This window comes from Anabrus simplex, chromosome 6 (assembly GCF_040414725.1).
Source record: "Anabrus simplex isolate iqAnaSimp1 chromosome 6, ASM4041472v1, whole genome shotgun sequence".
Classification (NCBI taxonomy): Eukaryota; Metazoa; Arthropoda; class Insecta; order Orthoptera; family Tettigoniidae; genus Anabrus; species Anabrus simplex.
Genome location: NC_090270.1, coordinates 305,498,084 through 305,642,262, shown reverse-complemented (window position 1 = coordinate 305,642,262; position 144,179 = coordinate 305,498,084). Strand labels below are relative to the sequence as shown.

Below are 144,179 nucleotides of genomic sequence, written 5' to 3'. Positions count from 1 at the left end.
GCGTGTTCTTATTGACGTAGAATTTGAAATACATGTTGGTACATTTGACGGCGAGTCCTGCCGTCGCTGCCGATATCCAGTCGAGGTCGCCCGGACCCCACAAGTACCTTCAGATATACCTCTCCCGCTACTATGAGAGGGGTAGTCGTGGTGATGGACGCCGCAGATTGGAAGAGTATATATCCAGTCCCCAGATGAGTTGGCGGAAGTAGCGCCGCACCTCAGCCTTTGCCGGGAGATGAACTCCGGCGCCCCGTGCACAAGGATTCTTCACGGGATTGGAGTGGGCCCGTACCCCACTTCAGTGCTCGTACGGCGGCGAACGGCTGCGGGGGCACTGAAACAGTAAGATCTCGGCGGCAGAAAAGTGTTGTTGGTGACTTGAGATTTAGAGGGTACGATCTTTATTGGTGATGCTGAGGGGCGGGCGGCGTGGAAGGCTTTTTATGCCAATGGTGTGGATATGCAGGAGACGGGGGCTTGGTAATGGCCACTCAGGAATGGACAGCAGGAAAACAAGAGGGAAGATCGAACATGCAGTTTATATATATATAGCAAAGTCACCTCCGTACAGGCCGTGAAGGTAAGTGGAACGTAAATGTTTCCACCATTGTTAACCTCGGCACGTGATGGGGTAGAGTGGTTAGCATTACGCCGGCCGCCTTTGTCCCCAGGAATTATCCTGGTACTCATTTTTGGTCTAGGCTGAGTGAACCTCAGGGCCATATGCACCTCCGGAAGTGGGAATCTCGTTTCTTAAATTTTAGACTTCCTGACGGGGATTCGAACCCACGTCCTTCCGGGTGAACCGAGCACGCCTTTACCGCCTCGGACAGGCAGCCCCTTATATATGTATAACTAAGTAAAATAATTTGGGGCAGAAGGCCTCCCCAAAAAATATACCCCTCAAACTGATGCTAAACGTTGATGGCTAAGTTAACAATGACATTACACAGGTTTCACCTAAGATAGATGAACCCTAAAGATCCTCTCCGTGGCTGGATTGCTCACTAATAATGTAACAGGAGTCAGAAAATCCAATATGATGCACGGCCCATGAAATCTGGGGGCAAGCTTGCCCGCGGGAATAAAGTTACTTACCATAACTTGATCTCCTACTTTTTGATTGGTGGGCCTCCGTCCATGATCATATCTTTCCCTAACCTTTTCATGAGAAACTATAAGATTGGCCTTAGCCTTCTTCCGTAGATCTCTAATATTATAGAGATCTATTGTCTCTGGTAGAATGTCATTAAGTGACCAAAGGTTAGAGAGCGGTGTGTTAGGCACAAATTTAAACATCAGGGAAGCTGGAGTGAACTTATGAGACTCGTGAACTGCCGAATTCGAAGCAAAGGCAAACCATTTCAGGGACGTATCCCACTAGGAATGATCTTCATGATAAAATGCGATAAGCGCCGATCTCAGATAACGATTGACCCGCTCAGCCAGAGATATTTGAGGATGATACGCCGATGAAGTTACGTGCGATATAGACAGGTCAAAACAAAATTTACGGAAGAGACTGGATGTAAATGCCTTAGCATTATCAGAAACTAAATATTGACACGGAACAAAGCAAGCAAATATGGTATTTAAACAAGAAATGGTGGACTGAGCGGTAGCCAGCTTAGTCGGAAATAACCAGGAAAACCTAGTGAAACCATCTACACACACTAGGATGAATTTGTTGGCGTTCCCCTTTGATTGGGGAACGGTCCGACGTAGTCGATATAGAGGCGTTCCGTGGGGCGCGACGCTTGATGAGAAGCTAGGGGCTTTACGTCGCTCCGACACAGATAGGTCTTATGGCGACGATGGGATAGGAAAGGCCTAGGAGTTAGAAGGAAGCGGCCGTGGCCTTAATTAAGGTACAGCCCCAGCATTTGCCTGGTGTGAAAATGGGAAACCACGGAAAACCATCTTCAGGGCTGCCGATAGTGGGATTCGAACCTACTATCTCTCGGATGCAAGCTCACAGCCGCGCGCCTCAACGCGCACGGCCAGCTCGCCCGGTGTTGATGAGAAGATAAGAGACCTAGCTTAGTGGGCAAGGTGGGCTTACTAAGCCAACAAGATTTCCAAGCTTTTACCAATTCTCGAATTTCACCGTCCATACCTTTCCAGATAAACATCTCTCGGATCTTTTCTCGAGCTTTGAAGATGCGTAAATGCCCCCCTAGTGGGGTCTCATGGTAGTACTTGAAGATCATAGGTACAAGAACAGCTGGAACCACAACTTTCATCTTTTGGTCATGCCTCGACGGGCAACATAAAACCCCATTCCTCAACACATAAGGGACCACATGTTCCCCAGAAGAAAGGGTTTCCATAATAGGGGCCAGCACAGGATCTTCACGTTGATATTTTTCAATATCTCTAAACAACATGGGGGCATCAGTTAGAATGGCATTTATACCCGAAGGTATGGGCGCGGGAAGAGAAGAACTATCTTCCTGTTCCGAGGTCTCCACATCATTAGCAAACATGTGGCGTAGACCATCCGCCACAACATTTTCAGATCCTCTTATATGCCTTACATCAAATTGGAAGGCCAAAATCCTGATGGCCCAACGGCCTATACGACCAGTGCGACGCGGCCTAGCTAAGACCCAACTTAAGGCTTGGTTATCTGTTTCTAGGTCGAACTTGACATGTTCCAGATAGAGTCGGAACTTCTCTAGTGCAAATAAGACTACCAAACCCTCAAGTTCATAGATGGAATACTTGGCTTATTGAACCGATAGTGTCCTGGATGCATAGGCGATGGGTCGATTTCCGAGTTAAGTTTCTTGAAGAAGCACAGCAGCCACCGCCGACGACGAGGCGTCGGTTCAAACCATGAATTTCTTCGAGCAATCGGGCATAGCAAGGACAGGGGCGTTGCAAAGAGCTAATTTCAGGTCTTCAAAAGCGGCTTGATGAGACGGCCCTCCACTCAAATTTGACGCCTTTCCTACGTAGTAAGTTCAAGGGCGCCACTCTGTGAGCGAAGTTAGGAATAAATTTTCTGAATAAATTCACCATGCCGATGAACCTGGCAATACCTTTGATGTCCTTGGGAGTTTTGAAATCACGGATGGCCAGTGTTCTAGAATGATCAATGGATACACCATCGGGCGACACAATATGGCCTAGGAATGACATGGAAGGCTTAGCGAAAGCTGCCTTAGATAACTTCACAGTTAACCCTGCCTTACGAAGGCGATTAAGAACCTCTTTTAGATGATCAAGGTGTTCTTCAAAGATCTCAGAAAATACGACGACAAGATAATGGTACAAGTATTCGAATTTGATGTCGGAGAAGACCCTATCTAGCAGTCTCGTTAGCACAGCTGCCCCCGTGGGGAGCCCAAAAGGCACGCGCTTGTACTCATACAAGTTCCAGGCTGTGGCAAAAGCTGTTAGATGTTTTGATTCTTTTGCTAGAGGGATCTGATTGTACGCCTGATTAAGGTCTAAGATGGTGAAGAACTTAGCTTTCCGAAACCATGAAAAACAAGAGTGAACGTCGGGAAGGGGCGCAGATTGCAACACCACCTTCCGATTTTATGCTCTATAGTCAATAACAGGCCTGAAGCCACCTTGAGGTCTCGGTACCAGAAAAATAGGCGAGGAATACGCCCACTTAGAAGGTCGTATAATACTATCCTTTAACATTTGATCGATGATCTCCTCGAGGGCCTTCATTTTGGGAGGAGACAACTTATAAGGTGGAAACCTAACTGGGATCGAATCGGTAACCTCGATCATACATTCAATAAGGTCAGTGACAGTATCGGAAAACACATCCGGAAATGACTGACACAACTTACGAATACTATCAGCCTGCTCCTCAGGTAGATGTCTAACAACATCTCATCCTGGGTAGGCGAAACAGATGAACATGATGCAGAATTACACTTAAGCAAGGGAATTTTACAATATTTGGCACTAGACCAGTAGAAGTCATGAAATCCGCTCCCAATATTACCGGGCAAGACAAGTTCTTAGCCACAAACAATTTAACTTTCCAGGTGAATTTAGAAATACGAATTTTGGCAAATAAGAAACCTAAAATTTCTAATGGAGATGAATTAGTCCAAACGCATTGAACTGAAGTCGAACAATAATCAGAAAGTTTACAGACAGACTTTAATTTTGAGTACCATTCAGACGAAATAATAGAACAAACACTCCCTGAGTTTAATAGAGCGGTAACGGGCTCACTATTCAATTCCACTTTCAGAAAAGGAGAAGTGCGGGGGTCTCCGCCGCAATCCTATGGCATTCCTTAGGGCATTCAAATGCGGGGTTAGAAGAACTTCTACCCTGTTCCGAGCTTTCGGTGGTTTTAACCGGGGCTGAGCCTTGGGAAGATGACTTGCCGACTCAGCCGATGCCACTAGTCACTTTCGATTATTCGAGTTGGTGGAGGTTACACCAGAAGTTGAACAGGAGGTGGTGCTATTGGCATTAGGGCAATTCTTGGCGAGGGGATTAAAGGAACCTCACTTGAAACATCCTTGTGATGCCCCTGCCCCATTCTTTGTCCCACTGGATTTAATCAAGGGGCACTTGTTACGCAGATGATCTGTCGACCCACAAGCATAGCATTTGCGGGTGGTGAAAGCTTGGCGAAGTTGAGGCCGAAAGTTGCTCGAGGACGGAGGGGGCTCCTTAGCGACTCGTAAGGTGTCGGCGTACCTAACTCCTTCGGCTGAGACCGCCATAGCCTCTAATTCAGCAAATGTTTGAGGACGCGACGCAAAACACAAGTACGACCTATAATGTGGGGAAATGCCTTCCACAATGGTCTGAACAATTTGATCTTCTGGGAAACGAAGAGCAAATACCCTTGTGTAAAACTTAATGTCCTGTATGAAATCGGCGAGATTTTCATCCAGTCGCTGTACTCTGTAATAGTACCTTTGAATTAATGATGACATTGCTCGAGCCAGAATGAAGTGAGCCAACAGATGTGCGTGGAAGTCTTCTACAGAAGATTGTTCAGCTATGGCTCTGACTATTTTGTCCGAAAGGACATCTATGGAGTAAGGGTAAAAAATTTGAAGGATTTGAGAAGGAGAGAGAGAAAACATTAGAGCGTGGTCCTAAAATTCAACTAAAAATCTTAAAAATGAAATGACATCGTTAGTGGAATTAATATAAAACTTAGAGATTCCCCTAAGCAACATAGCCAAAGGATGAGACAAACTACTGAACCCAGGTGACATAGTAGGTAACGGCCTAAGGGGTGATGAAACTTTAAAAAGTGGTCGAATGGGTGTACGACGATCAGGCTCATTTCCTGATGGGGCAGAATTTTGTTGCGTTGATACAAATTTTCTACTTTCTACACCCTTGGAAGAATCTTCCTTGCTCACGATGTTCACGACCGTGGCCTGGTCGGTTTTGGGGATAGCTGCCCCAGTCAGCAATTGAAGAACTTTATTTCACATTTCAGAGAGGTGTTCAACAAGGTTACTAGCCTCCTTGGCATGGTCTTCTTTTAGTTTAAGAGACAATATGTCCCTAATTCTATTGTAAAAGTGAAACAATCTAGCCTGGACTCTTTTAAGTTGGTTAGCAGAAGGATCACTCACTTCAAAAAAACTAACTACGGATGCTAGCTCAGTGGTGTTGTCGGTGATAGTGGAGAGAGCCTCATCAATATCCTTCTCTCCCAAAGTAGGGATGCTAATTGGTAACTCTAATGACTCTTTAAGCTTGGTGGTATCAGCCGCAACCGTGTCTCCAGATTTAATATTTCTAATAAGTAATTCATAAATTAATTCCTCCTTGCGCAAGTAGCCAGGATGGAGGACTTCGCGAGGGCCGGACATGATGACAGAAAATTTACAAATTTAGAAAAAAATTCCAGCGACTGAGAAAATTCTTGGAGTTTGATCCGAATGCTATGTTTAGCCGTCAAAAGGGCTTAATTGAGACCCATTCAACCACGCTCTGCTACCACTTGTTCCGGGGTATTTGTCGACCGCAGAGGTGAAAGAAGGTGCCGGGGTGAATGGGTCTAACTACAATGTCAAGAAAAGAATTTTAAAACTTAAACTGAAGGTTATATTTTCTTAAATAACACAATTTTCATAACAATGAGATGTCAGGTACACTGACGAATTCTAGACAAGACAAGAAATCCAAAATTTAGTGACTGTTTAAAAAAACTGACTGGGCTTCAGGCCCCTCGCTTTACAGTTCTTGAGCTCCTAGCTCAAATTTACAAAAAGCACAAATTTACTCATGGGCAGAAATCCCTCAATACATGGAGCACTTGCTCCCAATTTACAACAGCAAGCCTCCCAGAGGCATTTTTACAACACTTGGAAAGAGCTGACGTGCTCTCAGTTTTCCAAGCCTATTCAAGGCAATATCAGAAAATTACCATCACTCGCCACCAAGGCACAACTTACAAAATTTGAAACAGGGGTATCTAGTACCCAACCTATTGGGCCGTTGCGGAAAAAATAAGGTTAAGTAAATGGCCCGAAACACAAATTGAATGGAGGCGTGTACTTGTACTCCTAGAAATAAAAGGGTACTAGGCCGATGAAACAGGGGCTATTCCCAAACTATGGAGGTGACTCGTAAAAGAATAAATAAAGACATTACAGAAAGGAAGAAGACCAGTTACAAAGCGTAGTCACCTCAAACCAATATGAAGGGGAGCTCGAGAGGGTACATCACTCTCTATCCCCGATTTACAGTTAAAGATTTTATGAAGTTATTACATAAGCCGGCAGAAGTTACATTTTCAGAAAGTAGGTTACATCGTTAGAGTTTCGGACCTCTCCCTCGGTTTAAACTGCAGAGCTAGCAAGAAGTAAAGATGTTAAGTGGCCATTACCTTGTCGGTGTACTGCTGCCTGATGAAAGAGGCACCTCCCGCCTCCTGCTTGACACACGCTCACTAAGATGACGATGAATTGGCCAAGAGACGTGAAAATCCGCAGTTTATAAACCCTCGTGGAAAGTTCGAGACCTTTCACGAATAAACCAGCCACACCCTCTCAATTTTATTGGTGGATTTAAAAGTTACACTAAAAATCGAAGAAGAAGGCTGTGATAGGTTGAAAATTAATGAAGAAATTTGGTATTGGCTAGATTCAAAACTGGCGGAAAGAAAATATAAATACTGCCAACCCAAAAATAAATGAGCATCAATTAGTAAAAAACTTATGGATACAAAACTTCTTTAAATCAAAAGTTATTTCACTTCGAACCAGGGTGCATGATCATAGTTTTTCAGCAGTGACATCTATGGAAGAATGTACAAACTTCTTGATAAATAGTTAACAAAGCAAGTAGAAATTCACACAGTCACGGAAACTTCAAAATAACAAAATTCCATCTGTTAACTCTCTTCCCCACCATTCGTACTGTAATTTCTGTTAAATAAAACACTCCATCTATGTCATTTCCTTCCCACGTCCCTGCAGTTCCCATTTTTAATATTCCCCCTCTCCCTAAGTTCCAACCTTAGTATCTCTCTCGTTGTCTCATTCCAATCATAATTCAACCCGTCATCCTTATGCCCCATCCTTCTTTTCCTCACTCCTCCCTTCTCTTCTGTTATTTCTCTTCTCAATTTTATCTTTATTTGGCATATGTTGTGTCACTCCACACTCTAAAACTTCAAAAATTATCACTCTCCCTAAGGCTATCTCGCGGACCCTGAGCTCTCGCCTTCCACATATGCCACTTTAAAATTTCCATCTGCTTCCTCCCTGCCTTGTCTATCACTGCCTTCAAATACATGTTTCTGCCTTTCAGATTCACTGCATTTCTTATTAATATGTCCGCCATCAGGGTTGAAATCGGTCTCATTTTCACCGGCCTATTCCCATTGTTCCTTCCCACTCTGTACAAATCATAAACATCCACTTCAGAGAAGTTCATTTTCATCTTATTTCCAATTATATCAACCACTTTAGCACCAACTCCACTTTCGATTCTCTTTTATCCTCTGGTACAGACGTGCACATTAATGGTGTCCCGACATAAACAATCAACACTGCCCCACTCCAGTACTGAAAAGAGGGGTGGGAGAGAAGGGCCACTCCAACACAAAACAAGAGGGAAGGGAGTTAAGGTGTAGTGCCGAAGGCACAATGACCCACCTTCTCGCTTAACGCATTGCTGCATGTAGGCCCGCTACTAGACTTTGTTGTGATTGCAATGGGCACAGTGGCGAATGAATTGAAGTACACCATCAGGTAACCTACTCTGATAATTATTACAGTATCAAGAGGTAAAACAGGTTTTTAACCGAAAACTATTTTATACTAGTTAGGAATATTTTGTAGTTGCGTTTTATCGGGTCGTAATTTGAAAATACCTTTTACTGGTTCGTAACTTTGCTCTGGACTTTACTGAAGTTATATCATCATAATTTACCACCTCGGATATAGAATTACGATAAATTCTATAAACAGAAAGTTAATATACTAAAATAAGATATTGATGCATAACTGAGTAAACATTTCTTTATAAAAATAACTGAAGATACATTTTACTTCTTGAGCAATAAGAAAATACATCTGAAAATAATTTAATATCATTCAAATTCAATTTCCATAAAATAGAAAGTCGTGACTTAAAATATACAACAAAAATGCTATTATTGCAACATCTCAACATAACTAATTATTATAAAACTAGCTGATGTACCCGTGCTTCGCTACGGGATTCTCAGAAAGACTGACTTTGTGGTTTTCCTAACTGAAATCAACATAGGTCATTACAAAAACTTAAGTATTGCACCCATAAGCGAATTTACCTAATTAATTTACAAATTAAAAGTTGAACATTTCGCATATGGGACACTACAGGAGGCTGGGAAACTAGCAGTCACAAAGGAACTTTCTGGCGCCAGTGTGACGGCGAGTAGAATCCATGAAACTCCTCTTAGAGCACGACCAACTTGTAAACCACCCTGAGTACTCCATCCAATAAATTTTATGATACCGCCTAGGAGTGGCGACTTTCTTCTGGTTCTCACGAGAAAATCACGCGTTGAGGCCTGACCTACTTAGCTAGGACAAAGGGACAACGACAATACCCGCCAACTCTTGGGAAGAAATGGAAGCATCCACGCTACGAAGAGCGCGAAAGTCTCAGCCAATCACAAAATTCTAAATTTGAATGAACTGTCATAGCGGGAATCTACAGTCAGTATTTCGCTATCTGAAGCCCGGTGTGGTGGTGGAAAACAGTGTCCTGACTTCTTTATAATATTTGGAAATTTATCTGTGCGAATCTGTGGTTAATAAGTGCCTAATTAATAGAATTTAACTCCACACGGAGGGGTATTAGTCTCCAGGAGAATGAAGTGTCATGGCGGGATGGAGCCATTCACCGGAAGAAAATAACACCAGTGACGCGCGCCGTCGTGTGGATTATCCTGTGATCATTTCCCACGGCGCAATATTACATGTAAGTCAGACAAAAGTTAGGAAGTTTTGTACATAAATTTTGAAAACTTTAACCTACGGATGTACGATAAAGCGCTCCCGAGGGCTAGATCACTACGCCACATCCCTTCCATAGAACTATTTTCAAGGTGGGGGGAGAACTCTTTACAAAACCCAGCGACCAGGGAGTTGATTTCTCAGTGTGTTTTCTTCAGTCTCCTCAGTGATTCTTCAGAATTCTCAGTGTTTCTTCAGATTCTCAGTGATTCTTTAGTAGTCGCAGTGATTCTTCAGTATTCTCAGTGAAACTTCAGTTTGACAGTGTGAATCAGAGCGACAATGTGACAGAGTGTGACAGCTAATTCAGTTAGTCAGCTTTACTTTTGGCTGGTAAGAAAGCGAGTAGAGACACTTGTAGGCATTTTGAGAAAGCCTTGTATTATTTTACTTGGGAGAGTAACATTTCAGAAAATGAACACTTTAACGAACTTTTACTATTTATGCAGGCAAGAGCTACACTTTCAACACTTGACTTAAATGAACTCACATCACGAGTCGAGAGGAACAAGTCCATGTTTTCAGCATAATTACATAAAACCTCTCTAACCCACGGGTAGTTTCACATTTGTTATCTGCATAAACTTCTCCACAACATTTGAAATTTTATTTTAGCTTGCTTTTACCATTTAATAAACTGTTTGGCAAGCGAGATGTTTACGGGGAGAGACTGGTAAAGGCAGACAGGGAGGAGAATGACTTTTCTTTAATGAAGGCCGCAGTGGTAGACCTTGAGGAAACAGCTACGTCCCGTTGGGGTTAATGTTCGGTAAGCTCTAGGTAAACAAAAGCTGAGAGACCAGAGTGCAGACCAACAGGTGATTTTCAGGTAGATAGCGGAGACGACCGGCCAACTTCACGACAGGAGTCTACAGTGCTATCGTCTAACCTTCACTGGAGTGCGAGAAATGCGAGTGTTTATGTTAATGTAAGAGTGTGTTACGGCATGACAAAAATGTGTCAAATTTGCCTGTGTGAAAATTTGGAATACCGCAGCAGCTTCAAGATGGTATTCTAATTCACCATGGCCGAGTCCGGAGGGTGAGCCAGCATGCCTCCATCACCAGGTATGAGCATCAATAAATAATGTAAATAAATATGTAGGACCGTGACTAATCGATGATCAAATGTAGCTTAGAGTATTAGGTAGGATTGTAAATAATTCACAGTTTTATTATACTACTACTATAATAATAATAATAATAATAATAATAATAATAATAATAATAATAATAATAATAATAATAATAATAATAATGTCGCACTTTCAGCTAGAGTTATTTGTGCATTTCGTTGAGGTAGATGTTGTTTGCGTGTTGTCATGGATTATTTCTGTAGTATGTCACTTTGACAGTTTAGGAAGCTATGTTATTTTGATCTATGAGTGTAACGCCGATTTATTTTATTATTATATTCATCATGTTATTATATCGTTGGTTTTGAGTCATATTTTGTTGGAGTTTTGATCTTGTAGACGCCGCCTCGTTGTTTTTAATGTTTATTTTTGCTTTTATGCGCATTCAGTTTGTTTATGTTGGGGAATCATCCTTCAGATGACCGTTTCTGGTAGTACTTATCCCGTGTATTTTGCGACGATGTTGGTAGACGCGAGTATTTATTTCTGTGTAGTTGCGGTTACACATCTTTCAACATCTGTGTTTTGAGAGGCAATCTCGTCTTTTTTTATATAGAAACAGTGAGTGCCAGGAAGCCATTGATGAGTCAGCTCTGATATTTTGTAATATGTGAAGCAGAGAATGATCGAGAGATCGAGCTAGATGATTAATATCCCTGATGATCTACGTTGATAATGGAAATGTGAGATTTGGACCATGTCATGAACTGTCGTAAGAAATCGTAATATGCACGACAGATATTTTGCCCGCCGGATACGAGCGAGGCCGTATTGTGAGAATAATGGATAATAATGACGTCGAGAATTAATGAGTAAATAGAATTGTGAAAAGAATAATTTAACCAAGAGTGTTAAATGTGTTACGACATGGGTTATGATTGTAGGCAGAAGCCTGTATTTGTTTAAATAATTCCAGGAAAAGTAGATGCTCGGCAAAAATGCTAGCCATTGTACATGTGAGCAGAGCGACGAGTCAATGTGTTTTTTTTTTGATAGTCATGTAAAGTCATGGATGACATGAAATAACTGTAATTATTGTCCATAAAGTTTAAATAGTATCATGGCCAGACATTTATCGTCTGAGGTTAGAGATTGCCGTCAAATTCACAATATTTATAGTTTTGCTACTTGCAGCGGGGTATATTTTCTGGAGACTCTGATTTTGATTTTGCGCATTCCATCCTTATTAATTTCCAGTAGGCCGCGATGGTGGGATCTAGTTTTGCTTATTTGTTTTTCTTTCTGAGTGTACTTTATTACCGTTTATGTGTAGGACGTGATCGTATGTGAATTATTTATATTTGATCTGATGTAAATAGGTAGGTGTAGATAGGCTAGTTTTGATTTCTGTATTTTCTTTGTCGGAGCGGTGTTTCTCCGTTAACAGATTTAATGATGTAAATAAGATTTCAGATGTTAGGTTAATGGATCATCGATTAAGTCACAGTCGAAACCATAGTAGTGGTATGCTCATACCAGGCATGTAGTAATTACCAAACCTTTTAAAATCCACTACATTTTATTTAGAAAGTGGAGCGATCTTTAATAAACCAATTGTATAAAAACTGCCGCAATGAATGAGGTGAACAAGATGGCATCTGCCTCCATCTAGTGGTGGTACCACAAATAATGAATTGATAATGAAATGCAGTTAGCGGCAAATTCAATAGAAATTTTAATGTACAAGGATCGCTGTCATTTTGAAATGTTAACGTAAGGCATTTGGCCTAATCTTTTGGATTATTTTTTAAGAAGTCCAGTCTATCACAGGCAAGCAAGTGAAGTTTAAAAAATAGATGAGTGGTTGTGACACTCAGATTTATGTTTCAATAATTTATTTTGTTTAATCATGAGGTGTTTGAATAAGACAGTGGTTATGTGGTAAATGAAGGGTGATGTTCATGGCTGTTTTCTTCGAATTATTCCTTATGTGATACACTTGGTTAGTGAAGTCCATGATTATTTTAAAGTTGGGTGTTTTCCCAAGTGAGCCACATGTGTTTAAGATTTGATAACTCCTCTGAGACAGTGGATTTGATGACGTAACTAATTACCTTATTATGATTCAACTACTTTTAATTCATTTGAGAAATATTTTTTTACGTAATATAATTCTGTATTTCAAGAAGGTGGTCTTTCTGACCAGAGTTTTAGATTGATTCACGTTATCAACTTGGAGACAGTGTCAACATAGTCTGGAATATTTTAATTAATGTGATTGACCTTCAGTCAGTATATTAGGCCGATAGTGGTGTTATTGTAAGGCAGATCCTCAATCTTTAATTTTTCTTAATCTCATTTATTTCATTTTGTTTACATTTTCCACCAGTTCAGTTTACGTTCATTTTGGCACTTTGCATTTTTATTCAATAAATCAGTCTTTTATTTAAATTTTTAATTCAGTCTTTGGGTACCGTCATTTATAGTTAGTTTACCCCATCTTTTCATTCCCTCACTCCTTGATCGACGGGTGGCCTCTCTTCGGGGATAGCGGACGGTCACGACTGAGGAAGAAGAGTCTACATGCAGCGGTGAGTATCATTTACATGTCATTTATTACAGGAGCAGCCGGCGCACAGAAGAAGGTAGAGTTCACCGCAGTTGTTGCCTTGAAAAGGGCACAGGGGCTGGAGTGAGGAGTGAAAAGCGTGTCGCCCACCTTTGGGGCCAGATTTGCTTATCCCCGGGACTTTGCACTTTACATTTAATTTATTTTTTGTACCCAGACTGACAGCCATGAACATATGTACTGAGTGTTGATAAATATGAATGCTGTGATAGTACTGTTTGACAAGTAGTGGTATTAACTATAAATGACATGTTTTGTATAATTTTATCCAAATTTAGGAAAAAATTGTTTTGTATTGGTGATTACTGTGTCTTGCATGTGTTGGAAGTATTGTTGGGGAACCTGAAGGTCTCAGTCGCTTCTCTCAGTATACAAAATGTCGATTAGTCAGGAGCAGTGGGACATGTTAATAAAAACGATTAACGATCTAAGCGTAACAACTAGTGAGTTGAAATCTAGTCAGGCCGAACTATCGAATAAGATAGAAAGTAGCCAGGCAGAATTAGCTATTGAACTTAAAATAAATCAAGATGAGTTAAAATCCAGTCAGGCTGAACTTGCAAACAAGGTAGAAAGTAGCCAGGCCGAATTAGCTAACGAATTAAAAACCACACAAGGCGAATTAAAATCCAGCCAGGTAGAACTTGCCAACGAGTTAAAAACCACACAAGGCGAATTAAAATCCAGCCAGGTAGAATTAGCCAACGAGTTAAAAGCCACACAAAGCGAATTGAAATCTAGTCAGGCTGAACTTGCAAATAAGATTGAAAGTAGCCAAGCCGAACTTGCAAATAAAGTAGAGGCAGTACGAGGACAGGTATTAGAAGAATTCAAACAGTGCGAGGTAAAGCTCGAACAAAAATTAATAAAGAGCCAGGTCGAATTGAAGAAGGAGTTACAGGCAAACCAGGACAAACTCATGCAGGCGTGTAATGCGAACAGGCAGGAGACAATGGAAGAAATAAAGAAATTAGCAGATATACAAGCACAAATACAAGAACAGTTAGACAGCCATAGCGCGACTGTTAAGGAAAGTATGAGGGAAACCAGGGTGATGATACAAGATCAGGGCAAGGATTTAGCTCAAGGTATCATACTCTTGGAAGAACGAATAGATAAAATTGAGGACGAGACCAGGAAAGAAATGAGTAAAGTATGCGTGCAGGTTGGAGAGACTCAGGAGAAAATGAGTAACGAAATCATGACCCTAAAGTCGGAAACCCAGGACATTACAAAGAAGTTAACAGAACTGTCGGAGAAGATAGCAGAGACTGAGGGGGAGATTACACTCAGTGAGCAGTCAATAAGACAGGAATTTAACGAGGTCATTGAGGGAAAAATCCAGGCAATTAAGACCCAGGGCGAAAACCTGTCGACCTTAGTCAAGCTGCTGGTAGACAAGCAGGCAGCCGAGTCGCAGGTAGTAAAGGAAACTAGGGTACAGCCGCAGTGTGAGCAGACAGAGAGCGAGTCGACGACACAAATATTTAACGTGGAAAGGACAATGCCGGAAAGTACACAAAGAACTGAAGCTTCCACCCAGATAATTAACATTGTGCGTACAAGTGACGATCAACCAAAGAAATTTAGTGGAACGTCACAAATTACCCCAAAAGTATATCTTAGGGAATTAAAACAATATTTCCAAGATATAAAAGTCCCAGAAGACAAGAAACTACGTATTGTAGAAAAATACCTAGAGGGACAGGCAAAGACATGGTACTATGGTTTCGTGGATACGTTTAAGACATTCGAAGATTTCGAAAAAGCTTTCCTCGAAAGGTACTGGTCCTTGTCAACACAACAAGCACTCAGAATGGACTTGTACACTCGCAAGTACATGTCAACACAGCCCACACGGTATCTAGACTTTTTCTTAACACAACTGGTGAAACATAGACAATTAGACTCCCCTGTGTCTGACGAAGAAATCGTTCAGACAATAATCAAGCAATTTCCGCCGGACGTGCAGCGAATGCTAATTACGGCGAGGGTAGATGATCCAGCTCAAGTTGAAGCAATTTTAAGGGAGCTAGACGCCACATCAACCAGTAATGTACCGCAGAGAGTAACTAGGCAGACGCAAGAACATAGGGCTTACCTAGCTAATGCCACAAGTGAGAATGCACGAGGCAACGCGCAGGTAAACGGCCCGAATTCAGGTGCTGTACCGCGGCGAGATATGAACACGAGATGCCAGGAGGAAGAAACCCAACGTCCGTGGTATCGAAAACCTAATTATCCAGACAGGCGACCGAGATACCAGGACAGGCAGCCATACCAAAGGAGGTACCTCTCACGAGATAGAAGGCGATGGGAAGATAGAGGAAAAGACAGGCCTTATTATCGTGACCCTGAAAGAAGATGGAACGAGAGAAGAAATTACCAGCGAGATAGGAACTCGGACCCAAGATACCAAGAGGGGCGCCGATATATTAATGATCTGAATAGTAAACAGCAGCGCGATCCGTGGAAACAGGCAATCAAATCCCAGGATATGAATCCGGATATCACGGGTGCCGAAAGCCTCGAATTCCAGCAGCCAGCCAGGAGAGAAACCCAGAATAGTAGGCCACTAAACCCAGAAGCACCCGTACATAAGGAAACTGGTGCTAGGAAGAAAGAATATCCCCCGAATTGGAATTAAGGACTCCATCGAATAGCTCAGCCACATTGAAAAATCCCGGAATCACGGAGAGGCAATCAATTTATATTAGTCACCATGGATGTATTTTCGAAATTTACAAATCTTTCTCCAATGCAAAAGGCCAATACTAGGTCAGTTTTGAGATGCCTCAATAGGGAAATAATTCCGGCTATGGGAAAACCGGAGAAATTATTAACAGATCACGGAACACAGTTCACCTCCGCAGAGTTCAAAACAGGTTTACGGCAACTAGGAATCCAGCATGTTCTGAGTTCAACACGTCACCCAGAGTCGAACCCGGCAGAAAGAGTAATGAAAGTCATCGCAAAATTCAGCAGAATTTATATCCCAGAACAGCATTGGCGATGGGTCGATATTCTCCCATTGATCACTGACTGCATAAATAATACTGTCCATGAAGCAACAGCGAAAATCCCGGCCACAGTGCATAATGGCTTACAACCGGCTAGGCCGTGGAATCCAGTCGTCAATTGTCCGCCAGAACCCCTATTATCTCCGGAAGTGTGTACACAACAGGTACAGGAACGTTTAAGAGAGCAAGCTGACCGCAGGCTGAGAAGGGTTCCAGGAAGAAAATTTCACAGGCTATTAAGAGTAGGTGAAATGGTATTGATCCGTAGACCAGCCATCTCCGATCCTGAAAGGAAGTATTACGCAAAATTCGCACCATTGTACATCGGTCCTTACCGCATTGTTCAAGATATGCAAAACAATGCATATAAGATTAGAAGTTTAGATGGAGATAATGAAATGGTTATGAATGCATCCAATCTTAAAATATATAAAATAGCACCAGGCGCAGCTCAAGTGAATCTTGTGGAAAAACCAAGGAGCTCAAACGCAGGAGAAGACACAAGTTCCGGCACGGAAGAAGAAGATGACGATGATGACCCGTGTACTGAAGCAGAAGAAGAAGATGACCAGGAAACCCTATCAACGAACCCAGGAGACGACAGTCATTTCGAGATTGAGACAGGTCAACAAACAGAAGAAAATTGCCCGGAATGCGAACAGAACTCAGCCGAGATACTGGCAGTCATGAAACAGATTGCAGATGACCTCGAGAAAGAGAACAAGAGTTTAGAGAGAGAAATCAGAGAAAAGCTCAGACATAAGCAGAGGTATACTTCATAGTCAGGAGTATACATTCGCTTATGGCTGCAAGTATGTGTATATCATTGGTTGAATTTAGAAATCTTCCACTATCGTGTAAGATTTCTAACGTCGTAGGGGAGCATTGCACCCATAAGCGAATTTACCTAATTAATTTACAAATTAAAAGTTGAACATTTCGCATATGGGACACTACAGGAGGCTGGGAAACTAGCAGTCACAAAGGAACTTTCTGGCGCCAGTGTGACGGCGAGTAGAATCCATGAAACTCCTCTTAGAGCACGACCAACTTGTAAACCACCCTGAGTACTCCATCCAATAAATTTTATGATACCGCCTAGGAGTGGCGACTTTCTTCTGGTTCTCACGAGAAAATCACGCGTTGAGGCCTGACCTACTTAGCTAGGACAAAGGGACAACGACAATACCCGCCAACTCTTGGGAGGAAATGGAAGCATCCACGCTACGAAGAGCGCGAAAGTCTCAGCCAATCACAAAATTCTAAATTTGAATGAACTGTCATAGCGGGAATCTACAGTCAGTATTTCGCTATCTGAAGCCCGGTGTGGTGGTGGAAAACAGTGTCCTGACTTCTTTATAATATTTGGAAATTTATCTGTGCGAATCTGTGGTTAATAAGTGCCTAATTAATAGAATTTAACTCCACACGGAGGGGTATTAGTCTCCAGGAGAATGAAGTGTCATGGCGGGATGGAGCCATTCACCGGAAGAAAATAACACCAGTGACGCGCGCCGTCGTGTGGATTATCCTGTGATCATTTCCCACGGCGCAATATTACATGTAAGTCAGACAAAAGTTAGGAAGTTTTGTACATAAATTTTGAAAACTTTAACCTACGGATGTACGATAAAGCGCTCCCGAGGGCTAGATCACTACGCCACATCCCTTCCATAGAACTATTTTCAAGGTGGGGGAGAACTCTTTACAAAACCCAGCGACCAGGGGGTTGATTTCTCAGTGTGTTTTCTTCAGTCTCCTCAGTGATTCTTCAGAATTCTCAGTGTTTCTTCAGATTCTCAGTGATTCTTTAGTAGTCGCAGTGATTCTTCAGTATTCTCAGTGAAACTTCAGTTTGACAGTGTGAATCAGAGCGACAATGTGACAGAGTGTGACAGCTAATTCAGTTACACAGCTTTACTTTTGGCTGGTAAGAAAGCGAGTAGAGACACTTGTAGGCATTTTGAGAAAGCCTTGTATTATTTTACTTGGGAGAGTAACATTTCAGAAAATGAACACTTTAACGAACTTTTACTATTTATGCAGGCAAGAGCTACACTTTCAACACTTGGCTTAAATGAACTCACATCACGAGTCGAGAGGAACAAGTCCATGTTTTCAGCATAATTACATAAAACCTCTCTAACCCACGGGTAGTTTCACATTTGTTATCTGCATAAACTTCTCCACAACATTTCAAACTTTATTTTAGCTTGCTTTTACCATTTAATAAACTGTTTGGCAAGCGAGATGTTTACGGGGAGAGACTGGTAAAGGCAGACAGGGAGGAGAATGACTTTTCTTTAATGAAGGCCGCAGTGGTAGACCTTGAGCAAACAGCTATGTCCCGTTGGGGTTAATGTTCGGTAAGCTCTAGGTAAACAAAAGCTGAGAGACCAGAGTGCAGACCAACAGGTGATTTTCAGGTAGATAGCGGAGACGACCGGCCAACTTCACGACAGGAGTCTACAGTGCTATCGTCTAACCTTCACTGGAGTGCGAGAAATGCGAGTGTTTATGTTAATGTAAGAGTGTGTTACGGCATGACAAAAATGTGTCAAATTTGCCTGTGTGAAAATTTGGAATACCGCAGCAGCTTCAAGATGGTATTCTAATTCACCATGGCCGAGTCCGGAGGGTGAGCCAGCATGCCTCCATCACCAGGTATGAGCATCAATAAATAATGTAAATAAATATGTAGGACCGTGACTAATCGATGATCAAATGTAGCTTAGAGTATTAGGTAGGATTGTAAATAATTCACAGTTTTATTATACTACTATAATAATAATAATAATAATAATAATAATAATAATAATAATAATAATAATAATAATAATAATAATAATGTCGCACTTTCAGCTAGAGTTATTTGTGCATTTCGTTGAGGTAGATGTTGTTTGCGTGTTGTCATGGATTATTTCTGTAGTATGTCACTTTGACAGTTTAGGAAGCTATGTTATTTTGATCTATGAGTGTAACGCCGATTTATTTTATTATTATATTCATCATGTTATTATATCGTTGGTTTTGAGTCATATTTTGTTGGAGTTTTGATCTTGTAGACGCCGCCTCGTTGTTTTTAATGTTTATTTTTGCTTTTATGCGCATTCAGTTTGTTTATGTTGGGGAATCATCCTTCAGATGACCGTGTCTGGTAGTACTTATCCCGTGTATTTTGCGACGATGTTGGTAGACGCGAGTATTTATTTCTGTGTAGTTGCGGTTACACATCTTTCAACACCTGTGTTTTGAGAGGCAATCTCGTCTTTTTTTTATATAGAAACAGTGAGTGCCAGGAAGCCATTGATGAGTCAGCTCTGATATTTTGTGATATGTGAAGCAGAGAATGATCGAGAGATCGAGCTAGATGATTAATATCCCTGATGATCTACGTTGATAATGGAAATGTGAGATTTGGACCATGTCATGAACTGTCGTAAGAAATCGTAATATGCACGACAGATATTTTGCCCGCCGGATACGAGCGAGGCCTATTGTGAGAATAATGGATAATAATGACGTCGAGAATTAATGAGTAAATAGAATTGTGAAATGAATAATTTAACCAAGAGTGTTAAATGTGTTACGACATGGGTTATGATTGTAGGCAGAAGCCTGTATTTGTTTAAATAATTCCAGGGAAAGTAGATGCTCGGCAAAAATGCTAGCCATTGTACATGTGAGCAGAGCGACGAGTCAATGTGTTTTTTTTTATAGTCATGTAAAGTCATGGATGACATGAAATAACTGTAATTATTGTCCATAAAGTTTAAATAGTATCATGGCCAGACATTTATCGTCTGAGGTTAGAGATTGCCGTCAAATTCACAATATTTATAGTTTTGCTACTTGCAGCGGGGTATATTTTCTGGAGACTCTGATTTTGATTTTGCGCATTCCATCCTTATTAATTTCCAGTAGGCCGCGATGGTGGGATCTAGTTTTGCTTATTTGTTTTTCTTTCTGAGTGTACTTTATTACCGTTTATGTGTAGGACGTGATCGTATGTGAATTATTTATATTTGATCTGATGTAAATAGATAGGTGTAGATAGGCTAGTTTTGATTTCTGTATTTTCTTTGTCGGAGCGGTGTTTCTCCGTTAACAGATTTAATGATGTAAATAAGATTTCAGATGTTAGGTTAATGGATCATCGATTAAGTCACAGTCGAAACCATAGTAGTGGTATGCTCATACCAGGCATGTAGTAATTACCAAACCTTTTAAAATCCACTACATTTTATTTAGAAAGTGAAGCGATCTTTAATAAACCAATTGTATAAAAACTGCCGCAATGAATGAGGTGAACAAGATGGCATCTGCCTCCATCTAGTGGTGGTACCACAAATAATTAGTTGATAATGAAATGCAGTTAGCGGCAAATTCAATAGAAATTTTAATGTACAAGGATCGCTGTCATTTTGAAATGTTAACGTAAGGCATTTGGCCTAATCTTTTGGATTATTTTTTAAGAAGTCCAGTCTATCACAGGCAAGCAAGTGAAGTTTAAAAAATAGATGAGTGGTTGTGACACTCAGATTTATGTTTCAATAATTTATTTTGTTTAATCATGAGGTGTTTGAATAAGACAGTGGTTATGTGGTAAATGAAGGGTGATGTTCATGGCTGTTTTCTTCGAATTATTCCTTATGTGATACACTTGGTTAGTGAAGTCCATGATTATTTTAAAGTTGGGTGTTTTCCCAAGTGAGCCACATGTGTTTAAGATTTGATAACTCCTCTGAGACAGTGGATTTGATGACGTAACTAATTACCTTATTATGATTCAACTACTTTTAATTCATTTGAGAAATATTTTTTTACGTAATATAATTCTGTATTTCAAGAAGGTGGTCTTTCTGACCAGAGTTTTAGATTGATTCACGTTATCAACTTGGAGACAGTGTCAACATAGTCTGGAATATTTTAATTAATGTGATTGACCTTCAGTCAGTTTATTAGGCCGATAGTGGTGTTATTGTAAGGCAGATCCTCAATCTTTAATTTTTCTTAATCTCATTTATTTCATTTTGTTTACATTTTCCACCAGTTCAGTTTACGTTCATTTTGGCACTTTGCATTTTTATTCAATAAATCAGTCTTTTATTTAAATTTTTAATTCAGTCTTTGGGTACCGTCATTTATAGTTAGTTTACCCCATCTTTTCATTCCCTCACTCCTTGATCGACGGGTGGCCTCTCTTCGGGGATAGCGGACGGTCACGACTGAGGAAGAAGAGTCTACATGCAGCGGTGAGTATCATTTACATGTCATTTATTACAGGACCAGCCGGCGCACAGAAGAAGGTAGAGTTCACCGCAGTTGTTGCCTTGAAAAGGGCACAGTATGAATGTAGCGATTAAAAGCAATGCTATCATATAAAATACTCGATCAAATGGAAAGCCGCACGATTTATCACTTTTAACGAACAGTGCTGCTGTTAGATTGCGGTGTCAATCTAACAGGCCAAATTTCCAGAGCTGGGATGACCAGGCCGCAGATTGCCATGAACACTCACCTGCCATTATTCAGCTAAATATGCACACTGTTCATTCCAATCAGTGCCTCAGAGTAGGGATTGAATAGCCCGAATGCTATGATGATTCAGTGTGTTACGTACCAGTAGTATCAGAAAATTTATAAACCAGGGGAATGGCATGCTAAAGAAGAAAGTTATCTAACTCCCCAGCTACTTTCCATCAATATTCAGGCAGGCTGTTACACTTTGTACGACTGGGCGAGTTGACCGTGTGGTTAGCGGTGAGCAGCTGTGAGCTTGTATCCGACAGATAGAGGATTCGAACCCCATTGTCGGCAGCGCTAAAGATGGTATTCCGTGGTTTCCCACTTTCACACCAAACAAATGCTGGGCCTGTACCTTAATTAAGGCCTAAGGCACTCCTAGCCCTTTCCTATCCCATCGTCGCCATAAAACCTATCTATGTCGGTGCGACGTAAATCAAATAAAAATACTCTGTACGCAGCAGTAATCCTATCTACCGGAGATGAGGGGCAACAGAAGGCACAAAGCACATCACGACAAACAATGGTCTGTGTAATGTTATTGTTGATCAATGTTATGAGCTTTCTATATTGTAGTCCTACACATTTAGTTTCCTTTCGACTCTGTGATTTGTAAAATATTTTATACCGTAAAGTGTAGTTTCTTATTCTCCGACTTTACATACCGATTTTCATTAATTACTGTTTACCCATTTTCTCGTTACTCGGCGCTGATATGGACTGAGGAGCAAAAATCCAAATTCATGAATGTCTTTGTGATCATAGCCAGTACGGTAAGAATGTATAAGACATGAATAATAGGAAATTTAATACTATATAACCTTAGTTATGTAGCATTCATCGATTACACCTCTAATAAGAAATATTTGAGAATCACATTTTAGGCCTTCCCCTAAACTACCATTTCACTCATCATGAATAAATTAATTTACAGCCTAGACTATAGCGACTTATTTCCTGACTTCGATTTTCATCAAGATAGGACTACTAATAACAACAATATTTGAGAATTAAATTTTAGGCCTTTCCCTAAACTACCATTTTTCTCAGCATTAATACAATTATTGACAGCCTAGATTGTAGCAATTTATTCCCCAACTTTGCATACCCATTTTCTTTAAAATACGACCACTAATAACACAAACAGTTGAGAATTCAATTTTAGGCCTTCCCCTAAACTACCATTTCACTCAGCGTGGGTAAAATGATTTATAGCCTAGATTGTAGAGGCTCATCCCCCGACTTCACATACCGATTTTCATTAGACCACTAATAACATAAATAGTTGAGAATTCAATTTTAGGCCTTCCCCTAAACTACCATTTCACTCAGCGTGAGTAAAATGATTTATAGCCTAGATTGTAGAGGCTCATCCCCCGACTTCACATACCGATTTTCATTAAATTCTCTTCAACCGTTTTCTCGTGATGCGTTTACATACATACAGACAGACAGACAGACAGACAGACAGACAGACAGACAGACAGACAGACAGACAGACAGACAGACAGACAGACAGACAGACAGACAGACAGACAGACAGACAGACAGACAGACAGACAGACAGACAGACAGACAGACAGACAGACAGACAGACAGACAGACATTACGGAAATGTAAAAAGTGCATTTTCTTGTTACTATGGACATGACCGGTACAGAAATACCATTCTTTTCAAATTCTGAGCAATGTACAGACTAAACTCTTATTTTATATATATATATATAGATTAACACACTTTTTATAGAAATATCTTATCAAAAATATGAACGTATCGCATCTTCCTCGAAATATATATAAATAAAATAAACGTACGGTAAAATAATAAACATAATGCACTGTCTATAGATACATAGCCGGGCTGAGTGGCTCAGACGGCTGAGGCGCTGGCCTTCTGACCCCAACTTGGCAGGTTCGATCCTGGCTCAGTCCGGTAGTATTTGAAGGTGCTCAAATACGTCAGCCTCGTGTCGGTAGATTTCCTGGCACGTAATAGAACTTCTGTGGGACTAAATTCCGGCACCTCGGCGTCTCCGAAAACTGATAAAGTAGTTAGTGGGACGTAAAACAAATAATATTATGATTATAGATACATAATTTCAAGAAAAGAAAAATGGAAATTTATTCAAAACTAATTGTGAAATGGGTATTAAATAACTAAAAAGTTGTGTCAAATACTGAATTTACAACAAGTGTAAGAGATTGGTTCCTCCTCCCTCCCAGAGTTAATAATCAGTTTATGTTCCTGTTTGTCACTTGCTCTAGCCGCTTGGGAATGGAATCCATTAGATGTTGGAAAAAATCTGGTTCATTCTTTAGATTCGCCCAATCTCGGTGGCAGTGCATTAACAGAGCCGCTCTTGTCCTCTCCTGACCTGGAACCCACATGTTTACCATTCGTTCCCAAACATGTTCTATTATATTTAAGTCAGCCGACTTGGGAGGCCAGTCAAGCACGTGAACTTCAGAAAGCTGTTTGAAGAAAGCTTCGGTTACATGTGCAGTGTGAACTGGGCCGTTATCGTACACAAACCTGATAACGGGAACTTCTTCTATGGGGTAAATAGCTCGAACACTAGAAAGAACGGCACCTTCTAAAATGTCCACATATTCACAAGCAGTCATATGTGGAGTGACCTCTATCAGATCTCCTGGACCAGCACCACTTATCCACCCTAATACGCTACATGTGACGTGACCCGACTGATTAGTTACCTCGACAAAGGGCTTTCCATAACGCTGTTTACCTGGATCGAAGCAAAATACCTTTTCATCCAACCAAATTGTAATTTCCTATTCCTGTCGTGGAGTAACACTTTCTTGTAGTGCAAAGCCTACGCGAAGTTCTCTGTGGATAGGAAGAAGTCGCCCCTTTTTCGCAGCTCGGCGATTGTAAATACCTGCCGCATGGAGTCGGTAACTCACGGTAGTCCGGCTTACTGGCAATTTCAATGCGGCAATGGCATTATCGATAGTTGCAAGTGGAGAATTGTCCATAGTTTGAACGATTCTAGCATCCTGTTCGGATGTAGTTCTTTGTTCCTTTTTTTGCTATTGGCTTTACGTCGCACCGACACAGATACGTCTTATGGTGACGACGGGACAGGAAAGGGCTGGGAGTGGGAAGGAAGCGACCATGGCCTTAATTAAGGTACATCCCCAGCATTTGCCTGGTGCGAAAATGGGAAACCACGGAAAACCATCTTCAGGGCTGCCGACTGTGGGGTTTGAACCTACTATCTCCCGAATGCTGGATACTGGCCGCACTTAAGCGACTGCAGCTATCGAGCTCGGTAGTAGTTCTTCCAGGAGCCTTGTTATGTGTCCTATGATCTACCAATCCTTCTTCACCTCGTTCTTGCCAATTTTGTACCCATCTCCAAACTGTCTTAAGACTGCATGGTATTGCTTGAGCTACTGCTTGGGGGACAATGTGAGCCTCCCATATGCAAATAATATGGCCTCGGTTCAACTGTGATAAGATAGGAGCCCATCTTACAATGTATATGCCGAAATGTACGCCGGAATACACACACTCTGTATCGAGCACTACCTGTTCACTCCCTTCCCCTCCTTCTCGGTACTGGAGTGGCCTTCAACACTATCCCTCCACTCTCTCCCCTCCTTTTGAGTACTGGAGTGGAGCAGTGTTGATTGTTTATATCGGGACACCATTAACGTGCGTGCGTGTACTCCATACACAAAAACATTCTTCCTTGTTGATTCCGCCATCGCCTGCCTTGTCCCTTTCTTTATATCTGCCAATTTCTCTTCCAGTGCACCCACTTTCTCTCTCAAACTTTTCACTTCTTCTTCTAAGTCCTCTATCTTATCGTTTTCGCCACCAATTTCTTGTTTTATAAAAATTTTAGGTCCTTCATCTCTCTTATTTGTGTGGATCGGTGTTCCTGCAGCATTCTTTAATCTCTTCTCCCTTACTTGCTTCCTTCACCACTCCCTTTATTTCTTCCAACTCCTCCCACCCAAATGGTCCAGAATTGGGACCTGGGTTCTTCTCAACTCCTCCCACCACCAACAACGTTGGTATCACCGCACACAACATGATTTCTAGCAGCCCTTTCGTGCTGCTATTGTCTGTGTCTCCTTCCACTCCACACTTCCTCCAGCACCACCTTGTTCCTTGCTAACATTCTATTCTTATCCCGTACTGCTGTGCCGTTATTCCCATCACTCAATCCTCGTTTCCACTGACACGTCCGCACTCTCCGCTGTCTCGGTCAGGACTGCCTGAAGAACTACAAGACATACAGACGGACAAGATTGAGGATTTTATTTTATAATATATAGAAATAGGCGTGCGTTCCATCTCATCCACTGCCACTCACCTCCTTACTGCCACTATTGTCCAAAACTATCCCGTCACCGACAAATACTGCAAATAGTTTCACTAGAGGAAGAAAATTGGTTTTTAAATGCGTATACAGTATGCTTACGGAAATCATGCATGCAGAATTGTCACGTTCAACTTTATACCTATACAATTTCTGAAATGCTTTGACGAATATATAAAGCCCAATTCCTTGGCTGAATGGTCAGTGTATTTGCCTTTGGTTCATAGGGCCCCAGCCTATATTCCTGACCGGGGATTTTAGTCGTGTTTGGCTTCTTCCTTTAGCTCGGGGACTTCATTTAATGCACGTCTTGATTTTCATGAACACGCAGCATGCTACCAACCACCATAGAAACAAGCAATAATAGGAAGGCCAACCTGACGTAAAACTGGGCTTAATAAACTCATATTGCCAAGCACAGAAATAATTCGGAAAGGGGGTAGAAAAGAAGAAGATTTAGGCAGATATGTGAAATAAAAACTCGTATCCTCGTCCTGAGCTGGTGCAGCTCTTTTCAGGCACACCCCCAATGGAAGCGAGCTGCATGTACCATTTAACCACATACCAGACCTGCTGTTCTTAAATTTATATCAGTACGGAGAATTGAACCCAGACCTCTGACGACGGTAGGTAATTGCAGTAACAATTACGCAACGGAAGAGTATGAGGAAGATATTAAAAATACGCAATCTGTTATAGAATAGTGTGACTTTAAATTAACGCATTTTATTACAAAAATAGCATTAACTAGCAATATTTACATTATTTACAACATTATATAGCCTACGACTTTTCGTATTTCATTTAATCTTGCGGATGCTGAGTAGTAGAGTGCCCTTAGCCGAGAGCACAAAAGATTTTGAATCTAATTTCATGGGCACTAATTTCATGCCCTGACAAAGAGACAACTTAAAGTTAGCGATGAGATGTGCCAATCCAACCTTGACCTGCAAGAATCACATGTGCATTCCTGTCAGAAAGAAAAGTTACGTTTGCTATATTAATTATGTGGATAATACATAAATAACAGGAAATATCGACAAGATCTTTAAGAATATATTTCACTTTCAGTATTGGCAAGCACAGTGCTAGTACTTTTCTCCACTAGACTTGCCAAGGCAAATCCCGGGACCTTCTCCGAAGGGCATGAAGGAGTAGTTGGGTGTCGGACGCTTAATCTCCTCAGCAAAACGTTCAGGATCGAAGCGTTCTGAATACTGATAATACTCAGGGTCGTATTGGTTACTGCTGACCGAAATGATAACTACATCTCCCTTGTCCAGAGTAAGGTTAGTACCAGGTAGACTGTAAGGATGCAGCACTTTGCGGTCCAGTAAAGGAAGAACAGGATACTTCCGCAGCTTCTCTGAAACAGACAGTGCCGTTGGACCAATGTCAAGTTGCTTTCGATACACCGTACAATAAGAGTATCAGTGAGAAACAGACTTCGGGATTGATGGGCTTAGAAATACTGTTCCACTGTTCCATGATTCATTGACTTAATTTTTGGAAGTGGTTTAAAAGGTATGGAATAAATAAAAATGTAAGTAGGCTACAAGAAATATTGTATTGTCCCCTTCAAATCTGGCTTACAATGAACGTTTTATTGTGAGTGAAACTAAGAGGTTATCATTCCTTTATTAAGGGTGATATATTTCAAGTTCAGTCTTACAAAGTCGTGTTTGCATGCATAGAACCGGTTTTTACCAGCCGGGGGAGAAGTATTGATTTTTCAATCGACCAGTCAGACCATGTGACCTATTTGGAAACTTTCAAGGCCAAGGAAATGTGCAGCGCATGTGGGATATTCTGGAGAATGTAATATCTAGTAATGTAGTAACCTATCAGGTGTAAGAACGACGTCTACTTACGAGACGATACGGTGACACACCCACCTGGTAAACGCTTATATACTCGTGTTTTACGAAGAAACGCTCTCTTATACACTGATATTTGGACGCTGTAATACGCTGATACTTTGATTCTACGATATTCTAACTCTGATACCCTCCGACATTATAGTTTTCTACGAGGAAAACAGATTTTCGAGGGCTAAGTGACGTACTGTTCTTCAATAAATTCAACGTGGTTGTGTGTGGAACACAGACTAAAATTTTTGTTAGTTTCAGCTTTCACCTCACCAAGAGAGAAGAGGACCGCAACGTGTTCACTGAATTTTGCCAGGATGTTTCAACTACCAACTGAAGGAGAAACCTACAAGATCTGGACTTGGCTGTTATAATGATGAATTAAGATGTAGGCAACATCTAACATGGAGAGATAGCGACTGGAGCAGATCACCTTCAACATGTGAACGAGCAGTTCCAGAACATCGGCGGAGATCCACTTCCATCAGACATTTAAGTACTAATTTATAATGTTTTCCTGCCCATCTTTGTAGAAATAACACTTACTTATTCATTAGTGGTAGTATTTCTATTAGATTTGTAAATTTGGATGATTTCCATTCTTCTTTTGCATGGGTTATGGTAATTTTGGTACGTTGTGAGTGTACGAGTTATTGGATTCTATTAGAGTAGTTAAACTGTGTGTGTCTTCTAATGTGACTCTAAATGTCCCAACCAACAGTTTAGTGTACTATTTAAAAATCATTGTCCTCACCAATAAATGATAATTATTTTTGAGAGTATTTTCAAATGTTGAACTCTTGAGTGACATATTTACGGCATATTTAATATGTCGAATTTCGGTGTAAATTTCATCTCACGTATTTCGTTGGATTTCACGCGTGTTAGTATCATCTGATCTATTGTCGAACTCAGATTTATGTGGAAATAATATCCCGCACTAATAATAAATTAATGATAATAAAAATTGTAGCTCGGGTTAAACGAAAGATTAAGCGTCATGAGTTTAAATGTTACTTGTTCTTATTGTGAAATGTTGATATGTGTTCAATTAAGTGGAAAATGAGCCTGGAATACGGCGGAATCCTGACGGACCAATTATTGAATTTATTTGGGAAGTATGTGTTTGGTGAACCATGACTTCAAGAAATGTTAGAGCCCGTGTTAAATGATATGTGTAAGATTTAATGTAATAATAATTTTATCGTGACTCATGAGCCACAGGTTCGAGGTGTTAATGTTTGACCTGTATTATGTGCGTGTTTTTAGTCCACAATTCTTCTACATATTAAACCGCTGATATTTTTATGACCAACGTTGTGAGAATTTTATTATCTCTGAATAAGTGTTCACCCATATTTTATCATATTGCTGTGAGGGTCACGAGTTGATATTTGACCGATACCATCATCTTAAGATTCCATGAGCAGATGGTAATAATAAAGATTTAATATTAAAATTCTAGAATCAGCTTGTAATATATGTAAATAATATTCGTGTGTCATTTGTGTGAATGTGGAGTGAGTGTTGTAGTGATTTCCATTGTTCTGTGATTTATTGAAATGTGGTTCTGACCTGGCCACGTGTTCACCATGTTGGGCCCAGGTTATTGTCAACGTTGTTTAGGATGATTTAATTTATGTGAACCTAAACCTTTAGTGAATTTGATTTAAAATTTACGTTGAGGCAACATTAAGGTACCTGACACAAATGAATAAATGTGTGTTGTTTCATTAGTAAGGCTAAAATTTCCCATATCTGCATAAAGTTTGTAAATTTCATTTTTTAAGGCGCCAGAGAATAAGGATTAACTAATCTCACGTGTTATTTAGTGAAATATTGAAGGAGTTTCGTGGAAATAATAATAATGAGAATGTAACTTAATGATAATAAGGCCGAAATAGACGTGCTTTAATTTAAAATTTTTGGTAATAAATATTTTCGAAGCACAGTTCAATGGAACTCATACTAGATAGAGGATGTAATGTAAATGAAACTTATCCACGAGATGGACGACTTTGTTATAATATTTATGACCGATTTTTGTGAAGTCAAAGACGCCATAATTGATTAATTTATTTAGAGAATGTGAAGTTTTTTAGTATAGATGTTATCACGAAAGCACATGATAATCTATGATAGCCTAGGAAGGTATAGGACCGTTTAAGAACCATGAAAGCTCAGTGATATTTAATTTTCTCTTAACTAGTAAATAATTTCACCATTATTAAGAGGTGGTCCTCACAGCATAAATTTAATTTCTGTATTCAAGCCAGATATTGGCTAATAACAATTTGTTATGCTTTCCAGTTAAAATTCAGCTTCGAAATGGTTGGAGAACGATGGTGTTATATCTCAGGCATCTCACAGAGAAGAATTTTAGTAAAAATCCATCAAAATTTGATTGTAAAAATTTGTTAATTTTGTGTTTAAGTGCTAGTTTATAAATAAATGTCAAACCTGTTGTTTTAAATGTACTTTATGTATTTGTCGCCAATCCTTGTATCTTTCCTGCCTGTCCACGCCTGGGACTTCCGCTCTCCAGCTGAGCATACCGGGAATAAAGGGGGCATGTAAAGAAAATGGCTTTCCCAACTTGTGGGGCAAGATTGGCTTTCCCGTCTTGTATGGCTTATTAGCTTTCCCAGATGTGGAGTTTGACAGCTTGATTTTGAGCTATTTGCCGAACAAAGACTCGATCTTGTAGTGTCCATTGTTTTGACATGAACAAGATGCGGCGACAACCTAATTTTTAAAGGTTGATTTCATGACATTTATTTGCCCATTTTTTGTGGCTAAGGTAGCACATAATTATGTTAAGCTTAGAGTAGGGCTGTGTTGTTGTCTATAAACAAAAGGTTTAGTATCATAATGAGAAACAATTTATGCAGGAATTAGCGAGGAATTGCCACGATAATTAAAGCTGAAATGTATCATTTTAAATTTGTATAATTCATTATGCTTTGTCAACTAGCAGATCTGGTGAGAGGAAGATAAAATAAATTTTCATTCTCTCTTCCTGCTCACAATGTCAATCAATCAATCAATCAATCAATCAATCAATCAATCAATCAATCAATCAATCAATCAATCAATCAATCAATCATGCAACCTTGCAAGGAATGCACCAAACAACAATGAAAACCAAACACAATACTTACCATAAGGGCAGTAGCACCAAATACGAAGCGTGCAGGGCTAAATAGGGAGTGAAAAGGTCAGGATCTTCTGTCTTCTGCGTGTTATCCAATCCAATGAGATTAAAGTTATAATGGGTTATTGTGTCGCTACAGATTGTAAAAGTCACTCATCTAAAGAGACTGGATTATTTAGTTTCCCGAAAGATAAGAATAGGTGGAGAAAATGAGTGCAGAATTGCAGACGTCCTAAATGGCAGAAAATGGAACATTCACAGCTGTGTGAGGTTAGTATAAATTTTGTTAGTGAAAAATGAAGTTGTAATCACCAAGTTTATTATCTTTGGTTTTGTAAAAAGCTTGTCTATCAGTATTTTATTCTGACCACATCTTGATTATAATATTATCCTGCAGCATCTTTGACATAGTAGGTAAAGGTTTCAATGGCAAAGAAGTTAATTCAGAACGGATGTTACTCAACGATGCACGGCGTTCAGACTCGTTGTCCAATGGGGCAGAGATAGTTTGAGCAGCGATGGTTTTCCTATTTACTTCTCCCTTAGCAGGTTCTTCCTCGCTACCTACATTCACTATGGTGGGCTGATCAGATTTGGGAGGAACTTCCCCAGTTAACAATTGAGTGACCTTACTAGATAATTCGGAAATATTTTCCAGGAGCGTACTAGCGTCCTTCCTCTGAACGTCATTCAGTTTTAGAGACAACAGATCGTTAACCCTATTCGAAAAATGATATAGCCTGCCTTGCACACGCTTAATTTGATTAGGAGACGGATCATTTTCATCAAAAAAACTAACTACCGAAGCTAGCCCAGTAATATTCTCGACGATCGTGGAAAGAGAGTCATCAATTTCTTTCTCTCCCAGATTGGGGATGGAAATGGGCAAATCAAGGGACTCTCTAAGCTTGTTAGTGTCTACTGCAACCGTGCCTCCAGATTGCACATTTCTGATATTTAATTCATAGATCAACTCCTCTTTGCGCAAATAATTAAGATGGAGAACATCGCGAGGGCCGGGCATGATGACAGAACAATTTTGAAAAAGTCAAAAAAATTCCAGCAACTGGGAAAATAGTTAGAGTTCGGAACAAACAATGTTTAGCCGTCAAAAGGGGCTAAATTGAGACCCATTCAACCACGCTCTGCTACCACTTGTTACCGTGTTTAAGCGGTAGGTAGAGGTGAAAGAAGGTGCGGGTATGAATGGATCTCAAGCTACGAAATTATAGTGCATGTAAACTAAATTTAAAATTTAATAAGGTTATATTTTCCTTTCAAAATAAATAAGTAACAAGCATGGCAGGTACAGAGTAGCAAGTCAAATAAGGTAGTTACAATATTTACAGGATTTGGGCTTCGCGCCCCGAATTCACAATGTTTGGGCAATCAGCCCAGTTTTACCCCAAACACAAGTTTTAACAGAGGGGCAGAAAACCCCATTCATACCTAGGAGCCCTAGCTCCAAATTACACTGAAAAGCCTCCTCGAGGCATACCATACTCAAAAGAGCCACACGCTCTCAAATTTAAGCCTCTCCCAGGCCACACCAAACTCCACCTTCAAGCTGTCCTCAACGGACATAAACACAGGGGTAAAATACCCAATCTACTGAGGTCTATTAAATGAAAAGCAGGTTAATTAAATGACCTCTAAAATAACAATTTGAGAGGAGGCGAACTTGCACTCCTAATACACTTTGATTAAGACCTACTTGGCGCTAGGCCGTTAATACAAGGGCTGATCCCATACTAAAGAGGTGACTTAAGAAGAGAACGATTGGTTTTACATTAACGAAGAATAGGTTGAGAAAAGTAAGTTCACCTCAAAACAATATGAGTGGGAGCTCGAGAGGGTTAGCACTCTCTATCCCAGAATGTAGCTTTACAAGAGAATAGATGAAAAGAGTAGTTACATTTTAGGAAAAGGTTACATAGTGGAACGCTTCGAACCCGCCCCGAAAGTTAAACTGCTGAGCTAGCAAAGAAAGAATTTATTAATCGGCCATTACCTTATTGCTGACCGCTGCCGAGGAAAGAGGCGCTTCCCGCCTCCTGCTATGTACTTTATACACTGAAAGATGGAACAGAAGTGGCCCGGAGACCCAAAAATCAGCAGTTTATATCCTCTCGCGGAAGGTTCTAGGTGTTAGGGGAAAGAAAACACCCTCCCACAAACTTTTTATTGGCTAGGGTACAGAAACATATTCAAGTTGGGGGAAGATACCTATGATTGGTTAGAAATTAATAACAGAAATTCGAGATTGGTCAAATGCAAAACAAGGGGAAAGAGAGGGGTATACAGCCAACTTAAACAATAACAGAAAGAAATTTAACAAAGAACAAACTTTTGAAAGAAAAATTTCTCCAAAGAACAGTTATTTTTCTTCCCACTAGGGTGTACTATTGTAGTTTTTCAGTGGTGTCCTCTAGAAGAGAAAGTTCACACTTCTTACTTCAAGCAAAACAAAACCACATCAAAAATGACACAGTTCTAAAACTCCGAAATTTACAGGTAGTGACATCTTCTGTGAAAGTAGAAAATTAATACCATCAATAAAGTTCAGACTTCCTCCAGCAGAGGAGTTTCAACTGGCGCAAATTTTAAATTAGCGGAGTGGAGGTGTACCGCCCGGTACAGACCTCCCCCCCCAAAAGTTCCTCCAGGGGTGACACATGAAGTCAGTTTGAAACAAGTTCCAAGTTATGATGTGAATATGAAGATAGATTGCAGAAGCATTTATGAGATTTTCTTAATTTGGTTTGTTTCAGTTTCAAAATTTGTTGTTGCAGGTGAAGTAAAGTCTTTCTGTTTGTAGTAGTTGAATTCTGAAGATAAACTTTTAATACTTAAAAGTGAAGAAAAATTTTGCAATGTCCACCCAATATTGCTGTTGAATTCCCATGAAACTGTATTAAGGTTGAACAGGAATGTCTATGTAGTTGATGTAGGCTAAGTTGGATGGCCAGACCGGCCGTTACAGCTTGCGTCCAAAGGAAGCCGCTCGGACCCCTCAAGTACCCTGAGATACCGCTCGCCCGCACTATGAGGGGAGCAGAGGTGTTGAAGCACGCCGCGCCCGCGGTGAACATATACAGGCTGCGGGCAAGTAGCAGGTCGTGCGCCGCACATCAGCCTTGGCCGGGAGGAGAGCTCCGGCTCGCCGTGCACATGTCGTCCTCGCTGGGGCCGAGGGGGCCCGTCCTCGAACCCAGTCGCGGCACAGCGCCGCGCGGCTGCGGGGGCACTGAAACATTAAAACTAGGCGGCAGAATTGTGTTGGACCATCATGTTTCTTTGAGGGCACAGGCTTGTAGAGAGGTTGAGGGGCCAGCGGCGTGCAGATATCCATGGCATTTCATCTAAGCCAGCCACTGTGTGTATTGGAGCAGGAGACGGGAGCGTGGTAATGGCCGTGGCAAGGACAGGATGGCAGTTTAACAAATCGGGGGGGTTTCACAGAAATGCTTACATATAAAATAAAATAGAAGGAGCAGAATGCCTTAAGAGTGGAACTCAAAAAAAAATATAACCTTCATATTCCTATCAAATTATATGAAGCAAGTTGACACAAAATTTACACCGGTTTCACCTGGGACAGGTGAACCCTAAGTATCCTCTCGGTGGCTGGATTGCTTACTAACAATGTAACCGGCGTAAGGAAATCGAGAATGACACACGGCCCATGGAATCTGGGGGCAAGCTTGCCCGCGGGAACAAAATTCTTGACCATAACCTGGTCACCTACCTTCAAAGGGGTGGGTCTCCGTCCACGATCATACCTTTCCCTAACCTTTTCATGAGATACCTTAAGATTGGCTTTAGCCTTCTTCCAAAGATCTTTAATATTATCCGGATCTATTGTCTCGGGTAGAATGTCACTCAGAGACCAAAGGGTAGAGAGCGGCGTGTTGGGAACAAACTTGAACATCAAGGAAGCTGGAGTGAACTTATGAGATTCATGAACCGCCGAATTCAAGGCAAAAGCTAACCAATGCAGGGACGTGTCCCACCTGGAATGATCTTCATGATGATAGGCGATAAGTGCGGACCTGAGATTACGATTAACCCGTTCAGCCAGAGATGGTTGAGGGTAATAAGCAGAAGTAGTTACATGAGAGATGGATAAGTCAAAACAGAATTTACGAAATAAGTTAGATGTAAAAGCCTTAGCATTATCAGATACAATATATTGGCACGGACCAAAAGAAGCAAAAATAGAATTTAAGCAAGTAATGGTAGACTGAGCGGTAGCCAGCTTAGTCGGAAATAACCAAGAAAATCTGGTAAAACCATCTACACACACAAAGATGAACTTGTTGGCATTTCCCTTCGACTGGGGGAAGGGTCCTACATAATCAATATACAGGCGTTCCATGGGGCGCGACGCTTGCTGAGAAGACAAGAGGCCTACCTTGGTGGACATGGTCGGTTTACTGAGCAAACAGGATTTGCAAGCCTTTACTAGTTCACGGATTTCACCGTCCATACCTTTCCAGATGAACATATCACAAATCTTTTCACGAGTTTTAAAGATACCAAGATGCCCTCCTAATGGGGTCTCATGATAATACTTGAAGATCATAGGTACAAGAACCGCTGGAACAACAACTTTCATCATCTTATCATGCCTCGAAGGGCAACATAGAACCCCATTCCTCAGAACATAAGGGACAACATGTTCCCCAGAAGAAAGGGTTTCCATTATCGGAGCCAGCGTCGGATCTTCACGTTGGTATTTCTCGATATCCCTAAAAAGCATGGGAGCATTTGTTAGGATGGCATTAACCTCAAATAGTATGGACTCGGAAGGTGATGAACTGTCGACCGGTTCGTGGGTCTCGACGTCGTTAGAAAACATACGGCTGAGTCCATCAGCAACAACATTTTCGGTACCTCTGATATGTCTAACATCAAATTGGAAGGCAGAAATACGGATGGCCCAACGGGCTATACGACCAGTACGACGCGGCCTACCTAAGACCCAGCTTAAAGCTTGATTATCTGTCTCCAGGTCGAATTTGACGTGTTCCAGATAGAGACGGAACTTTTCTAAGGCGAATAAGACTGCCAAACCTTCGAGCTCATAGATGGAATACTTGGCTTCTTGAGCCGATAGAGTCCTAGATGCGTAGGCGATGGGTCGCCTCCCTAGTTCAGTCTCTTGAAGAAGGACTGCCGCTACTGCTGACGACGACGCATCGGTTTGGACGATGAATTTCTTCGAGAAATCAGGCATAGCAAGTACAGGAGCATTACAGAGAGCTAATTTAAGATCTTCAAAAGCGGCTTGTTGAGAAGGTCCCCACTCGAATTTGATGCCTTTCCTACGAAGAAGGTTTAAGGGCGCCGCTCTATTAGCGAAGTTAGGAATAAACTTCCTGAAGAAATTCACCATACCAATGAACCTGGCGATACCTTTAATGTCCTTGGGAGGTTTAAAATCACGGATGGCCTGTGTTCTAGAATGATCGACTGCTACACCATCGGGTGACACAATATGCCCTAGGAATGACATAGAGGGCTTAGCAAAGGCAACCTTGGACAACTTAACAGTTAACCCAGCCTTACGAAGGCGATCGAGAACTTCTCGCAGATGATCTAGATGTTCTTCAAAAGTCTTTGAAAATACGACGACATCATCCAAGTAGTGATATAAGTACTCGAATTTGATGTCGGAGAAGACCCTATCTAGTAGCCTAGTGAGCACAGCTGCCCCCGTGGGGAGCCCGAAAGGTACGCGGTTGTATTCATATAAATTCCAGTCCGTAGCAAACGCTGTAAGGTGTTTAGACTCTTCGGCAAGGGGAATTTGATTATAGGCCTGATTCAAGTCCAAGATGGTGAAGAACTGGCCTTACGAAACCATGAAAAACAAGAATGAAGGTCAGGAAGGGGCACAGATTGCAACACCACCTTCCGATTGAGCGCCCTGTAATCAATGACAGGCCTGAAGCCTCCTTGGGGTTTCGGGACTAGAAAAATAGGCGATGAATACGCCGACTTAGAGGGCCTAATAATACCATCCTTCAACATCTGATCGATAATTTCTTTCAGAGCCTTCATTTTAGGTGGAGATAGCCTATAAGGTGGAAAACGGACAGGAATCGAATCCGTGACCTCAATTTTGTATTCAATAAGGTCAGTAACACCAAGAGTATCAGAGAACACCTCGGGAAACGACTGACACAGTTTGCGAATACTATCAGCCTGCTCCTCAGGTAGATGTCTAAGGTCTAACAACATCTCATCCTGGGTAGGCGAAATAGAAGAACATGATGCCGAATTACACTTTAATAGAGGGATATTACATTTAGCGGCAAATTTGAAAGTGCAAGACCTACTCTGAAGATCGAGCACAAGACCAGTGTGAGAAATAAAGTCAGCTCCCAATATAATGGGGCAAGACAGGTGCTTGGCCACAAACAGTTTGATTTTCCATGTAAATTTAAAAATACGAATTTTGACATATAAGGAACCGAGAATTTCTAATGGAGAGGAATTAGCCGAAACGTATTGGATCGCCGACAAACAATAGTTAGGAAGCTTACAAACAGATTTCAATTTTGAATACCAATCAGCCGAAATAATAGAACAAACACTACCTGAATCTAAGAGAGCTGTTATAGGCTCGTTATTTAACTCAATTTTGAGAAAGGGGACCGGTGCGGGGGAATCCGCCGCAATCCTAAGACACTCTTTGGGACCTTCAAAAGATGAATTTGAAAATTGCTCGTTTCCTGAATTTACAACCTGTTTACCAGGGGCTGAGTCTCGGGAAGATGGATTAGTCGACTCAGCCGAAGCCACTAGTCACTTGTTATTATTGGCATAGGTGGAACTTGCACCAGAAGTTGAGCAGGAGGGGGTGCTATTCGAATTGGGACAATTCTTGGCAATATGTGAGAAAGCCCCACATTTAAAACAGCCTTGTGATGACCCGGCTCCATTCCTTGTCCCACTTGACTTGATCAGTAGACACTTGTTGCGCAGATGGTCAGGCGACCCGCAAGCATAACATTTACGGGGATTGACTGGTCGGCGAGGTGGAGGCCGAATGTTACTAAAGGAAAGCGGGGGTTCTTTCGCGACACGCAAAGAATCGGCGTATCTAACTCCTTCCGCTGAGACGGCCAATGCTTCAAGTTCAGAAAAAGTTTGCGGGCACGCCGCGAAACACAAATATGACCTATAGGGTGGTGAAATCCCTTCCACAATAGCTTGTACAATCTGATCCTCAGGGAAATGAAGAGCAAACACCCTAGTATAAAACTTAATATCTTGGATGAAGTCTGCCAAGTTTTCATCCAAGCGCTGTACCCGATAATAGTACTTCTGAATAAGGGAGGACCTGGCCCTAGCCGGGATGAAGTTAGCTAGCAAGTGGGCATGGAAATCCTCAATAGATGATTGCTCGGCAATGGCTCTTACTATTTTATCAGAGAGAATACCAATAGCATAGGGATAGATAATTTGCAAGATTTGACATGGAGAAAGAGAAAAAACAAGGGCATGATCCTGAAATTCCACTAGAAATCTTAAAAATGAAATTACGTCACTGGTGGTATTAACGGAAAACTTAGATATACCTCTGAGCAACATTGCCAATGGATGAGGCAAGCTACTAAACCCGGGTGACATAGTAGGTAAAGGTTTCAATGGCAAAGAAGTTAATTCAGAACGGATGTTACTCAACGATGCACGGCGTTCAGACTCGTTGTCCAATGGGGCAGAGATAGTTTGAGCAGCGATGGTTTTCCTATTTACTTCTCCCTTAGCAGGTTCTTCCTCGCTACCTACATTCACTATGGTGGGCTGATCAGATTTGGGAGGAACTTCCCCAGTTAACAATTGAGTGACCTTACTAGATAATTCGGAAATATTTTCCAGGAGCGTACTAGCGTCCTTCCTCTGAACGTCATTCAGTTTTAGAGACAACAGATCGTTAACCCTATTCGAAAAATGATATAGCCTGCCTTGCACACGCTTAATTTGATTAGGAGACGGATCATTTTCATCAAAAAAACTAACTACCGAAGCTAGCCCAGTAATATTCTCGACGATCGTGGAAAGAGAGTCATCAATTTCTTTCTCTCCCAGATTGGGGATGGAAATGGGCAAATCAAGGGACTCTCTAAGCTTGTTAGTGTCTACTGCAACCGTGCCTCCAGATTGCACATTTCTGATATTTAATTCATAGATCAACTCCTCTTTGCGCAAATAATTAAGATGGAGAACATCGCGAGGGCCGGGCATGATGACAGAACAATTTTGAAAAAGTCAAAAAAATTCCAGCAACTGGGAAAATAGTTAGAGTTCGGAACAAACAATGTTTAGCCGTCAAAAGGGGCTAAATTGAGACCCATTCAACCACGCTCTGCTACCACTTGTTACCGTGTTTAAGCGGTAGGTAGAGGTGAAAGAAGGTGCGGGTATGAATGGATCTCAAGCTACGAAATTATAGTGCATGTAAACTAAATTTAAAATTTAATAAGGTTATATTTTCCTTTCAAAATAAATAAGTAACAAGCATGGCAGGTACAGAGTAGCAAGTCAAATAAGGTAGTTACAATATTTACAGGATTTGGGCTTCGCGCCCCGAATTCACAATGTTTGGGCAATCAGCCCAGTTTTACCCCAAACACAAGTTTTAACAGAGGGGCAGAAAACCCCATTCATACCTAGGAGCCCTAGCTCCAAATTACACTGAAAAGCCTCCTCGAGGCATACCATACTCAAAAGAGCCACACGCTCTCAAATTTAAGCCTCTCCCAGGCCACACCAAACTCCACCTTCAAGCTGTCCTCAACGGACATAAACACAGGGGTAAAATACCCAATCTACTGAGGTCTATTAAATGAAAAGCAGGTTAATTAAATGACCTCTAAAATAACAATTTGAGAGGAGGCGAACTTGCACTCCTAATACACTTTGATTAAGACCTACTTGGCGCTAGGCCGTTAATACAAGGGCTGATCCCATACTAAAGAGGTGACTTAAGAAGAGAACGATTGGTTTTACATTAACGAAGAATAGGTTGAGAAAAGTAAGTTCACCTCAAAACAATATGAGTGGGAGCTCGAGAGGGTTAGCACTCTCTATCCCAGAATGTAGCTTTACAAGAGAATAGATGAAAAGAGTAGTTACATTTTAGGAAAAGGTTACATAGTGGAACGCTTCGAACCCGCCCCGAAAGTTAAACTGCTGAGCTAGCAAAGAAAGAATTTATTAATCGGCCATTACCTTATTGCTGACCGCTGCCGAGGAAAGAGGCGCTTCCCGCCTCCTGCTATGTACTTTATACACTGAAAGATGGAACAGAAGTGGCCCGGAGACCCAAAAATCAGCAGTTTATATCCTCTCGCGGAAGGTTCTAGGTGTTAGGGGAAAGAAAACACCCTCCCACAAACTTTTTATTGGCTAGGGTACAGAAACATATTCAAGTTGGGGGAAGATACCTATGATTGGTTAGAAATTAATAACAGAAATTCGAGATTGGTCAAATGCAAAACAAGGGGAAAGAGAGGGGTATACAGCCAACTTAAACAATAACAGAAAGAAATTTAACAAAGAACAAACTTTTGAAAGAAAAATTTCTCCAAAGAACAGTTATTTTTCTTCCCACTAGGGTGTACTATTGTAGTTTTTCAGTGGTGTCCTCTAGAAGAGAAAGTTCACACTTCTTACTTCAAGCAAAACAAAACCACATCAAAAATGACACAGTTCTAAAACTCCGAAATTTACAGGTAGTGACATCTTCTGTGAAAGTAGAAAATTAATACCATCAATAAAGTTCAGACTTCCTCCAGCAGAGGAGTTTCAACTGGCGCAAATTTTAAATTAGCGGAGTGGAGGTGTACCGCCCGGTACAGACCTCCCCCCCCAAAAGTTCCTCCAGGGGTGACACATGAAGTCAGTTTGAAACAAGTTCCAAGTTATGATGTGAATATGAAGATAGATTGCAGAAGCATTTATGAGATTTTCTTAATTTGGTTTGTTTCAGTTTCAAAATTTGTTGTTGCAGGTGAAGTAAAGTCTTTCTGTTTGTAGTAGTTGAATTCTGAAGATAAACTTTTAATACTTAAAAGTGAAGAAAAATTTTGCAATGTCCACCCAATATTGCTGTTGAATTCCCATGAAACTGTATTAAGGTTGAACAGGAATGTCTATGTAGTTGATGTAGGCTAAGTTGGATGGCCAGACCGGCCGTTACAGCTTGCGTCCAAAGGAAGCCGCTCGGACCCCTCAAGTACCCTGAGATACCGCTCGCCCGCACTATGAGGGGAGCAGAGGTGTTGAAGCACGCCGCGCCCGCGGTGAACATATACAGGCTGCGGGCAAGTAGCAGGTCGTGCGCCGCACATCAGCCTTGGCCGGGAGGAGAGCTCCGGCTCGCCGTGCACATGTCGTCCTCGCTGGGGCCGAGGGGGCCCGTCCTCGAACCCAGTCGCGGCACAGCGCCGCGCGGCTGCGGGGGCACTGAAACATTAAAACTAGGCGGCAGAATTGTGTTGGACCATCATGTTTCTTTGAGGGCACAGGCTTGTAGAGAGGTTGAGGGGCCAGCGGCGTGCAGATATCCATGGCATTTCATCTAAGCCAGCCACTGTGTGTATTGGAGCAGGAGACGGGAGCGTGGTAATGGCCGTGGCAAGGACAGGATGGCAGTTTAACAAATCGGGGGGGTTTCACAGAAATGCTTACATATAAAATAAAATAGAAGGAGCAGAATGCCTTAAGAGTGGAACTCAAAAAAAAATATAACCTTCATATTCCTATCAAATTATATGAAGCAAGTTGACACAAAATTTACACCGGTTTCACCTGGGACAGGTGAACCCTAAGTATCCTCTCGGTGGCTGGATTGCTTACTAACAATGTAACCGGCGTAAGGAAATCGAGAATGACACACGGCCCATGGAATCTGGGGGCAAGCTTGCCCGCGGGAACAAAATTCTTGACCATAACCTGGTCACCTACCTTCAAAGGGGTGGGTCTCCGTCCACGATCATACCTTTCCCTAACCTTTTCATGAGATACCTTAAGATTGGCTTTAGCCTTCTTCCAAAGATCTTTAATATTATCCGGATCTATTGTCTCGGGTAGAATGTCACTCAGAGACCAAAGGGTAGAGAGCGGCGTGTTGGGAACAAACTTGAACATCAAGGAAGCTGGAGTGAACTTATGAGATTCATGAACCGCCGAATTCAAGGCAAAAGCTAACCAATGCAGGGACGTGTCCCACCTGGAATGATCTTCATGATGATAGGCAATAAGTGCGGACCTGAGATTATGATTAACCCGTTCAGCCAGAGATGGTTGAGGGTAATAAGCAGAAGTAGTGACATGAGAGATGGATAAGTCAAAACAGAATTTACGAAATAAGTTAGATGTAAAAGCCTTAGCATTATCAGATACAATATATTGGCACGGACCAAAAGAAGCAAAAATAGAATTTAAGCAAGTAATGGTAGACTGTGCGGTAGCCAGCTTAGTCGGAAATAACCAAGAAAATCTGGTAAAACCATCTACACACACAAAGATGAACTTGTTGGCATTTCCCTTCGACTGGGGGAAGGGTCCTACATAATCAATATACAGGCGTTCCATGGGGCGCGACGCTTGCTGAGAAGACAAGAGGCCTACCTTGGTGGACATGGTCGGTTTACTGAGCAAACAGGATTTGCAAGCCTTTACTAGTTCACGGATTTCACCGTCCATACCTTTCCAGATGAACATATCACGAATCTTTTCACGAGTTTTAAAGATACCAAGATGCCCTCCTAATGGGGTCTCATGATAATACTTGAAGATCATAGGTACAAGAACCGCTGGAACAACAACTTTCATCATCTTATCATGCCTCGAAGGGCAACATAGAACCCCATTCCTCAGAACATAAGGGACAACATGTTCCCCAGAAGAAAGGGTTTCCATTATCGGAGCCAGCGTCGGATCTTCACGTTGGTATTTCTCGATATCCCTAAAAAGCATGGGAGCATTTGTTAGGATGGCATTAACCTCAAATAGTATGGACTCGGAAGGTGATGAACTGTCGACCGGTTCGTGGGTCTCGACGTCGTTAGAAAACATACGGCTGAGTCCATCAGCAACAACATTTTCGGTACCTCTGATATGTCTAACATCAAATTGGAAGGCAGAAATACGGATGGCCCAACGGGCTATACGACCAGTACGACGCGGCCTACCTAAGACCCAGCTTAAAGCTTGATTATCTGTCTCCAGGTCGAATTTGACGTGTTCCAGATAGAGACGGAACTTTTCTAAGGCGAATAAGACTGCCAAACCTTCGAGCTCATAGATGGAATACTTGGCTTCTTGAGCCGATAGAGTCCTAGATGCGTAGGCGATGGGTCGCCTCCCTAGTTCAGTCTCTTGAAGAAGGACTGCCGCTACTGCTGACGACGACGCATCGGTTTGGACGATGAATTTCTTCGAGAAATCAGGCATAGCAAGTACAGGAGCATTACAGAGAGCTAATTTAAGATCTTCAAAAGCGGCTTGTTGAGAAGGTCCCCACTCGAATTTGATGCCTTTCCTACGAAGAAGGTTTAAGGGCGCCGCTCTATTAGCGAAGTTAGGAATAAACTTCCTGAAGAAATTCACCATACCAATGAACCTGGCGATACCTTTAATGTCCTTGGGAGGTTTAAAATCACGGATGGCCTGTGTTCTAGAATGATCGACTGCTACACCATCGGGTGACACAATATGCCCTAGGAATGACATAGAGGGCTTAGCAAAGGCAACCTTGGACAACTTAACAGTTAACCCAGCCTTACGAAGGCGATCGAGAACTTCTCGCAGATGATCTAGATGTTCTTCAAAAGTCTTTGAAAATACGACGACATCATCCAAGTAGTGATATAAGTACTCGAATTTGATGTCGGAGAAGACCCTATCTAGTAGCCTAGTGAGCACAGCTGCCCCCGTGGGGAGCCCGAAAGGTACGCGGTTGTATTCATATAAATTCCAGTCCGTAGCAAACGTTGTAAGGTGTTTAGACTCTTCGGCAAGGGGAATTTGATTATAGGCCTGATTCAAGTCCAAGATGGTAAAGAACTTGGCCTTACGAAACCATGAAAAACAAGAATGAAGGTCAGGAAGGGGCACAGATTGCAACACCACCTTCCGATTGAGCGCCCTGTAATCAATGACAGGCCTGAAGCCTCCTTGGGGTATCGGGACTAGAAAAATAGGCGATGAATACGCCGACTTAGAGGGCCTAATAATACCATCCTTCAACATCTGATCGATAATTTCTTTCAGAGCCTTCATTTTAGGTGGAGATAGCCTATAAGGTGGAAAACGGACAGGAATCGAATCCGTGACCTCAATTTTGTATTCAATAAGGTCAGTAACACCAAGAGTATCAGAGAACACCTCGGGAAACGACTGACACAGTTTGCGAATACTATCAGCCTGCTCCTCAGGTAGATGTCTAAGGTCTAACAACATCTCATCCTGGGTAGGCGAAATAGAAGAACATGATGCCGAATTACACTTTAATAGAGGGATATTACAATTAGCGGCAAATTTGAAAGTGCAAGACCTACTCTGAAGATCGAGCACAGGACCAGTGTGAGAAATAAAGTCAGCTCCCAATATAATGGGGCAAGACAGGTGCTTGGCCACAAACAGTTTGATTTTCCATGTAAATTTAAAAATACGAATTTTGACATATAAGGAACCGAGAATTTCTAATGGAGAGGAGTTTCAACTGGCGCAAATTTTAAATTAGCGGAGTGGAGGTGTACCGCCCGGTACAATTATTATTATTATTATTATTATTATTATTATTATTATTATTATCTGTCATAATTATTTTCAGGTTGGTCTAGCTATTTGACTTTCTACCCGAGTGTCCCTGCTTCGAATTCTGGCATGATGACGGAAATGATATCAGGTTTTAAACTCCAAGGTGAGATCAACATTGATCTGGGGTGTTCCTCACGCATGCATGAGGAAATGACGTTGAAATGTAAATTTATACCGAACTCGATACCTGCAGTCGCTTAAGTGTGGGCCGTATCCAGTATTCGGGAGATAGTAGGTTCAAACCCCACTGTCGGAAGTCCTGAAGATGCTTTTCCGTGGTTTCCCATTTTCACACCAGGCAAATGCTGGGGCTGTACCTTAATTAAGGCCACGGCTGCATCCTTCCCATGTGTAGTCCTTTCCTGTCCTTTCGTCGCCATAAGACCTATCTGTGTCGGTGCGACGTAAAGCAACTTGCAAAAAGTAATAATAATAATAATTTCGTGTGGCTATTTCTAGCCGAGTGCAGCCCTTGTAAGGCAGACCCTCCGATGAGGGTGGGCGGCATCTGCCATGTGTAGGTAACTGCGTGTTATTGTTGTGGGGGATAGTGTTATGTGTGGTGTGTGAGTTGCAGGGATGTTGGGGACAGCGCAAACACCCAGCCCCCGGGTCATTGGAATTAACCAATGAAGGTTAAAATCCCCGACCCGGCCGGGAATCGAACCCGGGACCCTATGAACCGAAGGTCAATACGCTGACCATTCAGCCAACGAGTCGGACTTTTGCAAAAAGTAAATTTATTATCTCATATATTGAAACACTTAGACGTTGTTTTGTGGACCTGTGAACATACGATACCTTCTTAGCGCAAATCATGATGAAAGTGCAATATTCAACAGGATGATGCAAAGTATTTCTGTTTTTGTCCTGATCTTTATCTTAATGAAACAGAAGACTCAAGTATTTTCACCCATAGCCAAGGCCACACGTGGAAATAAGGAAATTGGCCACACGTTAGCACAGTTATCATCAGTACCTATGTTATCGAAATTGTTCTTGTCCTTGTGCTGTCGATCTAAGAGATTAAAAGATCATGTGTTATGAATGACTTTATGTCCGCCTCTGTGGTGTAGTGGTTAGCGTGATTAGCTGCCACCCCCGGAGGTCCGGGTTCGATTCCCGTCTCTGCCACGAAATTTGAAAAGTGGTACGTGGGCTGGAACGGGGTCCACTCAGCCTCGAGAGGTCAACTAAGTAGAGGTGGGTTCGATTCCCAACTCAGCCATCCTCGAAGTGGTTTTCCGTGGTTTCCCACTTCTCCTCCAGGCGAATGCCGGGATGGTACCTAACTTAAAGCCACGGCCGCTTCCTTCCCTCTTCCTTGCCTATCCCATCCGATCTTCCCATCCCTTCACAAGGCCCCTGTTCAGCATAGCAGGTGAAGCCGCCTGGGCGAGGTACTGGTCGTTCTCACCAGTTGTATCCCATGACCAAGAGTCTGAAGCTCCCGGACACTGCCCTTGAGGCGGCAGAGGTGGGATCCCTCGCCGATTTCGAAGGAAAAACCGAACCTGGAGGGTAAACAGATGATGATGATGATGAATGATTTTACGACTGGTAATGCATGTTGTCTGTGTTAGACCTACAAGTTTGCAGACTGCTTTCTCAAAGACTTTCTCTGTCGATAAGATATTCATACAATTGTTACTGAATGTATCTTATTCTTATTTTTCGTGCCTACCGTAGTGCAGGATTCGCTTTCACACATTCCGATCGCCATTTCTGCGGACCGATGGCTTCCTTTGGCGACAGGCAGTGGCGGTGTGCTAGTGACGGACTCTAGGGCGAAACCTTCCTGATGTCCGGACATTCACCAGTCAAAAAAAAAAAAAAAATTAATGATGTTTCTGATGTCCGCCTCTGTGGTGTTGTGGTTAGTGTGATTAGCTGCCATCCCCGGAAGCCCGGGTTTGATTCCCGGCACTGCCACGAAATTTGAAAAGTAGTACGAGGGCTGGAACGGGGTCCACTCAGCCTCGGGAGGTCAACTGAGTAGAGGTGGGTTCGATTCCCACCTCAGCCATCCTAGAAGTAGTTTTCCGTGGTTTCCCACTTCTCCTCCAGGCAAATGCCGGGATGGTACCTAACTTAAGGCCACGGCCGATTCCTTCCCTCTTCCTTGTCTATCCCTTCCAATCTTCCTATCCCCTCGCAAGGCCGCAAGGCCCTTGTTCAGCATAGCAGGTGAGGCCGCCTGGGCGAGGTACTGGTCATCGTCCAGTACCCTGCCATTGAGGCGGTAGAGGTGGTATCCCTCGCTGAATCCGAGGGAAAAACGGACCCTGGAGGGTAAGCAGATTAATAATAATAATAATAATAATAATAATAATAATAATAATAATAATAATATGTTTCTGATATAAAATGTATCAACTCGAAGCTGAGAGGATAATAATTCTCTCTTTATATACTCGGCATTTGTACATATTTGTTGTGCCATCCCGGTCGTTCATTAAAATTCTTTCCTGTGTATCCACTGGCAATCATTTGGGCTGGGAAGTTGAAGATCTATAAATTGTCTAAAAAGACCTAATAATGCCCAAAGGAAGGAACTAAAACTGGCAAAGATACGTAAAAATGCGTTCCAAATTCATTCATAATTTCGATTTTTATTACATGTTTAATGAAGCAATATGAAGAAGAAAACCTACAACCTGTTTTCCAGTCATGGAATGGGTCATAGATGGATTGAATGAAGTCCCCATCTTGCAGCGAGAACAGGAATCGTGCCGGCTGCCGAATCCTGAAGCACTCCTCTGCGACAATGATTAATGACTGACAGATGAAATGAAATAATATTGTAGTGTTGCTGGAATGAAAGATGAGAGGAAAAACCGGAGTACCCGGAGAAAAACCTGTCCCGCAGCCGCTTTGTCCAGCACAAGTCTCACATGGAGCGACCGGGATTTAAACCATGGAACCCAGTGGTGAGAGGCCAACGCGCTGCAGCCTGAGCCAAGGAGGCTTCCCTTAATGAGGGAATATGATGTTTATAAATGCAAACATCTACAGTGCAATAATATATGAGTGAAGTACTTCTTCTTTCAGACACTACATATTTTTAGATTTATATCATTTTAAAAAACGAATTCCGTGTTTGTTATAAGAAGTACTTGCAGAATTTAGAATGAAATTTTTTTTTCCACCTACAATGAATTCAGCGAACCCGCAATGGGCATTCTGAAGAAAGAAATTGAAATTAGTATAACTGGAGTCATATTTGGCTTAACTACACTAGAGTTATAGAAATTGGAATATCATAAAAGTCATTACCAAGCTCGATAGCTGCAGTCACTTAAGTGCGGCCAGTATCTAGTATTCGGGAGATAGCGGGTTCGAACCCCACTCTCGGCAGCCCTGAAAATGGTTTTCCGTGGTTTCCCTTTTCACACCTGACAAATGCTGGGGCTGTACCTCAATTAAGGCCACGTCCGCTTCCTTCCCACTCCTAGCACTTCCCTGTCCCATCGTCGCCATAAGACCTATCTGTGTCGGTGCGACGTAAAGCAACTAGCTAAAAAATAAAAGTCATTTCCAGGTTCTTAGTGTAAAGGATCGTCAGTTTTCAGACAGTTCGTTACAAAACATCCAGAAACTTCTCTCCACATCAAGAGATGATAAGGGTTCATACTTCAAGAAAGTGAGATCTTCCTCTTCAAACACACTCGCACGAACATATTCTCCTGTCATTGTTTCACCCGTATTTTTTCAAGCACTAGCATAATTTTTTCACCTCAATTCATTTTATTTTCTCTCTTTTCAGATATGGTTGAAATATATGTATTCATTGCAGAAAATCTGTTCAAGAGGTAATGGATGTACTAATGGTGATTCGAATTGAGAATGGGAGGTAAAATGTAGTCCTAAGAGGTGAAGTTGCTAAAACTGTCTTAAGATATTAAAAAAAGGTGTAAAAGGACCAGTAATCCATAAACGCCGAAAAAGGCAGGGAAAAAACAAAAACTCACCATATTCTGGCCTACAAATGACCCAGAATGAACATGTATTATGCTGGGCCTCGTTTTCGGACGCTCGAGAAAAAGGATTTTTCCTCACCTTCCCGGCCCGAGTAATATTGTGTGTCTTTTCTCTCTCGTATTCGTTCTCTGTAGATAGCAGCTCCAAGCATACAGCCCATAAGTGAGCTCCTAGGTGGGTGGGCTTGTTTGCAGAACACTGCGGAGAAGGGAAAGAGTGTGGTATTTACGCCGGTTCGGTGAATCTTAGCCATCACAGCTGAAAGAGGAAAGGGCTGATATGAGTCTGAACTAGGAGATTTAATACGAATCGACCGCAACCACTGCAGGCTCGCTGTAGTCGACATGGACATGTTTTGGTCACCGTACTATTATAAACTGTACCTCCGTAGTCCAATGATGGAAATATTAGACTCATCATCATCATTTCCCCTTATCCAGTTCCTGCCTGGTCGGAGATTTCATGGCACTTCTCCATCTTCCTCTTTCCTTCCACCATTCCTCTTCCTGATCTTGTTCCAGTCTAAATTTCGTCTTCTTATGCCACTATTCACTGATTCAATCCACCTTGTTCTAGGTCTTCCTTTTGCTCTCTTGCCCTCGCACTTTGCCTCCAGCATCTGTCCTGGAATTCTACTCTCCTCCATCCTCTTTACATGTCCAAACCGCCTTAGTTTATTCTTTTCAACTGCTCATTAAGCTTTCCTATCCCAACTTCCTTCCTAAAATCTTCATTTCTCACTCTGTCTTTCCTTGCCTTTGCTATCATACTTCTTAGGAATATCACCTCACTGGCTTGAATTCTACTATCTTGCCTGCTAGTCAAAGTCTCAGCTGCATAAGTCAGTATGAGTACCGTGACCGTTCACAACGTCACCTATGGTATGTCATGATATCCAGGAGATGGAATATGTCGTTTTCCGCGTCATTCTACGATAAAAACTGCCCAGGTTAGAATTTTTCCACCCGCACCAGGACTCGATTTGCAGTATCCAGAGTCGCGCGACCCAGCTCTAGTTGCTGGTAATTAGCAGCAAGGCGGTGCAAGAGCGCTTGTACTCGAAGTTTTCTCACTCCAACCGCGAGCGAGATGAAAAGAGACGCATTATAACGTGACAAAGAATCTAGGTCACTAGCTGAGCCCAGAGAGTATATCCAACGTGAAAACTAACATTATACCCTGTTTTCCTCGCTTATTCACCACTGCCAACTTAACGCATTCAACTGTTTTATTTCTGTTAATTTTTTATAAATCGCAAAATACGCAATGGATAATTAAGCGCAAACATTCATTTGAATCAGGGAATTTTACGCATAATTATGAGACCGAGAAGTGCTCTACTTAACTGACAGAGCGGTAACTACGCTGTAAACAAGGGTGCGTCATAATGGCTAACAGATGTTGGACCCTAACCGTGCCAACGAACACAAGGAATCCCCTGTGCTCGTCATCATTCACCGCCAGAGACAAAAGGACGCTTTTAAGATTGCTTGAGAATCTACGAAGCTATTTCAAAAACATTCACTCAGTGGAAATGAGAATGCAAGAGCTACAATTTGATATCCTGTTCGTCACTATACGTTGCGTATTAACGGACCAACGTATGAGAAAGTGTTGCATTTTCCCCCACCCTCAGTATTCGAGCCTCTCGCGTAGCTCGCCTACATATTCAAGAGCTGAGAGGTCGACACTATCCAGTGCATTTCAATGCAACGCCAGTACGGTAGTATTTCGTCGTGGTTTGTGTGTGAGTCGTTTGTGAAGAAATAATCTTGTAATTTGAGCAGTGTAATGCAGTGATTTATTAAAGTCTGTGAATATATGTGGAAATAATCACCCTCTGAGTGAGATGTTAGCGTGTACAGTGTGCCGCTAATTAATAAAATAGGAACGGTGCGAAACCGCAATAACCGATGTCCGTGTGTAGAAGAGGTCGTACAAGGAGCCTCCTATGTGTCTAAGTTAATACGGCTCAGTTACTATATAAAGGGACGTACTTAGCGAAGTGTGTGGAACGAGCGTGCTCGATATAAATGTGACTTACCAAGAAAGTCAGTGAACGGCTCATTGTCGACCCAATTGAGGACAGTGCCACGTTAAAGTAATCCGTAGTGCAGTTGAGAGCTCGACTTACGGCTAAGTGCAATAGAACAGGCCTGAACTAGTATCATGAAATACGAGAATGCTAATACATTAGTGGCCTAACCACTGTCGTTTCTAGGGAAACTAGTGGAATTTCTGGGCCTATAATAGCTGCCTACAAGAAGATTAGATAAATGAGAAGGGATTAATGTCGGGTTTCTGGGACAATACCGACATCGTGTTGGAATGCTCGTGCTAATGAGTATATCCAACCATATATTCAAATTGTGATGTGTAATAAACTAACGCATTCACATGAGATAACTTCCCCTCATTTACATGTCTATGAGAACGTCGACATCCAGCTGAATGCCAGAGTTTTGCCTGTGCACCGGAGTGAACGAGTCATCTAGCTGTTTGCCGAAATTTCGCCTGGTAGCAGAGAACGTCTGGAACGTCGCTGTCATGTGTGTGACCTGCCAGGAAGTCACCATGGGTCTTCGCATCGCTGATGACGTGATGGAAGCCGAGTAAACCATGGTAGCTTCCCTGTAAAGCTGTGAACGTGGTGTCCAGAAGGCTGAGTACATTTCCAAGTATTTATATCTTTGAAGGTCGTGTCCCATTGTAAATATGTAGATTTTTCACTTAGATGTAACCTAGACTGCAAGCACGGCATTTCAGATGGATAATGATAATAATTTCATTTTTATTTGGGTCTTTTATAGAATACTTTCATCATGGTTTTGGGACGACCATATTTTACTTCCATCCTTGTATAAGGGTTCGATAATGCATGACGTAATTATAAGGACCTTGGCTTAATTAAGTGTGAAGCGTTGTCCAGTAGAGAGGGCTTAAATATTCTGTAAAAGTGACTCCAGTTATCATCTTTCCATAGCATATACGAGTCATCAAGATTTTTCAGCAATTCATTTTTTTTGGTGCGCTTCACCTGGTAGAGATGCCTCCTAATTAGTAACTAAGGCACCTGGATCAAGGCATCGAGACAGTGGGTATCTTACATCGTTAATTAATTAGTTCGCGAATGCGCAAGTTAATTTGGACCCTGGTGGCAGGAGATCATCATTAAATCTGCATCGTGGTCAATGTACCGGGAGGAAACGAGATGGCTGGACAAGCCGTAGCCATAATATATATTGTGAAATGAAAATGTGAAGTTCCCGTGGAATCTGTTATTAAGATACGCGATATGGATATCGCGATATGAATGTGCTGAGTACGGCTGAATATAAATCCGGGATTTGTTGTGATGCCATTGTGGGCAGTATTGAAAGAAGTGAATAGATTATTTGCCGTGAAATAACTGTTTGGGAAGTGCTTGGCAGGCCGCCCCTTGAAAGTGTGTCACGGACAGCTAACAGCTGGAGTTTTATGAGCCCCTTTAAACGCGGGAGTGAAGGCGTTTTCTTCAGTGAAATAGAACAGATACAAGTGGCGAGTTTCTTTCCTTTCGGCACAGAGATTACGTGTGTTAATTTAAATAGAGCCAACGTCGCAGAGATCCCAAATGAGCATTAAAGGAAGGATCCCTCCAATTTCTTTTCTTAATTACTTATAGCGTACAGGGAATTCCAGGTTAGATATACCCCGTCTCAGAAGATCTTGGGTTCGTTCCAGGAGACAGTGAAAGTTGATGTTCACTGTTACCAACAGCAGGTGGCTTGTACCATCTGTGACTCATTGTGTGTGTGTGAAATGTATATATTCTTGTCCATTTATTTGTTTATGATGTCTGGTATTGAAGTCGCTGAGTGCTTGTCCATAGGTAGCAACGTTGTGTAAATAATGTCCTGATATATGTATTGATAAAAATCCTAATGAAATGAGCGTGTTTAATATACTGCATATTTGGCAACGTTTAACTTAAGGAAGTGGTGTAACGCGACTTTCAAAGTATTGGGAGTGTAAATTGCCTATTTCAGTTCATCCGATTCTAGCAAACTTATATCATAATTTGATGCAAATTGAATATATTAATTCTTGGCAGGTAAACAGATTTACAGTGGGGTGTGTCCATACTGATTAAATATGTGTGTGATTTAATGTAAGTGTAGGGTGAAATAATTCGAGAGGAAGCGCCCCTCTAAATCTGAGATAGTGTAAATAACCCAAGAGGGAACGCCTTCTTAAGTTTGAATATTTAAACGTATAATGAAGTGTAGAAAAAGACTACCGAACATTTAAACGTCGAGATCACCCAAATTACTGTATGTAAGGTGTTTGTATGGCATACCCATGTAAATAATGTGTTTCACTAGTATAAGTAAAAATTTGTTATACAAGATATTGTCTCTCTTCTCATTAGTAATGAAATGGTATTCCTCTCATAATTAACTTTTCCCCTACTATAGAGACTATTACTAAGGAACTTACCGCCCCATCGGACAGTCTACAGACCCGAAAATGCGATATCGACTCGGCTAGCGAATTATTGTAGTAGGGGAGGGTGAGGCTTCGCCAACCGGGCTGAGTTCGAGGCCCACCGATGGTGCTCCATTCTAACGTCATATTTATGAACAATGGTAACTGGTTCATGTACTGATGCCTTGGAAAGGTACATATTTGGCGCCCAACGTGGGGCCTAATTGTTGTTTGGGGCGAGCTACATATTGTTCTCGCGACGCATAATTTAGCGTCCCGTTGTTGGGGCAAGTTTGTAAAGCCCTACGGCACCATAAATATTGATATAGCCAATATTATTGCACAAGTTCGAATACCACTACTATAAAAGGAGTACCTAAGGTAGTAGGATTATCAAATTGATTCGGTTAGAACTGAACGAATGGAAATACCAAATTTTACCCGTATATTATATTTGTTAGGAGAGAGGAATACAAAATAGAATCAGAGCGTATGAACGTGATAGCTAATGTGGATAATGTGTCGGATGGAGTGCGTAAGCCGCTACCATAGACAGTTACGTCACGCGCAATGATATTTGAATGAGTGACTGGAATACATTACATTTAACGGATGTAGGGAGAAGATTGATTAGATCGTGTACCAGGTTAGTGGAAATATACAGGATGGTCACTCAGAAGTATGGCAGACCTGGAAAAAGTTATGGAGTTGTGTAACTTCGCAGGGGAGCAATAAAATGACCTTCCCATTGTTGAGGATAAAATGACTGGACTGAGTTCTTCAAATTCTTCTGGTCACAGGTTCATGCCGAAGGCAATGCATTTAAAGCAGGCCTTGGTAGCTTAGGGGATTCATCCCATGTAAACAGAGTAGATATCGCGGACAAGAGTGGAAGCCTCATCACTCTTAATTTTTTTCTCAAAATCAACAGTGCAATGTTGTCAGTTCGAGACGTGGAATTGTCTGCTAAAGCACCTTCCAAATCTCGAGGCTGAAAACATCCAATGTTTATTAAGTGTATCACAATTCTGGCACACGTAAAGTACCGAGCCCGTTTAGGTCGCGGATTTAGGTAATATTTATTTTGATAAAGGGCTACATGAATTTAAGTATTAAAAACAATATGTCGGGAAAATGCTTATGAATTACGTAGGAAAATACTAGGGAAACACAAGTAATTGTTAGGAGGTGTGGCGCAGCTGTTTTGAAGCTAATTTTGGCGTAAAACGACTTGGTCATTTTCAAAAATTGCACACCTTCCTAAGTTTAGGAAACTGAATTGTATGAACTGAAATACCACGAGCAGCTTAATTCAGGGGAGCACAAATTTCTCAAGAAGTGAAGTATTATGTATGTGGAAGGTATTAAACAGTTGAAGGCCGCCTTACTGGCCGAACAAAGTGAGAAGCAGGCAGAGCTTTTCAGGGAACAGAGTGCGAAGTTTGATGAGCGTCTTGCGAAATTGGAACAGGCTAATGCGGACAATAGTGAAAGACAGGCAGGACTTTTAAAGGAGCAGTTAAAGGCCGATAGTGAGAGGCAGGCAGAACTATTAAATAAATTAGGACAGGCAACCACGCAAATTGAAGAACTTTTAGACCAGCACAATAGTCGAGTAAGTTAGACGGATACGAGGCGTCGTGTAAAGTCCAAGCCGCGGAGCTTAAAGAACACGTTACCTCCCGCATTGATGACGTGACTACACGCATAGATTCCCTCACGTTGAAGCTAGAGCAAACCTGTAGCCGTCTGGATGAGCGTACAGCCGAAATAGAAATAAAAATAACAGCTCAGGAAAGCAAAATGGAAGAAATGGAATCGAAAATTAACGCCAGCACGTAAGCCATGATAGAATTACGAACCAGATTTGAGGACCTGTCTTTAAGGACTGAAGAAATGGAAGGACAGATAACGCAGGTTCGGGACGTCACAGAGACTAAATGCAAGGAATATATTGATCAGCACATAGATCGAGCGAAGATTGAAGTGGATGTTGCAGTTGATGGAAAACAACGGGAAACAAAGGGAAAGGTGCAGGAGTTGAAGGATAAAATTGACAAATTTGAACTGAAAGCTCATAAAGCTACCATTAAATTAGACGTCCACGAGAGGCTAATCTTGGAACTCCAAGAAGAAGTAGAGAACCTTAAGACGCAAGAATCTCGAGGAGACGACCTGTTGAAGCCCATCTTGAACAAGTCTGACAAGAAGGACCAGGAACCGTCAGGAACGCACAACGAATTTGACTTGACGGGAAAATCAGTTCCAACCCTTGAGAAGAATTCAACTCGCTTTATGTCAGGATGTAGTTCAACACCCCAGGATCTTGGTTCGATCCCTTTTTAGAACCTTTTGCGTTTCAGTCATGAAGAACCTAAGAAATTCGGGTCCAATGCCCATATGACACCGAAAGGGTTCTTAAATGAGATAGACCAATATTTTTCCGATCACAATGTCCCCGCAGATAGGCGCCTACGGATAGTTGAAAGATACCTCGCGGACCAGCCGTTGATATGGTTCAAGGCATTTAAATACTGCTTTGACGGATACGAAGAATTCCGGCGTAGGTTTTTAGAGAAATACTGGGGCATCGAGACACAGCAAGGGTTACGCCTCGAGCTGTACTCACGGCGATACTCGGCAACTGGACAAACGAGGTTTTGCGAGTACTTCGTCCATCAGCTTCTTCGCATGAAAGAGTTAGACAGCCCACCTTCCGTGTTAGAGCTGATCTCTGCGATCGGGAAACAACTTCCGCCGGAAGTCCAAAAGATTCTCATTTCTGCCAATGTTAAGACCGCAGTAGAAGCTGAGCACATTTTGCGCCAGCTGGACCAGACAACAAGTGGAGGACATGTGAGACAGAGACACCATGAGACGGTGCACACGATAGACGTGAAATCAGAAGGAGGATCACCAAAACGTCGAAATCAGGGCACGAGTACCGAAGAGAGAAGGGAAACTTACTCAACGTCGAGGGATGGTAATAGAAATCCTCCGAGATGGAGTGAGCCGAGAGATAGACGCCGTGAAGAGTGGAATTCCAGGAGTTATGACTACCAAAGACGACCTGAACGGAGAAATAGTTTTAGGTATAGTCAGGTCGACCATTGTAGAAGGCCATACGGTAGATGGAGAGGAGAGAGTAGGCGGTCATGGGATAGACCGAGGAATGTGGACAACCAGATACGGGATCGACAAGCGGAATCGAAGAGGTACGTCGAGCAGCTCCGAAACCAGCCCGCAAGGATTGACAAATGGCAAAGGCCTATCCAAGAGATGGCATCATCTGAAGAAGTTACGGGAGCTGAGAGTATCGAATTTCAAGCTCAACGGGAACAAGACCGAGGAAACCGGCTGAACCCTCATGCGTCCGAATACTTCGCAGGGGGCGGAGCTGTTAAAAAAAAGCAGAACTAGGTAGCGAGGAGATAGATTCTCCACACATTAGCAACCATCGGGACGATTCAGACTTAGTCATTGTCACGATTGACTCATGGGAAATTCAACCTGAAGATTTTTTAGAGGAGCCAAGTCCATGTTGTAAAAAGATTATCCGAGAACTTCCAGTAATTTATATTCGTGTCCAAGAGTTACGTGTACGCTGTCTAATAGACACAGGAGCTAGTGACAGTGTAGTTTCAAGAACGTTTGTACGTGAAATACAGTCAAAATTCAAAATTTCGACTTTACCTGTTTCCAAGGTGAAAGTGCGAGGCATCATTCCGGATCGCACGGCAGTATGTGACACGCAAGTGTATTTGGATTTACAAATAGGCAATGCCACACTCGCACATCCATTTCTGGTCATGGACCGAATGGAATACAACGCTATCCTGGGATCTGACTTTTTCCGTGAATACAAGGCAGTCATCGACATGGATCAAAACCATGTTAAGTTCTACATAAATATGATTCAAGAGAACGTGAAACTGAATGATAAACCAGAGACCATGGACGGAGAACGGATTTGGACAACCCAGTTGTCACAAGATACAGCGGAAGACTACCATGAATTCTTGAATTGGGACGAACAGAAAGTTGAAGAAATTAGAAAACAATTCGACGAGATGGTTGCTAATCTGGAGAAAGTGGAAGAAGCAGAACCGAAGTTTGAGGATATTGTACAGGTCAAATTGAGCGAGGCGAAGATTGATCCCTTGAACAAGTGTAAATTGAAGGAAATTTTGGAAACTTATCGGGATGTTTTTGGATCTCAACCAGGGAAGATTCTAAATTTCAAATATAACATGGTTGTAACCAGTTGGGAACCATTTAAAAAACCTACCCTGTACCAGAGAAGCACTATTCTAAGGTGCGTGAGATCATCAAGGAGATGGAAGACAATGACATCATTTCAAAGGCTCCAACACCGTTTCTAAATCCATTGGTCATTGTGGCTAAGCCAAACGGATCTCTGAGGGTTTGCTTAGACGCCCGAGCTATTAACGAGAGCCTCGTGCCGGAATACGACCGTGCGCCGAATATCCTTGAATACCTCTATGAGAGGTTATCCACACAAGGATGACTTGTTTGCCTTCTTTCATGATGTTGTTAAACAAGGATGTGTTTCGATGTTGGACTTTCTATTGCATTTAATGCACTTTTTGAATCAGAAAAAATGATGAAGGAGTTATTGCAGGTGCTGGTTTTCAAAATATGTAGCATAGCCTGCTTTATTGCGTACAGCTCAATAGAGAAGACTGTATAGTAGTCAGGCAATCGGTATAGCATGGTACGTTCAGGATATATAATCCCACATCCATTTCTTTCCTCACATTTTGATCCATCAGTAAAGATTGCAGCGTGCCTTGGGTATTTATTAGAACTTTCAATAAATAATTGAAGGTAGTGAGATCTGTCAATTTTATCTTTGACACTGTAATTTATTTCAAAGTTAATTGTTGGAAGGGTAATAGTCCATGGTGGGATATTAAGAGAGTGGTCTGCGAGGTGTATTGGAAGGATATTTAAATTTAATTCTTCAAGAAACTTGGCTATTCTGACATTAAAGGGCTGTGGTTGTGATCCTGATTTAATGTGTGTACGTTGGTGCTTGTTAGGAAAAGCATAAAACTTAACTCTTGATTCACTCATAGTTGCTACCTTGAGTGCGTAAAGCAAAATTAGTTGTCTACGTCTAATTGCGAGTGGTGGTTCATTTGCTTCCATTTGAATGCTGGCTGCTGGACTGGTACGGAAGGCTCCTAGAGCAATTCGAAGAGCTGAGGACCGGATGGAATCAAGGATTTTGAGTGAAGACATTCTTGCGGAATTGTATACAAAGGTGCCATAGTCTAATTTAGCCCTAATAATGGCTTTGTGCGTGTTCATTAGCACTTGGTAATCTGCCCCCCAGTTCTTTGCTGCCAGGATCTTCATTATGTTCAGCCTTCGCAAGCAGTCATCTTTAAGGTTTTTCAGGTGAGGTATCCAACTTAACGCAGTGTCGAATAAAACTCCTAAGATTTTCATAGTTGTTACTGTTTCAATTTTGTGATTGACCATGTACAGCTCAGGGTCTTGTACAGTATGTTTACATTTGGAGAAGAGTATGCATTTGGTTTTAGTTTTGGAAAACTTGAACCCTGTAACTTTAGCCCATTTTTTGGATATTATCAATTGATTCTTGAAGTAGCTGTTGAGTAGTTAGTTTATTCCTTCCTGACTTAGTATAGTCAAATCATCGGCAAAAATGCAAGCCTTTACTGGTAGGTGGATGTTGGAGACAATGCCATTTTTTGCAACGAGGAATAATGTGACACTGATGATTGATCCTTGGGAAACTCCATTGTCAATGGTTACTTCATGTGAAATAGTTCCTTTTGTCCTGACTTGAATTCGGCGATCTTTAAGGAAATTATAAATGAAGTAAAGCATGTTTCCTGAAATATTATGTTTCATCAATGTTTCAATTAGATAGTCTTTCCACACCATGTCATATGCCTTCTCAATATCTAATCTAACAGCTATGAGGTGCTGATTATTCAGGAAAGCTTCTCGGATTTCTGATTCTAAACATATCAAGAGTATCTGTTGTTGAACGTGCTTTACGAAAACCATTTTGTGCATCACTTAAAAAGTGTATATGTTCCAAATGCCAGCGTAATCTCTTGTTAACAATTTTCTCCATTAGCTTATACATTGTATTTGTCAAGGCGATGGGAGGATAATTATCTGGGATCAAAATGCCCTTTCCTGGTTTGAGTATAGGCACTACAATAACACAATGCCATTGATCTGGAAATAGTTTGGAACTCCATATATAGTTGAAAATAGGAAGTAGGTAATTGAGTGCACTATGCGGAAGCTGTTTTAAAAATGCATATGGAACGGTGTCTGGGCCAGGACTAGCTCTGTCGCATTTGTTGAGTTCTGTAACAATTTCTTGTAACTGTAAAGTATTATTATAAGCATAGTTCAGTGCAGGTACAGTTTCACTTAAGTCTTTCATACAAGTTGCAAGTTAATTCAGCGTCAAAGTAAAATTTCAGAGTAAGCTCCACGACGAGTTAGCGCCAACCTGAATTCAGAAGTAACTACTACACGACGAGTTAGCGTAATCTACATGATGGTAGGATGCTCGCAAGTCTACCCTGGAAAAGACCTTCATATGCTGAAATTTCTTTAGGAGCTCTTTGATATTCGGATAGGAATCTGCTGATCAAGCAGCTAAAGACGCTACTTACCTCCCGCTAGGCGATCTAACAATAGCTACCTCTCACACTGACATTATTGCCTATGCTAAAACAAAATTATGCCAACAGTGGAAGATAAAATGGCTTCAAACTTCAAACAGTAAACTCCACGAAGTAACAATGGAATCTACAGTACAACACTATCTTCACAAACTTCACAGGCAAGATCAAGTCCTAATATCTAGAATATGGATCGGCCACTCCAAGATAAGTCACAGCTACCTCCTTGAGAAGAAACTGCCTCCCATCTGTACAGCATGCAATAGTGTGTTGACCGTGAAGAACATCATTACAGACTGTTCACTGTATGACAAATGGCGCCAGTATCACAGTATATCTAAGGATATTAAGGAGGCAGTCTCATCTCCTTCACTGTGCAAAAAAATTATCAAGTTTTTCAAAGACACTGGTCTGTATTCAAAAATGTAACTGTTCAGTTTAAAATACCAATATCTTTTATATTCATTCATTCTTCACTCTACTGTAATTTAATGTAAATTCGACAGTTAGAAGTCACGATAAGACCTTAAGGTTAAAGTGACTCTAAATTAACTTAATGAAAAAACAGGTGACAGCACACTCTCCTGTCTTAGTTCAGTCTTATTCCTAAACCATTCTGTCTTTCCAACTAGGGTCGATACTCTGCTAACACAGTTGTTGTACATTGCTTGCACAATTTCTAAGATTTATCTTCTGAGTCTCTTTTTAACCATGGTTTCCCAAACTTTCCCTCTGGGGACATTATCATATGCCTTTTCTATGTCTATGAAAGTCATGACCAGATCCTTTCCATATTCCCAGTTCTTTTCCATCAGCTGTCTCAAGCTAAAGATTGGGTCCACTCTAGATCTTCCACTTCTGAATCCACATTGTTCCTCTTGTAACTCTCCTTTAATATTTCTTCTGATGCTTCTTTCTAATATCCTTTCCAGTATTTTAACTAACCGCGATATGAATATGATTGCTTTATAGTTACCACAAACTTTCTTGTCCCCTTGCGTAAACAATGGTATTATTATCCATTTTTTCCAGTCTTCTGGTACACATTCGTGTTTCCACATACACTTTAGTAGTCGGTACTGAACCCGCATGATCGGGATCATAATTTAATCATGATTTGTTATATGAAAGAATATATGGTACTTTTATTGAAATGCAGAATTTAGTTGACAATATTTCATCTGTGTAATAATTTGATTTTGACTTGGTTACCATATGTAACGAAATTGGTCGCCTCTCGATCCTATTCTAAATTTGTATAACGAACGGGATTAAATAATGTTAACGTAAATGTCGGGTCAAAGTGTGTATTCATTTTGTTGTACATATAATTTCTGTAGATATAGGGTAGTAGTTAAATCATGCATGTATTACCAGTATTTTATAGTCGAGATTTTTCGACTTAAGTTTTGATTTTGTGTAGTGTTCAATTCGACCCGGAGTTCGTAGTTATGTTATTTCATTTGACGACAAGTCGTATAATAATCTTTATGGAAAATCCAGCCTAGTGTCAGGCCAGCTGTGTTTGTATTGTTATGTTAATAGTCTACGTTTGACGTTGTCAAAAGTTGAAGGGAATGCCACTAATAATAATCATAAATATAATAATAATTCTTGAGATATCGTATTTCGATGTGAACAGCTATTGATAGTAAATTCTGTGTGATGATATGTTGAAATTATAGGGAGTCGTTAATGACGGTATGTTTTTCTAATTCGGACTTAATATGAATGATAATCTAAATTTGTGAATTAATAATTATGAGGCCTGCTGACATTTCTTGATGGATACAGTACTTTTGTATCCATCTCTTGGCACAGGCCAGAGTAAACTGTAGCTTCCACCGAAGTCCCAGTCTCATCCATGGCTGTGACAATATGGAAGCTGCTGGGGTATAGGTGGTGCTAAGTAATGACATTCAGAGCACGACTAGTACACGAGTGTTATGAAAGGTGTTCCTCATAGGGTCAGTCGTGCTGCAATAGCACTTTCTGACCCAGTGAGGAAAGCAATGGCAAACTGCCTCACTCCTTGTCTTGCCTAGTACGCCTCATTTTGGTGCTGCCATTGGTTTTTGCGGTTTCCTTATAACCGCATAATCTTTGGTGGTGCTATTTGAGGATCCAACCAGCCTCTCGGCTGATGACCTAACAGACAATAATTATGAGTAATGATATCGGTACTAATAATCCTTATATGCTAACAGACGTATTGTTTAAATTGCGGTCCAAAATATTTTATAAATAAATGTCAGATATTTCATTTGCAAGTACTAACCGGAACACGTAGGGTGATGAATTACGTGATCATGATTGTCAAATGTTGGCAATATAATTCCAGGTTGTTGCGATGAATTTGTGGAGAATGACCTCAGAAATAAATCGAATGGGAAGAGAGATATTATAAAGATCACGCAGTCACGATATAAAAATGTCGTACGATGTCATAAATGAAAAATATAAGTCAGTTGATAACTCTGTGAGAAATAAATGAATAAAAGAATGTTGAGATAGAAAGAGATATAAATTCCGTATGGGAAACCCTTAGCATATTGACGAAGCTGTGTTGCAATAATATGATACGAGGAAATGTATGAAATTAATGATGAACACGGAGAAATGAGTGTAAAATATACGGGCAATGTCACAGAGAAATACTGAATTACGTAGCGGGCAGTATTCGAACCCATGACAGCATGTACGAAATTAATAGACTGCGCAGCTACTCGTTGAAATACTACGGACATAAAGATAATGAGAGGTTCAGATTCCACATCAATGATCGTATGTTGTGATAGTTAAAATGACGAGTGATAATAATCATGATACCGTAATAATAATAATAATAAATATTTCAGATCGAGAAGTTGGACCGTGTTAAATAAATAAACGAGGATAAATGTGTTAATGAGGAATATAACTGATGGTGTGAGACCGATAATAATAACGTTAGAACGGTGATAAACCGCAGTGATCAATATCATAATAATTATCATAAAATAATAATCATCACATTTGGTTTGGTGATCGTAGTAGAGACGTAATATAACCGGTATGTTGAGAAGTTTGCGGACGTGACGAACTCATAACCCATAATAATAATCATATGAGTATATCATAATAATATTAATAATCACATTAGTGATAGTATAATAATAACAACAGTAATAACATTTGTGTTTTGCGTCCCGTAATAATCAAGATCATAATGAAACGTGGCGGTGTCAGGAATCATCGAATAATAATAATAATAATAATAATAATAATAATAATAATAATAATAATAATAATAATAATAATAATAATGGAAATTTCATGGATGGATGATTATTCTAATAATAATGAATTCAAGTATTGATGACGCCATCGTTCAGTTCGTGATATCGTCGGAGTAATAATCACATATTTTCCTGTAACTAGCTGGCTCAGGCGTGGGTCATGTTACTGTAATGCTTGGTTTGTTTATTTTCTGCTTGCGGGGCGAGTGGAGTTCATCGGCCGGTAATTCCCAATATTCCTCATGTTATCTCATTCGAGACACTAACCTACTGATACCACGTGGCCGATTTGAGCAGTATTTAGATTATGTGTAAATAATTTGTAGATGTTAGTTCCAGTTGCATGGCATCAGTTGGATATAAAATAGAACCCGTTCGTGATAATGCTTCCCTTTGATCATATGACATTTCCCATCCTGAGTGCCGACCCCAGGAAATGTAGATAGTCGGAGGTACGTCATCTAATTTAAATCGAGAAGCCGACAATAAACATGGTTTACCCTCGGGCTCTCGAGTCTTAAGGACATAGGTTCGATCCTCATGCGATCGATAAGTGAAATATACCCCAGAACTGTCATTCTTTTCCAGGATGAACATCATCAGCATATTGTTACCACTTGCGGTAAAGCAAGTGATTTGTTTTATGTAACGTGTTGTAAAATTAATTGTCATTGCCAACTGTATCAAAATTCCGTGCGCCGTATGGCGCAATAAATTGCTTCTTCTGGCCATTATTTCAAAGGAAACCATTCTCATAATCTTTTAATTGTAGTTAGACGTTATGCCCCTTTTTTTGCTAGGGGCTTTACGTCGCACCGACACAGATAGGTCTTATGGAGACGATGGGATAGGAAAGGCCTAGGAGTTGGAAGGAAGCGGCCGTGGCCTTAATTAAGGTACAGCCCCAGCATTTGCCTGGTGTGAAAATGGGAAACCACGGAAAGCCATCTTCAGGGCTGCCGATAGTGGGATTCGGACCTACTATCTCCCGGATGCAAGCTCACAGCCGCGCGCCTCTACGCGCATGGCCAACTCGCCCGGTATATGCCCCTTTTAAAATTAAATGTCACTTCCTAGTCCTATCACGGAGTCCTTAAATTTATGTTTACAATTGAGCTTTCCCCATTTTATTTTTAGTTGCCCCGTTCATTCCCGTGTTCACTGATGCCTCTATATTTATATATTTGATGACTTAAATAATGAACCGACACCCCTGAGTTAAATGCTCGTCTAAGACTCGGGAGGTAGACGGGTGCAGTACAACCATTGCATACCAACAGGTCCAGCAGTCTCTATCATTTCCACACTGATTTCATCCATCCCTGTTGCTTTTCCTCTGTTGCTGAGTCCTCATACTGTAGCCTATTACTGTATTACTTCGCCTGTACAGTTGTGCAGATTCAATGGATTATCATAATATGCCTTCCATCTTATCTTTATCTCTTCTGGGTGTGTTAACAGTTGCTCATCTTCCTTTTTCACTAGCTTTATGGTAACTCTTTCTGTCCTCTTACTTCTTACAAGTATATACAGCATCCTTTGACTGACACATCTGCTTCCATTTTGTGTAAATTCTTCCCAATTCTTCTTCTTTTCTTCTCCTACCACCTTCTTACATCTTCGTTTGCTCTTGAGATACTTCATTTGATTTCTTCTGCTTGATCTCGGTTCCATTCTCGCCAGGCTGTCTTCGTTTCTTTCACTACTTTCCTCACTTCCTCATTCCAGCACAGTGTCTCTTTCTCTTTCACGTTTGTAGATGTCCTGCCACAAGCACTCTCTGCTGCACTAACAAATTCCTTTTTTAAAATTGGCCCACTCCTCTACTACACTTTTTTCTACTTCAGTAACTGGGATATGTTACTCTAATATCTCTTGAAAGTCTTCCTGCACATTTTTGTCTTTCAATTTCCATACTTTTATTTTGCTTTCTCTTATGTCTTTTAGTTTTCCCACTTTTTCTAACCGTAATTTTGCCACCACAACTCTATGGTCTCCATCAAATGCTTCTCCTAGTAAAGCTGTCACATCCATCAACTTCCTGCGATTTGTCCTTTCCACCAAAAAGTAGTCGATTACTGATTTTGTTCTTCTGTCACCCCACCCATATCTCGTAACTTTCCTGCTGCTTTTCTTTCGAAACCATGTATTCCCGACTATAAGTCCATTCCTTTCACAGAAGTCCACTAGTTCCTCTTCTTCGCGATTCTTTTTCCTATATCCATATGGTCCAATGACTTCTTCCTTTCCTTGTCTCTCATATCCGACTTGTGCATCCAGCTCTCCATAATAACCACTTCCGCACCTGAAATTGCTCTTTCTACTTTCTCCAAGAATCCTTCAATATCTTTTTCCCTGTTTCCCATCTGTGGTGCATACACTTGTATGAAGTCCATCACTTCATTCTTAATTTTTAGTCCAATCTTCATTATTCTGTCACTTACACATTCTACCACTTCAATATACTCCTCCAATTGTTTCGAAATTAGCCCCACTCCGTTTATTGCCTCTTGACCACCACTCCAGTATAATATATATCATTCCTCAATTTCTTCCTTCCGTTACCTTTCCATTTCACATTACTCAACCTCATAATTTCCACTTTCTCCTTCTCCATGACATCTACTAATTCCTCCGCCTTTCCTGTCAGGGTCATACGATTTACTATTGCTTTCTTAATGTTGGTTACTGGTCGCCCATTTCTCACAGTTCCTCCAGTACCCTGAGAACTGCACGTAGTTTTAAGGCGGGCATGCTCTAACCTTTTCCGAGATTGATTTCCGAGTACCATACCATATATAGGGTATTATTATGACGGGATCGCCACTCCCAAAGGCATTTTATACCTACTGTCAGGTGTTATTCTAGGCCGCTCCACTGGAGTACAGACGCCTCCTGTAGCCACTCCTCTGGAGACAGACGCTACAATTTCCCTTCTTCCACCACCGATGCCGTACCGAAGTCCAACTTCTCCGCCACTGATGCCGTTGGGGTCTTCACCCATACCCTGGGCTTGGGCCCACCATATTGAACCCATAATTCTACCCTGCTAAATATTGCAAATAGAAAATTGCAACTACAAGATGCAACTACGAGTGCAACCGTAATTCTTTATTGCAAGCTCATTTCACATTCCGTGGCGTGACAACTCGAAATTGGAGGTGAGCCACTTATTCGAACGAGGTCGGAATACTTCGGCTGACCTCGGGTAATTAATAATTAACTTCCAGATAATAACCCACATTACGAGAGATTTCGGTATTATCATTAACAAAGGAATAAGTAATAATGAATTTTAAGGAATACTTAATGAAGCTTAAGTCCACAGGGTGGAAACGTTTTTAATTGGGCCAGGAGAGAAATTGACATCTATGTTAGCCGTGAGGGTAGACGCGTGTCAAGGGCACTCAATCAAAATGCGCACAAAATCGCCTGCATGAAATTAATTGATTACGCCCGTTAAAGGAATGGGAAAATCAGAAAACAACACCATCATGACTTGAAATTTAGGTGAAATTTTTGGGGTGAGTCTCGAAGAAATCCGTCCACTGGTTATCAAATTGTATGATTACACCACAGTACATCACGACCAGGAAAGTGTCCCTAGGAAATCTTTAAATACCCCCACCTGAGGACAGCACGCACTCACTTTGTAATAGTTCGCGAGGGTGAACCTGCGTCGGTCAACATCAAGTAGGGGTCTTGAATTGTTCTTTCAATAAACTTGTGAGATTTATACAGTTAGCTTGAAATAGAATATTTTTACCAAGTGGTAAAGTGGCAAAAGGAAAGCATTAGTTGAATTAGTATAGGATTCCTGAACTTCTCAAATGGAAACAGCGAATTCATAGTTTTCGTGAATTACTGTGAGACGGTGAATTTTTGTAATCGGTGAAGGGAACCGTAGACTGGCAGAGTTAAGCTTCCGGTTTCATATCTTGCAAACACCTGACTAAAGGGGGAGATGGAGGCTCTCACAGAAGGGAGTTGAGTCCTCGGCATGAAACGAAACAGTTGAACATATTGTGTGTATCTAGAATAATTTATTATTTACGTGTGTTGGATAAATTAAAGTGTAGAATCTGTGTAATTATAAGCATAATAGTAATAAGAGAAGAATGTGCTCTTCAATCATGATTGGCTAAATGTTTGAGACGAGCTGGCCTAAAATGGAGCCAAGATTAACTCCGTGTCTACGACGCAGTTACAAGGTCTGTCTTAATTTAAATATCATGTGTTGGTAATTAGAATGTACATGCTTGTCCCATTAAATTACTATGTGGCGTGTGTAAAAATTAAGTGTATTGCGATGTTGCGGCGAAGTGTCTATTGTTCATGTCAGTGCGCAAAACTTTAAAATGCGTTTTAATTTCTTTAGAAAAATGTAAAAGGCGAAGTTTTAAAATCAATGAAATAATATTTGGGCCGATAAAAGTTACAGTAAAGATAACAATAAAACAGCTTTTGTGAGCGTGATAAAGTCAAATATCAAATTATCCATAATAATAATAATAATAATAATAATAATAATAATAATAATAATAATAATAATAAAGTCAGGATAAATTTGAGATGATAAAATATGTGTTCAGCAGTAACGTCAAGCGAGATTTGCGATTTATACCGAAATCCAGTGAAGTCTGATAAAGTTAGCATTTATTTTGTGAAACTTAAATGTTGTTACACCGTGTATTTGTGATAGAGAAAATCACGGTATTCTATTTTGCTCTTGAGGTCAGAAAAATGTAGAGATGTTAATTATGAGATTCTTATAAAGTTGTTTGATCATGGGATTGTTTGTATTTGAAAAAGTTTTAAGTAGAAAGAAATGGATTGTAATAGAAATGGAATATTATGAGAATAGTTAAGAAGATGTTAAAGGCAGATTGGCAAAATATCTCTATAGGTCGACGCCCCGAACAAACAGCATTTAAAAAACTGTATTTTTTGAGTGATGTATAATGAACAGGATGCTGAGAATAAGAGGCTCTGTTTTACAACGTAGAGGATTTCTTTTTTTTTGTGGCAGGGTGTATGTTGAGATGTAATATTTCTGAGACATGCTGGTAAGATGACGATGTGTGTCGGTGCGACGTAAATCAACTAGCAAAAAGAAGATGACGATGTCCTGTAAGCAATCCAGAACAGTTGACACATTTAAAGGTGGTCAAAACCAAGCGAGCGCGTTGTAACGCTATTTTAATCACAAGTTGATGTTCTCCCATGAGTACTATTTTATATAAGACCGTAGGTCTTGTCAATTCAGTCCAAGTGACGATTCTATGTGGTACCAGCAAAGAATATTTTGTGATAACCGACCTAACGAACAACGTACATTCTGACACACGGCCAAGGTAATTGTTGTATGAGATCATTTAGTGTAACCCCTTTGATTCTTGTTACTCCTTAGATTTGTTTTCGAGGGCTTTGAAATAAGCAAAGAAACGCACTTCAAGAGAGTGGATGGGGATCTTTTGTTGTTTGACCAAGATGAACAACGAATCGTTGTACAATGCTAAATCAAAATGTTGTTATTGTAAGCATTAAAGAGTGTTTAGTAGCGAGAATAAAGGTAGTTTTTTCCCACATTTGGCGACCGCGACAGGACAAGGCTTAAAATTGCAATGGATAAGGTAACGAAAGTTCGTGCGATTCATCGACGTGCATATACGCAGATTTACAATAAGATCGTCAACAACTTAGAGAGTGAAGAAACAGAACCTGTTGTCACTGAAGCGGACTTTAATTTACTGCAGGGGAAACATCAAGAACCTCGGACACTGGATCAGCAGATATTCGATTTGATGTTGGAGCAATATATGGATGAGGATGACCTAGAGGAAGAGGTTAGTGCCACTGATGATATCATTTGTAAATTTAATAACCTGCAGATTAAGGTAGCTGCTATGGTAAGAGAGAGAGAGAACAGCAGAATACTATCAGTGAAAGTGCCCCAAGTGTTGACTCATTTACTCAAAGAAAGTATAGTCTTCCACTTCTAGAACTTAAAAAAATCAGTGGCGAACCGAAGGACTGGTTACAATTTTGGGCCCAGTTTGGAAAAATGGATGAAGATACCAGTTTAGATCCATCGGATAAATTCCAGTATCTTATTCAAGCCACTACTGAAGGCTCTCGTGCCAGAGAAGTGGTCAGTAGTTATCCTGCTACTTCTGATAACTACTCTAAGGCTGTGGAAGCATTAAGGTCCCGTTTTGGGAGAGAGGATGTACTAGTTGAAGTATATGTTAGAGAGTTGCTTAGGCTAGTATTGCAAGCTAGTAACCCATCCTCTGGCATTACCTTATGCTCGTTATATGACCGGCTTGAAAGTTACTTAAGGGCTCTGGAAACTTTAAAGTTTACCATGGGTAGGTGTGAAGCAATGCTTTTTCCTCTCATGGAGTCTTGTTTGCCTAAAGAACTTCTACGAGCATGGCAACGATCTCTAGCTTCACATCAACGAGAGGCTAATACACAGAGTGAGGACCCCGGAAAGGCTCGGCTGAAACAACTCATGGACTTTTTAAGATCTGAGGTCGAAAGTAAACAGAGAATTTCTATGGCAATGGCTGGTTTCGGTCTCAGGGATGCGGATACATCTAGAGCGAAAGTCACAAAGCCTACAGCAAAAGGTGCAGTGAGGCAATCCACATTTGTTTCAAATGATATTCCCACTGCTGCAGGGCTGCTCACCGCCTCTAAAGAGGAGAGGAAATGCCTATTTTGTTCTTCTGGTCACAGTTCTCAAGATTGTATTAAAGCTCAGTACTTGTCTTTATTAGAAAGACGACAAGTAGTGGATAAAAATAGGGCATGTTTCTGCTGTCTGAAAGTTGGGCACCTAGCTAAGAGATGTAAAAATCAAGGCCCCGCACCGCTGGCTGCGCAGAAGCGTATGACGGGGGAAGTCATGTCCATGCGCGTACCGCCATGTTGCGGGCGCTCCTCAGCTTGACGAGATCGTATAGAATTCATGCATGAACTTTCGCACATATGAAAACACCCGCCCTAGTAAATTAATGACAGCCTATAGCGACTAACGTGTACACACGCAATAAATATACATATCAAGACTGCGGTACTATTAAAAGGTACTTCTGTGTAAAAAACCGAACAATCTACACAAATCCTTTGGATAGCCCATAGGTGGCGCACATAAAAAATTTAAAAAACCTGTAGGAGACTGAATAAGACTGAAAAATACGCTACTACAAAAATAAATATATAAATAAACACATATTTGAATTTCAGTCCCCGAAAACAGAAAAAACAGCATACAGGCCTACGGGTACCTCATAAATGATAATGTCGCTCATTTTGATATAAGGGTAATGTTGTAACTGTTTTGTTTGAATATTAGGAACAGATACATGTAATTGAAACCTAGGCTCTACACTTTTGATTTATTGAAAATACGAAGTCATGTTCAAATGACAGCAGTTTACAAGTTAAGTACGATTACATATCGTGAGGTAAAAATTGCCTGTCTCTTAACAGACTGGAGGGCACATAAATATTTCCGATAGCAATAATCTTCAATATCAGCAAAAAGGAAATCTGTGAAATAAAATCTTTCTATGACAGGCAATTAGCTTATGATTCCTCTTTTATAAGTCATTACAGCAAGTTTTACTCAATTCTCTGAACATTTTGTTTAAAAAGTGTACATGACTGCAGAAATATTTCTAAAACGATCAGATACATTTCTTGTCATTTTATGAATATGAAATGCCGGCTCCGCTGTGTAGGGGTAGCGTGTCTACCTCTTACCCTGTGGCCCGGGATTCAATCCCCGGTCAGGTCAGAGATTTTTACATGGACCTGAGAGCTGGTTCGAATTCCACTCAGTCTACGTGATTACAATTGCGGAACTATCTGACGGTGAGATAACAGCCGAGAGGATTCATCATACTGACCACACGACACCTCGTGCAGGCCTTCAGGCTTCGTAGGCCATGGGGTTTGGTTTGGATATGAAATAACGTAATTGGATTAGTAGAAGTTAAATTGTCATTTCTATGTTATTTGCACTTAGGTAAATGCTGCCTGACATTCCTTACACTGGCGCTAGTCTGCCTCTATTGTGTATGTCTTAACATTAAATAAATGTCTAGGGTTAGTCTAAGTTTCTCTGAGTCGTTTAGGCTTAAGTAAGAAAGTTATAATTTAAGATGTGAAACCCTCCTCATAATATTATCTTTTTAAATACCCGCGTTACTGTTTTTACAAACTCAATCTGAATTAACATTATCTGAGCACAAATAAATATTGAAAGTGCACTCTAATTTTTCTCGAAGATGGGCACCATGATTTACACCAGAAAAAAATGAAGTTGAATGTAAAACACTTGCATGAAGATTAATATCATAGTTAAACAGTTGTTTTGATTAGCGTTTTATAATACAGACTAGGATTGACAAGTTTATAATGAGCTTTATTTAGACTTTATATTGTCATTCCATTCCTGACCCGGTCGAATGACTGGAAACAGGCTGTGGATTTTCATTTTTAGTTTCATTGTCAAATTTTTGTGGAATAGTGTATTAACAATTGTATTCTTTTATTATAAAGCAAGTCAGATAATTTGAAGCAGTACTTTACCCTAATATTAAAAGCGTTATATCAAGCTTTATCATTCATGTCTTACGGATTCTAGGCCCAAGTTTATCAAATTTGTAATAACGGTGGGTCTACACAGTCTGTATGAAAATCACGTAGTCTTTTCCAGAACAGCTGTTTAGTTCTAAGCAATTATCCCCGATGAATTGGAAAAGGGCAAACAAGAAGAAGCCTAAAAATTCTAAATTTCGTGTCCTTCTGCTCTCTGAATCATCCACCCTATAACCTGTTTAGTTCTCGATTATGGTAATTGAAAGTTATTTTATAACAGTTCAATTTCTACTCGCATGCGGAAAGAAATACCAGATACATTCTGATAACAATCTGTACAAATTAAGGCTGCACACGAATTTACATTCGTGAATACCTTTCTATTCCACACGTAAGGCCTAACTTTATGCCTAATATTGCCGATCAATTTAACTACCGTAATGTATCAGCTCCCACATTTCTTGAAAATATTTGACAATATATTATCACTCCGTCACATATAATACTACAACAGATCCAAAACATGCAACGGACTGTAAACATTATCACGTGCTACCCATGCATTCGAAGCTGAAGCGCCTGCAACATGGCGATGCGCGAACGTGTTCAATATTCCACATAGCTTCAGCGCGCTCTGTGAGTCTAGATAAGTAATATTAAAGTCTTCGGTAAAATTCGTCCCAAATGTGTCATTTGTGGAAAGGGGCATTTTGCATTAATGTGTGGACAGATTCAGAAAGAGCGATGTGACAAAGGGGATGAAGTTGCTCGGCCAGTGATCCAAAATAATAATAATAATAATAATAATAATAATAATAATAATAATAATAATAATAATAATAATAATAATAAAGACGAGGCCCTCGCAGCTGTAGCAAATCATTGCAATGATCTAATGCAAACACTTGTAGTTTATGTCAGAAGTACCGGTAATGATCGAATGCGTAAGGTGAGACTTTTGATCGACTCAGCATCTCATCGCTCATATATATTGGTCAGAACTGCTGCTGAAATAGGGTATGTTCCACGCTCTCAGGAACTAATTCAGCATTCACTGTTTGGAGGAGCTACCACGGAAGCGTGCAACACAATGTTTTCACACTTTACCTTTCTAAATTGGACAAATCATACCATTGCCATTTTGACGTGCTTGGACAACGGAAGATCTACGGACAAATTGCTCCTATTTTAGATGGCCCTTGGGTACAGGAACTTGCTTCGCAAAATATAGAATTAAGTGATGTTGGCTCTTCGGCAGATATTGAGATTTTAGTTGGAGCTGATTTTGCTGGCAAACTTTGGACTGGTAGATGGGTACAATTGAGTTCAGGACTAGTAGCAATGGAGACAATTCTTGGCTGGACATTGACAGGGAAAATTCCTGACATCACACCCAGCAATGAGAATCTAGCCATGGTGGTATCTAGCATGTTAACCAAAGAAGTCACCATCACAGATTTATGGACTCTAGATACTTTAGGGATTAGTGATCCATCTGAGAAACTCAGCAGATCTGAGATTGAGTCTACCACACAGCAACATTTCCTTGATACAGTATCAGTCAATAAAGAAGAGCGTTTTGAAGTTCACCTCCCATGGGTTGAGAACCATCCTCCACTGCCTGATAATTACCAATTATCACTGAAGGGACTGATGTCTACTGTTAAGAGATTGAAGACTGAAGGTTACTATGATGCTTATCAGGAAGTACTAATGATTGGCTGAGGGAAGGGGTGATAGAAGAGGTGCCTCCTCAGGAAATGGATGTTCATTGCCGCTATTTGCCTCATAATCACGTTGTGAAACCTGGATCAACAACACCAGTGCGCCTCGTGTTCGATGCCTCGTCTAAAGAAAATAAATAACCCAGCCTCAATCAATGTCTTGAGAAAGGCTCTAATTTAATTGAGAAAATACCTGCTGTGTTGGCACGTTTCCGACTGGAGAAGGTGGGAGTTGTTGGAGATATAAGAAGAGCTATTCTCCAGATCAGCATTCGCGAGAGAGACAGAATTTTTTTGAGATTCTTGTGGTTAGACAGAAATGGAAGTCTCAAGACATACAGACATTATCGTGTTTTACTTGGAGTGTCTCCAAGTCCTTTTCTATTAGAATAATGCATCAAACTTCACCTTGAAAATACATTAGTACTGTGTGAGGAAGGGAAGTCACCATGGCCCAAGTCATTTATGGAGCTTCTTACCCATAGCTTCTATGTTGATAATTGCCTTGGCAGTTTGGACGATGAAGAACAAGCTAAACAGTTTATTGATGTAGCTTTAGGTGTCATGAGGGAACGGCAATTTTGTCTTCGAGGGTGGGAGTTGACCGGAAGTAATGACGTTTCCGGACCTACCAATGTGTTAGGACTCTTATGGAACAAGTCCAACGATTCCTTAGCAATCAACATAGATAACCTTCTTTCGATTAGCTTCGAGAAAATAACAAAGAAAGTTATTTTGAGTGCTGCCCATAGAATTTTTGATCCGGTGGGTGTCACGTGTAGTGTAGCATTAATACCAAAATTGTTGCTTCAACAGACTTGGAGGGAAGGTTTGACATGGGATGAAGGAAGAAATCGAAATGAAATTTCTTAGTTGGCTTGAAGAAGTTCCTCTTTTATCTCAAGTTAAGATTCCTCGTTGGTTGTCTAACTGCAACAGCCCATACGACGCCTGGACACTTCACACATTTTTTCAGATGCCTGTCAGACATCATATGCTGCGGCTGTATTCCTAGGTGTTGAGCAAGGGGGTGAAGTGAGTGTTCACTTGGTGGCTGCCAAGTCAAGAGTTGCACCAACTGGAAAATCAGGCAAGGGATTGACCATTCCCAGGTTGGAACTTTTAGCAGCTTCAAAAGCAACGAGATTATATGCATCGATTGTAAAGGATTATTGTATTCCCGATATTAAGGCAATTTTTTGGACAGATGCTTCAACTGTTCTCGCTTGGATTGAGCGAAGTGAAGCATGGGATGCATTCGTCATGAACCGAATTCAAGAGATACGAGAACTGTCGGTTGTGAATGGCGACATGTTCCTGGAAAAGAAAATCCCATCAGATTTTCCATCACGCGGATGTTCTGTGAAGAAGTTGATACAATGCCGTTGGTGGGAGGGTCCTGGTTGGTTGAAAGAAAATCCAGACTGCTGGCCACAAACTGACTTTTCTTATAATGAGGAAGAGATAAATTCGGAGAGAAGGAAGAATGTCGTGTCATTGATATCAAGTAATTCAGAAGACGTCAGTAAAGATTGGTATTACCGACACTTTTCTCAGTACAAGAAAATTGTAAGGATGGTAGGCTGGATGTTGCCCTTTCTGACCAACTGTCGCATCAGCAAAGCTCAACGCATACATCGTGACCTGACAAGTGAGGAATTTGTCACGGCAGAAAGGAAGATTTTACGGTGGGCGCAGGAGGAAGTGTTCATAGATGTTTTTAATTCCAAACTAAAGAGCTTACTTCCATTTGTTGACGAACAGGGATTGATTCGTTTGATGACCAAGATATCTAACCGGGATGATGTCAGGGACTTTTGTCATCCCATTGTGCTCCCAAAGGCTGATCACCCAGTCGTTCAGTGACTGATTATGGACGCCCATCTTAGCAACTGTCATGCTGGTACGCAGATGCTTTTGTTAATTCTGAGACAACAGTATTGGATTCTAGGAGGTAGACAAACAATTAGAACTGTTATTAACTCCTGCGTGATTTGTAAACGTCACAGTTCAAAGAGGTTGGCAGCTCATCCTTCACCATTACCTGAGAGTAGAGTGCGTGACGCAAGAATTTTTGAAGTTACTGGAGTTGATTTTGCTGGTCCTCTCTACATCAAAGCCGATGATGGAACATCGAAGAAGACATGGGTTTGCTTGCGGAGTTTACCGTGCAGTTCGATTGGAACTGGTATCTTCGTTATCCACAGACAGCTTTCTACAAGCTTTCAGACGTTTCTGCAGCAAACAAGGAAGACCTGTCATTGTCTACAGTGACCAGGGAACAAATTTTGTTGGGTTTAAGAACTCCTGTCACAAACTGGACTGGAATGCAATCTCACAATACAGTTCAGCGCAGAAGACAGATTGGTGTTTTAATCCTCCAGCTTCGCCATGGTGGGAACGACTAGTATGAATGCTCAAAACTCTTCTCCGTCGAGTGCTTGGTCGATCATCTGTCAACTATGAAGAGATGCATACAATCCTCTGTGACTGCGAAACCGTCATAAATTCTCGGCCATTAACCTATTTGTCTGACAACCCATCAGATCTGGCTGCTCTAACTCCAAACATGTTTCTACACGACATAGAAGAAGTAGGAGTACCTGAGTATGACCTTCTTCGAGCAACTGATCTTCAGAAAAGGCTGCAGTATCGCCACCAGCTGAAAAAGAACCTTAGAGAAAGATTTCGTACTGTGTACTTAGGTCAGTTGAAGTTATTTGCCAGCAAGAATAAGCCACATGATCTCAAACTGGGAGAGATTGTTTTGGTTGACAATGGCACTAGAATAATGGATTGGCCATTGGGACGAGTTGTTGAGCTTGTTAAAGGAAAGGATGGCAATGTTAGTTTAGTTCGCGTCGTCGCTGCTTCAGGCGAGCTTATAAGGCCAGTTCAAAGAATATACCCACTAGAACTCGAGTTTCAACCACCTGAGGATACCCACGAAATCCGAAACCACCTAAGGAAAGACATTGCTCGAAGTGAAGAAAATATTAAGGATAATCACAAGGCCGGAGCATGTGACTCTTCTACTCCTCCTGAAGATGGTCCTCAAGTTTCAAAGCAGGCAGTGAAAATAACTCGTCTAGGACGATTGATTCACATGCCAAAAAAGTTTTGTGATGTGTGTCGATTAACATATTTCTTTGTGTTTATGTTATTGAATTTTATCATTTTGTAATTGTTTCAGGACTATATTTTATGAAAGTGGTAAAGTGTAAGTCAATTCATGTTAACATTCATTTGACTTAGGTGGGAGGATGTTGTGTGAGATCATTTAGTGTAACCTCTTTGATTCGTGTTACTCCTTAGATTTGTTTTCGAGGGCTTTGAAATAAGCAAAGAAACGCACTTCAAGAGAGTAGATGGGGATCTTTTGTTGTTTTACCAAGATGAACTACGAATCCTTGTACAATGCTAAATCAAAATGTTGTTATTGTAAGCATTAAAGAGTGTTTAGTAGCGAGAATAAAGGTAGTTTTTCCCAGAGTAATATTTGATTATTGTAAATCGTATTCTATACTGTATTTTTACGAGATGAAATTATCGCTGACTAGAAACATTGCGGGTGTGGAAAATGAATTTTATTAGGATGAGCGTTTAGCTTGAGGAGATGATGAAAAGTTACTTCACTGGATAGTTTACGGTGATGTTTGGAACGTTGAGATGATAGGCCATTTGGAGCCTCACACTTGAGTTATGCCGTGGATATCGTGATGGTAGTGATTACTGTTTCCCGTCATGTTAGGTAAAATCAAACGAGTGTTGAGTTTTTTTTATGTATCGAACTTCACTGCATGTGTTGAGATTGTAATGAGGAATAGATTAAACTATTCGGACATATTGTTTAATTTCGATTTCACGACTTATTGTAAGAAATGGACACAGTTATATTTCCATGTTCGAGTTCATTCTGTGGCTAACTTCACTTCATTGTGTTAAGGGCCCCATACACGCGCAGACTTCTGGAATACTTACCTGCACAGACTTGCCTCCAGGAGGTAAGTCGGAAGTATGCAGTTGCCCACACACGCTCAGACTAAATTACTATTTACCGAGGAAGTTGAATACGTCACGCTCAGCTGTTTTCTGTTTAAGATTATGCGCTTCGGATGGTTGAAAAATGTAGACGTATCGAAATTAATTAGATAGTCGGTATGGAAGATGAATTGTTATTTGGACACAATTTAGCGCTCTGCACGAAAAAGACGCGCAAAAATAACTTTCAGTTTTCATATTTGTAGGTTACCACATTTACATTTTCTGCCGCAACTCTGAGATGGCGCTTTCGCCGCAAAGTCTCCGGCTGAATTCAAGCAGCGCCAGAATGTCAGAGACTTGCCTGCAGACTTTTTGTCGGCAGACTTATCGGCCATACACACAGAGACATGTCTGAAGAGACTGGTTTGTGCAGACTTGCCTCCGACTAAGTCTGCGCGTGTATGGGGCCCTTTAGATTTTCAACGACGATTAGATTTAAATATCCGGGATTGTGATTAAAGTTTCGATTCATCGATGTATCGATACTCAACGTTGGCTCAACGATATATTTAGGATGCTGCGTTTATTATATAATTTAAAGATCAGTATTTCGTGTTTATTATCCTCTCTAACTCCTACTCTTGTGAACAGCATAAATCAGTTTCTTGATGATGCACATATTATATTATAATCCTCTGACAGTCTCTTTATGCTCACTCTTCCATTGCAAAATGTTTATCATATTTTTGGTAGGATATAAATCTCTTTACCCTCTGTCTATATGTCATCATCGTTTCTTGTGTGACTCCTATGATATGTTTTTTCTATCAGTTACATTTTAAAGTACAATACGAGTGATACATGTGTCAGTGTTAAAGTAATTAATGTTTTCGTGACTGGACGATAGCACATGAGTACAACCACACCTTTCAAGAAGAAGAAGAAAGATCAGTAGACACCGTGTAGGCTCAACGACAGGACTAGGGCGTCGTCTGTGTATAGTCAGTTATAGATTAGTCAGTTTTGCGAATCGACTTGAAAGATGTTAGTGTTTGCAGTAGTGAATACGAATGTGAAGCTATTAGCAGGTACTACTCAGCCCATGTTTCGGCATAATTCCTACTAGCCAGAAGGTGCTCCCATAATAGCGTTGCCCCCGTAGTGGCATGAATGTAAAGGTTGTCCCACGTGGAAATTTAGCTAATAGAGACTGATCATTATTCCTTAGCCGCGCGTGATCAAGTTCGATGAACTTTCGTTTTCTACTTTACTTTTCTTTACTTTTAGATTTCTTGTTCGGATGTCCGGTATCTTATGATAATGCCATGTGTTGACACTTAGTTGATTTATGTAGGATTTACACTACGAATGCGGTTTCGATTCGTCAGCTGTTAATATACATTTTATTTTCATTTTTCGGTATTTACTTTAATTTAGGTGAAACTTTGATCTACAGATCACCTGTAGTTTAGTTCAATGGGACAAGTGTATGTAGGCAGATTTGTAATGGTAGTCGTAGTTATAGAAAATTGGAGAAATTTCCTTTTATTTCTTTGGATTGTAGAATTGTATGTTAACAAACTTAACTACATAACTTAATTGTTTTATAACCTGAAAGTTGGTTTAGTAAGAACATTTTCAAGTGACTTATCACTTTTCTTTAACTCTAGTGTTTGGCATTTCTTCTAAATGCATAATGAATTAATGTTTCCTGCATTTCGCAGTTTTGTTCTTTAAAGACGTCGTAACGTAAGATCCCCTTGGATCCAGTGTTGTTTACAATCCACGATTGTTTTTTCCCTCGGACTCAGCCAGGGATCCTACCTCTACTGCCTCAAGTGCAGTATCCTGAAGCCTGAGACTTCAGGTCGGGGGATGAAACTGGGAAGGAGGACCAGTGCCTCTCCCAGGCGGCTTCACCTGCTATGCTGAACAGGTGCCTTGTGAGGGGTATGGGGAGATCGCAAGAGATAGACAATGATGAGGGAAAAGTTGGCCGTGGTCTTAAGTTAGGTACCATTCCGGCATTTGCCCGCATGGGAAGTGCGAAACCACGGAAAACCACTTCGAGGATGGCTGAGGTGGTAATTAACCCCCTCAGTTGACCTCCCGAGGCTGAGTGGACCCCATTCCAGCCCTCGTACTACTTTTCAATCTACGTGGCAGAGCGGGGAATCGAGCCCGGGCCTCCGGGGATGGCAGCCAATCACACTAACCACTACACCACAGAAACGGACGACATCGTACTAATGTTATTGGCTTAACGTCCCACTAACCTCTTTTACGGTTTTTGGTGACACCGAGGTACCGGAATTTAGTCCTACAGGAGCTATTTTACGCGCCAATAAATCTACCGACACGAGGTTGACGTATGGTAGCACCTTCAAATACCACCAGACTGAACCAGGATCGAACCTCCCAAGTTGGTGTCAGAAGTCGAGCGCCCCAACCGCCTGAGCCACTCAGCCCGGCTTACGAATACTCATCTTATAAATTTCTATCTGGACATCATTCTCTTGCCTTATCCGAATACCGTTGAGTGCTATTACGTACTGATACATCGTATTTGCGGTCTTAACTTAGTATCTTACAGTTACATGTATAGCATCCTTACTCGTAGTCAAAGGAAGTGATCAAAGAGTCCATTATTTTCTTGTTTGCGGACCCATGTTTACTAAACCTTTCTTGCTTCTGGTATCGTGTACTTACAGCCGTTTCAATTTTCGCCATCAATTATGACACAGTCTGTATATACTGCCGACAATTTTCTTTCTCATTGTCTAAATTAAAGCTTGCCTGACAACCCGGGATTCGAAAGGCAGAGCACTTGCGCTGCAGATCATCAGACTATCTCACTTTCATCAGAAAATGAAAAGCTGTCTTATCCATAATCAGTAAACACGGCACGTAATTTGCCGATACAGACTGCCAGAAATGTGCAAGTCATGAATCTGATATGTTGTGGCCTTCAATCTTCCCAGAGACATTAAGTAGGATCCTGAGCTCAAGTGTTGTCAGTGTTGAACTTGGTCTCGTTCGTGGCAACATCGAGGTAAGAAGCACTACAACACAATATTCAGTGAGGTTAAACAGTGTTATGTATTCCAGGACAAACATGTATTCTCCCGTTTATTTTTTATATTAGTAATTGTTTTATGATTTTTACTTTTCTTTCTCACATACTGTTGATCATAGAAACAATTTTGGTCTTTCCCGGTATGTTCACTTTTTTGTTTAATAATTTAATAATTGTACGTAATTATTTCTCTATTTTTATTTTCACTTTGGATCCACTATCAAGATATGTAAATCTGTCTTCCTGCAGACTCTCAACAGATGTGCCTCTTCTATTCTTTCCTCACACAGCGAACAATGTTTTTCGTTATCTTTCTCTCCTTGGCCATTATTTTCTTTTAGATACAGGTACTTTGTCTGGCGTATCCATAAACCAATATCCGAACAATTTCGTATTCGAGATTCGAGTATGCATAAATAAATAAATAAATAAATAAATAAATAAATAAATAAATAAATAAATAAATAAATAAATAAATAAAAACACGACTTTTCACGGCTTTTTTCCCAATTTAGTGGGGTCAACACTTGGTATGGAATGGTCCACTTTCATTGCACGATATTATTGATGTTTCTGTCTGGCTCCATGGCTAAGTGGTTAGCGTGCTGGCCTTTGGTCACAGGGGTCCCGGGTTCGATTCCCGGCAGGGTCGGGAATTTTAACCATAATTGGTTAATTTCGCTGACACGGGGGCTGGGTGTATGTGTCGTCTTCATCATCATTTCATCCTCATCATGACGCGCAGGTCGCCTACGGGTGTCAAATCAAAAGACCTGCACCTGGCGAACCGAACATGTCCTCGGACACTCCCGGCACTAAAAGCCATATGCCATTTCATTTCATTGATGTTTCTGTGGTTATTGATAGTGTGGTGTGTGTATGTAGATAAAAAGACGTTTAGAGCCATAGAAGACCAGCCATTGGGGAGAGAGTTATTATTATTATTATTATTATTATTATTATTATTATTATTATTAATATTTTCCGGTTCCTTGCTGAATGGTCAACGTACTGGCCTTCGTTTTAGAGAGCCATTGGTTTGACTTCCGACCGGTTTCAGGGTTTTTACTCGTTTGGTTAATTCATCTCTCTCGGGGACTGTTCCTGTTCGCGTTTGTGTACATCTCAATAAACATCTGTGTATCCGCATACAATACACCACACGATCAATAACCACAGAATCACTCAACAGTAAATGCATAGCTCCACACAGGGAAGGGCATTGGGCACTAAAACTGCGCCATTCCATATCAAGTGCCGATCCCACTAAATTGGAGAAAAAACTATGATGATGATGATGATGATGATGATGATTATTATTATTATTATTATTATTATTATTCATAACAAAGAGCCTCCGTGGCTCAGACGGCAGCGCGTCGGCCTCTCACCGCTGGCTACCGTGGTTCAAATCCCGGTCACTCCATGTGAGATTTGTGCTGGACAAAGCGGAGGCGGGACAGGTTTTTCTCCGGGTACTCCGGTTTTCCCTGTCATCTTTCATTCCAGCAACACTCTCCATTCTCATTTCATTGCATCTATCATTCATTAATAAATCACTTTGGGAGTGGCGACCCCATCGTACTAACAGCCTATATCTGCTTCATTCATTACATCCCTGACCCGGTCAATGACTGGAAAACAGGTTGTAGGTTTTCATTTTCATTATTCATAACAAAAATACAAGAAATACAAAGTGCTTTTATCGCGTGTTCTAGGCAGAACCCAATTATTGTAATTTTAAATATCAATACTCTTTGAACACATCCATCATGTAAAACATTTAACGCAATTTTAACAGATTCCTCATAGTCTACTGTATATCATAATATTCATCTTGCCCTGCACTATCCTGGTTCATTTTTCTGTAAATCATTCATATTCAATTCACAATGTCTTTCTTTCTTTCTTTCTTTCTTTCTAATCCGTTTACCCTCCACGGTTGCTTTTTCCCACCTCTACCGTCCCAAGGGCAGCGTCCTGGAGCGTGAGACTTTGAGTCGGGGGTATTAAACTGGGGTGGAGGACCAGTACTTCACCCAGGTGGCCTCACGTGCTGCCTTATGAGGGGATGGGAAGATTGGAATGGAAATACAAGGAAGAGGGAAGGAAGCAGCCGTGGCCTTAAGTTAGGAACCACGCAAAACCACTTCCAGGATGGCTGGGGTGGTAATCGAATCCCCCCCCCCTCTAGGCAGTTGACATCCAGAGGTTGAGTGGACCCCGTTCCAGGACTCTTACCACTTTTCAAATTTCGCGGCAGAGCCGGGAATCGAACCCGGGCTTCCGGGGGGGACAGCTAATCAGACTAACCACTAGATCACAGAGGCGGCCATTATATAATAATAATAATAATAATAATAATAATAATAATAATAATAATAATAATAATAATAATAATAATAATAATAATATATTTTTGTAGAAGGGAATGGACCACTAAGGATCACGCCACAACTTCATTTCTTTCTCTTCGTGCGGAGTTTTCTCTGTGTCCAATACTCCTTCATACGTTCGCTGGCCTGCTTCCGTTGTTCATCTGTCCAGGCTCTTCCGGTCTTCCTAGTTCTTCCTGCGGCTTGAACACTTTCCAGATTCTTCATTGCGTTCCTAAACGTATTCCTTTCTAATAGCTGGACTTCCTTCTTCGTTTCCTTAATGCATGCTGTAGTGGTCTTTTTTCTCCAGAAGTGTGATAGGACGTATCGTTTGCGAGTGATAGTGAATTGGTACTTATAAGAGCAATATTTCACAATACAGACTGTATTAGTTGTGAAGAGTGTAAGAAGCAAACGCTGATCAATGGACGTTAAGATGAGTCTGTGTGAAATGTTTAGTGTCGTTAAGAATCACGAACTACGGTTGCATGAAGGTACTTAACCTAAACGAATAAGAATTAGGTTCGAAGCTTAGACAACATCGAAACGTAATAAGTAGTTCACAAGATCACCGCTAAAGGCGTATTGGAACAATAATTTTGTGGTACTATCACTTGAGTTGTGAGGAAACAACACTAGAGCGCAGTAAAGGCCTGTTTTCACATGTAGGACTGTGCTGCGACTGTGCTTCGACCGTGCTGTGTCGTCCGCAATCGCCAAACAGTATAAACCATTCCATTTGCATTGAACAGCAGTTGAGTATTTTCACATGCAGGACTGTGTCCCTACCGTGTTGGTACCGTGCTGTCATGGATCGACAAGCAGAGCGATTACGGCCCACACAGTCGTCGCCTGGTCTCAGCACAGTACCACATGTGAAAATTAGAAACGGTCGCCCTAGTGTCGCCAAGCCGGACTTCCGTCTTATTTCGGTGGTAATCGGAAGCACTCGGTCGTACGTGATCCAATGACCAACGAGCACAGAATAACATAGAGTACTGTGTTCGTTGGTTTAGATACATTGTGTGATAGTTTGCAGTAGTAGGTGTGGCGCAGTTGTCTTCCTTAAAGATGGACGAACAAGTGATAAATTTAGTTCAACATCATGAATGCCTTTATACTTATTCTTCTTTTGTTGTAAAACAATGTACGCTGCGCAGGCAATAACTACGTCTTCTTCGTTCGGATCCATGTCTCCAACCTGTGAGCACAAATGCAATGAACAAGGACCACATGACCACAGCACAGTCGCAGCACAGTCCTACATGTGAAAACAGGCCTTTATACACCTAGTGCTAATGTGGGTCGTTCGCGTAATGTTCTGGTGATAAATGGAAACATCTACTAACACAATCACGCGTGATCAAAATCAAATGGTTACTCCGAGCATCGAATCATCGAATAAACTGAAAGAAACAAACGATGTCTCGCGAGATACCGACCTAATTATCCTATCTACAGCTGTGGAACAAGGTGAGGGAGAGGGGGAAGATGACCCAAACATGGTCGAGACGGCAGAAGTACAAAACAAAGAGCTTATATTTGTAACATTAGTCAATGAGATTAAAGAATGCGACAAAGTAAAATGGATCCGAAGATTGCAGCAGATGATTGATGCACGGTTTAGCAGGATGCCCCGAGGATGGTGGCCGAAAATAACCAAAGAGTTTCAACAACGCTTTGACCAAGGAGCTCGTCAAATTGATGTCAGGAATTTATACAATCGATTCAGACACAAGAGTCAGAATATTAATGCATGTGAAACGGATAACCTCAAAGAAAATAATGCAATACAAATGCCATCTATGGTGAAGAACACAGACTTGTTCCTCGAAGTTAAACGAACGTTATTGACAAATATTGATGACTACTGTAAGAAGAAAGAGGCAAAAAGAAGAACTAAGAAATTATTTAGCCAGGAAATAAATCAAGAAATATTCGAAATGATGAATGTAATCATAAAATCGGAACGAGGAGAACAGCAAATAACCACGATCGCCGAAATTAATGATGTGTTGTATGCATGCCAACAGACGTACGAGATGGTGACAGCTAAAGAAAAGAAGGCATCTGTCTGGAAAAGCTCTATCCAAGCCAAGATCAACAAATTGAATAGAAAATTGGAAATAATTGATGCCCACCGCCCAAATGAAAGAGCAAGTAAAGAGTTGATTAGAATGTGTAGAGAAAATCGAATTCATTCAAACAAGAGTAGTGATATTCAGAAGATGCGTGATACGATTCTTGAGAAAATAGCTATTTACAAGAAGAAGATAGTGATAGCTGAAAATCGTATAGCATCTAGGAACACAAACCGAAAGTTTGAGTTTAATAGGAAGACCTTCTATCGTGACCTTGAAGGCGACAGATTTACAGTAAGTGAAGATATTAATCTTGAAGAAACCAAACGCTTTTGGACTACAATTTGGCAATACGATGAAAGACAAGATTATGAACAACTGATCCAAGAACTAAGTCCAGCGGAATTGGAGATAGATATGGATAGAAATAAGATAAAAGAGGTCATATCCAGGTGTATAAAGTACCTTGCGAACTGGAAAGCAACAGGACCTGATTTTGTATATAATTACTTTATTAAGAGGATGTATGCACTACATGAGAGGTTAGAACAACTAATCCACGAAATAATCCAAAACCCAGACTTGATCGATGAAGAGCTTTATGCTGGGATAACATATTTGATTCCAAAAGTCCCGAATGCAAACATACCGCAGCTCCTGAGGCCAATTACATGCCTTTCAAATTTATTGAAATTAATCAGCAAAGTGTTCACGGTAATAGTCAATGATTTCTGTGACGTGAACAATATTATCTCAAGTAATCAAATGGGAACACGCAACTGATGTCAAGGCGCTAAGGAGCAAGCACTTATAAGCAAAACCATAAACGAAGAGTACAATAATAAATTGTGTACTGCTTGGGTGGACATTCAGAAAGCATATGATTCGTTGTTACATGAATACCTAATTGAATGCCTACAGAAGATACATATGCCAGAAAACATAATTAAATTTGTCAATAGAACACTTGACAAACAGAGAACAACATTAATATGTGGAAATAAAGTGGTCGGTGACGTGAAAATAAATAGAGGAATATTACAAGGAGATGCTCTATCACCCAAGTTGTTCGTAATTGCTATGGAATCGTTAAGCAGAATTTTAAATAAGAACTGCGAGAAGATCCAAGCAGATGAACATGGAAGAATTGAGTGCAACCACCTCATTTTCATCGATGACATTAAATTCTTCGCCAAAGATGTGCAGACATTGAACGAGCTGAGCCAGTGGACGAATCAATGTCTCAACAACATGGGTTTTACAATCAATCAGCAAAAGTCAGCGAACAATATCAATTCGAACCATATCTTTGGAGAGAAGGTAAATGACGTGGAAGGATACAAATACCTAGGAATATTAGAAGACTCGAGAAATGTAATTAAACCCGAGAATAAAGTTATCATAGCCAACAAGATCGAATCATGGGTAACAAATGTATGCCAAACAAAGTTGAACGCGAGAAACCTGTTTGCAGCAATAAATGAGTATGCGTTATCAACTATTAACTATTATATTGGCCTGATCCCGTACGAGCACGAAGAATTTAACAACATTGATCTGAAGGTGAGAGGAATCTTGAGAGAGCATAATATCGTCAGAACAGCAGGTAATATGGAACAACTGTACCTGAAAAGACATGAGTTAGGAAGAGGACTACAAAATATTTCTGAGAAGGCCGAATTGATTTTACTAGAATTATGTAAATATTTGGCAACAAACACAAGAACGAAGTTTATCGCAGAAAGTGAAAGAAGAAATGCAACCCATCTTGGACTGATTGAAGAACATTTGAAACGGAAGTACCTAATTGAGGAAGGAAACGATGTCACGGTAAAAGTAGTTAAGCAGAAACAAAAACAGATGCGAATGGATCGAATCATGGCTAAGTCAATGCATTCCACATTGTTCCGTGAACAACAGGAGAAATTTGTTGACGTAAAACAGTCATCGTTATGGCTAAGGAGGGGAAATACATCTCCACAGGAAGAAGGAATGTTCTGTAAGATACAGACAGAAACATCTTCTTTAGTCATGGGAGTATATTCCAGAGGTGCCCACACTGCAACCAGGGCAATAAGACACTAGATCACCTGGCAACACAATGTGGAAGAATGCTTAATTTGGACTACAAGAAACGCCACAATGATGTTGTCAGATGCTTGCATTTCATGTTCACCAAAAAGTATGGGCTGAATAATTCTAAGAAAATAAAGAACTATAAAGTTGAAAATGTCATATCCAATCAGCGGATTAGAATAAAGTCAGACGTCATCATACAGACTGAGCTTCGCATTGAACACAATAAACCGGATCTGATGATACATGACCTTGTAAAGAATGAAATCCTATTAATTGAAGTTGGAATCACAAACAAAAATATCCTAAAACAGACTGAAACCACTAAAGGAAGAAAGTACGAGATGCTAGCCAACGAACTCTCACTTATGTAAAATGGGGCCAAGGTGACGATGGTCCCTGTGGTAATAACATGGGACGGGCTAGTTACCAACTTGTTCAAGAAGCACATGGACAAATTGGAAGTGAGCAAACAGCTACAGGCCTACCTACAGACCATTGTACTAAAAAGAACATGTGAGAGTGTGCTAATCGACTTCAGGCGCAGCAACTTGGATAACGAGTTGTGGACGGAGGACTTGCAAACAATGATGGACCAGATGGAGGCGGTCCTGGTACCGTAAATGGTGTGCAAGAAGTGTGTATATAAATGCGTAGAATCATTGGATGTAACATGGACTTAAAAACTAATTGAATAAATTTATTATTATTATTATTATTATTATTATTATTATTATTATTATTATTATTATTATTATTATTATTATTATTATTATTATTATTATTATTATTAACACTTCACTCGCCGCGGCGGTTCACCAATCAGGAAACGGACTGTTGACAAGATCACCCGATCTCCACTGCTGTGATAGGATAGTTCTAATCATGCAGCAAGTGTCAGAATGACAGCCTTCTGCATTTGTGGAAGTGTATAAGCCTATGTCCAGCCCGGCTTACGAATACCCATCTTATAAATTTCTATTTCGACATCATTCTCTTGCCTTATCCGAATACCGTTAACTGCTATTACGTCCTGATACATCGTGTTTGCGGTCTTAGCCTGTTCTTCTTCACTCCGCAAGCCTCATTGATATTAATAGTGAAGCAAAAATATGTGACTTGAATTTAATTTATCTCTTCACGTTCAGACAAGCCGATTTCATATCAATCTAGATTAAAGTGTTATCTTACTGAACACTGGCTTGTCAGGCAGTTGCTGACCAAGCTACGTAAGTGCTCCTCGACGATGGTGGACAATGTAAAGGAATGGTTCTAAGGTTTGACTTCACACTGCGTCTTAACAACACCTAAATTGTTCAATGGAGCAGGATTCTTCTTCTTCTGTTAATGATTCTACATCCTCTGAGGGGCTAGGCTCTGTTGAACGAACTCCTGATCTGTAATTAGGATGTCTCACAAGTGGTACTCCGTGGTCACACCGTGTGGGATGTGGTTTAACAATGACGAGATCCAAACAGTGTCTGATATTGCGACAGGTTCCTCTGCTTAATCCTTCCTTATAAGATATGAAAGCCATCTTAGTAAATAGTACTGATGATAGTATTTATTATTATTGTCCGTCTCTGTGGCGTAGTGGTTAGTCTGATTAGCCCAAATGTGATTTCTGACTTTGCCACGAAATATGGAAAGTGGTACGAGGGCTGAGAGATCAACTGGAGGGGTTCGATTCCCACCTCAGTCATCCTCAAAGTGGTTTACCGTGGTTTCCCACTTCTCCTCCAGGCAAATGTCGGAATGATACCTAACTTACGGCCACGGCCGCTTCCTTCCCTCTTCCTTAACTAGCCCTTCCAATCTTCCCATCCCCCCCCCCAGAAGGCCCCTGTTCAGCACTGCAGGTGAGGCCGCCTGGGCGAGGTACTGGTACTCCTCCCCAGTCGTATCCCCCGACCCTACGTCTCACGCTCCACGACACTGCCCTTGAGGCAGTAGAAGTGGGATCCTTCGCTGAGTCCGAGGGAGAAACCAACCCTGGGGGGTAAACGGATTAAGAAAGAAAGATTAATTATAAAATATCCGCAGGGTGTCTCCTGTTTTTTTCTGACCGGCTCCATGGCTAAATGGTTAGCGTTCTGGCCATTGGTCCAGAGCAGGCGTCTGCGACCTTTTAAGCATGAAGAGCTATTTAAAAGGTGAGCGCGCCGACGAAAATGCCACTTTTAAAAGCCCATTTTAACTTTTTTTTTTCTTATCCACGGGAAAACTACCGTTAAAAGAACTCGACAATGCAATTACCTTTTACATCTACGAAACAGAACTGCTGTTCCAAATCATTATTAAAATAATTTCTCTGAGTTCTCTGCCCCTTGTTATTGCTCATTCCTAAAGCGGCCCTTACACGATCAATAATATTGACAATGCAGTATGATATTGACAATAATATTGACCGTGTAAGGTGAAAAAACAAGTATTGACGGTAGATATTGAAGCGATATTGATGAAATCCAGATTTTCTGATCTCTGGGCGTCAATATTTGAAAGTGGAGGGGATATTGTCAATATTATTGATCGTCTAGGGGCGAACGTCAATAATATTGTCAATACTCAGTTGTTGCCGCGCTTTAGTAGGGAACGGAAGTGATCTTTGTGCGGTGTATTATGGATTATACGAGTGACCGTGAGACGATGTCTGAAGACTTTGAATTGGTAAACGAGTCAGGTGGAAGAAATAATGACGAGGGGACTGAACGCCCGGAAGACGAAGCCCTTCGGACCTTTATTGAGCAATTTGAACTGTCTCCAGAACTGTGGAATTGTGCAGACCGTAAATACAGTAATAAAACAGCTAGGATTGCTGCGCTTGACCGCCGCATCCCCTTTTTAGTGAGGATAAAGCCGGGGGCCAGAAGAGAAGATGTAAAGAAGAAAATAAACAGCCTACGAACCAATTTCAGGAAAGAGCTAAAGAAGATCGCCACATCAAAAAGGTCTGGAAAGAGCCCAGATGAGGTGTACAAACCTACCGCATGGACATTCTATGCTCTGTCATTTCTTGAAAGATTTGAAAAGCCAGTTGAGCAGCAGCCAAGTGAAGCAGAAGCACAGGAACCGGTGAGTCGGGTTTTCGTTTTAATTTACCTACTTTCGTCTGTTTACCTACATCTAAGTTGTTCTTATCTTGTATCTATATCTCGATATCTAGGATTTCCAAGATTAATTACAAATTTTCAAAGACAATTTGGGAAAATTGAATTGGTTGAAAAAACTGCTATTTCATTTTTTAAATGATAATTTGGTTGAAAAATAGCACATTTTTCCTTTTAACATCGTCGAAAAATTCTTCATTTGGTTTGGAACATTCTTAATTTGACAGAACAGACAGACGTCTGCACGGCGAGTTGAAGTAAGCCTCACTTCTTTTCTTTGTGCAGTAAATATTGTACTACTTATGTTATTGGATTGTGGCATCAGATGTAGGTTTGGGTACACTGTAATTTTAGAAAAGATGTAATAAAATGTCAACCGTTAAAACTCAGACAAAACTGTATTAAAAGTGCAGAAGATAGCATACTGACAATGTTGAAAAGTAACATTGCAAAACACATTATTGGGAACCTAGATACATTTTTCCTTCATTGTTATAGTAATGACAAAATTTGTCACGTATTGTCTTGGCACTTGAGGAACTGTTTCTGTGTGAAGTACTTTGCAAGGGTAACAAATTTTTGTCATCACAACCTCGATCAGTTGAGTTAAGGTATTGTTCATTTTCCTTTGCTAAAAAGTTGTGCAGGTAGCAGCACGCTGTGGTAATAATTGTCGCTTTACGAGGCTGTAGGTTGATAGGTTTTTGGAACACACCGAACCGCGAGCTCAAGATGCCAAATGCATTTTCAACCACCACGCGAGTTCGTGACAATCTCTCGTTAAACACCTGTCGTTCATCATTAAGTAATCTCTGAGAGTAGGGTTTCAACAAATTGGTATGTAGTGCAAATGCCTCGTCTGCTACAAATACATATGGCAAAACATCCATTGCATTCGGCAGCGGTCTAGGTGTGGATAAATTCGGTTGGTTTTCCAGGAATAATTCGCCAAATTTCGAGTAGAACATCACTCCCCCGTCAGATATTCGGCCGTTCATTCCAACATCTACCATTATAAACATTTTTTTTTTCATTAACCAAAGCTAACAGCACTATATTAAAAAAAAACCTTGTAATTGTAATACAAAGATCCCGAGTTATCTGGTTTGATTATAGGTACATGTTTCCCATCCAGAGAGCCCACACTATTCCAAAATTGGTATCGAATCTCGAATTCATGCTGCAGTAGTGGGAAACTGAAAAAATAGAAACATAATACGTTAAAAGTGTTACAGGTTAAAGAGTTGTACAAATGTACATAGTTGAATTATCACATTAGATGTAGGTGTAAAGATAGCTTGGTGGAAATGATGAACAAATTTTAAAAACGTCTGCCAGTAATACATTCACTGTATTATTCAACTCAACTCCTTGTTTTCAGATACCGATCCACGAAGAGGACGAAGGAGAGAGTGGGCTAATTAGGGACCGTGATCAGCTGGTATGCAATTCATCTGTATCTTCGATCATCCCTCCAACACCTTCTCGCCAAACTCCTCAAAATAAAAAAGGTAGGACGCAAGGTCCGATTGCTAAGCAAAATGAGCTTCTACAAAAGGCATGTTCATATTTGGAAAACTCGGTGAACCCTGACAGCAACATACCGACTATCGCAAAAGCTTGGGGAGAAAAACTGCTCACTTTAGATGCCAAGCAGAGACAGTTTGCTGAGAAAGCGATAAATGATGTGCTTTTTGAAGCAAGCTTGGGCACTCTCCATCGCAACTCCGTAAAAATAAATGAAGTACGTCAATGTCTAAGCCCTCAAAGTACCACAACAACCGGGAACAAGTAGTGGCAGCACTTCATCCTTATCCACATTCAATTATTCTTCTCCTACTCACAGTGATAACCCACTAAACAACAACAACAACAACAACAACCAACACCAGGATTTATCAGTGGTGACTTTTTTCAACACCTTCACAGATTGAGGATTTTGAATTTTGATTGATTATGATTGCCTTATTTCTTTTTTTTTCTGTTTAAGAAATACATAATTACTATCATCTTTTGTTTTAAATTATTTATTCAATATACGTTTCCCTACTTCTACTATCATGATAACTATTTTAATATAGGAAGTGAAGAGGTTGTGTGAAATGGCAGACTGATATACATAGGTAAGTAGGAAGGTATATGGAAAATGTATTGAGGATACTTACTTTCATGTAGTCTCGTAGGACATGAACAAGAGTTTCACCCATTTCAATTATAGCTTCGCTGATAGTTGCAGGCGACATGATGACAGAGAACTTCAAATCTGCAAACTTTCTTCCTGTAGCTAAGTACCTGAGTGTTAAGGCTGATCTTTCATTAACAGGGATGCATTCCCTCATGTTTGTGTTCTGCCTTCTCGAGAGTGGTTTTACCATCTGCAATAATTTTATGAATGTCCTTTCTTTTATTCTGAAATAATTGTGAAAATCCTCCACATCTGTCAATCTGATTTCCCTCAGCAGCCTCAAATGAGAATATTCTTCACGTTTTTTCAACCACTCTTTCATCCACCGTTTTCGCTGAACTCGACGAATACTTCCGATAGCCATAATTATAGCTACACAACCTTTTCTTCGATCGTCCATGTTTTCAAAATACACAACGCCACAAAAATTCATTTGAAAGGACACAATGTGACTAGTCCGAATGGTGGAAACAAACGTACTGAGCACATTTATTGATACAATTATTGACAATAATATTGACCGTGTAGGGTATGGCGATATTGACGGTGATATTGACAGGAGTAAACGACTGTATTGACAATACTGATATTGTCAATAACATTGATCGTGTAAGGGCCCCTTAAGACATAACTTCACTGTCCGCCACAGCATAATATACTGTCAATTACGTACCGGCCAATATGCTATCGTGAGACAGTCTCGCCAACCCCGTCTCTACCCCATCCCTATAGGGCAGAATCATGACCTTCCTGACCGTTTAGATAGATCACAGTACTATTACGGAGTTTCAAATTGGTTGGCCAAGGTGGACTGCTTAGCAAATAAATTTAAATTAATTAAATATTTATCAGAGGAAAGCAACGAGAAACTACCTCACTCCTCATTTCCCCAGTACGTCTCTTCAGTGATGCCTAGGCCATCCATGACAGCTAATGGTGAACCTGTTGAGGATCCAACCAGCCTTCGGGCTGAATACCCATCACACACATACAATATTTATCAAATTAAACTATCATAAAAATTGTACAGAATTACAAAAATATAAGGTGGGCGACAAATACATTGTCCGCCTCTGTGATGTAGTGGTTAGTGTGATTAGCTGCCACCCCCAGAGGTCCGGGTTCGATTCCCGGCTCTGCCACGAAATTTGAAAAGTGGTACGAGGGCTGGAACGGGGTCCACTCAGCCTCGGTAGGTCAACTGAGTAGAGGTGGGTTCGGTTCCCACCTCAGTCATCCTAGAAGTGGTTTTCCGTAGTTTCCCACTTCTCCCCCAGGCAAATGCCGGGATGGTACCTAACTTACGGGCACGGCTGCTTCCTTCCCACTCCTAGCCCTTTCCTACCCCCTCGTCACCACAAGACCTGTCTGTGTCGGCGCGACGTAAAGTGGATTATTAAAAAACGTAGTTTTGTCAAGAGTGCGCAGATCCATGTACGTCAAGGTAAGTTACAACTCTGAGCTACTACTGCACTCTATATGGTTTGTAAGGAAATGCCAGTCCGCCTCTGTGATGTAGCAGTTAGTGTGATTAGCTGCTACCCCCGGAGGCCCGGGTTCGATTCCCGGCTCTGCCACGAAATTTGAAAAGTGGTACGAGGGCTGGAACGGGATCCACTCAGCCTCGGGAGGTCAACTGAGTAGAGGTGGGTTAATTTCCCACCTCAGTCATCCTAGAAGTGGTTTTCCGTGGTTTCCCACTTCTCCTCCAGGCAAATGCCGGGATGGTACGTAACTTAGGCCACGGCCGCTTCCTTCCCTCTTCCTTGCCTGCCCCATCCAATCTTCCCATCCCTCCACAAGGCCCCTGTTCAGCATAGCAGGTGAGGCCGCCTGGACGTGGTACTGGTCATTATCCCCAGTTGTATCCCCGACCTAAAATCTGAAGCTCCAGGACACTGCCCTTGAGGCGGTAGAGGTGGGATCCCTCGCTGAGTCCGAGGGAAAAGCCGACCCTGGAGGGTAAGCAGATTAAGAAGAAGAAGATAAATACATTGACAAAGGGCGCCATGGCGGTCCAGAGGGTCCCGGGTTCTATTTGCGGCCGGGTCGGGGCTTTTAACCTTAATTGGCTAATTTGTCTGGCTCGGGGACTGGGTACCTGTGCAGCTCCATCATTAACAGTCATCTTAGGTAGTACCCCATCCTCACAGACATGCAGTTCACTTATAGGCCATCTACTAGAAAAAAGACCTACATCAGACCTCTCCGGAGGCCATACGCCGGTAATCTTGTTGTTTTCTAAGTTCCTTCCCTCCCTTACAGTGCACAGAAGCAGTTAGCTAAGGGCATAGTTAGGAAAAGCATGGCGCACGCACCTCCTTGACCGCGAGAATATAACAGTCACTCCATTCTTGCGCACTCCGCTGCTTAGTTGACCTTGAATGTAGCAAAAAATGACGATTCCTTTTCACAGTTCACAGATTACCGGCGTATGGCCTCCGGAGAGGTCTGATGTAGGTCTTTTTTCTAGTAGATGGCCTATAAGTGAACTGCATGTCTGTGAGGATGGGGTACTACCTTGAGCGATATTCGCAAGAAACAAGAAAACATATTTGGTACGAGTGAAAAACGGCTGAATCATCTGAGTTGAAGGCTATTGACATCATCATGTCTTACTAGTACATAAGCTTGGGGTGTTCGACAATCAAAATTACTATCTACAAAGTAATTGGAAATTCTAAATGGACTTTTTTTTTTGTTGCTAGTTGCTGTACGTCGCACCGACACAGATAGGTCTTATGGCGACGATGGGACAGGGAAGGGCTAGGAGTTGGAAGGAAGCAGCCGTGGCCTTACTTAAGGTACAGCCAGAGTATTTTCCTGGTGTGAAAATGGGAAACCACGGAAAATCATTTTCAGGGCTGCCGACAGTGGGGTTCGAACCTACTATCTCCCGAATACTGGATACTGGCCGCACTTAAGCGACTGCAGCTATCGAGCTCGGTAAAATGGACTATTAATAGACTACTTATTATGAACACTTTCCAGGTTTGATAAAAGCAAAGCAAAGTCATCTCCGTACAGTCCATGAAGGCCCTTGGAGGGGTGGAAGGTAAAGGTTTCCACCATTCGTAACCTCGGTACGTGATGGGGTAGAGTTGGTTAGCTCTACGTCCGGTCGCCTTTACCCGGTACTCATTTTTGGTGTAGACTGAGTGAACCTCAAGGCCATATGCACCTCTTGAAGTGGAAATCTCGTTTCTTAAATTTTACTACTTCCTGACGGGCATTCGAACCCACGTCCTTCCGGAAAAAAACGAGAACACCTTTACCGCCTCGGCCAGGCAGCCCCTTTCCAGGTCTGATACGACATTCGAATGGAATCATACAGGTATTTTAGTATTTCTTTCTTAATCTGTTTACCCTCCAGGGTTGGTTTTTCCCTCGGACTCAGCGAGGGATCCCACCTCCACCACCTCAAGGGCACTGTCCTGGAGCGTGAGGCATTGGGTCGGGGATACAACTGGGGAGGATGACCAGTACCTCGCCCAGGCGGCCTCAACTGCTATGGTAAACAGGGGCCTTGTCGGGGAATTAGAAGATTGGAAGGGATAGACAAGGAAGAGGGAAGGAGGAGAAGTGGGAAACCACGGAAACCACCTCCAGGATGGCTGAGGTGGGAATCGAACCCACCTCTATTCAGTGGACCTCCAGAGTCTGAGTGGACCCCGTTCCAGACTTCGTACCACTTTTCAAATTTCGTGGTAGAGCCGAGAATCGTACCCGGGCCTCCGGGTGTGGCAGCTAATCACACTAACCACTACACCACAGAGGCGTACTAGTATTTCCTTACAAACCATACTGAGTGCAGTAGTAGCTCGGAGTTGTAACTTACCTTGACGTATATGGATCTGTGTACTCTTGAGAAAACTACGTTTTTTAATAATCCGCTTTACGTTGCGCTGACACAGACAGGTCTTGTGGTGACGAGGGGGTAGGAAAGGGCTAGGAGTGGGAAGGAAGCAGCCGTGGCCTTAATTTAGGTACATCCCCAGCAGAACAGTGCGTAGAACTGCCCAAAACGAATCCCATCAACAGCGGCGTATGCACTCAGTCCGTATGACCTCTGTGAAGAGGTTCGGAATTTAACCCAGGCTTTTGGCACGCGTTCTGGTGATTAGAAATTCTATAACACCACCTACCCTACCCTGTCGGCCTACGTTCGGACGGTGAAAAATATTTCAAAGAACAGGACGCGACCCTGCTAACCACGCTGTTATACCAAATACTCTTCACGCGTTAACGACAATGGCCATCGGGTGGAGCGGTCTCTTTTGTGCTTATCGATAAAGATAAACCTGGAATGGAAAAATGATTCATTCATTTTGATGAAAGATAGTATTTTTCACTGAACTTTTCGGGTATGATGGTGATCATTGCACTGTTCTTGTAACCCATAACTGGTACACGCGAAATCTTTAGGCTAGTATCTCTTGGCCAAGAATATTCATTTCAGGCAAGAAATCAGTAGAACCCTCAGAAGCACCCAGTACCTGCTTACACTCTCTCTCTTATTGGTCACACCCATTAGGTAGCTAATGCACATACACACTCTTGAAGTGTAAGGGGAGGTGGAGAAAACGAAGTACGAGGATATCTAGCATGATCGAAACACACGCGGAGGGGAAGGGGTACTTGCTTCCCCGCCTGTCCACATGTCCCACTGGCTCGACAATGAAGGGAGAGGGGAATGCAGGGAGGAACCATACGGCTCCCTCAAGGTAACAGACGTAATGTGTATGTCAACTCACTGAGGGTCAAATTCTCCAGTTTCTTTGTAATTCTTGTGTGCGAAGTCTGGCTGAAATGTTAGTGGTCTCAACTATGACCACTCAACCACTGTAAGAAAGATAGCCATACCATTCATCATTTGTGCATGCGGGACACTTATAAGTAGAAATTGCGGGGCTGGAGGGCCAGTTTTTATACAAAAATAGATAAAGTTGTAGGGAATTCGCTGTCTGTACTTTCGTTTTTGGCCAGTTTTTCAGATATTTATCCGTTTTAGATCAACTGAAGACCATATCAGTGGTTTTTATTTTTCGTGTCTGTTTGTCTATTCCACCATTACGGCGAAACGGCTGGATAGATCTTGACCAAACTTCATATTGAGAGTGCACTCATCCCGGGGAATGTTTTGATACGCATACTGTGATAATTACTATTATATAAGAAAATAAGAATATAATACTGAATCGCCGCACTTCATGGTGCCACTTGTGCTTCCCCTCGGGTTTCCACATAAAATATGCCCTACTTTTAGGCAATCACCTTGTAATTATCTGATTGATTACACATACAATAACCGGAAATACTAATACTTTAACTTGTGATTGACGCCAGCTACAAATAAATGTAACAAGTATAGAGCGAGGATCTTGAATATCTCTAGGGTTTGGGGTAATAGCTTACTTGAGAGCATAACCTAGAATAGGATCTGGGAAAAGGATATTGTCGTTTGGTTCACAACTATTATTTAGGATTACCTGCTTTACCATAAAATAAAGCAATTCATTGCAGTTGATACTAAACCATTTATACTTTTAAATTTTGAAATAAAATAGTGAGATTTGCTGCGATACTGACATTACAATATAAAAGTCTTAAAGTAAAACGGAACGAAGCTCTAGGCATTAAATTTAAAATACACTTGACCGGACATTTGAAATCTTCATATAGGAAATGTATTCCTCACTGGTTCATATTACAGTTGCAAGTAATCAGCTTCATTTTCCGTATCAAAATCTAATCACTAAAATTTACACTATTGAGATTCTTCCACCGTTTTGATACTTTATTTTGCCTTTTGGCAAATTTTTTATTTATATGTCAACAGTACATGTTTCGTTCCTTATTTAGGATAATCCTCAGCTGTTATAGTGGCTTAGGTGAATGGTTAACATTTTAAACACATAGATTTACAAATACATTGATTCACTTAAAAACTAAATACGAATGAAGATAGATGATATTAAAAACAATGTGGGGTTAGTGTGTTACTGGTATGAGAGCAGATGATTACATGGTTGATTGACTTAAAACTATGTCTATTCATTAGAATAGTTGTTCAAAAGAATTCACTTTGTTACATAAAAAGTCTGTATGCAATTAATTTTTTTTTTAAAGTTTAACTTCATAGCATTGTTCGAATTGTTAAAAGTTTTTCTTCCTTTCCTTCCAGGTAAGTTGTTGTATGTTGTGTGCTTGCTTATAGTGCTTTTGATTTAGTCTAATGTGGAAACTTTGGAGCTGATTGCTGATCTATTAATGTGAAGGGAGCCTCGTTTCAAATTTCTTGCTATAGCTGAATTCCGATTCTACTGTGACCCTGGAGGGACGTTTGGTCCGCGAGAGGTATTTTATTTCCCTCAAACCCTCCGAACAAGTCCGGCGAGCCCAGTTTGTATAGATGGAATATGGAGAAGAAAATCATCCCAGGAGATATATTGTCATTCTGAAAAAAAATTCTCACACTTTTCGGAAAAGACGATTGAAATTTTATGGACACTTTATCAGAATGAATACTGACAGGCTAACTAAAACAATTCTCAACCTGGCCTTTTCATTAAAAACCAAGAACAACTGGCTTCGTGAAATTGAAACAGATCTACAGGAAATCAATATCTCAGAAGACATTGTACAGGACAGATGTAAATTCAGAACAAAAATCGACAATCACCACTTTGAAGACAAACCCAACACCAGAGCTACTATAACTTGGACAGAAGAACGAAGGAAGAAGCTCAGCGAGAGGATGAAGAGATTTTGGGAGGAAAAGAAGGCCAACACATCAGCTAAGCAAGTTCAACCGTACTCCTGAGTAGAGCATAACGATGTAATAATAATAATAATAATAATAATAATAATAATAATAATAACAATAATACCCGTGTGGGGATTTACCGGTTACCTCCATCGGGCGCGTCCCATTGGAATTGGGGAAGCTCACTGGCTCTGCCGCCAGTAGAGTCAGAGGGTAGTAGGGAAATAAAATACCACCGTGAAAAAAGAAACTGGTCCCTTGCCAGGGTTACGGCGAAGGCTGGTAAATGACCAGAAGCCAGAAAACATCTTGAGGCAACGTCTAGGGCTAACAACCCTAGTTGTAAAAGGATGGGTACCCGTCCAAAGCAAAGTCAAGTCAAAAAGCATGATGGCACAACATTTCAAGAAACATACCCCAGGGGGTAAATCTTCGGATAAATCCCTCGTCGTGAACGCCACGGCGCACGAGTCTCGTTCGGATTATGGGGGAGACTCGATATCATGCAAGAGACGAGTCGGAGCGTCTCGGTGTACCCCGAAGAGTCAAAAACTCAGGCCAAAATCTAAAACCTTTCTAGCAACTTTCAACATAAATTCACTTACACAAACTGGCAAGCTGAAAACCCTCACCAAAGCTCTTCACGAAAATCAGATATCCATAATGGCCCTACAGGAAACAAGGTACCCAGATGAAGAGATTTTTAAATCCGAAGGCTACCGATTTTTCAAGAGCAAAGCGCAAAGAGGAATCCTCAATGGAGCTGTGATGCTTGGAACCGAGTTTGCTGTTAGAACCAAGATCCTTAAATCGGTTGCAAATTTCGAACCTGTGAATGACAGATTGTCTATACTCACAATTAAATGCGCGAACAAAACCTACGCCCTAGTTAACGCACATGCTCCTACAAACGATAAGAACAAGTCTGATCCAGACGAAGTTGATAATTTCTGGGACCTACTGGATGAAAAATTAAACAAAATCCCCAAACACCATGTCAAGCTTGTTTTGGGTGACTTCAATGCCCAACTAGGTCGTGAACAGAAGTACAAGAAAGTTATAGGAAATTACCCTGCTCACAAAAGAACCAATCCCAACGGCAAAAGACTGGTGTCCATTTGCGAAAATCACAACCTGCAGGTCATGTCGACCCACTTTCGCCATCTACCCAGAAAGCAAATGACTTGGCGTTCTCCCGTCCAAGCTCTCGGAGAGTTCCAAATTGATCATGTTGCAATCTCTAGGAGAAACAGCCCTGAGATTATGAATGTCAGGGTAAAGAAAGGCATCAATGTGGCCTCAGATCATTATATGTCTCTTAACAAATTCAAACCAATTCCCGCAAACACAAGGAAGACAACCAAACAGATCACACGCTTCGACAATGATAAACTTCGGCAAAGGGTCGAGGAGTTCCAGGAGAAGGCTAGACCAAATGACTGTGATTTTAACAACGCCAAAAGTCTCCTTGTTGAGGCCGCCAAAGATGTTGCAGAAATCAAGAGAAGCAAAAAGCATGCCTGGTGGAATAGTACTTGCGAATCAGTCCTCCAAGAAAGACTCAATGCGTGGAAACAGTACTACTTTACGAAATCAGAAAATGATTGGGAAACCTACAAAACCCAACGTGCCCAAGCAGCTAGGGTGTTCAGAACTGAGAAACATAAATACGAAAAATCTCTCATTGAAAAGATAGAACAAAACTTTAGGAAGAATGAAAGCAAAGAGTACTACAGAGCCTTCAAACGCAAACTCACTGCTTTAAACCACCATCTCTATGCTTTGAGCGAAAGGACGGCACACTGGCGACGTCAAATGAAGAAAATTGCAGCATTCTGGCAGATTACTTCAAGAATTTACTTAATTGCTCTAAACCGCAAAGCGCCATTGAGACCAAGGAACCCTTACTCAGGTACCCAGATTCCAGACCACCCGACAGAGATGAAATCAAGCGCCACATTGCCCGTCTCAAAAATAACAAAGCGCCGGGGGAAGACTCAGTAATAGCAGAACTATGGAAATATGCACCAGAGGAATCACTTGATATCTTGCAAAAGCAAATAGAAAAAATTTGGAACAAGGAGACCCTACCCGAAGATTGGAAAATAGCTTTGATCCATCCATTACACAAAAAAGGCAGCATGAAGAACATCAACAACTACAGAGGAATATCTTTGCTACCCGTGACTTACAAAATTCTATCACTTGCCATCCTGGAGCGTTTGGAAGCACAAGTCGAACATCAAATAGGTGAATAACAAGGAGGGTTCAAAAAAGGTCGCTCAACAGCTGAACAGATCCAAAATCTCAAAACGATCATCAGATATTGTACACTAAGATCCAAGCAGTATGTGTGTGTCTTTGTGGACTTTAAGAAAGCGTACGACTCCATTGACCGAGAAGTCCTGCTAAACATCTTAAATGAATTTGGAGTTGATTTGAAACTGCTGGCATTAATTAGAGCCACCCTGACCGATACAAAATCCAAGGTGAAGTTCCACGGATGTCTCTCGCATTCCTTTGACATCAAAACAGGAGTCCGACAAGGTGATGGGCTATCCCCGATACTCTTCAACTGTGTTCTTGAAAAGATCATCAGAACCTGGCGGGTGAGATTACAGGAAACCAACTACAGTCCATTGAGAATAGGAACCAAATCCAAGGGGATCGCAACAGACTGCTTAGCATTTGCCGATGATATTGCTGTTCTCTCAAACGGCATAGAAACCGCTAGAGCTCAAGTTGAAATTTTAAAGGAAATTGCCGAACAAACTGGTTTGCAGATATCGTTTGAGAAAACAGAAGTAATGACTAACATCAAAGAGGCTCCACCAAAACTCCATACAAAATAGGGGACATCACCCGAGTAGACAAATTCAAATACCTGGGTGAGATCATCATAAAAAATGGACTGGACAAAGAAGCACTTCAGGAGCGAGTACGCAAACTGGAAATAGCCTACCAAACATCCCGCACAATCTACAACAAAAAATGCCTTTCACAAAACACCAACATACGTCACTATGAAACAGTTCTGAAGCCAGTAGTTCTATATGCAGCCGAAACCCTGTCTCTATATGCCAACAAAGGACTCCTTGAAGAACTGGAGAAAAGAGAACGCAAAATTGTAAGAGGAATCTTAGGATCAAAGTACAGAAATGGAATCCATCAAAAGAGATCCAACAAGGAAGTCTACAGCAAAATAGAGAAAATTACCGACACAATCAGAAAAAGACAGGCACGATTTTACGGTCATCTGAAAAGAATGGACGGAAGAAAATTAACTAAAGAAATCTTTCACTTTTTTGATTCAAACCCCAAAACCACAATTCCCTGCTTTAGAAATACCAAAGAAGACCTGCAAATGCTACATATCTCAGCTGAAGACGCCCTTAACAGAGATCTCTTCCGCAAGAAAATATTGACGAACGGACTAAACTGAGACGAGCAACCGAAGAGAAGACACGGTGCCCCTTGGACAGAGGAGCGTAAGCAGGCCCACTCACAAAGAATGAGGGAAATTTGGGCTCTAAAGAAGGCCAAGTTCAGTGTCAAATGCAACAAGACTTAACGTGGTCCTTGATGGCCCCAGCGAATTATATAATAATAATAATAATAATAATAATAATAATAATAATAATAATAATAATAATAATAATAATAATAATAATAATCTTAGACGTAAGTAGATACTGAGGGAAATTTTTATAGGTTTTAGCTTAAAGTTAAGTGGTTAGTCATACAGTAAGCGTGATCTTCGTTTGTTGTCAACATTAAGATGTTCGTGGTCAACAGCAACAATTCTCAACGAAAGGTTGTAGGTGTAATGACAGCAAGACAGTTCATCATCCGCATAGGAGTTGGTTAAACAGCCTGTGATCGTACCGCACGTTTTGTTCTTAGCCGAGTCCATATCTCCACCATGAGATGATTTATACCATACGGCATATGCGTATTCTGGGGCTGTGGACTTAAAGGCTTGTAGTAACGCCCTAGTTTCCGTCTCTTAACTTCCATAAGATGTTATTTCTGACAATTACTTTCTACTTGTTGTCACAGCGACGTGTTTTGAGGGTGATGGGATAGTCCAAAGTAATTGTGAGGTATTCTGAAGTGAAAGAGTGTTCAAGAGGCGTATATTATTATTATTATTATTATTATTATTATTATTATTATTATTATTATTATTATTATTATTATTAAACGAGCGTTGTCACCATCATCAGCCTCCAAATTGAAAATTTATCTTCTCGTCTCTTTGTGCAACGATGTAGGCCTAGATCAATTGTTATTGATACCTCATGAAATATTAAAACAGTGAGATGAACATTGTTGGGTAATTCAACTTTGTCCTTAATATTTCAGATAAAGATGGCCCTTCTGAGCGATTCCTGGACTTTGGATTTCGGAGTTATCCTACTGGCAGTTTTCGGCGTAGCCTATGCTTTCTTCACTCGAAACTACAGAAAATGGGAAAAGAAGGGCATTCCTTTCTTAAAACCCTTGCCCTTTGTCGGAAACTTCAAGGATATGGTGCTGGCTAAGAGAAATATTGGGGAAATAATCCAAGAGGCGTATGAGAAAGGCAAGGGAAAACCCTTCATTGGAATCTTTGCTTTTGATCAGCCAATGTTGGTGATTCGAGATTTGGATGTGGTCAAGACTGTGTTGGTGAAGGATTTCAACTATTTCATGGACAGGAACTTCTCTCTTGACGAAGACGCAGATCCCTTGGTTGGCAGGACGCTATTCTCTATCAACGGGAATCGCTGGAGGCACCTCAGGATGAAGCTAAGCCCAACTTTCACTTCAGGGAAGCTGAAGAAGATGTTCGAGTTTGTGGATGAATGTGGCAAGGAATTGGTTACTTGCGTGAACAAATATTCAGGTGAGAATTATCAAATAATCATAACCAAAGTTAACTCAGTGGTACATAAGGAACAGTTTTATACCCACAAGTCATTGACGAGAAGCCGACGTATAGAACTGTTCAGTATGGACATAACATTTTTAATATGTAGTTTAGTTCATGTGACAGTCAGAAGACAGAACACTTCGAACTCCTCATTTACATTGAACGGTTTAAAAGCTTCCTAAATGAACATCCCAGTTGGAATTCAAAAGAACTGTAAAACTTAGAAATTATATCCATCAGTTTGTAAACCAAGTATGACAGAGATGGTGAAGGATATTTTAAAGGGGTTTGAAAGTGACAGATGATAATTCACCGTTAGGTAAATGAGAATTTTACGAAGTTGATCATAGTGATGGGTCTAGCCCACGGTCCGAGAGCTCTGTACTCCGACCGACCAACCAAGGAGAGGAGGGATGGCTATGGCTCTACCGTGGCTCTACGCCTCCGTATTCGGAATACAGATGGGGACTATCCCGACCGTCGGCTGTACTGAGAACGGTTTTCCGTAGTTTTCCATTCTCCTGCACTAATGCAGGGACCGTTCCTAGTATAGGCCACGGCCGCCAACCCACTCACCTCCGAATATCTCCTTCACAGAAATTAAGTCTTCCCACGCCTGAGGGACTTCACACCATAATGGTCAACTCTCTTAGATCCGTATTGACTTAAAATTAATAATACATTCATTTAAACACCTTGTTCCACCTATACTATTAACATATAGCAATTGAGGCTTTCAGGGTCGGCGCTACAAATCATGTCAGTGTTTTCCAGGCTTGTAGGCCGTGAGTATTTAGGCTGTGAGATATGCAGACCACATTGGCTTCTGATTGGCTAAATTTGTGCCATTGAGGTTTCTGATTAGTTAGTGGGCGTGGCTTATTAAATAAAATGGCGGGTTTAGCCCCACCCTATCATATTATGCAGCATTGTAATTGGCTTAAGAAAGAAAATGGCAGTCTTAGTCCTGCGTTACTGAAACACGTTGCTATCGTGATAGAGGGCAGCACGGGCAAGGAGAATGGGGATCACGTGACTGATGACGTCACAAGAGAAGGTAATTCGAATTGCTGTTATTTTGATAGTCAGCTGTCACTTTGGCAGACACGTGGGAGGGAGCTTAGTGCTGCGCACATGTACGGGCATAACCTAACTCACTGACTAAGAGAGCAAGCTTAACCTCACCCTGCCTACGCGTTGACCTAAATATAAATGTGACACCACAAACGCGGGGGATTTGAATTTTACAGACTTTGACAGTTACATGAGGGCATGTGCTGTGCTCTGGTGGAAAACTGCAGGTGTACTGTCACCTTCTGGGCTGGAATGAAAACTTGTGTACATAAAAAGAATGTAGAATGAGCCATCCCATTCTGCGGCAGTTAATTAACTGAAAAACATCGCGATCCTATATTTTCTGTGATACACGGAAAACCACAGAATCATGGACATAAACGAGAGGGCGAGAAGAAATTCGTTGGCTGTTCACCTGTTAGTAGCCTCGTGCAATCGCGATCACAATAATTCCGGGTGGAAAAGGAAACAGGTAACGTTTGGACGACGTTTCTGGCCAACCCTGAGGATGAAGGAGAAGTAACTAAGGCAACGTCACACGCGTTCGTCTTCCAGGAGGTGTGGCTTGCGACGTTGCGCACTCAGAGGTCACTCCCAACTCCATATTTTTGGGAACTAAGTAAGATGTTTCTATGGTTAAACATTCTGGCTATACTAGCTTTTCCTAATCAAGGAAACAATTAATGAACTGTAATTTAATTGCGATGAAGTGTGTACGATGTAATCCCACCCCAATGTACGGCATTTACTTGTTATCTGAATCCAAATTAATTTAAAAAAAGGCAATTTTAGAACACCGGGGTTAATTTATGAAAGGGCCATTGTTGTCAATAATTTACCCATTAAACTTATCATTTCATTTTAACATAAGTAACTGAAAGAAAGCTCAAAGCGACATGAGAACTGAGCATGTTTATCAAGAAACATGAAATTGAGATTTCCACTAAACTTGGTGTGTATTCATTAACGATTTCTGTCGCCGACAAAAGTTGCCCTCTATTCTCAAACCCATTTGGTCAGTACAATACAACAGGTTCCCTGTCGCCAAAGGTCCAACACTTACGAGGTTTTCATTGTACACACAGGTAGCAGCTTTAGTAAGGAGTAAAAACATTTGCTGTCCATAGTCAGAAGATCGATGCTTATCCCGCGAAATATGAAATAAATATTTGGCGCGCACCTGTCACGAAGTAACTCATCCACTCAGAAGACAACACCAGTATACGGTCTGTTCTTTTGATCCTTGGTTCATGCCACTGCCGGCTTCAATACACAGACGAACAATGGTTGCTATGGATACAATTGTTTAGTGAAATTGATGACACTAATATTCCAGATATACCTCCCCTCCCCCAAGCCAAAAAACATTAAAACGTTGGTTATAAAATTGTTGTCAAGTAATAAAGAAATAGAGCATTAGTAACAATTCTTCAGGGGAATAAATATTATTTTTATAATCGTTCTCGGAATACGTTCTTCGGCTCCTGTACTGTTCGATTCCCGGACTGGCCGGTGATTTTAACTCTACCTGATTAATTCCAGTAGCGTGTTTGTGTTCGTATTATGGACACTGGGTAGAGTTGAGGGTAGAACTAAGCACAACAAAAGATCCCACCTTATTCCAATCCTATAAAACATAGAACACTCAAATTTTACACAGGTACTATATAGTTCTTCTTTAACCAAAAGAAAAAAAGAAAATGGCATGATTTACGCATTAATTTCCAAAATAAGAATGTTTTAATTCCAAGTGTAAAGTATCATTTTAATGTATTTTTCTATAAAGGTACACTTTTTCCCGAAACCGTTGAACCAGTTGAAGTAATATTTGTTTAGAATATTCACAGGAATAGTAACTATACAACAGGTGAAAGATACTGTATCTTGAATGAATAAAATATTGATCACAAGATAAAGTTAAATATAAAATAAATATCAAAATATGGTGGTTCAAGCTTAATATTTTTTATGACGTAGTTTTTTTTTTTTTTGCTAGTGGCTTTACTTCGCACCGACACAGATAGGTCTTATGGCCACGGTGTGATGTGAAAGGCCTAGGTGTGGAAGGAAGCGGCCGTGGCCTTAATTAATGTACTTTACAGTATAAAAATATGATTGTTACCCTACAGCTACGCTAAGGCAAAGCCCCAACATTTGCCTGGTGTGAAAAAAAGAAACCACGGAAACCCATCTTCAGGGATGTTGACAGTGGGGTTCGAACCAGCTATCCCTGAATGCATGTTGATAGCTACGTGACCCAAACCGCGCAGTGGAAGCGACCGTGGTCTTAATTAAGGTACAGGCCCAGCATTTGCTTGGTGTGAAAATGGGAAACCACGGAAAACCATCTTCAGGGCTGCCGACAGTGGGATTCGAACTAGCAATCTCCCGTATGCAAAGACGTAGTTGTTATGAAAATTAATATATTATCTCACCTAGTATGTAAATCTATGTCTATAAATCATATGTTCAGTTGCATATTTCTGGGCCGCATTCTGCAAAAAGTGCACCTTTAGATAAAAATAAATTTAACATAATATTATACACATGAAATTTAAAAATATTGTTTTTTGGAAATTAATGCATAAACCATGCCAAATTTTTTGTTTTGGGTTAAAGAAGAAATGTATAGTGCGTGTGGAAAATTTTGAGTGTCCTATGTTTAATAGGATTGGAATAATGTGGCATCATAAAAACAAGTTTAATTGTGCTTAGTTCTACCGCCTACTCTATCTTGTGTCCTTAATACAAATCTTCCCCTACATACAATATTTCACGCTACAAACCACCGGAGAAATTCTCAGTAGTGAATATACCTCTCCACATAGTCATTAAAAGAATCTGACTGTTAAACTGGGCTTAATACAGATAATGTGTCGACCCCAAGTACAGTACATTCGAAAAGAACAAGAAGAAGAAGAATATTCTCAAAATATTTCTTACTTTCAATTGTGTTTTAATTAGGGATACCATACGTCCGCATTTATGTGGACAAGTCCGTATTTTCGACATTTAATGTAGCGTTCGCGTACATTTTTACGAATTCTCCTGAAGTCCGCATTTTTATTTTTGTTTTTTTGTTGCTTGCTTGTTGTTTAAAGGCGGCTTAACATCTTGGTCATCGGCCCTTTTTATTTTGAGAACATCTTTTGATTTTTATAATCATCTCGTATCGACAACAAGTTATATATTTTTATATCAATTATTGAATAACATCTGTTACGCTAACAGAACTGATAATATCGATTTACTTTGCTTACAACCGATGTATCGATTTTTTAGCTGGCTTAGAGAAATATTAGATGATGATTATTGTTTTAAGAGGAAGTACAACTAGGCAACCATCCTCTATTAACACTAATCAGGGAGAAAAATTGAAGGGATCCGACACTCCGAAAAATGAAGAAAGACAAGGGCCACGAAGGGCGTAAAAACTAAAGATTCCCTAGGCCTCAAGTGCTTTAATACCATCGGTTCGGAAAAAAACAGTAGTTGACCAAGGGAGGTCGAATGGTGTAGATGAAAGTGAGGAGCCTGGCACAAGTAAGTGGATGAAGAGCCAGGACTCAGCTAAGGGCCCCGTGATCGCCAACACATGCTCCCAAGTTGAGTGCTCCTGGACCCCTTTTAGTCGCTCTTATGGCATGCAGGGGATACCGTCCGTGGTATTCTACCGCCCCCACCTATAGGGTGATTAGATAAATATGAACCAAGCCAGAAGAAAAGGCGCAAATACATTGTAATAATGAAGAAGAATTTAGTGAATTACTTAAATATCGCAGTTCCTTGTAGTGCTCTCCCATAACACTTGTGTCCAGGAATTGTTCTACTTAGTAAAGGCACATCGGACAAAGGAGAGAAACAGACTGGCAGTCAATCCTTTAAAAGGGATTGTAATGTTTGAATTTAATTTTAGACATGTGAATTGCAAAAGCTATTTTAAAATGTATTATTTGTGCGTACGAAAGGAACTGTTGAAAAAGTTTCAGTCCAGCGATAAATACCCTTGGGACATGGGCTCTAAAGTGTAGGTATGTGTGATGTATGTACAGGTAAACCTCGTTATACGCGGATTCGTTATCCGTGATTTTGCATATGCGCGATTTTGGTTTTAAGTGTAGTTTTGCCATCTGTTAACTATTCGTGGAAACTCGAATGCCTCAAGGCGGATACAGACATGCGTTCCGAACTCTGTAACTTACACTAAATTGGGCACCAAGATTAAATTGGACAAGCGCATCTCTATGCGCATGTTCTGTCGTCTTTGTTGTCGAGACGTGAATCGTCATTTCCGGTTAGTAGAGCTGTGAAGTTGCACTTGACAGGTCTCGTCCTTAAAATGCCGGGTAAAACGAAAGAAGCGTGTACAATAGTTAGAAACAAAATTAGAATTTCTGATCGCTATGAGATGGGTGAGGGTATTGTTGATATTCAGCGTGCTCTGGGTCTTAGTGAATCCACTGCAAGAATTATCTATGACAATGTGCAATCAATTCAAAAAAACTTCTCAATCTTCTACTAATGTAAGTGTGACTAGAGTGACCAAATCTCGCTCGGAAGCTATGGAAAGAATGGGAAAAAAATGCTAAGCCATTGGATTGAGCATCACAACCAACAACACATGTCTCTCTCTGGAACTGCTATTGAAACTAAAGTCAAGAGCTTGTACGCATAGTTTAGTATATTATTGTGTATTTCAGTGTTAAATTTTTAAGTGTACAAATTTTGCATTCAAATGCGTTTCAGAAGCATGACAATGTTTTTTTTTTTTTTTTTTTTTTTTTTTTTTGTAAAAATACTATGAATCTCTGCTACTTTTATATGTGAGTAAACGGAAACCTAACCCTATATTTTACATATAAAATGACACTCGATTTACGCGAATTCGCTATGCGCGGCAATTCCGCGGAACATAACTATCGCGTATAACGAGGCCTACCTGTAACATTTTTTTTTCTCATGTGAACATAGGTATTTGACAACATAAAATTGAAATAATGATTCGGATTTGGTAGTCCCAAGAACGAGTTGATCAATCCCGGTGAGGGTGTCCTCATTTTGGAGTTTCAGAATATTGTAACGCTAGTTTTAATGTTGCATATTTTTTACTCTATTTATACTTTTGTGTTTCAGATGACGGGAAAATCGAGGTTAAGGAGACAATGGCTAGGTATACAACTGACGTCATTGCCTCATGTATCTTCGGTATCCAAGGTAACGCACTCCGAGATCAAAACAGCGAGTTTCGGCAGGTGCTCCGTAAAATCCTCGATTTCGATATTGTGAAAGGAATCAAGACGGCAATCGCTTTCTTTGCCCCTGCCTTGGTGAAAACACTAAAGCTAAAAGTAGTTGATGATGATGTTGCGGACTACATCAGGAATACCATATGGACGACAGTTGAGCATCGCAAGAAGAACAACATTGTTCGCAAAGACTTCCTCGATCTTCTGATGCAGCTCAGGGACAAAGGATTCATGGAGGAGGGCGAAAGCAACGATCATGAAACAGAACCTGGCAAGAAGTTTGGTGAGTTTTAAACATTCTTCACTGTACATATTGTTATATTGGGTTACACGCCCCTTTCCCAGGTGAAAGGGATGAACAGATAAACCGATTCTCCCTAGCATTAGACACAGAAACGCACTCACAGGGGAAGCAAGGCAGCTCAGTTCTCTGCCGGTCCCAAGCCCGATAAATGGAGAAGGTGAGTGACTTGATAATGAGTCATAGTGGGCACATTTACCCAGTAGCAATGGCGGCTGGTGCAGAAAATCTGTTGTGTGCTGAAACCCCTCCCCCTCCAAAAAATAAAAATATTGAGAAACATACCGGTACGCGGTTTTCAAGAGGCTCCCCACTGAGTTTTCCACAGTGAACAAACACGCAAACAACCCCAACACATATACACATTCCTCAAAATAAAACTATATAATTAAACTCACAATAACACCTGCAATGAAAAAATATTCAAGAACTCAAAACACTTAGTGCGAGCGCGCAAAAGCAGATCTTTCCAATATTACCACAATCATTGAAATAAAACCAGAAACGTCGTAATGCAAAATTATATGTTATGTTTCTATTGTGTCATTTATAAACTAGACATTTTTATTAAAGAAAATCACAATATCATGTCCTTATTTTGACAACATAAAATGTACAAATTTTATAGTTCGTCAATTAACAAAGGTGACTATGGAATGGGCAAGTTGGAAGTATTCTATCCTCTTTGGTATTAAAAGACCTGGCGGGAACATCTCTACATTGTTTTGTTTTCCCGTTTGCTTTGAGCGATCCCCTCTTAAATACTACCGCTGAGTCAAGAGGGTGCCACCTGCCACGTGGTAATGCAAGTGTGACTAGTGCTGCCTCTCTGTGGTCGAACGAAGAATCGCTGTGAAGTGATGTCTTGCCGGTCTTGGCTGTTGTTTCCACAGCCTATCGAAAAAGTTGGGCACGCATGCGCAAAAGGCAGAGTTCCTGCTTTCTGGCAAAAAGCTTAGAAACTCTCGCTGAGCTGTGATCGCACAGCCACCCGGCGTGGAGCACACGACTAGTTACCTGGTTGTGAGACGAGTTGAACAATTTCCTATTCTTTGGCTGACGTCTTTTTCAATGAACTGTATTTGATTGCAGATAATATTACTAAAGTAATTTATTTTTCAAATAGGCAATATGCTGCAGCACTTCAGCACATAAGGTAGAGCCGCCCCTGCCCAGTAGGTGTCTCTGGTAGGCTTGCCTACTGATGTTACCCTTAGGGGAAGGGCCTTAAAACTGATTGATTGTGATTGAAATAGTCTCTCCGTCACCTATCATTCATCTTCCCACTAACACTGAATTTTACCTTCAGGTATGGAACTCTGGGCTCGTATATACTTTTCATCTCTATATTAACACCGTATGGCTGTTCAGTCTTGTCCTCAGATCTAACTGTCGGATCAATGTCAATAGTACATCCCTTCTTTTTGTCAGTAGCAATAATGTCCAGTCGATGTACACAGACTCATGTAGCAAGAAAATGAACTTCCTGATGTACCTCAATACCGGATTCCTTTAAAATCCATTCATTATGATTTTTCTGACTGAGTGATGACGGATGTTCCTTAGAAGTTCTCCATGATGACAAGATGCCAGAACATGCGCAAGGCTTCCAAACTCGCTGCAGAGTCTACAACAAGATCTATCTTGGGATCTGTCTGGAAGAACTCGTACAGGTATTGTATTTGCTGTTAGATTGACAGCACCTCGCCACTCTGAAGTGGTGAGACATCTTTTGTCGAAAACCCATCGATTGCCAGGTGTATATTTTTAAATAATTCTACCCTTTTTCCGTTTTGTGGAAACTTTATTCGCGATTCCTCAACTCCTCACGAGATACTTGGACCTTAAAGTATGCGTGTTCATTATGCAGTTCTAGTTTAATCAGACAATCTCATATCTCATTGTTGAAGGGTCTTGTGGCAATCACCGTAGGATTTGCGGTTTTAAGAACGACCATGCAATTATTAATTTGTTGCATAAATGCTTCCCATTACAGTGAAAAGGAGCTAACCCATTGAATTTTCTAGTTGTATATAGGGTGTTTGAAAATAAATTACGGGAAATATATGGGTATAAGAAACCCAATACAAAGGGCACTAGGAAAGTTTTGCAATGTGAGTGAACGCTTTAGACTTTTTCCAAATAATTTGCACCACACTCAATACACTTCTCCATACGTCGAAACCAGTCAGTGAACCAACTCTGCCACTTTTCTTCGGTTACATTTTCACACTCTTGATTCCATACTGCCAGAAGCTCCTTGTCGGATGCAAAACGCCGTTCTTCCAGTTTCATCTTCACTTCTGGGAAGAGTGCGAAGTCACATGGGGGCAAGATCAGGTCTGTATGGAGGGTGATCAAGCACAGTCAACCCTGATCTGGCCAGAAAATCCATTGTAACATTATCACGATATGCTGGAGCATTGTCGTGATGCAAGAGCCAAGTGTTGACCCGTGAACTTGGATGGAGCTGCTTGAGAGCCTGGATGACCTGAGGCAGACAAGTCTCACTGTACCACTTCACAGTAACTGTTCTTTGTGTTTTTAGCACAACCCGAGTCAGGATGCCCCGTTTAGTGAAGAATACTGCAATCATCCTTTTCTTCACTGACCTTGACTTTCGCACAGTCACAGAAGTACCCTCACCTTCAAACAGCCACACCTTGTTCTGGGATTTTGTTGGGACATCGTGATAATAAAGAAAAGTTTCGTCACTTGTAACGATGCTATTGACGTTACGCGAAGTCCCATTTTCAAACTGTTTTAGCATTTTTAGGCACCATTTCACTCAATGTGCCCTTTGTTCCTCTGAAAGTGAATGGGGCACCCAAAGGGAACAAACCTTTCTAACATGGAGATAGTCGTGTAGAACTGAATAAATAGCTAGTGCAGGGATGTGGAGGGTCTCTTCTACCTGCCGATATGTCAACCGTCTCTCTTGCTGTAACATTTTCCTCACAGCTTCAATGTTTTTCTCAGTCACTGATTCGGACGGTCGCCCAGAACAAGGATCGTGATCAACCCCAAAATTTCCCCTCTAGAACTCTTTGTACCTGCGGAAAATTGTTGTCCGATGTGGACAGTCTTTCCCCAGCACAGGAGTCATTTCCTCCAGGCACTGGTCAACAGTTAATCCACGAGCAAAACTGTAGCGGATAATTGCGCGATATTCACCTTTAGACCACACTGAAATCTTAACTTGCTTTCAATCCCACTGCTTGGTAACAACTGGTGTGAAGGTCGCGCCTTGTTGTCTTCTAGACTGGTTTTCACCCCTCTTTCCATCCCTTACCATAAGAGCGGTGTCCAGCCAACCGTTTTTGCGTATTGCAAAGCTTTCCTAGTGCCCTTAAAATGTAAGAGAGGATCAGTCATCCATTTTTTCCTAAACCGCTTGGTTAATCGCCAGGGGTGACTGGTTCATATCGCTTATGCTCTGCAACGTAGTGCACTGAATTCGCAACAAAACGTTAGCTGTGTTAAAGTGTTCATTTTAGCATTCAAAATTGCCAAGGAAAATCCATAGGATATGCAGAAATGTTGAGAACATTTACTGGTGAACGGAGTACAGTCATGAGCGCGTGATTGAGGGCCACATGGTGTCAGCTGATTATATGTGCTGTGCAGTTGGCAAGCAATGCAGTAGAGTGCATTGCGTGGCTCAACACATGTAGAGGAGGGGAGTGGACAAGCGGGGCATCGGGAAGAAGAAATTTACAGCATCATTTTCTGTAAGTTTTCGCTCTTACGGCCTACAAAGGCGAAGAACACGACAAAATGAAATAAAGAATATTAATGTTCACAGCACTTCTCATAGATAAACAATTAACAGAAATCAGTTTTCACTAAACACATCTCCTCATTGGACCAAGGGCTTTCAAGTCCAACTGTAAGGGCCCGGCTTGTTATGTCAGGAATTCTAAATTACATAAAGAAGATGCTTGACATTAATAGTGGTGTACACACCTGATTGGCATCTATCAAATCAAAATAATAACGTACGGAACTACGTTGGACGTAGTTTTATTAGTCTATATCCTAGGAAACTTTGCTTTAATCTTAGCCTTTAATAATTGCGAATATCACAGAATGTGATTGCAATGTATACTTTTATTACATAACCTGTGTTACGAGGGTAAGTCATTTCAGCAATTATTCTGCGCTGTGGCGAACTTTGAGATGCACGAAATGTTCTGTGTTTACCGATATGCTTCATAAAACAAATTCTTTGTGCTCACCTGTAACCAGGAGTCGTTATACTATTAGGATTTAAGTTCTGCACGCCAGCCGGTTCACGATACCTTAGCGCATGGTAATCAGAATAAAGACGCTACATTATCCGGGCATGATGATCAGGGGCTTGTTCTGTGACACGCCGCCATTACTAGCAAGGTTGCACGTGAGCGAGCGGCACGTCAGTGTGCTTACGGTAGCACACCGCACAAGGTTATCAAGCAAGAGAGTTTGGCCGGCCACACGCTGCATAGGCTGACACAGAAGTTGCTCGCCACTAAATTTAGATTTCGTTATCGAATTTCCCGTGAGCTTTCGCTAGCAGGAAATAAAACACGCTAGAGATCGATTTCCTTTTCAGAACACTATGTCCTCGTACAACTTCTAAAACTTATTTTCAGACACTCTGTATGGCATTGTATCACGTAGGTTCTTGGTGGCAGACTATAGTTGAGTCGTCAGGAAAATCCAGTGGCAAAACAGTAATAAAACCAGCTAATCTCAAGTACTTACTGGAAATGCTTGATTGTATTCCATCTACAAATCATCAGTTCTATTCGGTACTAACAGCTGCCAATGGCCAAGCAGTAGGGAATATTAGGCATAAGTCTCATTATATAACACCATTTCAACCCATGAGTGTGTTTGTGACATTGTTTATTTTTGGCTGGGCCGGGCTGAATGGTTCAGACCGTTGAGGCGCTGGCTTTCTGAGCTCAAATTGGCAGGTTCGATCCTGACCCAGTCCGGTAGTATTTGAAGGTGCTCAAATATGTCTGCCTAGTGTCGGTAGATTTACTGGCACGTAAAAAGAACTCTTGCGGGACTAAATTCCGGCACCTCGGCGTTTCCGAAAGCCATAAAAGTAGTTAGTGGGACGCAGAAGCAAATAACATTATTATTTATTTTTGTGTGCAGTCCAGAAAATAATTGAATATTTATTCTGTATTTAGCTATACGCAAAAACTATACGCAAAAACAGATTTTGCTCAACTTAAGCAAAAGTATTGGACATAACCGTGTTTCGATCACCGATAGTTTTACTATTCCATTAATATTAACGTGCTCATAGTAACATATTAAGAGAAAGAAAATGTGTAACATTCATCGGTAGAATTTTTTTATCATTGCCAAAGATGGGTTTTCTTTGTTGTGATAAAACAGTGTTTAGCCCGCTTTTGTGGGCACATGTCGAATGCAACTGAGCCTGAAAGTTTTGTGAAACATTTTTCGTTGCAGAGCTGGAAGGAGACGATTTTGTAGCTCAAGCATTCGTATTCCTCACCGCTGGCTTCGAGACATCTTCCACGACGATGAGCTTCGCGCTCTATGAGTTATCCCTGCAACCCGAAATACAGAACAGACTGAGGCAGGAGATACGGTCGGTGCTGGAGAAGTATGATGGGAAACTGACGTACGACGGACTCCAGGAGATGGTTTACCTCGACATGGTAGTATCAGGTGAGTCTTCTGTAGTGGGTTATGCAACAGAGGCATTTTTCTCATATTTGGTGGAGCATTTTCTTGACAAATGGCTGTTGTGAGCCCGCCCTGGTTATGCGTATGTAGGTGGTGTGAGGGGTACCCATACCGGTGCCCTCCTGGCGCTCCTCTGTTGGTCATGAATTTGTGTGTTGCATCACTAATTTATTTATTAATTATAATGTGTTTTGTAAAATATGATGCGTAAGAAAAATGTATTCATATATGTGTGTGTGTGTTTTGTCTTTTATGTAGTGTGACCAGGGTCAGCGGTGCTTGTCACTGTATGGTTGACACAGTAAATTTGTGTGTACGGTGTGGTAGCATTGTATAGTGACGTATGTGACCCATGTTGCTTGGTAGTTGCAACGTCTTCCACCGTAAAATTTGCGCCACTTATTTGTGTTGAAGCTAAATAAGTAATGGCAGGTGTTATTTAATTGCAGCATCTCTTAATTAGTTAAGTTGTATTGTGTAGCAAAACTGCGGACGTTGACCACCCATTCTGTGAATGACCACGTCCGATGTTGCTTAACTGTGTGTGTCTGCTGTGCGTCAAAATTTTTAGTGCTTTCCTCGGCTATATCTGCTCGTTTCCAGCGCTTTTAGGGTGACTCTGGATGTTGTAATTTAAAGCTGTGAAGGCAGGAGTTATGAAGTGAGGTTGCTTTTCATGTATCTTCTTGACTTGGCGGGAGAGGGGTGGGGGTTGAATGGTGGTTATGGTATGGTTTGTAGGGGATGTGCGTGGGTCTGGGCGGGGTCGTGAGAAGTTTTAATAGAAGGAGATAAAGTAAGTCCTCCTCTGTGCTGTAGTGGTTAGCGTGGTTAGCTGCCACCCCTGGAGGCACGGGTTCGATTCCCGGCTCTGCCACGAAATTCGAAAAGTGGTACGAGGGCTGAAAAGGGTTCACTCAGCCTTGGGAGGTCAAATTAGTAGAGATGGGTTCGATTCCCGGCTCAGCCATCCTGCAAGTGGTTTTCCATGGTTGGTACGTAACTTTAAGGGCACGGCCGCTTCCTTCCCTCTTCCTTGTCTGCCCCTTCCAATCTCCCCATCCCCCCCCCGCAAGGCCCTTGTTCAGCTTAGCACGTGAGGCCGCCTGGGCGAGGTATTGGTCCTGCTCTCCAGTTGTATCCCCGACCCAATGTCTAACGCTCAAGGACACTTCCCCTTCAATCAATCAATCAATCAATCAATCAATCAATCAATCAATCAATCAATCAATCAATCAATCAATCAATCAATCAATCAATCAATCAATCAATCAATCAATCAATCAATCAATCAATCAATCAATCAATCAATCAATCACTACTGATCTGCATTTAGGGCAGTCGGCCAGGTGGCAGATTCCCTATCTGTTGTTTTCCTAGCCTTTTCTTAAATGATCGCAAATAAATTGGAAAATTACGGAACATTTCCGTTGGTAAGTTATTCCAATCCCTAACTGCCCTTCCTATAAACGAATATTTGCCCCAATTTGTCCTGTTGAATTCCAACTTTATCTTCATATTATGATCTTTCCTACTTTAAAAGACACCACTCAAACCTATTCGTCTACTGATGTCCTCCAACGCCATCTTTCCACTGACAACTCGGAACATACCACTTAATCGAGCAGCTCGTCTCCTTTCTCCCAAGTCTTCCCAGCCCAAACTTTGCAACATTTTTGAAACGCTACTCTTTTATCGGAAATCACCCAGAACAAATCGAGCTCCTTTTCTTTGGATTTTTTTCCAGTTCTTGGATCAAGTAATTCTAGTGAGGGTCCCATACACTGGAACCATACTCTAGTTGGGGTCTTACCAGAGACTTATATGCCCTCTTCTTTACAGGGTTACTACAACCCCTAAATATCCTCATAACCATGTGCAGAGATCTGTACCCTTTATTAACAATCATATTTTCTGTGATTACCCCAATGAAGGTCTTTTCTTATATTAACACCTAGGTACTTACAATGATCTCCAAAAGGAACTTTCACCCCATCAACGCAGTAATTAAAACTAAGAGGACTTTTCTTATTTGTGAAACTCACAACCTGACTTTTAACCCCGTTTATCATCGTACCAATGCCCACCGTCCATCTCACAATACTATCGAGGTCACCCTGCAGCCGCTCACAAGCTTGTAAATTATTTATTACTCTGTACAGAATAAGATCATCTGCAAACAGCCTTATCTCTGATTCCACTTCTTTATACAGGCGGTAGAGGTGAGATCCCTCGCTGAGTCCAAGGGAAAAGCCAACCCTGGAAGGCAAACAGATTACGAAGTAGGGAGTGGGGTTGGGTTTGAGCCTCGAGGGGGAGGTTGAGGTTGTGTAGCAGAGGGGAGCCGGTTGGATCTATAATGTGCTTTAATTCCTCGTTTGATATGTGGGTAACCAGGGAACGAATTGGCGTGATTGCCTGAAGAATTCCCACACTTCGCCTGGTCCCGTGGCACCTGGTCGGGGAGCACCTCCACATCTGTTGCAGCGGGTAGCCTCTGAGCATGAAACTGCAGAGTGATTTAATTTGAGACAATTAAAGCATTGGGTGACTAGGGTGGTGGTGTGATAGGCTTGGGGTGAGGGTTTCGATTCCTGGTTGAGGTCCGTGTGGTCTTCTCGAGGTTTGTTGTGGCTACGTTTTGAAATGGTGGTGGGGTAGGTGTTGGGGCAGTGGGGATGTGTGTGGGGGTTAGGGTGTGGGTTGTGAGCCCGTTGTTGATGGCTTACTTTTGTAACTGCAGTAGTAATGCCATCTAACGAAAATCAGTAGTAGCAAAAGAAACAAAATTAACAACAATGCTCAGTCAATTTAATGTTTGTTGATAAGTTAAGGAGCTGAGGAGATTGACCATCACATTTTGTTGTTCGCCGGCCCGGTGATATTGGGGTCTTCAATTTCCACACCACCCCTCCCCCCACATTTTTAATTTCATTTTCCACAATTCCCCCAGTGAACGTTCCTTCACGTTTTTATTCCGATCTTTAGCCATCTCTCCTTACTTTCCTGGTTCAAATGGGCTAATGACCGCATGGATTACCTAATAAAACAAGCACGGAAACAACCATTCGTCATTGTCATTGGTTGGGATATAATAGCATATCTGGATCAGTTACCTGATTATTATTTGCATGAAGGAGCTACACCAGATGACTGGAGAGTTCCTGTAGTAGCCCAAGTGTACAATGGAAATGTGTTATACATAAAACAGGCCTATCAGCCTGACATGTGCTGCATGTAACATCTGGGAAAACATTCTTTCTGATTATATTAGACATGTTTGTGAAATTATCTACTAGTTTGATAGAAGGCAGTTCGGGTTTACGATAGACTAGCTGACGTGCCCGTGCTTCGCTACGGAATTTTACATTGTATACAGAATTCTAGGTCAGGTAGTGTACACATTGTGAGTAAGATTGTATTAAATTCCACAATTGTAAACGTTACCCTAGAAACGCAACGGGGAAGTCACCAAACGTCTTTTCTCATGGGAATACTAGGTTAGGGAATTTTCAATGCAATGGAAGGCCCTCTTACCTACCATCAGTCACAATCAAGTTGGGGAGTTTTCATTATAATGGCAGACATTCTCTCTCCACCTGACTTTTTTTACATCCTCACAGAGACTGTCTTAGTGGTTTTACCAACTGAAGTCAACATAGGTCATTACAATGACGTCAGTAAGAATGTCGCGGTTAAAAGCAATGCTATCATATGAAATACTCGATCATGAAAAGCACACGTTTTCTCACTGTGGATCTAACAGTCGCAGGTTCCAGAGCAGGAATGACCAGGCCGTAGACAGCCGTGAACATTCTTTTCTTTTTTCTTTTTTTGGTGGAGGTGGGAATAGTGGAGAGTCCCAGGGTGAAAATTATGCCCCTTTTCTCATCTTATTCTCAGGAGTACCCCATGAGTCGGAAAATCTCAATTCACAAAACTGGTAGGGGAGAAAACTATCTGACTTGGAGGCAATTTTTTTCTTCAAGCCAGAAGAGATACCACCTCTTCCCTGCTTAATTTGGAATAAAATGAATGTAGAATTTAATAAAAGTGAATAGGAAGAAGCTTTCCTTAAGAAACGGCTTCTATCAGGTTTGGATGCGCTTGAGAACGGTTGGCTGTTGAGAGAGCTCTTGCATTATTGTAGTGATAAAGTAGTGGAAACCTATTGAAATAGCTAAATTTTGTGTATATCTGATTCATTTAGTGCTGTTTATATAGTGGTGTTTAGTGCTTGTTGGTAGAAATTGGGAGTAGTGATATTTATTTAAATTTTGTAACAAGTAATTCAGTTGGTCTTTAGTAAATTACGTTTTCTAGGTTAAGAAGGCTAGCTAGGTGTACCTTGTTTCGAATTTAGGTTTAGGAAATACTTTAGGTAATAATATTAACTTTAAAAATATTTGTAAATATCTGTAGGTTCGTTGGTTATACTTACAAAGGCAGATTATCATAAGGAATAGTACCGTAACTTCTGCAGCAACTTCTCCGGTATTTCGTATAGATATCCGTTCAGACTATCGCGAAGGTAATAATTTACTACATTAAAAAACACGATACGCCTGTAAACTTCCATTTAAAAAGAAGTTAAAGAGATTACACGGTGTAGTTAACAGTCGTTGTATTGTTATTGATTATTGTCGCTCCTCATATTGAAATATTTCACTGTTGGCTACAGTCGTGAACAAAGGGTGTAGTGTAGTCAAGTAAATATAAATAAAAATCAGCTGACCTTGTATTCCATTCATTTGTACTTCTGAGTAGGTAGTTAAAGTATCCGTAATTTATATTTCGCTCCCTCGATCTTTCAGTATTTATGAGCGGTTAGCTAATAATAATAAAGTTCATATATCCCAGTAATTGCAGTTCAAGTCCCTGGAGTAGTAGTAGTTTTGATAAAAATATTTGAGAAATTACTGTAGACAACCTCGTATTTTTCAGTAGGCCTAATTAAGGACACTTTTATTCTCCGTCCCGTGGAGTAGGAAAAATAATAGTAAACCACCAGCTGTAATAATCACATAACCACATTTCAATAGAATTGTAGTGAAGATGAGGTATAATATATTAGATAGTATCTTGCCAGTTATATTCGTGTTTTTCTTCGTGTACGGCAATCCTTTCGATACTTAAGCATTTAACCAAACGCAGTGTAGTGTAGTGTAGATACATTGTAGTACAGATACAGTACATTTAGATAGTGCCGTATCCTGCCTGCTATATTCGTGTGTTATTTTTCGTGTATATCTATTAGACCGTAATACTAATGATAATTTGTCTAAGCATTTAGCTTCGTTGGTAATCTTTGAGTACAGTAGTTCTTGCAAATTTTATTTCTATTGTGCTTAGTTTAGTGACATACGGTTCGGTACCGGTATCATAATTAGGATACGTCTGAAAGTTGTTTAAAATTACTGTAGTGTACTGTACAGTAGTATACGAGTAATATCCTATTATAATTTAGTTTGATTATTTTATTATTGTAAAATATTTGTGTAGTACTGGTGTAGTAGAGGTATCCGTAGAAACTCTTACTAAAATACTGTTGCTGTAACTAGAATAGGCTTAATTGCAGTTTGGAATTGTTTAGTTCTTGTGTAGGCTATTACTTTCGATATTCAGTAATTAACAGCAGTTTTTATCCTGTCAGGGTTTGTAGGATAAAAAAAATAGAGCACGACTAAGTAATATTGTAGTGGAGTCGTATATTACCTTATTGTTGTGTACTATCCCAGACAATATATCCCTCCGTTCATTTATTTCTTTGCAAATAAGTTATTTTATTTTTAATTTCATTTTTTCCCCGTAAAGAATGGCTAAGGAGCGCGAGTGTACTTACTGTGGGTGTAGCGAGGCATTGAGGGGTATGAGGGAGGAGTTGGAAAGTTTGAGGGAGATAATTAGGATTCTCACAGAAGACAGGAAGGAAGATAGGACTCCCTCAAAAAATGCACAGGTTACAGTAGGTGTACAAGAGGGAGGGGAAGGAAAGGGAGGAGTTGTAGAAGAAAGGTGGTCTAATGTTCTAAGGGGAAGGAGATTGCAGGCTAAGGGCTCTATTCAGGATCAGAATTCAGGACAGGTGTCTGTGCGAAATCGGTACGAGTCACTCCAGGTAGAACAACAGAGGGAAGATGAGGGACAGGAAACTGTTGGTGAGATGTTTGGAAGTAGGAGGAAGGGAAAAGGTAGGAAAGGAAAACGTAGAGTAGAGGATAGGAAAAGAGAGGTGGAACAGGGTCATTGGAAGGAGTAAAGGGAGGAGGAAGTAGCTTCTGCAGCTATCAGGAAAGATAAGGCTGACCAGGAGGGGAGGGGATCAAATGAGGTGGGTAGGGTTGAGGCTCTGGTCATGGGGGATTCCATCGTTAGACACGTGGGGAAAGTGTGTAGAGGAAAGGGTACCAGGGTAGAGTGTTATCCAGGAATTAGGTTGAGGCAGATGTTGAGCAAAGTAGAAGAGAGGGAGGAGGGGAAGGAGAAGGTGGTAGTGTTTCACGTTGGTACCAACAACGTAAGGCAAGCTGATATAAGTACCAACATAGTTGGAGATGTGTGGGATCTGCTAAATGCAGCACGGGTGAAGTTTAAGAAAGCAGAGATTGTTATTAGTGGAATACTGTGTAGAAGGGATACTGACTGGAGGGTGATTGGGGATTTAAATGAGACTATGGAGTGGGTATGTGGGAAACTGGGAGTGAAATTTCTAGATCCTAATGGGTGGGTAGGAGATAGGGATCTGCGCTTGGATGGCCTTCATTTAAACCGCAGTGGTACGTATAAGTTAGGAAATTTGTTTGGAAGGGTAATAGGGAGGTACATTCAGGGAAACGGGATGGCCTAGGGAGCGGTGATAAGGGAACAAGGAACTGTAAATCAAGTAGGGATGACATAAAATTGTTAGTGTTGAACTGTAGAAGTATTGTAAGGAAAGGAATAGAATTAATTTAATAGATATATATTTACCAGATATTGTAATAGGAGTTGAATCATGGCTGAGAAATGATATAATGGATGCAGAAATTTTCTCACTGCACTGGAGTGTGTATCGTAGAGATAGGATAGGAAAGGTGGGAGGGGGAGTTTTCATTCTGGTGAAAGAAGAATTTGTAAGCTACGAAAAAGTTAAAGATGAGACACATGAAATTCTAAGTGTAAGGCTCATTTCTAAAGATAATAGGCAACTTGATATATTTGGAGTGTACAGATCGACAAAGGGTAGCACTGATGCGGATTCGGAATTATTTGATAGGATAGTCAGCTATGTGGGAAACGACATGGAAAGAAATGTGATTGTAGCAGGAGATCTGAATTTGCCAGATGTAAATTGGGAAGGAAATGCGAACGACAGGAAGCATGACCAACAAATGGCAAATAAGTTAATATGGGAAGGACAGCTGATTCAGAAAGTGATGGAACCAACCAGAGGGAAAAATATCCTGGATGTCGTGCTGATAAAACCAGATGAGCTGTAGAGGGAAACTGAAGTAATAGATGGTATTAGTGATCATGAAGCTGTTTTTGTGGTGGTTAAAAATAAATGTGATAGAAAGGAAGGTCTTAAAAGTAGGACTGTTAGGCAGTACCATATGGCTGATAAAGCAGGCATGAGGCAGTTTCTAAAAAGTAATTATGATCGGTGGAAAACGGTAAATAAAAATGTAAACAGACTCTGGGATGGGTTTAAAAAAATTGTTGCGGAATGCGAAAACAGGTTTGTACCATTAAGGGTGGTAAGGAATGGTAAAGACCCACCTTATTATAATAGAGAAATAAAGAGACTAAGAAGGAGGTGCCGACTGGAAAGAAATAGAGTTTGAAATGGCTGTGGAAGTAAGGAGAAATTGAAGGAACTTACTAGAAAATTGAATCTAGCAAAGAAGGCAGCTAAGGATAACATGATGGCAAGCATAATTGGCAGTCATACGAATTTTAGTGAAAAATGGAAGGGTATGTATAGGTATTTTAAGGCAGAAACAGGTTCCAAGAAGGACATTCCAGGAATAATTAATGAACAAGGGGAGTGTGTATGTGAGGATCCTCAAAAGGCAGAAGTATTCAGTCAGCAGTATGTAAAGATTGTTGGTTACAAGGAAAATGTCGAGATAGAGGAGGAGACTAAGGCCAAAGAAGTAATAAAATTTACATACGATAACAATGACATTTACAAAAAGATACAGAAGTTGAAAACTAGAAAAGCGGCTGGAATTGATCAGATTTCTGGGGATATACTAAAGACAATGGGTTGGGATATAGTACCATATCTGAAGTACTTATTTGATTATTGTTTGGTCGGAGGAGCTATACCAGATGAATGGAGAGTTGCTATAGTAGCCCCTGTGTATAAAGGAAAGGGTGATAGACATAAAGCTGAAAATTACAGGCCAGTAAGTTTGACATGCATTGTATGTAAGCTTTGGGAATGCATTCTTTCTGATTATATTAGACATGTTTGTGAAATTAATAACTGGTTCGATAGAAGGCAATTCGGTTTTAGGAAAGGTTATTCCACTGAAGCTCAACTTGTAGGATTCCAGCAAGATATAGCAGATATCTTGGATTCTGGAGGTCAAATGGACTGTATCGCGATTGACCTGTCTAAAGCATTTGATAGGGTGGATCATGGGAGACTACTGGCAAAAATGAGTGCAAGTGGACTAGACAAAAGAGTGACTGAATGGGTTGCTATATTTCTCGAAAATAGATCTCAGAGAATTAGGGTAGGTGGAGCTTTATCTGACCCTGTAATAATTAAGAGGGGAATTCCTCAAGGCAGTATTATCGGACCTTTATGTTTCCTTATATATATAAATGATATGAGTAAAGGAGTGAAATCGGAGGTAAGGCTTTTTGCGGATGATGTTATTCTCTATAGAGTGATAAATAAGTTACAAGATTGTGAGCAACTGCAGCGTGACCTCGAAAATGTTGTGAGATGGACAGCAGGCAATGGTATGATGATAAACGGGGTTAAAAGTCAGGTTGTGAGTTTCACAAATAGGAAAAGTCCTCTCAGTTTTAATTACTGCGTTGATTGGGTGAAAGTTCCTTTTGGGGATCATTGTAAGTATCTAGGTGTTAACATAAGGAAAGATCTTCATTGGAGTAATCACATAAATGGGATATTAAATAAAGGGTACAGATCTCTGCACATGGTTATGAGGGTGTTTAGGGGTTGTAGTAAGGATGTAAATTAGAGGGCATATAAGTCTCTGGTAAGACCCCAACTAGAGTATGGTTCCAGTGTATGGGACCCTCACCAGGATTACCTGATTCAAGAACTGGAAGAAATCCAAACAAAAGCAGCTCGATTTGTTCTGGGTGATTTCCGACAAAAGAGTAGCGTTACAAAAATGTTGCAAAGTTTGGGCTGGGAAGATTTGGGAGAAAGGAGACGAGCTGCTTGATTAAATGGTATGTTCCAAGCTGTCAGAAGAGAGATGGCGTGGGAGGACATCAGTAGACGAATAAGTTTGAGTGGTGTCTTTAAAAGTAGGAAAGATCACAATATGAAGATAAAGTTGGAATTCAAATTCAAGAGGACAAATTGGGGTAAATATTCGTTTATAGGAAGGGGAGTTAGGGATTGGAATAACTTACCAAGGGAGACGTTCAATAAATTTCCAATTTCTTTGAAATCATTTAGGAAAAGGCTAGGAAAGCAACAGATAGGGAATCTGCCACCTGGGCGACTGCCCTAAATGCAGATCAGTATTGATTGATTGATTGATTGATTGGATTTTGAGTTATTTAGTGAATTGCGGTTCTATAAAATGGAATAGGCCAAAATTGTAATTCCGGACCAGATCATAGGTGAGCCGCTGCCATTATTCCGGTAAATGTGCACACTGCTCATTCCAATCAGTTGCGTCAGAGTAGGGATCGAACAGCTGGAAAACTGATGAACCAGTTTGTTATGTACCAGCAGTATCAGAAAATGTATGAATCAGAGGAATGGCATTCTAAGGAAGAAAGTTATCTATCTCCCCACCTATTTCCCGCCAATATTCAGGCAGGCTGTTATACTCGGTACGCAACAGTAATCCCATCTATCGGAGATGAGTGGTACCATAAGAGACAAAGAAGGTCACAACAAACAATGGTCAATGTAATGTTATTGTTCATCAATTTCATGAATTTTCGATATTATAGGTCTTCACATTTAGTTTCCTTCCGACTATGAAATACCCCTCTTATCATAGTCGGTACAATAAAACTGAATAGATCATAAATGATCGGAAATTGTATTCTCTATAATTTCTGATATGTAGTACTTTCCGATAGGACCAATAACATAGGTATTAAAAAATTAATTTTAAGCACCTTCCCCTAAACTACCATTTCATCCAAGGTCAATGAAATTATAGGTTAGACTGTAGCTTTTTTATACTCCGGCTCTACATACCGATGTTCATTAAATAATGTTTACCCATTTTCTCGTAGCTCGGCATTGATATGGACTTAGCAACAAAAATTGAAATTCGTGAACATATCTGTTACCATAGCCGGTATAATAAAAATGTATAAGACATGAATGATCGGAAATGTACTTGTATATAACTTTAGTTATGAATTATTTACCGATGTGACCTCTAGTGACATAAATATTTGAGAATTAAATTTTCGGCCTTCCCCTAAACAGCCACTTCACTTAGTGATAATAAAATGATGTATAGCGTAGATTGTAGTGACTCATTCCCTGACTTTACATACTGATTTTCATTAAATTCTCTTCAGCCACTTTCTCGTGATACGCGTACGTACATAAAGCATAGAGAGAGATGACGGAGAATTAGAAAGGGCATTTCCTTGTTACTGTGGACACGCGCGATACAGAAATAGCTTTATTTTTAAATTCCGAGCAATGTACAGACAAAACTGTTTTATATATATACACACACTGAAGAAAATGGAAATTGCAACACCCAGAAGAAGTGGTGCTACATTGTTGCAATTGAACATGCAGGACGAGTGTTCGGTTGTGCTTCGATTATTACACTTTCAGGTCCCTCTGATCGCACGTTTGGACAACAATCAATACAGGATGTGCCCACCACGAGCTGCAATACATTGATGAATTCGTCGAGGCATGGAGTCAATAAGGCCCTGGATCGCTTCCTGAGGAATTGTGGCTCATGCTTCCTGCCCTGCACGGGTCAGTTGTTCCAGAGTTGTGGGTGGCTGAGCACGGTTGGCCAGTTGTCGACCCATCATGCCCCACACATGCTGAATAGGACTGAGGTCAGGGGATCTGGCGGGCCATTCTAAAGTTGTGATGTCGTGGAGAGCTTCTCTGGAGATGCGTGCAGTGTGAATGCTCTCCCCGGTACGTCGGCGCACACGATTCCGGCGATCACTGCGGGCAAGACAGAAGCGCGATTCATCACTAAAGACGACCCTATGCCATTCGTCGACCCACGTCGATCTTTCTCGACACCAGGCCAGCCTTACACGTCGCTGTTGTGGGGTCAATGGAACACCTTCTGCAGGGACACGGGCTCGTAAGCCAGCTGCACGCAGGCGATTACCAACTGTTTGTTGTGTAACGTGGGGTGCCGCAGCTGCTCGAATTTGCGCTGCTGTTGCATGGGGTTCCATACGGGCCATCCGAATGATGCGGCGATCCTCTCTCACAGTTGTCTGTCGCGCTGGGCCTGTGCCAGGTCTACGAATGTGGGTACCTTCATTTGACCACTGCAGCCATACACGTTGTACCGTAGATGCCTGTCGGCCAACACGTGCCGCGACAGTCCTTAGCGATAATCCAGCCTCACACAGCCCAATTATCCGAGCCCTCTCAAACGGCGACAGTTGTTGATAGCGTGCTCTTCCCTGTCGTCAAGGCATGTTTGACGGGGAACACTTCACTGCACAGACTGTAAGTCAACTACGCTACACCAGAGTAAGTATACTGAAGTTGATTCCTCCGCGACCAATCACGTGGAGGGACCTGTAGCAACAATCCAATGGGTCTGAAACTTTGATCGTTTACATACCTACATGGCATCGCTCCATGTATTGAAAATCAACACAAACGACCAATGCCTTCATGGTGTGGCAATTTCCATTTTCTTAAGTGAGGCTCTTCTTTTAGGATTGTTGCATGACACATTAGATATTTTAGATTCTAGTCAAATGGACTCTATCACTATAGACATATCCAAGGCTTTCGATAGGGTAGATTATGGGAGACTAGTGACAATTGGACTACACAAACGAGTTATTGGATGGGTAGCACTTTTTCTAGACAGTAAAACTCAGTATCTGATTCTGTAGTGATTAACAGGGGTGGCCGTCAAGGCAGAATTATTAGACCTTAATCTTTCTCGTTTGTATGTGTATTTTATTTTATTTTATTTTATTTTATTAGCTTCCTGAAAATTATCAAGAGTGCCGCAGGGACAATGCATAACAAAGACACAAAATATAAGTGCACAGTTGGTGCTAGAATATTGGAACATACCGTAGTAGAAGAGATTAAGGACATTGACACATTGTTATGAGGTACATAAGGGATTTCGTAAAATGCCGAGACTGCAACATCGTTTATGGTATTAATAGGGATGCCTACCATTTTTCAGGTCTTTACAAAAAGGCTCTGTATCGTTCCACGAGCACCCTTCGTTAATCCAGTCACCTCAATACACTCAAGGATGTACTTGTTTTTATAGTAGGGCGCTGTAGGTTCGTAGATAGCCTTCTTCTCGCTGTCAACCTCCTGTGGCTGGTCTGAATTCAGTTCGAACCTTACGGTTGAATCTATATGTAGCCAGATTTTGAGTCGGCTTTAAAGGCTATGATGTCGATTCGCTTCGTTAGCGATTCCCGAGACATCCTCGTGAATGGTATATCCTCTCTTTAGTAAAGAGTCGTCTAGCATGTGACGGGCAATGCGAAGTGTTTCACCGTGCCGGCAAAAGCCAAGGCGTATGGAAGGGTTTCGATCTCACTGTGGCAAGGCAGACAGTGGTTACCGTCCAGATTTCTACCTGCCACAGCTCGGACTGCAACAACATTACACGTCATTTGAGGGCATACTTCCATTCGGAGCAAGATAGTCCATTGTGGTGCCGGATCCAATTATTAGCAGGAGTGTAGTCTTTATAGAATAACATCTTCACACGTATGAGGTAATTTATCGGACGCTTGATATTCCATATCACGGAGCTTAGTCCTGTCTTTACGAGCATCTATACAATTGTCCTTGTTGTTTAATTTTTTCCAGATCTTACGGGAGTTAGTGATGTATGGATTTGCAGATTTCTTTTAGAGTCGTCAATCCATTGACTTGTTGGAAAACAGCGTCCAAAGGCCATTATATCATTGATTTGGGCGTATCTGTAGGTGGATTTAAATTTTATACTCAGCTGTAAAATTTCCTTCAACGCTCCTTTGATACAAATGACCTAAGTAAAGGACCAAAACCACAGATAAGGCTTATTTTGGACGATGTTATTCTGCTTAGAGTAATAAATATGTTACAGGATTTTAAGCAACTCCTTAGATTACCTTGATGGAATTGTGAGGTGGGCAGCAGAAACGTCATGCTGATAAACGGGGTGAAAATTCAGATTGTATCACAAAGAGAGAGAATTCCCCGAGTTCTATGGAGTGTGTAGATAGGAATATGTATTGTATTTACATTTATATTTGTTCCGTGCTTTTTAAAACTACATCGAATGGTTTGTCATAGCATTGGAACCATATCTCTAACTCAATCAATGTACAGGTCTGTTTATCATTGATACTGTTATTATTCAGTGTATCGAAAGCAACTCGATGTTGAACCAATAGCATTGTCTGTTTCAGAGACGCTGCGGAAGTACCCTGTTCTTCCTTTCCTGGATCGCAAAGTGCTGCAGCCTTACACTCTACCTGGCACAAACTTCACACTGGACAAGGGAGATGTAGTTATCATTTCGCTCACTGGTATCCAATACGACCCTCAGTATTATCCAAATCCAGAACGCTTCGATCCCGAACGTTTTACTGAGGAGAATAAACGTTCGAGACCCAACTACTCCTACATGCCCTTCGGAGAAGGCCCCAGGATTTGTATTGGTAAGTCTAGTACTGTATTTATCAGTAATGAAAGTGAAGCATATTATTAGATGAATTGTCGAGATTCTCTGTTACTTATTTATTATCCACATAATTAGAATATCAAATGTTATTTTCGTTTCTGGCAGGAATGCGCATGGGACTCTTGCAGGCCAAAGCTGGATTGGCACATCTCATCGCTAACTTCGAGGTGGCTCCTTGTCGGAGTACTCCAGTGCCCATGGAATTTGATGCCAAATCTGCTCTGCTCTCGGCTAAGGGCACTCTCCAACTCGGAATCCGAAGGATTACGTGAAATAAACAAGACATATATAATGTTGTATACAATGTAAATATCGTCGCATAAGAGCTATCTGTGTAAAGCAAATAATAATAATAAATAATGCTATTTAATGCTGTTTTTGTAATAAAATACCTTAATCGAAGGGCAACTAATCTATAATAGATTCTATACCGATCACATCTCATATAGCAATTGAGACTATCACGGGCGGTGTTACAAATCATGTCAGTTGTTTTCGTGTGGTCGAGGAGCACGTGATTTTCCCAACGTCTCATCAACACTGCGGTCGGCATAAGAAAGGGTTCCGATCGACTTCGATAGCAGAGAAACTCTCAGTGGAATTATGTGGTGTTTTCTTCTCGTGGTATCTAGTAGATGGGAGTCCCAGAGCGAAGATGGATGCCCTTTTACTCATCTGTTTCCGATGAGTCGGTAGAAAATCGCTCGACTGGTGGAGGAAACCGCTCTGTCATGCTAGGGGATGGCATGTCAGAATTCAAACTCCCCCATCGCTAAGTTGTTGGTAACGTGAAAGTAAGGGTCGTACTTAAAAACAGAATTTGGATTGCAGTTATGAAAAGTGTGAATTTAGAAGAGGCTGGAAGTTGTCTAGGAGCGAAGGCTCCCGATACTTGAATCTGGTATTGGGTTTCTTGGACCTGATTACCCTTTTTAGAAGAGTCATGGCATCATCAGAAGATTGGATAAGGAGAATCCGGAATTTTTTCGATCTTACCAGTTTTAAAATTGGCTGATAGAGGGTGGGAACCTGTAGTTCCCGATGAGTTTCGATGTTGGATTTATACCATGGTGAGCATTTAATACTGCGAAGTTTCTTGTTCTGTAGGACCTGGAGTCGACCAAGGAATGTCTTTGGGATATAGCACCAGGCCTTACAGCATAAAAGATGATTGTCCCGATACATGCCCGTCACTGACGTACCGGTTGAAATGTAACGTAAGGGTCTCAGCGCAGCTATCTGGCATTTTCCCTTTGCAAGGCCTGGTGAGTATTCCACCTCCAGGTTAAAGCCGTGTCGAGTAAATGGTAAATCCCTACGTTTAATTTTGGGATGAGAAAACCTCGGCCGTCTTATAGAAAAAAGGATGGCTTGGATCTTTTCTGGGTTGACTTTGACCTTGTTCTTGGAACACCAGTATAAAAATTTGTTGACCCAATCCTGCAGCTTAGCCATGAGTGGCATGAACTGCAATGTCATCTGCGTACACTTGGATGTCTATTCCACTTATCTATGATACATCATTCACGTATAGGGCGTAGAAAATGGGTGATAAGGTTCAACACCGTGGAACACCCACAAGGATTTGCCGAAGGATGCACTTTTCATCTTCGTAAGTGACAAAATGTTGCCTACGTCTTAGATAAGACTGAATAGTTTTGACTGAGTAATGAGGAACTGTGAAACCTTCCAGAAGTTTGATGATTAGCTTATCTAGCCGGACGGCGTCAAAGGCTTTCTCAATGTCAAAAAAGACCGCTGACACGCTACGCCGTATATGGAATTAGCTCGTAACATACTAGATTAAGGGTAAAACTGTTAATGTAGCCGACCGTTTGGACCGGAAACCAAACTGCTCCGGTCTCAGTATATGTTTGGGGATAAGGTAACCCTTGAGTCGTTTTAGAATCTCTCGAAAATGTTGACAAGACGAGATTATAGGCTAATAGGGAGATAATTTTGCGGAAACAGCCTGTTTTTCTCAAGATTAGGTATGACTACCACCTTCGCAGTCTTCCAAGCCTGTCGGAAATAACCCAAGGAAGGACAGGCTGTAAATACTATTGCTCGTAAACGGAGGGACTGAATTTCTTTAACAGAAAACCTCTTGGCCCCGGGAGACTTATTCTCATTTAGTTCATTGATACACTTGCGATCATACGCTACCTCAGCTGAATTCATTATACGTTCAAGATAAATTTATTATTTTGAACACCTAATCGGTTATTTATTTATTATGTACGTATATTATCACTGTGATCAATAATTACAAAGTACACACTAACTACAAAGGTTTTGTATATTTGACAAACTTTAACTAACACTTTCTTCTTCTTCTCCTTCTTCTTATTATGGCAACTCTCCTTCGAACAAATTGATTGTTAGAGTGATTCTGATAGGCGTCGGATATCTCAGATTATAAGATAAAATATTTAAAAAATGACACCGATACTCTCAAAATTATCTCATCCATGATGCTAAATATAGAATCCCCATGTGGAGGATTATGTGATTAATGATAAAGTAGAACTTGAATTCACGTGCCAAATAATAATAATAATATTAAAATTAATATAATAATGACTATAGTCCATTTGAGAGATGGAGCAGTCAGGTTTAACGATCGGGATTTGAACGGTTAATCTAACCTACATGGACAACGCTTTTGCTCACTGTCACATTAATTACAAAATAGTAAATTCATTTATTTTACCATATTACTGGATCATCGGTTGTTACTGCATTCAGTCGGTCCCCATTTCCATGACGAAGTTATTCCATAACGAAGGTCGTGATCATGGTATAAGGACAGATTTTCCAAAGGGTCGAGTACGAGACCCCCGCGGCGTGAACAGTACTGTGAACTGATGGAATGCATTGTTAATTCACAGATCACACGCAAAACTGTGACGTTAATACATCTAATTTTACCCGTACTGTCTTTCATCTGCTTCCTTCCCTATTTATTTTCTATCAATCGCTAGATTATTGTGGCCACTTCTCTGACGCTGTTGGAGAGTATGAATGAGAAGTGGGAGGAACTCGGTCGCATTCTCTCTGAAACCGAATCAGATCGCGAGACATTGACGGCTTTGGTTAGTTCCTTGTATTCAACCCAGTCAAGTGGGTCGCGGTAGAGTTCCGATATCTATTTTCATATACACAGCTTGTGCTATGGATGACTAACATGGTGCTTGTTTTGTTTATATTCTGAGCGACTAGTGGTAGTGTATTTCACTGTTTACTATTGTTATTGTGATCGTCTCGTATATTGTATTCTGGACTTGGATGCTACTATGCCGATCTAGCAGGTTTTGCGGACATGACGGAGCCCCCGCCTGACAATAAGCTACCTTCAAAGTTCAGCATTGTTGAGCTTGTTAAATTAATTATATGACTTCATCACGCATTGCTTTTCTAACGATGTAGGTCTGATTAAAATTTATGAAGAAAAACTTACAAATATTTCTTGAGTCAGACACGTCGAAAGGCACTGTTCCGCGGAACTCATGACATATTTCAAAATCTTCTTCCTACATGAAGTTAATATCACTACGACGCGACTGATACCAAATAACGGGCAAGTCCCGCTGGTAGAAAAATCATAGCTGAGAGCTAACTGACTGCAGGACGTAACACTGAAAACACACTGATGACTGACTGTATGACGTAGGAATGAATGTACTACACTGACGACTAACTGCAAGACGTAAGACTGTAAACAGAATGACTGTGAGACGTAAAACTGACTGTAAGATTCTCTCCAAAACTGTCTGCTTAACGGCGTCGTCGGCTTATTTTGTAAAGTTCTCAGACCACGCCCCGGAACTAACTTTTGGAGAGGGGGTGGCGGAATGATAAGGTAAAATCACGTTGATATCTCTGATGTCTGTGACTTAATTGATCAACTAAATATTGTCCATAATTCCAAAAATTGCTGCCATTGCATTACTGCAAAGAATTGTAGAAATCGTTCGTGCACATTTAAATAAACTTATCAGCGTTACGGATGTTATTTCTGCTAGAGGATTTGTAACGACTTACCGCCATTTGGCGTTTTCTCTTAGACGAATCCACTTCACATATTTTTGCGACGTAGTTGCATATAATTAATTATCCATGGTATAGTTTAGCCCTAAAATTAATAATAATAATAATAATAATAATAATAATAATAATAATAATAATAATAATAATAATAATAATGTTATTGGCTTTACGTCCCACTAAGTACTTTTACGGTTTTCGGAGACGCCGAGGTGCCGGAATTTAGTCCCTCAGGAGTTCTTTCACGTGCCAATAAATCTACCGACACAAGGCCGGTGTATTTGAGCACCTTCAAATACCACCAAACTGAGCCAGGATAGAAACTGCCAAGTTGGAGGCGAAAGCCAGCGCCTCAACCGTCTGAGCAACTCTGCCCGGCAACCCTTAAATCACATATTTTTCCTAATTATATAAAGAAAAGAGCGCATTATATTTCGTCCTTAATTCACCTCTCAGTAGCGAAAACGATCTAACTGAGATTATTACGTCCGTATGGCGGTTGAAATGTTCGATGTTTTGATTGGCTGAATAAAGCCTACGGCCCTTATGACGTCGTGGAAGTAGGATCGGACCACTTTATTAAGGGGTGTAGGGTGACTCTCTGTCTTCCTCTGCCATCTGCTTTCCTCGTCTTTCTTCTAGGTGTGGCTCCTTTCTTCCTACTTCCGCTTTCGCGTGGGAAGCTTTCAGTTAGAGCTCTAAACAGTCAGTTCATTAATTTTTATTGGAGGCATTATTGGTTTTAATGTCTAACCGAAACGTGACTATAATAAAATTCATGGGATATACATGGGCCATGATGGGTCTCTTTGTTGCTGTCCAGTGAAATGCCTATAATGAATTCACTGTATGTAGTATTCACATACCCAAATCTATTAAATTTATTAATTTTTCATGAACCTATTTGCCTTATGGGTGCAGTAAAGATTGTTGGTTACAAGGATAATGTCCATGTGGGGGAGGTGACTAATACTAAAGAAGTATTAACCTGTGAAAACAACGACATTTACAATAAGATACAAAAATGAAAAATAGAAAAGCAGATGGAAATGATAAGATTTAGGGGGATACAATAAAGTAAATAGGGTTGGTATATAGTGAACACTCTAACTTACCATTCCATCGTTGGTCGGCCACAGCTGCTGCAGTAGATCAATATCGAACTCTTAAATCTTGGGGTCGTAGCGGGAATATTTCGGTCACGATCTTAACCAAAAGATGGGGTTCAGAAGAGAGCCTAACTACTTGAAATTAGGAGCAAATATGTGCTTGCTAACTTTTATTGAATTAATTAAATACAAAAAATTATTTTTATAATATCATTCACCAAAAATTAATTATTTAATGTTTCAAACACAGCCACATTGCATGGCGTGAGTTTTATTAGTTACAGTATCGAAGAACTTTCTTCGGACAAAAGTGGAAATATCACAGATTAGTGGACAGCGGAACTACAAAAAATGAAAGAAAACCTGAAAATCGGGCACCTATTGATCCAAACGATAACTGAGAATTAATCCACACGATCCGTGGAAAATCTGACTTTCAACAGGTAGAATTTCAGATTTACTTTTAATTAAGGTTATCCACCAGACAAATACCCTGTCGGATATGGGAACACCCGCCGAATGGACCCTTAATCGAACCAAACTGACTATCAGTTGTTTTGGATAGGTTGCGAAATACTACTGGAAAACATGGTGTTCACTACAAGTTAACAGCAGTAGTCATAATAAAAAATAAAATTCCACCATGTATTGTCATCTCGTGACACCCTTAAGTTATAGAATAATCCCGATGCTGAAACGTGCATCACCCAATCAGCTGTTCAGAAGGAACCAACAACAACTCGATCCGAGAGGATCTTACGTTACGTCGTTCTGAAGAGAAAAACTGCGAAATGCAGGAAACACTTATTCATCATGCATTTAGAAGAAATGCCAAACACTGAAGTTAAATAAAAAAGTGGTAAATCACTTCAAAAATAGTCTTATAAAACCAACTTTCAGGTTATAAACGGTTACGTTAAGTTTAATAAAATTACAAGTCCACGTGGTAAAAAAAATCAAAATACCAAAACAATGTAGGGAATTATTTCCTTTACAAGTGCGACTACCATTGCAGATCCATCTACTTATTGTTTGTCCCAACAAACTACCTACAAAGTTATTGATCGACCACAGTCAACTATATAAAATTGAAAGAACAAAAAAATTGAAAATAAAATATATCCCCGCCTGACGAATCGAACCCGTATTCGTAACTCAAGTCTCACATAAATAAACTAAGTGTCAACACGCACACAAGTATAATCGGACTGCTGAGCGACAAAACAATTAAGTTCGTAAATAAATTAAAATACTGAAGTTCAATGAACTCAAACACGCGTGGCTAACAGCAGTAATACTCAATCACCATTAGCTAAATATCCAATGTTGGACAACCCACACGTTCAGGCTACTAGTGGTTCCATAACCTTATGTAAACAACTTCCAGCTTGTTAGGGTTTTGTTGAAACATGGCCTCAATATTACTTAGCTAACACTCTTCGCATTGCATTCACTACTGCAGACAATACCATCGTTCAAGTCACTTCGCAAAAACATCTAATCTAAGACTTGAATATATACAGACGACACCCTAAACCTATCGTCGGGCCTACCTAGTGTACACACACTCTAACACTAACATCTATGTACACGCACACCTTCCTAAACCTATCGTCGAGCGTAAACTGGGACGTCTCACCATCAGTATACTCCTATGATAACGTGTGACGTCCTAAATCTATTGTCGAGCGGAAACTGGGTTGTCTACGCTTCCTCTAGAATGTCAGGCGAAATCGTAACTTCAAACACACTCTTTGATATTTTAGCTGGAAACCTTGTCGAAACTATAGCACACAATGAAACAAATCTTGCCACTGAATGAACGCAAGTTGGGACATGCAACTAATCTTGTCAATAAAACGTGTAATTGAAAATAAATAACGCGTGGCAAGCAATCCACAACTCAAACACGATCTCGACGTAGGCAATGAAGTTTGGAAAAATAATAAGGGATTTCAGCACACGCCTAACACTACGTGAATATCGCCAAAACAGTAATCATCACCACCGCAATAATCCACACTGTTCCAAACAATCGTATCCATAACTATCCAGTGAAGCGAAATTCAATGAATCTACACAGCCAAACTATCGCTTTAATAACGTCCAGTATCTCATGCCACAATGTTTCCGATTTAATGATAAATTATCGTCTCGTAATTTATGAAATTTACTGAATGGAAATTTGTTATAACAGTCAAATAACACCGACCGTGTATTCAGAATATTCTTCTATCCTTTAGGTCGCATAATATAATATTCATTATGCTGACTTTACATAAATCGTCACTTGGACTTGACTGCCAAGAGCTACAATCTTCTACAGAAATTGTTTTTCACTGGGAGATCTTGACTTGAAATCTTGATGTGCATCACAAAGTACTTATTTCGAACCAACCTTCATCCGGTCAGCTGTTCCGGATTGTTAGCAGAATCTCACTACAGCCTGCCTCAGACATATCACATTTAATATACAGCCTGTCTCAAAAATTCTTCGCCATCAACAAATATAGCCTGTCCCAAAAATTCATCTTCATCGCCTCTCATCACGGTGGCATCACTCATTAAATACAGGCTTCTTATGGCTTCAACATCTACACAACTATTCTCTCAACATATCATTCCGGCACAATCCATTTCTTCCTGTTTCAAAACTTTTCACCTCAATACTCTCGTGACGAAAAATCTTAAAAGAATTCTTTTCATTCATTTTTACTACAACTTTCGGATCTCAAGAATACAATAACACACCGTGATTTCCTATATCATCGACATACACGATGTCACAAAATTACCTTCCCACGAATAAATAGAACTTTATCAGACTTCACTGGATTTCGAAACGAACGCAAATATTACTGAACATGTCTGTTAAATACACTCTTAACATTGAAAAATTTTATCCTGCCGTAAATATTATTATTATTGTTATTATTATTAATTCGACAAAAAGTTTCTGAACTCATACAATAATCGAATTTAAAGCATTCACCACGACTACATTATCGTTGTCACCTTTCTAACTTTACTCAGTTTGAACACTATCTCAAGTAACTTTAACACATTATTTAAACTTTGCATTTTATAGTTTCTCGACGTGAATTTTACTGTCCTGAAGAGTTTCACACGACGACCAGAAATGTACCACATTCGCCTGATCTTGATTAAATATTAATTCGACACACGCACTGAAAAATGTATTGGGACAAACAAATTCTATACTACAACATTTAATTCAAAATATAGACACAGACCTGTAATCGTAGTCATCCTGGAGATTCCGGCCACATTTAGCCAGCTGCCCTCTTATTTAGCCGTTCATGGCTACAATAGACATCATCTTCTTATATACACTGACTGACAGAGCAAATGCAACACCAAGGAGGAGTGGTTCGAAAGGGATGAAAGTTGGGGAAAAACAGAGTCGGCACGGAAGAATAATTGATGTTTATTTCAAACCGATATGCAGGTTAAACAATGCGCACGGCATCGACTCAGTAGGATGTAGGACCACCGCGAGCGGCGATGCACGCACAAACACGTCGAGGTACAGAGTCAATAAGAGTGCGGATGGTGTCCTGAGGGATGGTTCTCCATTCTCTGTCAACCATTTGCCACAGTTGGTCGTCCGTACGAGGCTGGGGCAGAGTTTGCAAACGGCGTCCAATGAGATCCCACACGTGTTCGATTGGTGAGAGATTAGGAGAGTACGCTGGCCACGGAAGCATCTGTACACCTCGTAGAGCCTGTTGGGAGATGCGAGCAGTGTGTGGGCGGGCATTATCCTGCTGAAACAGAGCATTGGGCGGCCCCTGAAGGTACGGGAGTGCCACCGGCCGCAGCACATGCTGCACGTAGCGGTGGGCATTTAACGTGCCTTGAATACGCACTAGAGGTGACGTGGAATCATACGCAATAGCGCCCCAAACCATGATGCCGCGTTGTCTAGCGGTAGGGCGCTCCACAGTTACTGCCGGATTTGACCTTTCTCCACGCCGATGCCACACTCGTCTGCGGTGACTATCACTGACAGAACAGAAGCGTGACTCATCGGAGAACACGACGTTCCGCCATTCCCTCATCCAAGTCGCTCTAGCCCGGCACCATGCCAGGCGTGCACGTCTATGCTGTGGAGTAAATAGTAGTCTTCTGAGTGGACGCCGGGAGTGCAGGCCTCCTTCAACCAATCGACGGGAAATTGTTCTGGTCGATATTGGAATAGCCAGGGTGTCTTGCACATGCTGAAGAATGGCGGTTGACGTGGCGTGCGGGGCTGCCACCGCTTGGCGGCGGATGCGCCGATCCTCGCGTGCTGACGTCACTCGGGCTGCGCCTGGACCCCTCGCACGTGCCACATGTCCCTGCGCCAACTATCTTCGCCACAGGCGCTGCACCGTGGACACATCCCTATGGGTATCGGCTGCGATTTGACGAAGCGACCAACCTGCCCTTCTCAGCCCGATCACCATACCCCTCGTAAAGTCGTCTGTCTGTTGGAAATGCCTTCGTTGACGGCGGCCTGGCATTCTTAGCTATACACGTGTCCTGTGGCACACGACAACACGTTCTACAATGACTGTCGGCTGAGAAATCACGGTACGAAGTGGGCCATTCGCCAACGCCGTGTCCCATTTATCGTTCGCTACGTGCGCAGCACAGCGGCGCATTTCACATCATGAGCATACCTCAGTGACGTCAGTCTACCCTGCAATTGGCATAAAGTTCTGACCACTCCTTCTTGGTGTTGCATTTGCTCTGTCAGTCAGTGTATATATAACTTAAACTACACAGATTTTACACTTGGTATCTATTAACAACGCAAATGACGCTTTCTTCGCGTTTAACATGCGACGAGCATCCTTCTCAACTGGCGACTGCCACTGTTTTCCCAGAACTCTGTTTTCGTCCACCCTAATGGTGACCAGGTATTTCAATAGATAAGAAAATTCAGACCTCACTTGCTAGCCTCCCGAATCCCTTTGACAATATCAAACACACGCGGTTGTAATACGGAGAGAAACTCAGCTACGCATTTTAAACGGACATCTAAGCCTTCACAGTTTTCATCGGCGGAAGATCAGGAAAATTTCTGTCACCTTCCATTTAATACTCTACTTGAAGCAATGACACGAATATATAACAAGTTATTTTGAGAACTAAACTCCGCACTTTCTTGCAGACGAGCGACGTGGGTTTCACCATCCGGACTTTCAGATAGACAAGAAACTAGGTGGAGGGGATTTCTTTTATACCTTCCGAGAGGAAGCTACCCTCACCATGAAGCTTGGTTGTGCAACCTGCTAATTCCATATCCACTGGACCAATTTTCTGGAAATTTATTCCATAAATACAGACAGACTTATAATTCATTATGGTGTCAATTTTATATTTTTCCCATACTTTCAACGGGCGTAATGAATTTTTTTCTGACATGTAATTTCGCGGTCTTTCCTCAGGAAATGACCTCGACACGTGTCGCAAATCCGCGAGTAGGACGCCAACTTTCCTCCAGGCTTAACTGCATTTATTTTTACCCTGGGGATTTTATCTTCACGTAAGGTTTATTAATAATTTAGATCCTTTATTCCTGGATTCACCATGTCGCCAGAATCTCTAGTTATGAAGGACTTTTCGAAATTGATAAATTATTCAATACGCGAGGTCAACCGAAGTATCCCGACATTTCTCGAGAGGCGGCTCGCTGGTCACGGAGAGCACTGTTCCCACGAGAGGGCAAGACTCTTGAAATAAAAACATGGCTACTCTCAAAAAAGCTATTTGTAGCTGAATTAAATATCTTTAATTATTTTTCATCGTAGAATTATGGGTTATGTTTTACCATATCTGAAGTATTCATTTGATTACTTTTTTGCATGAAGGAGCTATACCAAGTGAATGGAAAGTTGCTTTAGTAGTCCCTGTGCATAAAGGAAAGGGTGATAGACATAAAGCTGAAAAATACTGGCCAGTCAGTTCGACATGCATGCAAGTAAGATTCTGGAAAGCATTGTTTCTGTATATATTGGACATGCTTGTGAAATTAAAAACTGGTTCGATAGAAGTCTGATCATGTTCAGGAAATATTATTGCACTGAAGCTCAACTTGTAGGATACCTGCAAGATATAGCAGATACCGTGGATTCAGGAGGTCAAATGGACTGTACCGCGATTGACCTATCTAAGGCATTTGATAGTGCAGATCATGGGAGACTACTGGCAAAAATTAGTGCAATTTGACTAGATAAAAGCGTGAATGAATGGATGGCTATATTTCTAGAAAATAGATCTCAGAGCATTAGAGTATGCGATGCATCTGACCCGTAATAATTAAGAAGGGAATTCCTAAAGGCAGTATTATTGGACCTTTATGTTTTATTACATATGTATATATTGAACCGTACTGTTCATGACTTAATATGCGATATTTAACGCAATTGTAATATTGCGCAACATGACGCCAAGTATATGAGCGCGAAGCTGTATAGAACGCGGGAACTTGGAGGCGGTTCCCTAGGAAGGGTGTGACCATGTATGAGTGAAATAGAAGATGTCTTGGAGAAGGAAATACAGATAAGAATTTTGTTTTGGGAAGCACCATGCCACCTTAACAGCATTTAATGCGGGAAGAGACAGGTTTATCAGGTCACGGGAATCGAGTGATATCTCATCTCCCTGAGTGTTTTTCGGGATAATAAAACGATGAAAATTTTTTGTGAGCATGATGGTATGTCTAACGCCATTAATGCATGACAAATTCGATAATTCCACATGAATTCAACCACCGTGGTAAGCAGTCAAGCAGCTGCATTCCAAACTCAAGTGTGTTTACTGGGAGTTCACCTGGCGTGACTTCACTTTTTGCTTCCTATAAGAGGTGGAAGATTTGGAGGGAGACATCTCATCCGACTGTAAGATTGCTGCCGGTGCGTGTCGTGTGTATCTTTGTCTGTCTTGATTATTGCGCCATAAAACTTTGTCTGAACAAATACTATGATTACTTCTGAGCGTTCGTGCTTACTTCATTCAGAGCTGTAGAAATGTGAATAACAGTTTTATCGCAAGATCAGATTTGATTTTGTCATAGTTTGGTCATAAACTTATAATTGATCGACCATAAACTTTTCCATTTGCATAGACTTCTTCACAGAATTGGCACGGGTCGGCTCATAGTACGATGTTGATTGGTAATAGGATTTAATTTACGAACTGAAGTTATCTCTGTGTTTCAGAAGGACGCACATGTGTGGTTGAGTTAAAACATCAGTTTAGCTCGACAAAAATAGGCTACGAACTCGTGTACAGTAAAGTAAGCCTGCACACATCTCCGTATGTGTTTTAACGATAACAGAAATATGCCTTTAACTTCAGTACTCTTCTAACCTGTCTGGTATCCGTAAGAGACGCGTTTCTGTGACGGTTGTGCTGTGCGGTTAAATAACTGAGTATTTCATTCCAGTAATTCGGGAACCGAGTTTCAAGACCGTGTGGACGCAAATTTCAAGCGGAGCCTCAAGAAGATGCCTGTGATGGATCTACCTAGAGACACCAGTACGGGAGGATCGGCTGTGGACAACGTCTTCATCATGCTTGGCTAAGTGGCATAGCCGAGTCGTGATGGAGAGAGAAGAGGTCGCGTAAAATGAGCTAAGTGAACCAAGGTTTTTAGCATGTGGTAGGATTAGTGACAGTTACGCAGAAAGTTAGCAACTAATTATGTAAATACTAGTTAGTTAAGCCCTTTGGTAATTAGGGTAGGATTAAGATCATGATGTATGAGCCCATCAGGCCATTGGTTAAGATGATTTTGAAGTCATTGACGTTCTTAAAGTATATAAGTTATCATTTAGGGATTTGCACTGTGTATTGTAATATTTTACGGGTGATAAGGGAGCTTGTTGTTTCTTTCTAGTGTTAGGTCAGAATATTTCTTATGTATGTCGACATAGATTTTTACTGTAAATAGTATCATCAATGGAAAGCGTGTCAATTTCTGACATCGGGAAGGATGGGAAGATTAAAGTAGCGTAGTATCTGCATGCTGCACGTGCATGATTTATCTGCATGTTTTCACTATGATTGAAGTCTGTTGAGCAGACTAAGCCTAGTACCATGTTGTAGGTAATGTCAAAATTTCTGACCGAGTTGCACACTGCCAAAAAAATAGACTCGAAGCTGCGTCTTGAGGGCGTGAGGAGCGCTGTTTTTATGAGGAAATAGTACGTGATGGTACTTTGGATTAAATGAATTAAACCCAAGAAGCTATCTAGTAACTGAGCCTGATATTTAGAAAGAGAATTGGTTCCTTGCTTGTTATAAGAAGTTGTGAGAAGGCTCAAATGTTCGT

At 41.0% G+C, this 144,179-nt stretch overlaps 1 protein-coding gene across 3 annotated transcripts; it reads left to right on the top strand.

The window, feature by feature from the left end:
- The first annotated feature begins 28,314 nt into the window (after nucleotides 1-28,314).
- LOC136876516 (cytochrome P450 6k1) lies at nucleotides 28,315-131,043 on the top strand. Of its 3 annotated transcripts, XM_068228457.1 has the most exons (7): nucleotides 80,713-80,727; nucleotides 91,775-91,834; nucleotides 103,710-104,232; nucleotides 110,467-110,862; nucleotides 116,353-116,574; nucleotides 130,405-130,656; nucleotides 130,785-131,043. In XM_068228457.1, the coding sequence occupies exons 3-7, from the start codon at nucleotides 103,716-103,718 to the stop codon at nucleotides 130,949-130,951; spliced, it is 1,554 nt and encodes a 517-aa protein (XP_068084558.1). In that variant the 5' UTR covers nucleotides 80,713-80,727; nucleotides 91,775-91,834; nucleotides 103,710-103,715; the 3' UTR covers nucleotides 130,952-131,043. The 3 variants fall into 3 exon arrangements, with proteins under 3 accessions (XP_068084559.1, XP_068084557.1, XP_068084558.1); XM_068228458.1 differs by lacking the exons at nucleotides 80,713-80,727; nucleotides 91,775-91,834 and adding an exon at nucleotides 28,315-28,433; XM_068228456.1 differs by lacking the exon at nucleotides 91,775-91,834 and having other exon boundaries at nucleotides 80,633-80,727.
- Nucleotides 131,044-144,179: the final 13,136 nt, after the last annotated feature.

What these genes read in the sequence shown, in the direction of transcription:
- LOC136876516 (XM_068228458.1), top strand. Translation starts at nt 103,716, where the DNA reads ATGGCCCTTCTGAGCGATTCCTGGACTTTGGATTTCGGAGTTATCCTA. An exon ending in TTGCGTGAACAAATATTCAG is followed by an intron (nt 104,233 to 110,466) that starts GTGAGAATTATC and finishes TTTGTGTTTCAG; the next exon opens with ATGACGGGAAAATCGAGGTT. An exon ending in AGGCCCCAGGATTTGTATTG is followed by an intron (nt 130,657 to 130,784) that starts GTAAGTCTAGTA and finishes CGTTTCTGGCAG; the next exon opens with GAATGCGCATGGGACTCTTG.